The 144,179-nt window shown below is 42.3% G+C and overlaps 2 protein-coding genes across 2 annotated transcripts; one reads left to right on the plus strand and one right to left on the minus strand.

Moving 5' to 3' along the window:
* Positions 1-6,277: 6,277 nt before the first annotated feature.
* Positions 6,278-93,553, plus strand: BMP6 (bone morphogenetic protein 6). The gene is made up of 7 exons (XM_054285008.1): positions 6,278-6,698; positions 68,615-68,807; positions 80,911-81,059; positions 82,236-82,433; positions 89,952-90,028; positions 91,933-92,043; positions 92,135-93,553. The coding sequence occupies exons 1-7, from the start codon at positions 6,278-6,280 to the stop codon at positions 92,282-92,284; spliced, it is 1,299 nt and encodes a 432-aa protein (XP_054140983.1). The 3' UTR covers positions 92,285-93,553.
* TXNDC5 (thioredoxin domain containing 5) lies at positions 92,314-117,714 on the minus strand. The gene is made up of 10 exons (XM_054285009.1): positions 117,500-117,714; positions 112,914-113,063; positions 110,023-110,128; positions 108,654-108,750; positions 106,251-106,366; positions 104,088-104,174; positions 101,336-101,479; positions 98,539-98,627; positions 95,662-95,791; positions 92,314-95,104 (listed from the first exon to the last, which is right to left on the minus strand). Exons 1-10 carry the CDS (start codon positions 117,712-117,714, stop codon positions 94,982-94,984), a joined length of 1,257 nt encoding a protein of 418 aa, XP_054140984.1. The 3' UTR covers positions 92,314-94,981.
* Positions 117,715-144,179: the final 26,465 nt, after the last annotated feature.

Genomic DNA, 144,179 nt, shown 5'->3' on the forward strand with positions numbered 1-144,179 from the left:
AAATACCATGTTTGATTTGGCACTGTATGAGGTGCCTTTTAAAGCAAAACTGAATGAAAGCTATTGGTGTCTACTGAATGTTAGTAAGTGGCAAAGAACTGTAGGAAATGTGTTTTATTCCCCAGAGCTTGAGGAGACCACAAGGCAGAAAAGCCCTTGGTGGCAGCTCTGTTGCAAGAAGGGGTAATGGTGGCAGTGGGGAAGCCTTGGAGATGGCTGAGGATGGGAAAAGGCACCAAGCTTCCTCTCAGGCTTCCTGCAGCTGCCCCAGCCAGGAAGGAGATGTCCAGGGTGGGATGGGTGTGAGGCACTCGGCTTTCTAGTACAAAACAGCATCTGAGCCCAAAGCAGTTGGGAAAGGTCTCTACATTTATTATTGGAGGATGTTTAGGACTTTTTGTCTTTGAAAACTTGCCCCTATGGGCAAATAGATAAGGGAAAGGCAGTCTGAGTACAGTGGCCTTTACAATAGGATACTGCTGGGAATGGAATTTGTATTTTCAAACTTTAATAATCTGGCAGTCCCCACTGTGGCCTCATGCTACTTGAGTCTATCCCAATTTTATTGAAAAGTGTTGTTGAAAAGACATATTTTGAACACGGGTAAGAGCAGACCTCACTGGAGTTACTTTAAATAAGATTTCAGAACCTTTCTTTTTTTTTTCTCTCCCGGATATTTTCCAGCCCCATTCTGCAGTGTTTATGAGCAATTTTAACAGCTGTTCTTTCCTTAACCATTGTCATTGGTCTTGATTTTTTTTTTCTTCTTTTTTTTTTTTTTTCTTTTTTTGCTCAGGTGTTCAGCCCTGGGAAGCAATTGTAGGTGCCTGTCTGCAGCACACCAGCTACAGAGGGATGTGTGTGCTCAAAACTGGCAGCAGAACTAGGCAGAAGTGGAAGAGAATTGTTCCAGCAAAGTACACTGCCCAATCCTCCTGTTCTGATGAAAGGGAGCTGATAGCCAAAGGGATGAACAGTGAGTACCCAAGCACCATGATGTGGGAAATACAGCTGGATCCTTTCCTTACCACCTTGAGGTAGAGATTATGCACTGATTCTAGTAACTGGCTACTGCAGAGTGCTGCAAAGTGCCACTTGCTAAAACCAGAGTCTTACAGCTCATTCTCCTGTTATGAGCTACCACCACTGGAGTTCATTTTTTCTATTCAGTATGCCAGACAATGCTCATGGAGGGACATTGGCTGATGGCTCACCAGCTAACACCAGCAGAGGATGGAGTGAGGGCCTCTCCTCCTCTTGTCACCTCTTTTTGCAGCACTGAGGTTCTTGCAGCCAGGTACCTCTCTAGTTTTCATTGTTCAGAAGAAATTCAGTTCTTTCTCTGAGATACCACTAAAAAAAAAGAAAGTAAAAGCAAATACCACGAAAATACCCAGAAAAATTATATCAGTGATGCAATATATTCATATCTACTTAATTGCTGCAATTTCAGGTCAGATTCCCTTGATACTGTTAACTTCAAATAAAATTTAAGGCACAATTGTTCATACATCCTTGGCAGGGTGAAGATGGAGGCCAGTATTGGAACAGAGATGAAATTGTCTGTGAACCCCACACTGGACTTATTTCACTCTTAACTGTTTGCTTTTGCAGGGATAGTAGTCCAGTTGTGTTATTGAATTAATATTATTAACCATTTTTTAAAGCCTTCTGATCTGGGAAATTACCATTGCATATTTTTAGATCAGATTTCTGAGTAAAGAGAGTAGTGGTTTGCTATGTGCAAATAAGATGATGTTTTATTTTTCAACTGCCTCTACTTGCAGTGGAGCAAGTTCGTTCAGCAAGCAAAAAAAAAAAAAAATTTGAGCTTTCATAGCAAATGCTGTTTTTAGCCTGCTTCAATCTTTGAACTAAGATTGTACTCAACCACTCTTTCTCATTGCACAAGCAGACTTTGGAAACCAATACACTAAAATTAGGAGGCATGTTTGCATTTTCAACCTCTCCAAGTGCAGTGCTGCAAATAGTTCATTCCAGCCATGTCATTATGTACAACATAGGGTTTGGGGTTTTTTTTAGAAAGCAAATGTCATTGCTTACATCTCTTCCACACAGCTTTAAAAAAAATACCCACTCTGTTTGGCAAAATGAGTGTGGGGACCAAAGCTGCCCTTACTGCAGTGTCCTTGCTGACCCCATGAGCATAGGAGCCTGTGTTTGTCACAGGCACTTTGGTAGCCAGTGGTTCATCTGGGGGGAAGGTGTGAATGCAAAGTTGTGCCTTTTCTATGCTCAGGACATGGAGAAGGGATCACTAGTTCTCCACTCTATTCAACAGAATTTTATTAATCCTGAAAAAAATTAATTTAATGTGTACCATTCTGCTAGAGTTGTGTAATCCCAGTACCTGAGACAATTGATGAAGATTTTGCATAGTTCTCCTCATGAGTACAGGTGAGGTGGTGTATTTTAAGGCATTGTGATGAAAACTCTATTTTTTTGTTTGTTTGTTATAGGTTTTTTGTTTGTTTGTTTTGCTGTTTAGTTCTTTTTATTCTGAAGGCTTCCAGCTAAAGTGAACTACCTCTTTACTCCTTCAGTATTTCATGTGCCTTGAACTGCTCCTCACAACTTTTGCATAAAACAACAAGGAAACTTAATTGTCTTAAAGAAGAGCAAGAAATTATTTGATAAAAGTAGACAACTGAAAATCCAGTAAATCCTCTCTGACTAGAAACAGGTAGCCCAGCTTTTAATTGCATATAATCTAAACACTGTCACTATCAGAAGAAACAAACAGCTGTAGCTAATCCTTGCTGGCCCCATGCCACACCTTGGGATGGGTATGCTGTGGGGTACAGGCTCTGTTCATGGTCATGTATAAACGACTTTCTTCATGAAGCACTGAGCACGTGTGGGATTGAATATAGACTGAAGTTTGGCTTAAGGACAGAAAATTACATAAGGCTTTGTCTGGAGGAGGGAGGAGATATTTTTGTATAATATAGAGGGGGTCTTGCTTGTTTTGGTTGGGGGTAGTTGGTTTCTTTTGTTACTTTCTTTTATTTTGCTTTGATTTTGATTGTTTGCTTGTTTGAGAAACAAAGAAATGTTTTATTGCTGACTTGCCAACGAGGGAAACTTCGAGGAACGGACCCGAGTTTCTCCGCTTTGCCGCCAGATGTCCGTCATGAGCAGGGAAAGCTGGTGACTTGCACGATACCCAAAACCCTGGACTCGCCGCATTTTTGAAGATCTGACAGCGAAAACTCGAATGAAATTACCTGTTACCCTAGAGTTTTGGACGGCAGGTGTGCTGCAAGGGCTTTTTGGCTGCGAAAAATCCAAAGTCCTGCCGGTAGCTCTAAAATCGATGTTTAACTCTTAAAACGTGTGTGTCTGCAGTAGTTGAAGAATACAGAGCCTGTGTGCTCCTCCAGAGAATTAGGAATACAGCTCTTATCCAAAGTCCTAAAATCCTTCTGGAAAACTTGCCCTTTCAGATGGCAGGAATATCTGAGAGAGTCACTTGGGAAGGAGACCTAGTCCTTTTCAGTCCCATCGAGTTGCTGAGTGATGCTGTAGCTTTCGTAGGTCTGATAGCATTAACTGAATCCCTCAGTAAAGCATTCACAACCACAAACAGGTATTTCCAGGCATAAGCAGTGTACAGCTCTGGAGAGCACTTCTGGAAAAAAAGTTGGAGCACTTAAACTTAATAAGCTGCAATGACTTCTTAAGGAGGGTGTTGGCTTCCCATCTACATGAGGGAATTTACCTCCCGAATAAAGTAACTTAAGAGGGAACTACTGGAAGGTTTGCTGTGTGTCCCTGTCCTCAGACTTCTTTAAACTCAGGTGCCCAAATGCTTCCAACTGTTATAACAGCTGCTGTTTATTGCAATAACCACTATTTCAGATTAAAACCATGAAGGTTTGATACATGTGTGAGAATCAGAGGAGCAGAAACACCCAAGAGCTGCTCCAGAGTTTGGCACTGTCTGTTGCTAAATCTCTTCCTATCTTGGAGAGAAGCAGGGGACACTTTGGATGGAAAGGCTCATTCTTCAGCAATAACCGTGTAATGGGACATTTCCTTCTCTCATTGTCAAAACAGGAAGCCGAGGCTACAAAGCTCTTCTGGACACAGCGGCAGGAGCTACACCTAAACGAGCTCAGGGGCCGGGAAGTGAATGTCTGTGGGAAGTGGCTGTTCTCCTCCCGCACCACCTGCGGAAAAATACCTGCCTAGGAGACGTCCCTCACTCACCTAAGGGCCCCTGCACTTCCTCCCAACCTCCAGACGCCCTTCCTAAGGAGTTTCAAAATGTCCTGCATCCCTCTCAGCTCACGAAGGAGATGGCTTGTGCACCAAGCTCCGCTCCTGGAAACCTGCGTTTTCCCAGCAGGATCCCACACTGCCTTACAGAAGGAAAGGTGTGTTGCTCACCACGTCTCTGGGAGTGAGCCCTAGTCTCGTCTAATAAAAGCAGCCCCACTGCTCTATGTTGAGAAAAGTGAATAAATGAACCAGCAGCACAAAATTTTCCCTGGACATTGCCTTCTTGAGTCCTTCCTGAGAAACACAGACCTCTTTCATGAAGGTAGTGGGGTCCACTACACCAAAAGGAACATGTTGGGTCTGTGCTGTCCCATGCACCCCCATTTTCAAATTTTGAGTGCCTTCACAATCTGGGGAAAAAAAAAAAAGACAGTTGCAAAAGCAACTTGTACTCCTCCCTCCTACCCCCACGACTGTATGCTCAAATCTCCTAATTAATTCCCTTTTTCCCATCAAAACAAGTTTTTAAATATCCAGCATTACAGTGTTCCTTGACTGGTGCAGTTAAAGCACACATCTGTAACTTTGCTTTCAGAGACGAGAAGGCTCAGTGTAACCCCCGCTTCTGAAAATACTGTATTCTGCCCTGAATATCCTCAGCTGTGTCTCCGGGACGCTGAATATGAGCTTATTGCCAGATTCTGATTCTAATAAAGTTAATGGAAATTTTGCCAGCGACTTCAAATGGTCCAGATATTGTTCTCAGGCCAAGTCCTATGAAATTATCCCAGTTCAAACCTAGAGCAATTGCACTGATTTCAGTGAGACTAGACTGGCTTTACTCATCCAGTGTGAGGAAGATCCATGAAGTCAGAAATCAGGGTATGGAAGAGCTGCCTCTCGCTCAACCAAACTGCTGTTATTGGAGTGTTGGATGGTGTTTGGGTTTTGGTGGTTTTTTTTTTTTTTTTTTTTCACTCTTTGATGAAAGTGATGAAATCAGAGCTGCAGCATTACTGTAGGAGGGGGTATGTTCATTTCTTGCAGCATAGCCTGCTCCACAGGATGCAGACCGATACTCCATCAATCAGGGCTGGCATGGGGTACCTGGGTAGTCTCAGCCATGTATCACAGTTTCACGTTCAGTTCTCCAAGACACTCCAGAAAAAAAAAAAAAAGAAAAAAAAAAAAGAAAAAAAAAAAAAAAAAAAAAAAAAAAGGTGCGTAGTATGTCGTAACCTGCTAAAATAAACCGCAACGCTTATTCACATTTAGAAAGCTCCACCTATTTTCAGGACAAATAGCCAACACCCGCTGGGGGCAGGAAGGGTGGCCGAAACCCTTCCTTTAACAAGTAACAAGCCGGCAGAGTCCAGCGGCAGAGGCGGCAGGAGCCGTAGTTCGGCGGAGCGCCGCTCCAGCGCAGCGAGCCCACGACACCCGACGGGGCCGGCGCTCTTCAACCTGCTCCCGCTCCCGCTCCTGCTCCTGCTCCGCCCGCCCCCGCGGGGCCACGCTACCTGCGCCGGCTCCCCGCCCCGGAGGAGCGGCCGCCCGCCCCACCGAGAGGCGGGCGCGCTGCTGATTTGCCTTCTCTGTCAGCAGCCGCGCTCCGGCCAGCCCGCGGGGACCGGGGCTGCAGCCGCGGGAGCCGCTCGCTCGCTCTGTGCCTCCCTCGCTCCCTGGCAGCGAGAAAAGTTTGCTGCTCTTCACCCTGCTCCTTCTCCCGCCGTCCGCAGCCCCCGCGGCCCGGCGCGGATCCCCCGGGCAGGGGCATGGCGCGCTGAGCGGCCGCAACGGGCCGGGGCCGGCCCCGCCGCACCTGAGCGGCGTTGGGGGGCGCGGGGGGCTCCGCAGCGCGCTGCCCCGCGGGCGGCCATGCACGGCGGGGAGCGCTGAGCCCCCCCGGCCTGGCCGCCCCCCGCCGGCCCGGGCCGATCCCGCCGCGGGGGGGCAGGGCTGGAGGGCGGCGGGCGGCCCGCGGGGACAGCGCGGAGCGGGGACGTCGCCCGCCTGCGCCCGGCCGAGCGCCATGCCGCGCCGGCTGGCCTGGCTGTGCTGCTGCTGGGCGCTGCTGAGCGGCGCCTGCCGCCCCGCCGAGCCCGCGCTGCCCGCCGAGGGCGGGGAGCCGCCCGCCGCCGGCTCGGGCTTCCTCTACCGGCGGCTGAAGTCGCACGAGAAGCGGGAGATGCAGCGGGAGATCCTCTCGGTGCTGGGGCTGCCGCACCGGCCCCGGCCGCTGCCGCGGGAGCCGCCGGCCCCGCCGCCGGGACGGCTGAGAGCGGCGCCGCGCTTCATGCTGGACCTCTACCACTCCCTGGCCGAGGGCGCGGAGGGCAGCGCGGGCGCGGAGAGCGGGGGCCGCCCGCCGACCCCTGCCCCGCCGCTGCCCAGCCCGCAGGACAGCGCCTTCCTCAACGACGCCGACATGGTCATGAGCTTCGTCAACCTAGGTGAGTGAGGGAAGGAGAGAGGGAGGGAGTCCTGGGATGCGCGGAGCCCACCCAGCCGCTCGCTTGTCCGTCCGTCCGTCCCGCGGACACCCCTGGCCCGGGCAGCGGGGACGGGCGGTCGCTCCCCGGTGGGGCGCGACGGGTTCGGGGCTTTGCCGGCTGGGACCCACCTTGGACTGCGCGGGTTTCGGCCAGGAGGGCAGCTCACTTCGGGGAAGGGCAAAACCTTCGCGCGAACAGTCCAAAAAAAAATGTACCCCAGCGTGTAAAACCTTGGGGGGAGGGAGTGAGAGGAAGGAAGAAAAAAAAAAGAATAATGATTTTTTTCGTTTTCCTTGTTCTGATGGTAGTGGTCGGAGCCTGTAGTAGTTCAGAATTAAGCACACCTTCGGCTGCTTCTTGCATAGCTGGGGTCATGCCGGAGTACAGGTTGCACTCACTCTATGCGAGGTCCAGCAGCACAGAGATACCAGACTCAGGACTCTGGGCTTGAACAAAGTGTCGCCGCACTACTTCACACTGTCCTCGTCTTCTCACTTTTAAATATTTTTTGTTTGTTTTTATTTTAATGGGTCAGAGTTAGCGTGGTGGTGAATATGTGCACTACTCTGTGTAGGTTATTCTGGTGATTGAGCACGGGAACGCGAGAAAAGTCTGTGTCATGTGGAAATCTTAAATTAAGTTTTGTTAGATGTCAATCTGCTCTTCAAACAAATCATCCTGTCAGCGATGTGAAGGGCTCTAAGGCAGGCGTTGCAGTGGGAAAATCATTAAGGTTTTTACTTAGAGGAGCTCTTAGTACTATGCAATTGTAAGGAAACAGTGTAATTAGATTCAGCCTAATGTGGAGAATGAAAATATTTCAGTTGGCAAATACCAGTTCCTTTTTTTAGGGAATTCCTGTGAAGCTCAAGTGTCTTAGCCGGTCAGCTGAAGACTTTGCCTTTTTACTTGTGCTGCCAGAGCTGTGTGCCAGAACTACAACAGCTTGTCTTGTTTAAAAAAAAACAAACAACAACAACAAAAACAAACCGAATTTGTTGTGTGTTTACTCGTTTGGAGCAGGAAATTTCTCGGAGCTCTCAGTGCTGGTACAGGTGTATGCCATGCTCTGTGCATCTAGAACAAGAGCTGATTAATTTTTGTACCTGATGAAAATCACGTGGCAGGTCAGAAGATTTGCAAATAGTTGGTGAGGGATTTGTCTGCATTGAAACTGAGGCAGCCACAACTCGTAGGGGTACAGCTGAGCTGCCTTAGGTGCTCAGACCTTCCAGGAGCCTGGAGCCCTGGTGTCTCCTTGTACTGCAGGTGTGTAGCTGCCAGGGTCTCATCTGCCTTGTTTTAAGTGAGCTCGGGGATGTTTAGGTGGTGTTGCCATCTCAGAGCTCGGATGTGTTTGAGACATCCTGAAATTGTCATGGATGAAACTGGCATGGTCTGTGGTCTCAGATCAGAAGCTGACATTTGGGAAATACTATACAGGTTTTAAATCCAAAGGGCACCTGTTTTTCTTCCCTCCCAGCCTCCCCAAACCTCTCTGTCCTTTGAATACACAGAGCTGCTGTCCCTGTTCTTTGTCCTGGGGACTTTGAGGACCTATACTTAGAGCTGTGAGTTTGAGAAGTGTGGTGCTGACTGTACCTGTCTATAAGCAACTCCCATGTCACATTGCACTTGGGGGATGTGAAGCAAGGTGCCTGCGAGGGGCTAGGCAGTTCCCTAAAGAGCTGATTTCGGGGATAAGTGTGAGCATGTGGTGTTTAAGAAGGTAATTAGCTGTTTGTAAAGCACCAGGAGAGTATTATTAGATGGTATAATCTGAAAGTATGTGTTTCTTTTGAAAACAACCCCTTCCACTCATATGATTCAAATCAGTTCTGAGAATTTGGATCTAGACCCTTCTGTAACAACAAGGAAAATTATTCATGTAATGTAGTAAAATAGTGCAATTGAAATGCTAGTTATGTGTCTCAGGAAGCATGAATCAACTGTAGAAATTTCTCATCAACTTCCAAATCCCAAGTCATAAACCATAATGTCATTTAACGTGATTGTTTGTTACCAGAGTGTTGACAAATCGATGGGCTGGGACTGAACAGCTGTTTTCTGTGGCTTCTCTGACATACCAGGGAGTTTTTTGGGTCTTTCACCTGTGTATTGACATTTTCTTTTCCATTTAACGGTAATTCAGTTTGCAAAACTAGAGGAAGCCTAAGGTTATATTCCAATATGGAAACCAAAGGTTTGATGGGAGAAAGCCAGCTTGTAATCTGTCAAAGCAGCTTATTAGATGAAGCATTAAATGCAGCAAGAGATGGTGGGTGCACAGCAGAAAGGGAAGAATTCTTGATTTCAAGCGCACTGACTAATCCAATGAAGTGCATGTCAAACAACCCTGAAAACTCACAGCTGGAGTCTGCTTATAAGTGGACACTGCCAGAATTATTTTAGTTGGGGTTTTCTGCATGTGGCCATATATTCAGTTACTTCTGTTCAGTTAAAACTGACTTCTGAAGAATATTGTGTTCAACCTTAAAGACTTCCCATTCCATTATTGAAGAGGCAGCTGCCAAAGAGATGTGAGGAGGGGCCCTTGCTGCTCTCTCAGGGTGAGGAGTGCATGGTATCACCTGGATATGCAGGTGAATGTGGCTGTGTGGGTGACCTGCCTGCAGGTGCTGATGCTGCTTCTGCTGCAGCTCAGAACCAGACAAAAGTTTGATGCATCTTGTTGTGCTGGAAAGGCATCATCTAGGGCAGCTGCGCAGAGGAGTCCTACTTTGTCATGAAAGTTTGCAAGTGTTGTTGTTCTTATAAAAGTGCATTTAATTTTTCCAGCCCTGTAACCCAAAAAGAGTCACTAGCTTGTAGTCACTGCTGATTTTAAACATGCAGGGCTCCAGCCCTTCCTGACCAACCTACATCCTTCAGTCTGGGGACACAGGAGATGTGTTTTCTCTCTGAGGAAGGCTATGTTTCCATATGTGCTCGGGGTATGAGTCCTCTTTGCAAAGGTCTTGCAAAGCTGAGGGACTTTGGTGAAGTTTCGGATTATTCAGGCACTGCAGGCTTGTCCCAGCCTCAAAGGTGATAGTGTTCTAGGAGATAGCTTCTATTTTGTTTTGGGGTTTTTTTTTAAGTGAAACAGGAAGGTCACAGAAGTGTGGAGGTTCTTCACACACTGGGAGTTGCTGTCTTACAGGGAGGACAAGAAATATCAGTCTTTGAAATGGGGAATCTGGGATTTATCTGGCTTACCTGGTGGTGTCTGTATTGTGGTGTGGGCAATGATTCCCAGAGGGACTGATCATAGGGGAGCTTAGTGTGTCCAGGGTTTCCAGGAGATGCTTAGCACTTAGTTTTATGAAAAGAACTGCACCTGGACAGCAGTATCAGGGAGGACAAATATTTTTTTGTTCCCATTATAAGCAAAATCACATGAAATATAAACCAGTTCAGATAATTTAGTTAATAAATTTAATCTATCAGGTTAAATACCAAAACATAATTTGACAGAAAACATAACCTGACCTTGGTAAATCTAGTCCCTTTTTTGGGAAGATGATCCTAAAAGTGTCTGTTTTGGGTGTTTTCATTAGGATGAAGCATCCGACAAGTGCCTGTTTCTTTTCATTTCACACATAGGAAGTCTGGATAGCCAGCACAGATGGAAATATCTGCATGGATTAACTGAGGAAGCAGGGTACCAAACTCCTGTGCTGTGGAAATGGCCGTACAGCAGGGTTGTGAAGCTGGGGCGGGGGAATGTTTCACAAAGACAACTGGGCCGCAGTTGTCTTTGTGAAACTGTTCAGCTCTTCTTGTAGGAACAGCCTTGATATAAATATGTGGCATGTATTGACACAGTAGTGTTGGGAGAATAACATCTATTAATGTTTCTTATCTGGAAAATGTACCTTCCTCATGGGACAAGATAAGGTTATCTCCTCTTGGCAGAACAGCCTGGGGTTGGTATGGAGATACTTCTTGAGGCAGTGATGCTGGATTGACAGCTTGACCCCAGTGTTCTCAGGCACATCAGTGCTGATGTGAAGGAGATCTGTGCTGCATCCTCTTTTTCACCAGCTGGTGTCTTCAGAGTAGTGCATGCTGTGCGAAGCAGCAGAAAACAAGGCTCTCAAAGACTTTGCTACTTTAATGGCATCCAGAATTATTTGTGTATCATGAGGAGCTCTGTGAAGCAATCCTGTGTCAGAACATGGTCTTCACCCATGTCTTCCTATCCTGGCACTCACACTGAGAAGAAAAAAGCCATGCACTTCCTAAAATCAAACCCAAGGAATTTAGCGGCAGTCTGAGTTTCTGCCGTGACCCAAATCTGTAGCTGTTGATAGACGTACAGGAAAAGTCTGAACCCATCAAACCTGCCAGAGATAAGGATCATGAAAAGTGTCCTTTGGGGTGTGGTACCTGGTTATTCAGCATTGTGGCTTTTTGTAGCAGACTAGCAGCACTGATTTACTGTATATCCACTTTTGGAGAGAGGGTTTTCCCTTTTATCATAAGACCCACAGATCCCTTGGGAGGGCTTCATGCAAAAGGTTGAGAGAAGCTCACCTTTTGCCAGCCAGCCCTGCAGTCAGCCCTGAAGCTTCAACATTATTTGAATTGGGGTTGGGGTGGAAAGACACTTCTTCTGTTTTTGAATCCCTAAACTCCAGGCAGTCCCCATCTTCCCTGCAAGACTTCAAGTGTCAGCTGGGGCGAGGGTGCTCCCTTTCAGTGCAAGGAAGTTGCTTGGAGGTAGCTATAAGACTTGTTGTACAAACACACTCTCTTTCTCCTTGCCTATAAAGCAGCATCTTATGGATGTGATGTCTTACAAACAGGCTTTTCATCTTTTTGGCAGTAGTTACCTACCAGATTTCCTTCTAGGAATGATCTCGCCCAAATCCATAGCACCTTAGGTGCAAGCAATATGCCTTTGCTCTGCACAGCTTTTCACAGGAGGGAAGCAGTGCTCCAACATCCTTACATGTGTTTCTAAAGCAGGTGAGTTTTTTCATCTGAAGGATTTGATCAGCCCACCTGCCTTTTTCCCAGCACTGTGCTTGCTGTTGGGAGATACAAAATTAGGCAACCAAGATGTCTCAGGGACGTTGCGTGATTGGATTGATGGGACCGTACCATTCATACTGTCATCCCATCTGTTTGTACTCGTGTTGTAAAGGTCAAGACATCAACTCAGAGGGAATAACTGGAGTGTGTGATGCTGCAGATCTGGCTGTGCTGCCAGCTGGCTGTGTACAGCCTCGCTTGCTCGGCATGTGAGCAGTGTCCTCCACGTGTGTCCAGAGCAGGCCAATACTAGAAATTATGAAACTGATGATGGGAATGAGTTTACTGACTTCTGCCAAGCCTTGTATAGTGGGCTTTGATGCCAAGAGAGAGTCCCAAATGCTGAAGAACAGCCTTATATTTGCTGTTCAACTGATGCAGCGTGACATCCTCATTTATGTAATCTCCTTGGAGTAGCTGCTGCTTGCAAGCTGCCTGCTAGTGTGCAGCTGCCTGACAGCACAGCTAAAGAAAGGGAAAATGGTCTTTTAGAAGTCCTCAGCTCCTCTGGACTTGGAATTTGAGGGACTGTAGTCATCCTTCTGCCTTAGGCAAGAGCCCTGGAAGATGTGTGGCTCCTGGAAATGCTCTTCAAAATCTCTGCTGTTGAATTGAGTGGAGAGTCATGTTCACGTAAGCAATTTATCCAAGTCTGATTGTCATCTGGACTAAACTACTGGGAGCAGACAGTGTGACATTAGTAGGCTCATTCTCTGTCTTGTGAAAGCTTTTCAGAGCTTCAAAATTTACAGTCTTAGACTTCAACATTTCGCACAAATTTTTCTTCCAGCAACAACAATAACAACAGCAATTTATTGTAATTTAAAAAGCTAGTATTGCCAAACCAGTCTTGATTACTTCAAGCCAAATTTTTTATCTGTAAATAAATGAACAGTTGCATTTTCAATTAGAAACCCAGGTGTGGGGCTGGTGAGGTTTTTTTTTGTGGTGTTTTTTTTTTTTAAATAAAAGCAAAACTTCCTAGTTCTTTCCCTCAGAAAAAAAAAAATTTGAAGCTAAACCACTTTTTATAAAAAGGTTTTCTCTTGGCAATTTTTTTCCAGCTCAACATGGCTTTAGCAGAAAAATCACTTGGGCAGCTGTCATGGATGTCTTGTGCTGAGCTCCTGCTGGGACTGCTTGCTGCAGGCTTGTACCTCTGCCAAGGAGCTGTGGATCCTTGCTGGTCTAGCCCAGTGCATTGCAGTGGTTACACTCTCTCTTGTAGTTTTAAATATAAACTTCTAAGCAGTGTTTGTGATTTAGGAGGAAGGAAGGTGGTGTTTAGACTTTCCATGCCATGGAGTCACGATTCTTTTTAGGTCATCTTGCCTCATTGCTAACTTGTAGGGGGTTAGAGGAAGGTATGATTTACTTGGGACATAAACAGTCCCATTGTGTATTTCTGCTGTATTCCAGCAGATGCACAGCTATGCTGTAAGGTACAGCCCACCTCCTAATCATTTAACATTTCCACTTGACCATTTATGCAGCAGTGTGAAGCAAAGAGCAAGCACTACTGTCCAAATGGAAAAATGGCTCATGGGTGAGAGATTCCCATTTGTTACAGCAAGTATCAGACCTCAGAGCCTGGGAGATGGAGGTTAAGGACTGGGAAACTGTCTGCTGCCCACCTGATTCTTGGAGCCTACTTTTGGTTCACACCTAGATTGCCTGTTTGATGGAGCAGCAGTTTTAAACTCAAAGAGGGCAGGTTAGGATTGGACAGAAGGCAGAAGTTTTTCCAACAGCAGTAGTGAGACACTGAAACGGGTTCCTCAGAAGAGCTGTGGATGCCCCATCCATGGAGCTGTTCAAAGTCAGGTTGGATGGGGCTTTGAGCAATCTGTTTTACTGAACAATGTTCCTGCCCATGGCAGGGGTTGATCTGGATGACTTCTGAAGATCCATTCTAGCCCAAATTGCTTGGAATTCTAAGTGGGAATTGGGAAGGCGTTTGTGACTGGGATTCTGTAGCTATGGTATGCTGAGGGTGAGGAGACATGCCTGAGAACATTCAGTGAGTGTTTCTTTCCACCTTTTCTTCAGTCGTGGCTGGCAGGGGATGAGGAGCGGTGCCTTCTGCAGCCCTTGCAGCAGGGGTGGCTGGCAGCAGCACACTAAAGGGCCTGGTGCTTTGCACCCAGAGCAGGCTCCCACACAGGGGCTCTGGGAAGGGCATGTGGCTGCAGCTGCTGCAGGGCTGCTGCAGGAGAAAAAAGCTTAATTAAAGAAACTGAGTCCCTGTGGGATTGCAGGAGTGTTTAATACCTCGTAATGGACTTTGATTCCTAAAAACTGCTGTGGATTGGGGCTGGCATTTCCTGAACTCTCAGTTACTTAAGAAACAGTCTTGTAGTGTTGGGTAGAGTTTTGGAATGGATTTTTTTTGTTTGTTTGCATTTTGGGTTGGTTGGGTTTTTTTGGTGATGTAATGAGATTTTTTTTTTATTTTGTTGTTAAGGGCACAAAGATTTTGACAGCACTGCTTTCAGCTCTTTTTATTTTACGTAGCAGTGTTCATCATAGCACAATGACAGAATTGAATCAGTGGTAGCAACAGTGGGAACTTTTGGCAAAAAAGGATAATGTAGACAGAGCTGAAGTGTTCTGCTAGCTAAAACAGTAGCTGTATTTTTCAGAGAGCTAGACATGACTGTTTTGATCCAATGTGGTGTTAATCACAAGAATACATAACTGCTTTCCTGTGAACTTTCCCCTTAAAAATATCCAATGATATCACCTGATGTTTTGCACTAATGCTCAGTATAACCAGAATTTAGAACAGCTGGCTCCATATAAACTTGGAACGTTCTTAGGTCAAATATTAGTGTATAAATAAAAACATTTTGAAAATGAAAACAGAAGCACAGTATTGGAAATATACTGAATGTGCAGATGTACTTCATGGCTTGAATAGCTTTACAAATGAAACAAGACAGTGTTAACACTTGTTCTGAAGAGTCAAATTTCCTGATAGTAAATGAGGGAGTGTTTTCAAGCAGTATTCCAAAGATGTGCTATTCCATGTATGTTAATGGTTGTTTGCAGTGTGAGAAATGTATGAATCGGCTATTTGAAACACTCTTCTAACGAATTTATATTTGTTCAACCCAAACTCTTGTCAAATGTAGATCTGCAGTTTCTTTTATCAAGTGCAGGCTGTAAAATGTGCCACGTTTAAAGCATGCACAGGGATGTTTACGTTGAAGTGTACTGCTGCAGCTCTCTTATCTTGTCGCTCACCTCATCGCGTTCGCGTGGCTTGTATGGTCAAGGTATTAGACACTCTGTTTGTACAAGGGCTGAAGGGTGACATAATGTCTATTGAAGCACAAGTGTTAGGCTCCATACCAGGCAACAAAGAGCACTTAAAAAATGAGAACAGATTAGAGCTCATGAGCAGGGTCTGATAGTTGCACACACAAGCCAAGAGGTGTTGGAGGGAGGAAAGGGTCAACAGCTATGTTGTGTGAAACAGATGTGCCTGCTTGCATCCTTGTCCCTCCTGGGCTTTCCAGACCACTTGAGAGAGAAAACCAGAAGAGTAAAGCTCTTAGCAGTCAATTCCAGTCTTTTTATGGGGAATAAAATTATCCAAATAAGTTGGAAAATGAGGTTTAACTGTAACTAATGCGTACAACATGCAAAAGACTTGTCTGCCTCTGTCTTTGTAAACTCTGTAATAATACAAAGCTGTTTGAACATGAACACTTGCTGCAGCCTGACTTCCATATTTTTCAAACTGCTTTAAAATCTCTGGATAAAAGTATTCTGTATCAGGGATTAAAGAAGTGGTCACAGCTTTAATTCCTCATGGCACAGAGGCGCAAGCTCCCTCTTTCAGTCCAAATTCAGATGAGCAGAGGTAGAGGCAGCAGTCTTTAATTGCCAGATGCTCTGCAGGAAAACAGGAGGAAGCATTTCCTATGTCACTTACCATGGGCTTCCCATTCATGTTTCTTCACTACTTTTGGCCACACTGGTGGTGGTGGTGTGCTGCAGGAAGAGGCCTTACACACTTTTAATGTACCTGAGTCTTCATAATGATGCCAGGCTTGGTTCTTCAAAACTTTTGTGTGCAAACAGGGCGAGGCTTCTCTGCAAGCCTTGACATGTGTGCACAATTTTGATGCAAAAAAGTAGGAGGATAGTTCTAAAATTTGAGCCTGGTTTGAAATTCATGTTTTAATATCTACACAAAGATTTGATTCACAAGTACAGAATCCAGGTGCTCAACTTAAATGATGAAGGTTGGCAAAGAAACCCTTCATTTTAGAAAAGCAGCAGCCTCTCTTGCCCACAAACCGTCATCCTGAGACAGCATTTCAAGCATGCAGACCTTTTTGCTTAATTATTGTAACATCAAACATCTTTGACATGAAAGGGACCCAGCAGTGGCTGTGCAAGATAATGACTTGTTTATAAAAATAATTTAAACAACATATGAAAAGGATAAACATGCATGTCCTGCCAAAATTCACTGTATGTTCTGCAGGCTTTGGTGATTGTGAATCTCTTGGCTTGCTCTTTCAATTTTTTTTATTTTTTTAATTTTTTTTTTAACCCACAAAGAAAAAAGGCAGAGGGGGAACAGAATGAAGAGAAATGAAGGGAGACTTTAAAAAAAAAAAAGAGAGTTCTCCTATTTAAGGAAGTTCCAACTTATTATGCTATGGAAGATAGCTGGAGAGAAAATACATTTGTTTAATGTACCACAGTAGATTTTCTCTTTGAGATGTCTGTGTCTTGTCTCTTGCATGTGATAGTTTTTACACTTTAATGATTGTAGCAGCTGTCTTGTCCAAAAATGTTCCATTCTGCAGGATATGTAATGCTCATTACTTGCTAGACAACATCAAGATACTACTCTGTCTCTTATTCAGAACCTCAAAACACTTCATAAGCATTTGACTCTCACCATGTGCTCTGACAAATGTGAATCACTCTTATACTGATTTTCCAGATAACTAAGCTGAGGCCCAGGGGTTATGACTGGACCAGGGCTGTGATGAGATCCCTGAAATTTTTGTTTCTGGTCCTGCAATCTCACCTGTTTTATTGACCTGGCCAGTCCTCCAGTGTCTTGTGGAACCAGTGAAACAAGAGGGTCTTATCTGGTGAAACCTGGCTTTTCTCAGGTGGCAACATGAATCTGCTGGAGCCTACAGGTTCTCACTTGGCTTAGGCTTTAGTTCTTCCTGCTTTGAACCTTGCTCATTAGTGTTGCACAGTCTGTGCATTCTGCAGCCATGTTCCATTAGGGACATGGCTCTTCAGACATGCTTGCCAACAGCTGAACATAGGAGAGATGAAAGAGGTCCCAGGCTAGCACATTTCATTTGAAACTATTGGGGAGCCTAATGAAGGTTTGGTTGACTTTTGATAAAGCCCATGCTGCAGGGAAGCTAATAGTAGATATTCTTCCAAGTTAACTGTCAGTTTTGTTGAGAAACTCCCCATAAAAATGCAGAGTAACAGCTGAAGTTGGTATAATGACTCCTTTATATTTCAGAAGCTATTGGGATTGGGTCTGCCTGATACTGTTGCTATCTCTAGCCTCAGTAAAAGCAGTTTTATGGGGTCCCAAAACAGTCTGTTTCTTCTGGCAGGCGGAGAGCTGGCAGCTCCAATGTACTGAGGCTTGAAGAGATACTTCATTAATTCATGGCACTTTCCAGAATAAACATGGCAAGCCTCCTCTGAAATAACAGACAGTAAATCCTCCTTGTCACTCAAGATTGTACATTTGTCTTCAGAAGGGGGCTGTGAAAGAAACTGTCCATCTCTTAATGAATGAAAAAATAAATAGAAGAAGAACTGTGCATTGTGTTGTACTTGACATGGTGAAGCTCCTGGGTGGAATAACAACAAACCTTCCCTCCCATCTCAGCCCTGTTAATTGTGCACTGAAGCCAAGCAATGCCCACTGGGCAGGCTCTCAGATGGCATAAACTATCATAGCTCTCTGCCAGGGATCCCCGGTGGGAATGGCAGCACTTCTCACTCCTTATTTGGCTCTTTTTGGGAAGGTAGGTGTCAGCATCTCTCAGCTCCAGGTCCTCAGCGATGGGACCTCTGGTCTCTCTGTGCCGGGAGACTCGTGAAGGTTGCTGCAAGCCGGGGTTGCTCAGAGCTCACAGATGTTTTCTGCAGCTTGTTATTTTCTATGTTGGAGGTTATGAGTCAGAATACTGTTACCAAAATGTTTATGTGAAATCATTTCTGAGTCATATATTTGCATCATATACAACCTGTCTGACAATCAAAACATTCAGCACTCAGCTAATGATTATACTAAGTTTTCCAACACTCTGCTCCAACATAACATAATTACACCGCAGAGTGCAATATGTTACTTTGACAGGGTCCTTCGTGCATCTTGTGATGTCAGAACATCATCATTGCTATTATTTTAAATTATCAGCGTTTGTTGCGTGAAACAAAGTTAAAAATAGTGAGAGGCAGCTCCTCAGAAATAAAATGCCATGCAAATATTCCTGGCATTTTCAGTCCCCAAAAAAACATATTTCAAGAGCTTGCATAGTACTTTTAACTTTATTCTCTCCAGAGAGATGCTTGATCAGGACTTATTGATTTAATTGAAAGATTAGCTGTGGATATTTGCCTGAAGAAATTATTTGGTGCCTGCGGGACTGTTTGGTAGTTTCTCTAAAATACATTTTTTAAAGATCCAGAGTATTTTTATCAGCACTTTAAGTTTGTCTCTTGTGTGAGTTCTAACATAAATAGGAATTGCTTACAAATGTATTCTGAATAACTAGGGTGAACATTTAAAATTACACTTCAAGTCTGTGAGAACTTGGCAGGTGTGTTTGCCACAATGTTCAGTGATTTCAGTAGCTCCTCTTGAACAGTTTATTCTAGAGCAGGATGGGGAAAACTGAAGTACCCCCCAACTCTGTGCTAAGGTAATGGTCAAGGAGATGAAAAGGGCATAGGGGCAAAGGGCTGCTCTTTTGTTCGGTTTGAAATACATGTTCATGAAAAAGCACATGAATGTTCAAATGGAAAATGATGTTAGGGCTGACTTATCTGAATCTGGTTTACAGTCTTTTGGAGTTGGCTTTGGGAACTCAATTATAAGTGTGAAGGTAGGTCCCTTTAAATATAAAATATTTTTGCATTTCATTGCTCTGAGCTAGCAAAGTGCAGGATGGATTATGATGAAATTCTTTATGTTCCTAGTGGAAAAAAAAGTATGGACAATACAGTAGTGGACTTTCCTGGTTACAAGTGACTGGGCTGTGCTTAGTAATTAGGGAGCCCACATTTGGAGCAATAAAAGCATCCATGTGTAGTATTAGTGAGCACCATCTTTGCTTATGCACTCTCCTTGGCCAGTGTCAGTGGCAAATACATAATTGGTCTATGAGGACCAATATATTGTGAAGTGTAGTGGAAAATGCCAAAATAAAATTTCAGTTGGATGAAGTCCATTTGTCCTGTGCTAATTTCTAGCCCTGTAAACAAACACAGCTGCTGAACGTAGAATCAGTGCTCAGAGTGGTTAAAAACAGTGATGCATTGCTAGTGAGATCACAGCAGAAAAAAATATGTAACACATGAGGCTGCAGTAAGGATCAAGACTATCCTCAGCTCTGAATAATTGTTTCTGTTCATCTGTTTATGATGCTTAGAATGTAAAGATTACTGTTGATTGTCAGACCATTCAGCTGCTGCAGAGTATTAAGTATCGATGAGCCAGTTGTCATGAACTTTTGCAAAAGAGTGAATTGGCCACCAGAGGCTTGATGAATTTGTATGTATTTATTTTATATTTCTCTCTTTTATATAAATATATCACCCCTTTGGTCATCTGGGCTTTGTTGTTATTTGTTTATATATGTGAAGGATCCATGCAGGTAGCTTTGCCTGTCACTTCATCTTAATTGAAATGTCTTTAGAAGTACTGCAATACTGAACAAGGAACGTGAGACTTCAAACATTAGAAATCTCAGGGTCAAGCCTGCTAGGTCATTGGCAAAGTAGCAGCACTTACACTGTAATTTGTCTCATGGCCCAGCTATATGTTTTGACATCCCTGAGCTGACTAATTGCTCTGGGGGAAAAAAAAAAAGAGACTCTTGGTTACTGTGGTAGAGAAGTTTCCAACCTCTTCTGTCCATCAAATCCATTATCTAGGGACTGCTGCGTGGTCATCCCCAGAGCTAGCAGAGTAGGGAAGTTTTGAACAGCAGTTTTAAAGTTTTGGGCATTTTATAGCCATTTTGGGGCTTTGACTTTTGGTTGGTGTGTCATTCCATGCTCCTGCACAGCACAGGTTGGTGCCACCCTCTTCAGAAGCCTCCTGGGGCTTGAGGAATAATTGGGTGTTCGCGTTGCTGTGTGCTGGACTCGTGCCATCGTGGATTTTGTCATGTCTGCAGAACACCACTGGGGTCCATCAGTGGCCTGGGTTCTGGAAACTCTCCTAGCCCCTACCCCAGCTCAACTGCAGGCTGGCATGGAGCATTTAAATCTCAAACTGTCAGTCTGGCACGTTCCATAAACACTAAATTGACTCAGAGTGGCTAGGTCTAGTGCTATAAAACATACTGTTCAGGTATTATTGCCAAGGAAAAAAAATCACCTGTAAATAGCAGACTTACAGCATAGGGGCTTATTTCTGTGCTTATGCTTTCTACATTTCCATTTTTGCACCAGCTTGGCAAGAAGTTAACTTAAATGTCAAAACTATTTTTATGTAAATATATGCATTATTGAATCTCTTACTCATAAAGCAAATAGTAGTTTAAACCCACACAAAACAGTTGAAGCTATATATATTTTCTCACTACTGAATTTGGCTTTTAATAACTTGGAGTGAACTGTCCAAAATAAAGTTAGGAATCAAGGGCACTTTATTTTCCAGCTAGCAACATATGTATTCTTGGCTTTGCACTGTACCAATTTGAGATGGAAGAAAACCTGGATTTGTACTACAGATCATCTCAGTAATCAAGAGAGAAATATCATAGTTAAATAAACTAATTATTTTAAAATTAAAATTTTCTAAAACTGTATGAAGCTACAAAAAATGTGAAGGGCTATTAAGAGACTGTGGAGGCTTTGATATCAGACAGTGGTTTTCTAATGTGTTTCTCCTGCTGGAAGTGCAGCCTTTTGCCAGAGTCAGAGGCAGCAGTTACCCAGAGAAGATATTTCACTGCTCCTATTTGAGGAGTAAGGACAGCAAAAGTTGCTCTCAGCACGTACAGACAAAACCTCAGCTGAGGTTAGGGATTGTGTAGTAAGCCCAGGTCATAGTGGCATGGAAGGAGATGCTTGCTGTCCTTTGTGGGTTTCATGGTTTGTCTCCATGTCACAGATTTTCTTGCCTCACTGCCCTCTTGCCTGTGGGAAGCTACTCAAGATCAGTTCTGGATCCCAAAGATAAGGTGGGAAAATCGCATCAGGAAGTTATGCAGACAAGGGCTTGGTGCTGAAGGACACCTGGCCCATGCTCTGCCACAGTGTCCTGGTGGGATCCACCTTGTTGCTGTCTTACTGCTCCCTGCCACAAGCTCCGTGTCAGAGCTGCTGTAGCAGAGGTCTCCACTGGTTTTGCCTTGCCCTCTGCTGCAGTAGGAATTCCATGAGCATGTGGGTGTGTTCAGGCTAACTGGGATGCAAAGAAGCAACAGAGAATATAGAGGGGAATCCTCAGCAGAATTGCATGTCATCTGCCATCCTAGATTTCAATTCAAGCTTTTAAATCAATTATCCAGCAATTCAGATAATTTCTGGCTGGATTGCAGGGTATTTGCCTGCCACTGTGTGTGGCATGAAGGGCACACATTGCTACTTATGCCCTTTCTTGATGAATAAACCCAAGCTGTACTCGAGGAGAAAAAAATGTTGGAGTGTTTTCTGGGGCAGCTGAGCTGTGAAAGCTGCTTGGGTTATCTGAGGCTGATGTGAAGCACAACTGGGAAAGACTCCTGAAAAAATCCAGCCCTTGGGATGTTGGATACAAACACAAGCAAAATATGGGAGACTCCACCAGAGCTGTAGTAAATGCAGCAGCTGGTCATAGGTGGGTCATATCCAGCAGATCATGTGGGCTGGCCATGCGTGCCTGATTTCATGGGCATGAAGGAGAGGAGAAACTCTGGAGAAGGAGGAATGAACTGGACCAGAGAGAGGGTCATGGCTCTTGCCTGTGCAGGCAAGTGAATTTGAAGGATGGTGACTAAGAGATTCTGGTTTTCTAAAAACAATGCTTTCCACTGACTGAAACCACAGCTCTTGCTGATGCAGCTTTTGATTATTTTACCTCTTATTCTGTCTTTCCTAGTTTGCCTGATTCAGACTTATGTAAACAGTAGTAATGGTGCCTCACTGCGGCGAGACCAGTGCTGTGTGACACAGACAAGGCTCATGGGGCAGGATCTGTCCTGAGTGCCTTTTTGTCCAAGAGATCCCCTGTGCATCCTCAAGCAGCTGCTGGAGTGAGGGGTCAGATATCTGTGTTTGGTGGTGCCCAGAAGAGAAGTCAGAGGAAAATGATGCTCTTTCTTTTCTTGCAATGTCTTCTCCTAAAAACTTCATCGTAATGACTTTTGTTCTTTCTCATTAAATGCAGTGTTGTGTGAAAAGTCTGCTGAGATGCTTTGGGTTGCCTTTAAACACAAGCCTTAAGGAAAAATTGAAACAACAGATGATTAAAGTGGTAGTGGTTTAACTTGAGCTGTAAATACTATTTTCCTTTTTAAATATGTTTTTGGAAGGTGAGGGGAAACCAATATGATGAAGTTCAAAGCAAGTAGACTGTTCCTTTATTTGACTGAGATGTGTGATTCATCTTGACTGGCTTTTTCTTAGTTTTTAAGTCATTCTGCTTGTGTTGCATTCATTCCCTGAGCTTATTTTGTTAACCTTGCCACCTGAATAAATTAAGCACATGTCTTCATGTGGTGTTCCCTTAATTAAGTACCTGCTGGTCACAGTTGGGACACCTATATTTGCATCTGCTTCTTTGTGTAGCCAGAGGACAATTAATGCTGCAGGTTTTTTTCCCAGCCTTTGAAAACTTTTTTTTGTGTATTCTGCAAATTATGTTAAATCATCCAATGTCCTGTTTTTCCATCACTCTGGCATTTCTTTATGTGCTTGAAGTGCAGAGGTAGCAAGCTAGAGTACAACAGTTGGTGCTTGCATTAGCAGTGGTGGTGTACACAAAAAGCCCAAGTCTTAACTAAAATGGTAAATTCATGTTAGGACTAGCAACGATCCTCAGAGCTATTGAAAACAAAGATGTTGTAGGCATTCTGTCCAGCAAGCTCCACAGAAATCCATTCCAGTTTTCCTCCATGTCTTGGAGGTCACAGAACTCCTGCCAGCTGCCCTGGAAAAAAAAAAGTAGGAGTGAAAAAGTGAAAAGCAGCACCTGCAGCTGTGAGCTGCTGGGGAAGATGTGCTGGGAGCAGGAGAGATCAGCAGCGTCACTGGTGTCCTGGGTCTCCTCACAGCAGTGCAGCAGCTGTTAGGTGGTGTTCCCAGGTGGATGTGAATGTTCTCAGTGTTACAGAGGGAAAATACCTAACATGCAAACTCCTCATGCTGCTTTGATTTGAGGAAAATTTCATCACTGGTGCTAGCCTGAGCATGTGAGAGATTGTCAGTAAGTCAGTAATGGGGTCTGAGCAGGCTCTTGGCACTTTTCCTGTGGTCCTGTGAAGAAGCATCAGGTATTGATTGACCCAAAGTAGAGACACTGAGGCTCTTTAGCTTGGGTCAATGAATACCTGATACTTCTTCACAGGACCACAGGAAAAGGCTCAGATTGTTGATGTAAGTCAGGAAATGTGGGACTGATACAGTGTACCTATGGGCCAGATGAGCGCAGGAAAAAGAATGATCTCCTCCCACTTCATTGGGCTCTAGCAGTACTGACAAATTTGACACCTCTGTCCTCATTTCCCGAGTTTCAAGTTCCCGTTTCAGAAGCTGCAGGAGCAGTGCTTAAGTAGGACAAAGCACAGCCCATCTCTTCTCCCAGTTTTTCATGTGGATGTGTGCATGCTGTGCTCACATGCTCTTCCCCTCTTCTCAGCTTTCTATCTAAAAGAAAATCTAAAGTTTGCAGTGCAAAGGTGTTGGATGTGGCTTGTGAGAGATGTGAAACAAAGGTACTGTGTATTGTCTGTGGGGGGAAGGATCTGCTAGTTGAAATTTGGCTTTTTGTTCTGGCTTGTGACATCTATATTGGTGAAACAATACAGGCATTACTATTTGTAGGAGCAATAGTATATAATAGTATTCAGTGAATGCCCCAGGCATGAGTGTTGGTTTAGATAAAGCTTGACTTTATATCTTTCTTGGGTATTTGGTGGAGAACAGCATCAAAGATCTCCAACTCTATGCAAAATTTTTTTGAGTGGTATGGGGCCAGTAGGTACCCTGTGTGAGAGTAACTGGTGTGTCAAGAAAATGACACAGCTTCATGCAAGTGGGGGAAAAAGCCCTAGAGTTTAACTGAACAGCATTTACAGATTGTGTCTTGGAATGCAATCAGTAAGCAGTAAGGATTGTTAAATAGATACAAAATTCAAGTGACTCTACTCTTAATAAAGAGACAGCTAAATAGATATTTCAAGAAAACAGTGAAGTCAAATTCTAATAAATGTTATTATTTAGTGCACTTTTAAGGCCCCAGGGCAGGAATATATCTGCATTCAGGAAAGCACTTAAGCACATGCTTTCCTGAATAGAGACAGTCTAAGGCTTATACTTAAGTGCTTTCCTGAATGTGGGCCAAAGCCTCCTAAGAGTTTATTTTAAAGACACTCTGCCCTTAATTAAAACACTTGGTCAAATGTAACAATTAGGTGTCAGCTTGCTTACTGTCACACAGCAGCTTTCTGTAACAGCAGGCGGTTGCGCTCTACAATGACTGTGGCCAGGAAGCAAAGACTACTTCATCAGTTGACACTGTGAGAGGAAACTCAATTTTTATGGGCCTCCCAATAGTTCCCTCTGGCAAGTGCTGGAAATCTAAAATAAATTGAAGAGCTCTGCCAAGAAGTGGGCCAAAACTGTTTACAGGGTCTCTAGTGGAACAAGCTCAGGGCTTCTCCCCACCACAACAGTGCTGAGCATCACCGGAGCTCTTGCTGGAGCCGCCAGTACTTGTGGCTGGACCTCAGTCGTTCTGCCAGGTGTTCTGTTCTGTTTATTCAGACGTTAAATTTTTATTTGATCATTCCTCACAAGCATCCAGTTGTTCTTTTTTCTCACTCAGGTGGCTGGGAGCCAGTTGTGCTAATGGCACTATCAGATGTGCTGGAAAGTGGAGTCATTGCAATGCTGCTCCTGCCCTGACCCAGGGTCCTGGTTGGCTCTGAAGTGCAGATGAAGCACTGGCGGCTCCTCCTGCCCTTCCCTGCGTTGCGTGTTTGGAGCTTCCCACCTGGAAGAGCAAGAGTTGCCAAAGTAGTTAAGAAGTTGCCTAGCTGGGAGGGACAGGTGTGAGCTGGTCACACTAGTAATTGTGAAAATGAAGTTGTTCTGGAAGAGGTTGTCAAGGAGTCCTTGTTCCCCAAGGAGGTGCCCTTCAAGCATCTCCTGCAGTGCCAGGAAACACAGAAAAGGAAGAGTTTTATTCTAGTACCTTGGAAGCAGACAAGTGACTTTGATTTGCATGCAGAGCTCACCTCAGGTCCTGAACCTGAGGCATCCCTCTCCAGAAGCCATTTTGGTGAAGTGCTGGAAGTGGTGTTGGGATTCCTGCCTTGTAGCAGCCTCAGCTGTCCTATGAATGAGGAAATTCACCCTTTGGTTTTCCTGAGGAGTCAGACTTTATGTTTAAAGTGTGTATGGTTTGAAAGCCTGTTGCATTTTCTTTCCCTCATCTTAGGCTTGGTATGCCTGCCCTTTAGCTCATAACTAAAACAGTTCAGTTTCTTTCTCACTTCTGCTGTCCTTTTGAGTTGACTCTGTTGTTATGATGGTTGCCCTGTCTCACTTATTATTATATTCTTTGCTCCAAACTTGTGATCTGTAGTTGTGGGGTAGCTCACAGCAATCCAAGCTGTTGCCTTTTTGTGTTTGGTTCTTCTGAGTGCAAAAACTTGCATAGAGTTTTCATCAGGTTGCAGTACCCTTGAGTTTTACATCAGCATTTAATTTCTGATGTCTAGGGATGTTAGATGTGGGAAGGATTTAAAAAATGGGGTGGAAGCAAGTCCATGCCACATTCAAAACTGCTCCTGAAAGATTTTCCCACACTACGCCTCACATGTAGCTCTCCCTTTCTTGTCCTTTCGGATGTGGCTTCAACTTGAGCTTGGGAGGACCTAAAGCTTGCTCTTGGCTCTTCCTGGTAAAGAGGCAAAGAATGAAGGAGAAAATATTTTTTGTGGAAAAGGGTGAAGAAGGATGTAAGATTTGGTAAACAAAGACTGAAAATTGCATCCCTGATAGGTTGAATTTTCCATTTGATGGAGAATGTGCCAGAATTCTACAATAAAATACATAATGTATTTCCTCTGCTTCTTCCCATTGTAAAACTTGAGAGTCATGGCATATTAACCAAAACCAGATACATCCATTGAGTTTCCATACTCTGAAGCAGTATAGGGTGGGGTGAAGCTGGTATTAATAGGTCTATTCATCACAATAAATGTTCCTGGTAGATGTGGGTGGTTCAGACTCTGAAGAAATGGCTCAGAAGTGATCAGTCTCCACCCAGAGAAGCAGGAATTTTTAGCAGGGAGTGTCCCACATACCGGTAATAAAAAATTATGGCTAACTGAAGAGTCTTTTCTTGAAGAGTTTTATTTTAAATTCAGGTGACCTGAGGTTTCATGACCACCAAGAGTCATTCTGGTTCCCCAGCTGTTTCCTAATGCAACTTGCTAATAATCGGTCCGTGCTGCATAGGTAAATCTGCATTTGATTAAGAGCTGGCTTTGGGCTGTCGTCTTCTCACTTCTGTCCCAGCGTGCCATAAAAAGCCCTATAAAATATGGAGGTTCTCGAGGGAGTTGGCGTCTGCAGCGCTGACTGACATGAAACCAGCATTTTTGTGAATTTGTGTCATTATGTAAGTTGTTCATTCTCTTCAGAAATTTATCTATTTATTCATGGGTTTAATTGCTATTTCTTTTACAGCAGGGCTTGGAGTTCGTAATGAGAAGTCTGTGCTGGGCGTTGTACCAATACATAACAGAGAAGGCAGCTCTGCCCTTGACTGCTAAGAGGACATGATGGGATGACAGGAATAACAAAAGGGGTGGAGGACAGAGTAGCAAAATGCTCAGAGATGAACAGAAAAGTATGTGTTTACCCACATTAAATAAATTAATTGAAATACAGTGTGCTATATATCAATATGCAGGAATATGCATTTTACAGTATTTCATATCGCATTTAGAGATTTATGTGGTTTTTTAATCTTTAAGGAAAACTAAGGATTGTACAAAGTTTAGTTCTGTACAGGCAGAGTAGTCTTCTGTACCTAATCTTGCTTCCATGTCCCTGGGAGGCATGTGTACATGGAAATCATTTTGAGGCTGGTGCAGCTGAAACGGAAAATGAGACATCGGTGGTGCCTGGGTTTTTAACTTGGATATCTGCTCATAAATAGATGTTTTGAACTCTCTGCTTGGTGGAGAGCAGAGGGATCATTTCATATGTTGAGTGATGGACCTGTATTGATGGTTGGTCTCAGCAGAATATTCAGAATTACTTTTGGAGAACAGCATGTGTGGGATTGAGTCAGTTAACTGAACAGGAGGAATCCAAGCAAATTTGTCTTTCAGTGCCAAGCCCAAAGATGGACAGAAAGGAATCTTTCCCCTTAAAGATATTTTTTTTGGAGGATAGCAAGTGTTTGTATAGGGTTTGTGACACAAAGCAGTCACTGAGGTAAAGGTAACCTGTCATTTACTGCCCACATTGTTTGCTGTGGCTTTCAGAGGCTGGAAGGCATGGCTTTGCATTTCATGGTATATTCTACAGGGGAGCTTGTGGACTCCCTGGAGGTGAGAGGAGAACATTTTCCTGTGTCTGCTAAATGGGCTTTCTGGTGATTTTGATGTCCGTACTGTGAAATCACAGGGACCAAGTGGGTTGAACATGGACAAAAGTTGCCTGAGAAGTCTGGAAATGCAAATGCATTCCCATTTCTTACAGTAATGTGGATATTGGTCTCAGCTCTGAGTTTGTTTGCTGGGGGCTTTCTGCAGCACTTGAAGACAGCCCATGCCTCAGTGGAAGAACATTATCTGTTCAGCTATGCAAGGGCTCATAATTTGATCAAGTAAGTCTGAGGTGCTTGCATTTTTGTGGATGAATGTGGGAAGCTGTGTGCCATGTTGCACCCTCGCTGTCTTGGGTTTTACCATTTAAGCCTCCTTTTTTCTGATTACACACATGCTGAGGTCTCAGTCTTAGAGATTAATTTCTGGATCTTCCTGTTCTTAGCTTTGAAGAAAGCAGCAATCTCCACCACAGTCCAGCCAATGTTCAAAATGTGGCTTTTGGGTTGGCTTTGTAGATGCTGTGGTTTGCACTGATGATCTGCGAGCCCTCATGGGTGAGAGGTGGCTGGTGCCAGAGTGAGTTTGGACACTTGTGGACTCCTCTGAAATACGTGGCAGTGAAGAATTCAGATGGTAAATCATGTTCCTGGTTGGTGGTGGTGAGAACAGATGAGTACTAAGTCAGGCTGAAGTGGAAAAAGTGGCCAGAGGCTGGGGCCAGGACTCTGCATTGGTCAGTGTTGGAGGGGAGGGAAATGTGGGACTGGTGAAATAGATGAGTCAGGCAGGAATGTTTCTGCACAGATTCTTGGGTGGAGGAGTGAATGAGGTGGATTACTGGTGCACTGTGTGAGCAAGCTGGGGTGTAAGGCTGCTGCTGAGCTTCTGGTTGTAGCTGGCACAGTGCTGCAGAAATGCAGTGCTGTTTGTGAAAGCAGCATTAAATAAGTTGAAAGAGTGTTCTTAAGAGTTTGAGATGCTGAATTACTCTACAAGTGATATTTCGAGGGAGTGGACAAGTTTGCAAAGGAAGTTGGAGTAATTTTGCTACTATTGACTTTCAGTGGTGTTCTAAGCTAATCTCAGCCACATTTGCAAGGGCTGAGTGCCAGAGTTCCTACTCCAAGTTGTCTTTTGTCCTGTCTGTGGCCAGTCCTCCTTAGGGATGAACTGGGTGCCAGCATGATCCCCTCCACTTCCTGGGACCAGCCTGAGCATCCCTGCCACAGATATAAAATTATTCCAAACCTTGTTGCAGCATATGTGATTGAGGGGGAGGGCTGGGCATTACCTTTCCATACCTCTTCTTCTGGAAGTGCTGGGGGCCACCAGCTTGCAGTGATTTTGGAGTCTGAATTAGCTCACAGGTGCCAACAGTGAGCAGATGCAATTTGGATTGAAAGTAACTCTTCTCCTGTATTTTTGATCAGTTCTAGTAAATAACAATTTTGGTATTATGTTAGTACGATTTGTCATGAGTTGCATTGCTGGGTTTCAGCATTATTGTTGGTCAGTCTTTTTTAAAAAATTAACATTTTAGCTTTTTTAACAAAAGAGCTAAAGTGTTATGGTTTGGACTTTTTAAGGACATTATTCTTCTTTCTATTGAAATAGAAATTAAAATGGGAAAAAAAAAAGTGTCTTTTCCATTAAGATTCTTTTTTCCATCCTTTTACTGGCATATATGATGCTTATTTGCAAAAGTTTCTTTCATATTTTTTTAAGAGCCCCCAGCCTTTTTTCTTGAAGGAGATGTTTTAAATATGGAAAAGATCATTTTTCATTAAGTTGATTTTTCATTTACTTAATTTTGGAGGGTTTTTCTTGCTGTGAGCTCAGTTTACCAACTGGAGCTACCTAGTTCTTGAATCTGTTTTCATCAGTGGATCTCTGCATAACAGTTTTCCTCTTCTTTTTTAGCCAGAGTACGATTAGAATGAAAGAATCAGCCAAAAGATAGAGAGTGCACATAGATTGAACTGTTAGTCCAGATGAATTATGCAGAAAACATGCATGTCATGCATTGTGAAAAACACCAGGGGTGAAAAGTATCATCTTCTGAAGGTTAGCTTGTAGAGTGCAAATAAAAAGACCAGATTGCAGCACTTTGGAGCAAATTTTTTGCTTCCCTTTTGGAATAATTGAAAAATCAGTTATTTTCATACAGTCACGCATAAGTATTTTAGGGTTGACCTTGCCTTTTCATTACTTTTTCTTGCACAGCTCTTCAAAAATTCCTTTACTATTTTTCTCTGATTTTATCTCAGAACATGTGTTTTTGTCATTAATTTCATTCTTATACCTTCATTGTTTTACCAATTTTTTGTTGGCTGATAGTCTATCTGTGTGTGTCTTATGATCAGTTCCAGTTCAGTTTGTCCTGTGAGCGTGATTTCTTCTCCTTCCCCTCCTCACCCCCTTTCCCCTCCAAGACTCCCTTTGTAGTGGTAAGCTTCCTGATGGCTGGAAGAGTGTGATGGGGTGCTGATCCTCCTGTGTTGTCTTGCCTGTGTCCCTGACCATTTCTTACTGGCCACCTTTGGAAACAAGGCTCTGGGCTTCCTGAGTTCCTGGTCTGGTCTATTACAACTCTTTCTGTGATCTCATCAATCAGACTCTGTCTGGTAAGGGCTGTAAATAAATAAGTGTGACTTGCTGAGTGCCACATCACAGACAGAAGGATCAACCTCAGCCTTACATCAGCCTTTGTTGTTATTTTGGTTGAGCAAATTGAAAGTAGGAAGGTCCTTCAGTTTTTGAACTTGTCCTGAGGCGGTATCAAGAGACTTTATTGGAAATTGTCTCTTTTACTTGTATGTTGCTGGTTTTCTTTTCTGAGAAGCTTTGCTCACCTATTGCCTTGCAGCACCTGCCTCCAGGGCACGAGCTTGTGGGCAGTCCACCAGGGACCCACAACCACTTCTGTGATTTTTGCCCCCATCAGCCTTTTCCCACATGAAAACTGTAGGGAGTGGCTTTCCAGCCTTTCTTTTTTGTGTATGTCTAGAGCAGAAATGAACAACTAAGATCAAGCTCCTCATGTTGTTGTCTCGACTGAAAGGAGGAAGCTGGTTAATAACTTTGTTCTTTGTTTTTCAGTCTTTAGTTCTGAATTCTCCTGTAGAAGTCTGGAAAGATACCTTGATATGTGTCATTTAATACCAGAAGGAGTTGTGATTTGTTTAGTGGCTGACTCAAGGGTTTTGAATATATAACATCAAATAAAGGTGTATAATGTAAGACTCGTGATAAAATTTTTCAATATGGGAATGGGATATGCAATATTGATAGTGTAAGGGCATCAGCTGTACTGCGGCTGCAGGAAACCCCTTCCTGTTGGTCTGTTGGACAGATTGTGCACCAGGCAAGCTGTGTTACACTGATGAGAAAACCTAGGTGCCAGTAACAGCTGTTTCAGTCCTAGACCTGTTCATTAGGGGTCCTTGAGCAGATACCCAAGGGGTGAACTACAGACCTAGGAAAAAAGTAAACCTGTTATCAATATGAACTTCGAGTTATGAGAGCACAAACAGGGCTTTTGAGGCAAGATTGTTTGGTTTGGACATACCTACAATTAGAAAAACAAAAATGTGCAAACAGATGTTTCGAGGTTTTGTTTTGTTTTGAATTAAAGTATCCAGTCCTAGCTCAGGGTTCTTTTAGGCCAAGTTCTGGTTCAAAGCAGGTGGGAGATCTTGTGACTGACTTAGAAAGCCCTGAAATGACCCAAAAAGTGAGCACCAGCATAAATTGTAGTCATACCCATGGACATCACTGACCTACAGATTCAGAATGGACAGGGAAGCTGAGCCTCTGCCAAGTAGCAGTCCTGCAGTGGGGCTGCTTTCACTGATCCTGGTCTATGTGCTGTGCATTATGTGCTGGGAGACAATGCTGTGTTTCTGTGTGCTTTCTGGATCCTGCAAGGATTTTGTTGTTTTGAGGCTTTTTTGCAGTCAAGTGAGTGGACAAATTAGAAATCTGTTGCTGGCATAAGATTTTAGTAGGGTTGTATATGTGAATGAAAAGGAGCTGCAGATTTAGGGTTCATGGAACAAGTCAGTGGAATGGCAGTGAATGGCCTGTTTGCAGCTGACAGGCCTTGGAAATTAGTTGTAAAAAAGAGTGGAATGAATTATTCTGACTAACAGATCTGGGTTGTTCACAAGCTTTTCATTGACAACTGGAAAATAGAATAAGATCTTTTGGCTGGTTAAATCCTTGAAGGATTCTTAACCTTGAGAACAGTAGTGCTTGATGGGTGGGATGACTGCTTCAAATAAATAAACTAGTTCAAGAGTCTTTGTGGCTTTTTTCCCTTTCATAAGTTGAAATTTGGAAAGATACCTTTCATAGCAACCGTCAGGAAAAATGAGTGTGATATGAATTGACCTCATCCCCTTGAGAATCCTCAAAGAGCTGGCTGCTGTGAATCTCAAAATGTCTCTTGATGATTTTGAGAGGCCATGTCCTGATTTTAAAGGGCAAGAAAGAGGATGCTGGAAATTACAGGTCTGTCAGTCTCACTTCAGTGCCTGGTAAAGTTATGGAGAAGATTATTCTGGGAGGTATGGAAAAGCACCTGAAAGACAATGCAGTCAATCAGTCACAGCCGGCACGGCTTTATGAGAGAAGAGTCCTGCTTATCAAACCTGATTTCCTTGTATGACAAGGTAACCCACCCTGCTGATCAAGGGGAGCCAGCTGATGTAACCCCTCTGAATTTCAGTAAAGATTTTGATAGTGTCTCTCACAGAATCCTCCTGGGCAAGCAACACATCATGTGATGGATGAATAAATGGCTCACAGGTCAGGCACAAATGGTTACAGTGAATGGGGTGACATCAGACTGGTGACCTGTCACTAGTGGGGTTCCACAGGGCCCCATCCTCAGCCCTGTGCTCTTCAAAATCTTCATAAGTGACTTGGATGCAGGACTGGGATGGTGAGCAAGTTCACAGATGATACAAAACTGAGAGGAGTTGTTGACTCCCTCAAAGGCAGAGAGGGGACTGCCGAGAGACAAATTAGAGACGGGCAATCCCCAACTGTATGAAATTCAGCAAGGGAAGGTGACAGATTCTGCACCTGAGACAGGACAGCCCTGGATGTACAGACAGACTGGAATGAGAGGCTGGAAAGCAGCCCCATGGAAAGGGACCTGGGGCTCCTGGTCAGTGGCAAGCTGAACATGAGCCAGCAGTGCCCTGGCAGCCAGGAGGGCCAGCCCTGTCCTGGGGGGCATCAGGCACAGCATGGCCAGGCAGGCAAGGGAGGGGATTGTCCTGCTCTGCTCTGGGCTGGGGCAGCCTCACCTCCAGTGCTGGGAGCAGTTCTGGGTGCCATGGTATAAGAAGGACATTAAGCTACTAGAGACCATCCAAAGGAGGACTACAAAGATGGTGAAGGGTCTGGAGGGAAAGCTGAATGAGGTGTGACTGAGGTCACTTGGTCTGCTCAGCCTGGAGAAGAGGAGGCTGAGGGGAGACCTCATTATGGTCTACGGCTTCCTTGTGAGAAGAAGAGGGGAAGATGCTGATCTCTTTCCTGTGGTGACCGGTGACAGGACCCAAAGGAATGGCCTGAAGCTGTGTCAGGAGAGGTTTAAGTTGGTTATTTTCACCCAGAGGGTGACTGGGCGCTGGAACAGGCTCCCCAAGGAAGTGGTCACAGCACCAAGCCTGACAGAGTTCAAGAAGCATTTGGGCAGTTCTTTTGGGCACATGGTGTGGTTCTTGCAGACAATGCCGTGCAGAGCCAGGTGTAGGACTCAATGATCCTGATGAGTCCCATCCAATTCAGCATAGTCTGTGATTCTCTGGTTCACCTGTGAGCCATCTGAAATGTATCGTTCCTCTTTACTCACTGAGCTGATGGGTTTCCAAGATGGAGCATTTACTTCTTCCATACCCACTTCTCTGAGATGTTTCTGACACTTTATCTCAGATGCTGAGTTTTGTTTTGACCGTCCATTACTTCAGTGAGTTCAGAATATAGATGATACAAGTTTGGATTGCAGTTTGGGGGATGTGAAAGTCACTTTGGAGAACTCAGCAGAGCCCTCTGGTCTACTCAGGACAGCAGGGCTTTGCACAGGGATAACTTCTCTGTGGATCAGGTGTATTACCTGGAGGAAATACTTGCAAGGATTAAGGAGGACGTACCAGTAGCTGACCCTACATTGTTTCACTTGAAATACGTTGGGCTGCTGAGCTGCTGCTGAATCTAGAGTCCAGGAGAAATGTGTTGCATGTGGCAGGAGGTGCTGGGAGTGTTGGGGTCCCCAATTCCAGCACAAGTATTACAGGAAGATCTCAACCATGATCCCCAGCTGCAGAAAAAGTACATCAAATTTAGCCCAAAACCATACTCAAAAGAAGTGAAAATTTCCTGACAACTGGAAATGCGGTTTTTCTGCCAGCTCCATACCTGGCTCCAATTTCATCTCCTAATGGAAACAACCTGCAAGATCCTAATTACTGGCTGACAGCTTGGGAGAGAAGAGGTAATGGCGCTGCTAAATGCAGGAAGGAGTTTCATCAGGGCTTTGTCAACTGCCCTGCCTACTCATTGATGTGAGGCAATGACTCCACTGTGGATCTGTGGTCTGGCCCCAGGTCCCTGTCTCAGACTGGATCACTCTGCAGTATGGATGTGATCTGGATCAGCTGTGAACAGATGACGTGGGATATAATGCTGCCTCGGTGCTTTTATGTTGGCCTTATGTTGCCTGTGGGAGGCACAGACTGACAGATGACTTGGCCAGGAGCCTGCCAATACAAATTCAAATAGGTAGCAAGGAGTGGAGCAGGCTTCAACCACCAGAAGAAAGTTTTCCTGTGTCTTGGTTTTTTTATCACTTTTTTAAAAATTCAGGAGTTTTAAAACTGGATTCACCATAGCAGTAAACCACAGCATCAGCATTAATACTGGTTTTCATCCCATTTCCTTCTGCTTTGTTTAGCTAGATTGTTTTGCAGATCTGACCTGTAGATTGGATTTGCACACACTTCACTCAGTGCAACAAGGGGCCAACAAGAGCCATTGAGGATGTGGTCTAGAATGGCATCCTGGAAGTAGAAAGGCAGAGAGAAACCCCTAAACTGTCTCTGCCACCAAGGGACGTAGGCTGTGGGACTCCCCTCTTGGAGTTAGAATCTGCCTGTCCAGCTGGCTTCAGAGGTGCTTCTTTTGTGCTGAATGTTATTCCTTTCCAGACACATTTTGTCTTTCCTCTTTTTCTGTTCATTTTGGGATTTTTGTTTGCTTTTTGGTTTTTTTTTTTTTTTTTCCTTTTCTGGTGCTTAAAAACAGTTTTGCATATTTTTTTTTTCCCTGCTGGAATTCTTGACAGTTTATCTTTAGAATCACAAATTATATATTTGTTTAGAAGCCCTGTCTACAGATCCCTTTTTGTTCTAATGAACCTGAAGAAGTTAATATAAACGATTTTGTAGTATGAGGTAAGAACCTTCAAGTGTTTATTGTAGGCTCTTAGATGTGTTCATAAACAGTTACCCCAAATATTCTCTATTAAATCTGTGCCCCAGAAAATGGTAGGGTGGGTTGGCCTCAGTCTTTCCAGAATTCTTCATTCCTGCTTGTAGCACACATGTGTACAGATATACTGGTGTGCCTAGCTTATGCGGCAGCTAAATGTTTACATGATTTCATTGTGGCTCTTAAAAGGTGACTGTCTCTTGCTTCTGCATTGCCAGAAAACCTTGTTAATTTTGTAATTTTAAGGTTAAATATAGGTAGACCTAATATAGATATTGCATCTATCAATCCATGTAAATGCATGTATATGTAGAAAAAGGAATGAAGTACAGCTGGGCAGAAGGCAGAACCTTGGTTCTTTCTGTGTCAGTATTGATACATTAAAAACAAAGGAGAAAAAATAAAAAATAAATCCCAAACAAAAGCTCAACCCCCCTCCATATCCCCTTGACATTCTGTGGTGTGAAGACCCTCTGGGCTTTGCTCAAATCTCTTCTCCAGGTCTGAGTGAGAACAGGCTCAGAGATTTGTTGTCTCTTAACTTCTTTTAAGAGGGTTTCCTTTAAAAATCTGTTTATGGTTGGGGAGGACATGCCTGAAAAAATATTTGCACATAAAACAGCTGTTAAGTGAATCTCCACACACTGAGATCAAGAGAACGTGAAGAAATATGTACTTCCAAAGACCTCTCTGCCAACTTGGAGCCTCCTTTAGAAAGTAAATACAATCACCCTACAAGTCTCTGGTAACTTAGTTACTGAAAAATAAATTGAGCTACTTAGACCCTTGAACCTTCTTATTTTTTTTCTCCCCCTCCTGCTGGGTCTGAAGCAAATGCATAAAATTGTGCTGGAATGATATGCACCGAAGCCAAATAGATTGATTTTAATGTTTCTTTGGTATGTTGTCATCTAGTGAAGTGCAGGCAGCGATGGAGTTCATCTGTGTGTGAACTAACCACTTCCAGTGCTGCCGCTGCCAGCCTTCCAGCAATAAACTAAAACGCCACAAAGCCCTTTTTAAATCTCCCCTTGCTGCCACTCTCCATAAAGATCACCACCTGTAAGGGGCTGTGGGAGGTGAACTACAGTGTTATTAAGGACTTTCTCTTGTTTATAATTTTAACGACTCTTTCCTTCTTTTGCCTGGCCCCAAAAGCAGTGGGTTCGTTGCGGCAGCATGCCTCTGTTTTGCTCTGTTTTTAATTGTTTGGGGGTGCCATTTGGTCCTGGTGTCCTTCTAGTCAGGGTGCTCAGGTTCCAGTTCTCTGCTGGAAGGAACTTCATGGCCCTTTAAAGCGCTCTGTGGCCACAGCCAGAAGCAGTTGGTGGTGCACTACAGATGTTTTTACAGTTCGTTTCCGAACAGCTGCTTTTTCCCTCCTTCGTCTGTTTTTCCTTTATTTATCAACTCCCTGAGGAAAGCCGACTGCTCACAGCCCTGGCAGGGGTCCCTCCATAAGAGCTGTAGCACAGAGCCCGGGGGCAGACCCCCAGCAGCACCTGCTACTGCTGGGGGTCACTTCAGCAGGTTGCAGTGAGCCCAGGGATGGGGCTCTGCAGGCTCAGCCATGGGCGGACAGGCCAATGTACCTGCAGCTTCTCCTAAAATCGTCTGGGGAAAAGATGGAAAAGCACTTGAGACAAGGGTTGGTCATGCCAGGGCCCCCCTGTGGTGGCTGGAGCTGTCCTCTGCCTTGAGGGAGTGACATCTGAATAGCTTTTGTCCAACTGCAGGTCCTTAAATGAGCTCCCTGGCTTAAAACATCAAGGCATGTACCTGTCTGTCATCCTGGAGAGGAGTGCACGCTTGCTCACCTGCTGCTGTCATCCACCAACAGTGTTCCCTCATGTGCCTTCAGCAGAGATTTGTCCCCTACTGAAACAAAAGGTTTTGATTGCAGGTAGTGGGCAGAAGGAAGAATGAAAACAAGCCAGAGGAACCAATTTGGCCAACTGACAAAAATCCCCAGGCGTTCACAACCAGTCCTTGGCTCATGAGACGGATTTTTCCCATTCGTATTCCCTTTCAGCAGGCAGATTTCCGTGGATCATTTTGGGGGAAGAAGTCCAAAGATGAATCCTTTCTGCACTTGCCTTCAAACAAAGATGTTTGTTTCTTAACTTGCTTGCAAAATCACGGATATATTTCATCTGCTGCTTTTTCTTTTAATTTTCTTTTGGTGGTTCCTTTCTTCATTTGAGTGCAGGAAAAGTGAATGTTGTTGGAAGGCTCCAGGGTTGTTACTGCCATGTTTGCTTCTGTTGTGTGGGCCAATAAATCCGGGGCTGCTTTTTCCCAACAAGGTTTCAAGTTTTATAACAGCAGATTTCAGATGTCTCTGGAGGATGCTGATGGAATTGGTTGGTTGAAGGTCCGGTGCAGCTTTGTTAACTCAAAGGCCTGTCAGCTCTTTTGTCATTGTTTTGTCAAGTCTGGACTGGGCAGATAATTACTTGTGACATCTTCACAACTCTGAGAAATAAGTTTAATTGATTTTTTTTCAGATCAGACTCTCAGAGCAGCAGCTGGAAGGTTGGATGTCAAACCAAAGAGTTTGCTGGATAAAGAGACAAGTGGTAAAATGATTTTGCATTTTGCGATTCTTTTGTAAAAGAGCTCAGCTGGCCACCCCTAATGATGAGTTAAATTGGCTGTGTGGTCTTGCAAAAGGAAGTACAAGACACTGCCATTCTCTTTTAATAAATGGCCATCGTGCTCTGGCTTCTTGCAGAGCACAGGGAGTGGAGGCATGGAAGGGAGAAGCACTGAGAAATCAAATCTGAATAGAGTAGATTTTTATGCAGGCTGGCAGGGAGCTTTGTGTCCTGGAGAGGAATGGCAGGGCCTGAAGGATAGTTGTCTGCTTGAGCTGATTTCTGGGGATCCTCAGCAGAGGGTGAAGTGGAGGTTGCCTGTGGCAGAGGAGCAGCAGGGTCAGAGGGTTGGGGTCCTTCCTGTCCAGGGGCAGTGATGAAATGCGTGAGGCTGGGTGAACTGGGTTGGGCTCCTACTCAATATGTGCTCGTTCATCAGGGAAGCCAGAAAGTTGCAATGATACCTAAGAAGAGGATTGAGGCAGGAATCTGGTGGCACTCACCTTCTGGGCTGGAGTCAGAGTGCCCATGAAAGAGAATGACATGCAACTAATCATTATGGAGACATCGCCATGTCTGTCCTTCATGCCTGCTGCCCAGTTCCTCCTACAGCTGGATCAGAGATGCACCCTTCCCTCTCTTTCACTTGAGCAGACTACTGTTCTGCAAGTGGTTGGAGGTGATTTCTCATTTGAAACACCTTCCAGCTTAGCTTTTGAAAGAGAAAGTTGCTTTTTGTTGGCGTTTGAGTTGTGTCACTCCTTTCAATACTGCCCTTTCTACATCACTGTTACTGATCTGCATCTCCCATGCCAGATTAAGTGGATTAAAGCTGAACATGCCAGACTCATGTGGTGTCATGCAAAATTAAATGCCATTTCTTTGCCTGCTGAGTCAGGAGGGCCAAGAACAGGGATGGCATTTGCTAGTTAGCTTATTTCCACACTTTGGTTATTTGGCGGATTTGAGCTCTTGTCTCTTTCTGTTGTAGCAGTTGATTTGTTTCAGAGCTTATCTGCTGCTGAAGTAAACTCTTCAGAGAGTTTATTGGTGAGATGCCGTTTGCTATCACAAAAAAGTTATGCAGCAAGTTTTTCTTATGATTTTATCATTATTATGGCATTTGCAGTATTAGAAGATGTGGTATGAAAAATATTATAAGGCTAGAAAGGTGTATTTGGCGTTCATATTTTTGAAGGTGTTCTTTAGGACAAAACCACTTTTTAAGGTTAATGAAACAGTAAGAGTTGGGATTTTTTTATATACTGAAGTGAGGCACATTTATTCCTAATAAAAAAAAGAGGTCTGATTTATTTTTTCAGTTAATGCAGGTTTACCAGTTCTGCCCATATGATAGCTTAAATAGACAGCTCCCCTTTGAAATTTACTTGCTTCTGATCTAGGTTTGAACACCGCAGAAGCTTAAGCTGATACTTAAACCTGTGTACTCAGAAAAGGCTCATTAAAATTTGAGTGGAATGCAGACAACTTGAAAAGCTGTGCATGTGAACACCATTTAGGAGGGCTGATGAAGCATTTGGGTCCAAGTGAATGAGAGCACTGCTTTTTTCTGTGTAGCTTGAGAAGCATAACCATGCATCTTCCTCTTTCTGCAACCCCCTCCTGTAACAGAGTGGTTACCAACTGGCTTCAGTGAAAGATCCACGCTGAGAAGCTTTGTCACCCATGATTGTTGCATTTCAATGACTATTTAAAAACACTGTGTAGAAGTTCAACCTTTAGAAAAGATTATGGGAAAGCACTTAATTTCACTTCTGTTTAGGATTATTTTTGGCCAAGTGTTTTTACCAAAAAGGGCTTAGTTTCAGAATACTAAATGTGAAAATCTGTACTGCATGACTTCATTTATTAATAACAGAAAAACTGTCCCATATGCTTCACTGGCAGGGAAAACATATTTTTACATAATAGAATTAGAGTAGAAAATATTGTTCCCTCTTGGAAACATTATAGCATATTAAATATGAACTTGGGAGCTACATATCCAAACAGTTTGATTGTAAAAGCTTATTACAGTTTGATGTATGCTCTAGTATCTTTCACTTATGCTGGTAGCAGCCATATTAATTAGCTAAGAAAATGTCAATTGGTGGCTGTAAAATTATGAATATGTATCTCTGCCATTAGTCTTCAAGCAATTCCCAGGGACTACCTTTGCTTTTGTGAGGCTTAAAACTGGAAAGGCAGTTTTCCTGGTGAAATAAGTGCATGCATGACTGGCCTTTTATGCCTTAAGAGCTACTCCAAGCATTGAAATTTATGAACATTCTGTTTTGTTTGGTTTATGCTGACATCTGGAAGCCTTGATCTGAACTGGTGTTCTCCTGTTGTGCAAGGCACTGTACATAAGGATCAATCCTTGTCTAGGACAGTTCACAGTCTAATTAAAACTAGATTCAGTGCGTAGCTTTGCCAAAAATTCAAAAGGGAATGGGGAGAGGGAAATGGTAAAGCACGGTGGTTTTGTTGTGTCTGGAGTCACGTTTAAAAGCCCCCAAATTCATAGGAAATTGTGAAAGCAGTATTTTAAGTTATGAAAGTCATTGTTTTGCTGGTATACTTTGCATTTTTTCACAGTTGGATTTCTACAGCTGTGTTCAGATGAAGGTTTGAAGGTTGCAGTGGTAGAAAGATCTCCTGGTGGGAGCCTGGACAAGTGCAAAGCTCATGGAGGCACATCTGCTGGAGTCTTGGACCTAAGTGCAGCAGTCTCAACTGTCAGCAGCTCAGTCTGCAAAGAAACACAGGCAGAAAATGAATAGAGGTCTCTGCTTTATTACACTGCCACTGGGCATCCTTGACCAGACATTTAGTACATGCCTTGACCTGTTCATGATTCCAGGTTGCTCCTAGTCCTCTCTCTGCCTCTGATTACAAGCAAGGTGCAACCCATGTTGCTGGTAGGAGTGAGCCCTGCTGGAAAAATGTAGGTGTTGCATTGCAAAACCAGGAGGGTTAAAGCACTACCTGGTCCTCCTTAGGAGTCCTGCAGAGAGGTTTGGAAGGAGCAGCAGCAATACACACTCTGCTGTGCTGTTCCACTGGTGTCCTCTCTCCTCCACCTGGGGACATGGTGGCTGCATCCCTCTTGTCTATTAAGGAGCCTTTCCACAGGGACTGGCAAGGAGGACTCCTTCTGAGATGGCTTCCAGTTGACATTTCTTCTAGAACCTCAACTGGGAGAAACCACTGCCCTTCCCATCCCTGTCCCCCTCTAGAAAGGTTGCATACGTTTCATCAAGAGTTTATTTGTTCAGGGCACGCTTCAGCACAGCAGGGCCAGTAAGGAGAAATCTTTGTGGAAACACCTGCATCATAACAAGCCTACTGTCACTAAGAAAAGTAAGAAGTTTCTTGTAACTCTGGATGTACAAACTTAATCTTATATTCAGTTTTTATAGTTAAACCCCCAGTATTTTTAATATGGATGATTACTGGAGATGGGGAGGAAAGAGCTCTCATTGGAGAGATGCCTTCAGGCAGTAAATGGAGATCAGAAAAAGTATTTGAAGACTGGCCTAAGCACATTTTAACAATAGTAAAAGAAACCAAAGGCAAAATTCATGGTGTTTTTTGTTAGCATATTAAGTGAGCTTTTGTTATCATCCTGACTGTCTGGTCAGAGAACATTTTATTCATTAGGCAGAGCAAGTTGGAGTATAACTTTTTTTACTCTGTCTTTGTGTTGCATTGTGTGTTAAATGTTCACATGTGCTTTCATGAACAATGAGGACAGTATCTTGGGTCCCAACTAAGGTAGGATTTTAATTAAGATTTTTGATGTGGAACATGCTTGGATAAGAATTAATGAATACCTCTGTCAACTGGGATTGTAGGGAACTCCTTGAAAAGGCTTCAGGTATTCTTAAAATCCCACCCATAAAATATCCTCCAAAATACCTTTTCCCTCTGTCTGCCACAGAAATCTAAGAAGTGATGTGATTTGTCACAAAGCTGTTTCAGTCCAGGCTCTCTGTGACAGCAGCAGCTTGCAGGCAGATGGTTGCTCCTCTGATTTGCTTCACTTGCCCAGACTTCAAATGAGACTCTGTGTAGAGTGAGATTTAAGGGCACCAGAATCTGAGCCCACATGGCTTGACTTAAGGAGGTGCTGGGTTCCTGTGGCCATCCTTGGTGGCAGTGGGACTTGCAAGTGGCACTGCTGCCCCAGGTATGTGCAACTGAGCCCTTGCTAAGGCTGCCTTTGGCATCTTTGTACAGAAAAGCTCCTGTTCATTTTGTTGGCCTTTGAGTTAGACCCTGTGTTTGGCAGGCTGTACTTAATCCTGCTGTCACTGCAGGACAGCCTATTTGTTCTTCACAGTCTTCCCATTACCCATGTTTATGGACTGTCAGCAAGTGCCATAGGCTGTCAGCCGCCTCTCCGTGCCCACGCTGTCTTCATAACCAGATGTTTCCACAACAGAAAAGGGGATTAGTCACAGGAGGAAGCAGGTGTGTCATATGTAGGAAAGGGCATGATTGAACAGTGGTATTTTCTGCTTAGGCTTCTCCAGTGAACTGGAGGAGTCATCCTCAGCACAGCATCCCCTGTGGTTCAGCTGTGAGGCTCAGGGACAGGAATACCCCCAGGCTAACACCTGCATTTTGTACAGAACCATGCTGCCTTTAACTGGCCCATGGGAAGTTTTCTCATTTCAGCCTGTCTGGAGGAGCCTTTGGAGGAGGAGGAAGAAAAAAAGAGTTCTTGAATTCACAGTAAATATAGTTATGTTATAATTCTTTTGTCCTTTCTTAACTAAAGGCTTTCCATGGCTTTCTTCTTGAAATTGTTGGTTTTTTCCTGCTGAGTTTTACCACCCCCACGGTGGCTGGGAATCTGAGCACCCTTGTCTGAGGAAGGTGGTGTGAAGAGAGAGGAGAAGTTTTGGTTGCTGCTGTTGGTACCACCCAGAGCAGGTGGGAAGGTCTTCTCCTCCTGTTGCTCTGCTGTATCTGTGCTTGCCATGCTATGCTTGTTCCTCACTCTACTGGTGGGCCAGCAGCCAAACGTGGATTTCCAGAGTGATGCTGCAGTTACTGGGGGTCATTTTTACTTTGCCTTAACCATAGCAGGCCCTTGTTTTAGCAGCAGCAGTTTTTCTCACATGTCAGACTGCCCGCTCTTCCAGAGGGAAGGTGTGTACCTTGATTAAGGCTGCACCTTGGCATCCTTCTTACTTTTCCCTATATCAAAATGGCCACATACTCGTGCTTTACAAACTTAGGCTGCAGTTGCTGTGGAAGGCTTTGTTTCTGTTTTATTTAAAAGCTTCATTTTTGGTTGTTATCTATCAACTAGATTATGATTTTGGTTGTTATCAATCAGCTATTGGCTAGACTGAAGTTGATCTCTTTGTCATTGTCTTTTGAGCTGTTGAAACGTGTTAGAGAGAAACCTGTGAGAATTTGCACTGTGAAGCTATTTTTTGCCTGGTTGGGTGTGAGTGCTTCTTAAAGATAAGCAAATCCAGAAGAAGGGAAAATGGTTTCCCCTTTACCATGTTTTAGGAGTAAATTTCAGCTGTACCCGTGTTACAATTACTCCCATGGCAGAAGGGGACAGAATTTAGACTTTGATGCTCTGATCTACTAGGAGACAAGGTTCAAATGGATTTTTCCCAGTCACATGTTGCATGCATATTTATTTTTTCTAATATACTCATTAATAGTTTTAAAAAATGGCTGAAAAGGTCCAGAATGTAAGTTTATTGTTTTATTACTGTTGTTCAGGCAATTCAGAGTAAAACACTATATGAATTTTGAAAGAGACAAAATACGCAGTAGGACTTTGTACCTCACTACCCTTCCACAGTTGCTCTGTATATTGACTGCAGTAATGAAGTAAAGACACACAGATAGTCACCTCCCTGGAGTGGTGTCTAATTTGCAAGCAGAATTTATGGGGGGGTGCATTGTTCAGGAAACTTATTTTCTCTATGGCAGATACAGCAACCACGTTTATGAAATGATGTTGCTGAAAATAATCCCTTGTATTGTGAGAGCGGCTTCTGAAACCCCCTACCTAGTTTGAGGATTATCTTAATCTGGATCAAGACATACAGAGAGTTTGTAGGAGGCAAATGTATTTAGAGCTGTTTTATGTACTTCATGCAGCTAAAGAGCCATCATGGACAAATTTTGCTGATATCCTAATTACAGTGAGCATCCAAAACGAGTAAGGGTAGATGCTGTGATTGGACTGCGTATTTAATCCTTTGATTAGAATGGATATTGCTAACAGGGTCTCTCCTCTGTCTATGACCATCCTGGCAGCACTCTGCCATGCATGTGGGGAAATAAATCTGTGACAAACAACAGGGAAGCAGCACCTGGGCATGCTGTACTGCTTTGTTATGTTATGTTATGTGGTGTTCTTGTTCAGAGTAGGCATGGGAAGGTAGTGGGATCTGTTCAGAGACCTCTCTGTTGCTGCTTTCTCTAACCTCCACAGTTCAGAGATCCTATCCAGAGGACGTGGCCAAAATATTATGTCACTAGTACATGAAAGATGATTATGAGGAGCATGGCAAGACACAAATGATCTGGGGAGGTTTGAATGCGAGTAGCCTTTCACATTAGCTAGTATGAACTGGGGGGTTTTGCTCATAAAGCATAGCCAGTCAGCAGGTGGGATGGATGGCATTCAAAGATGCTCTCGAAGTAGTTTTGTATTCTTTCTATCAGGGCAGGAAGCAGACCTTCTCTGTCAGTAAAATTTTATTGAAGAAAGGGCCTTGTTCCAGCTGGTGACAGGGCCAGCATCATCCCTCAAGTAATTGTATCCACCACAAAAGGGATTTTGTGTCAAAGGAGCCTGACCTGATTCATCAGGTGGGTGAGGGGCTCCTTTAATTGGTCTGAAATTATGATTTTGATGATAGACATGGAGAGCAATGAAGTTAGGCTTGGCTAATTGCAGCCTTTCTGAGCAGCAATTAACATGTCAGAAATGTAGTTATGCTTGAGGGAAATGCTGATACTTTCCTTGCCTCCTATTTAAAAAAAAACCCAAAACAAAACAACAAAACCACAAATGAAAGTCTCCTGTAAACTAATGCAAACAATCTGGTAATGCTTGGGAACCTGTTTGTCAGTGCTGTGACCCGATGGCTGTAAAATGGGCTGCCAGCAGCTCTAGCTTTGCTCTTACTGAAAGCAGAGGGGATCACGCTGTGTGTATGAGCCTTGCTAATGCCCCTGGCAGCTGTAAGAATTGCCAAGTCTATAAAAGCAGCTTATCTCCTGAGGAGGAGAACCCCCTCACCAGCCCCCTCCAAAATTAGACAGATTAACTTCCTCAGAAATGGAGAGTTATTCTGCCCCAAACCTACGCTGCTCATTCAAGCTAATCTCTGGAGGGCTGAAAGGCCTCTTGTCTGTGATTGGAATCATATGATAAAGCCTTGCTTGCTTTCTCTTTTATTGTGCCAAAAAGTTTTTCTTGCTTTTGATCTAGCTGAGAGCTGAAGTAGCTTTTAGTCTGTTTATGTGTCATGCGGAGCATTTTGAGACAAGAATTTTGGGTCTTGTCTCTGGGTTTCTGGCATGGTATGTCCTCATACCCCATGTGGTGCTCTCAGGAATCAGCTGTACCTTCCCCTGCCTCGTGATGGTTAAGAGCACCTCCCAGGGAGCTTTTCCACTGACACCGTGGGGCAGAATGCAGACTGAACAGGGGTAAAGTTATCTCCATTTGCAGACTATATTCTGTAGGCTGAGAAGGAGAGAATGTCACAAGAAATTGTGATCACTCCTCTCCTGTGTCCTGGCCCCATGCTGGGGAATGACACTTGTGTCTTCTGCTGTGCTCAGGCATGACCTGTAAAAATACTGTTAGTAAACACTGAACTGCACTAGCTGCATAGTAATCAAGAGATGTAATGAAGAATCTTTGCCCCACTCTTCTCTGTGATCTCCTAATCCTTGCCTGACGAACACCAAGTTTATTTCTGAAGAGGTTTAACTTTGGCATAGATGTGTGAAGGCTATAAATGTTGTGAGTTTTTTTTCCCCAAAAAAAGACTAACTTTCCACTTTATTAAATGCTTGAGAGTCTTTTACATCAAAAATCTGTTACAGATTTTTTCCTAAGAACAAGCACTCTTTCCTCCTCCCACACAAAAAAAAAAAGTCCCAAGGAAAAAAGAAATCTTTCCAGTGTTCAATACATCAGGGCTGTAAAAAGGCAACAAGCCCTGAGAGCATGGGTGACTTCTCTGCTCCCCAGGACTGGATCCTCATTGCTCTGCAGAGCCACAGCACATAGTCTGTGCTTGAACATGCTGAGATTACATTTCAGAAGGGCAGGAGAACTTCCTCCGCACTCTGTTTTCAGTGCTGATGCAGAGGATGCTGAGGTGTTGCCCGTGCTGCTGCAGCCGTGGGTGTCTGTTGTTGCAACCTTCCCCTCTTGGCATGGAGAGCTGCACTGGGAGGTTTGTGGCAGAGCCAGGGTGTGCTGATGCTTGGCTGGTGCTGGGGGAAGCTGAGGGCCATGATGTGGGCTACAGACTGCCCCCATAGCTGGTTACTCTGTGCTTTCTCGGGGTGCAGGAGATTGGTACCACTCCTGCTTTGTTTACTGCCAGTTGGGATTGAGGGTCCTGGGAAATACTTGTCCCTGAAAGTCCTGAACAGAGAAAGAAAAGAGGAATTGCAGGACATGGGGTTAGTTGAGCACTTAATAATTTGGGAACTTCAAGGCAGACTCACAGACTCTCTTCTGATAAGATGAAACACTCTAAACTGTGTCAAAAATGAAGCTTCCAAAAACATCTGAATTTGGATCATGGCTCAGACCTTGGCTCCCTCCTGACCTTGTGTAAATCATGTAATTTCCCCTAAGAAACATAAGGGACCTTGCCCTTTGAACCTGTGATTCTTGGCTCATCCCTTTTCTGGCTTTCCTGTTCAGCTCCTGGAAGCCATTCTTGTTTGCTGTCAGGTTGGGGAACTGACTGCTCTGTCTTCTCCTTGCAGAGCAATGAGAGGAGTCATTCATTAGTCTGGAAACTGGTTTCTGTTGCAACCAAGTTTTTGCCTTCCTCATTTTTTTGGCCTGCCTTGCTCGTCCAAAGTCTGAATGACAGTTGAAAGCCTGCCTAGCTAATGTCACATGAGGAACAGAACATTTTGGAGTAATGGAGGGAGGGTTGATACGGTTTTCCTGAATCCTGGAGGCATGTGATATTTTGGGCAGGGGAGCCTCTTATCACTCACTGAGCATCCTGAAACTCCTCTCTATATCAGGAGAAGAGCAGAGCAGCTGCCTTGCTCACTTTGTTTGAAAGAAACAAAAATACTTTTTGCACACATTCTGTACTATGCTGCAGGCACATATTTGTACCATTCAAAAGCATTGTTTTATTTAAAAAACCTTTGTTATTTCCCATTAATTGATAAGAAATACAGTAACCAGCATCACTTCAACTGTGCTTTGCTCCTTCATCATTTCTATGAAGGATGCTTTGGTGGTTGTGTTGGTGGAAACTGTCACTGAGGGCTTTCCTTTATTTTTTTCTTTCTGTGATGATTATAAAAACTTGATGTTTCTTAAACCACCTGTGATATTTAGTGCCCTATTGTTTTCCTGCTTTGCAAGAGGAAGGGAGAGATGTATATTTTCCTATACAACAAACTGGCTTTTGCCAGATGTTGACTCACTTGGTGAGTTGGACTGCCACACATGGGCTCATTGTAAATGTCTAACAATGTGTAGTTCATGCCTCATGCTTTTTGAATTTTGAAATCATATACTGATACACAGGTATGAGAAAGGCTCTGGATCCATTCAGTACAGGTGAGATTGTTATCTAGACAGTGATTAGCTTGAATAGGAGACTCGACTTAAATGTTTTCCTATGATAACTTTACAGAGTTCAGACATTAAGATGCTGATGTTGGGTTGTTGGTTTTTTTTTTTTTTTTTTTGCATTACCCAGGTTGCTTTTCTTCTCACAGCTTATCTCTGTTTTAAATAGTTCAAAATAGATGGCATTTTAATTATACAGATGGATCAGATACTTTGGAATGAAGCCAGCTCTTTCCCAGTGAGGGTCATGCTGAAGTTTTCATGTAAAGAGAAGGACTATGAATCAATTACTTAGGACTTCATTATGACGAAAGAAAACAAACATGGCATCAACAGTGAGTTTAGCAGCCTTTGTTTCAAAATGGAACTTGCAGAACCATTTAAGGCAAAATAGAATCCCAGAGAGAAGTATCAAAGGGTTCAAATGAGAGCATAAAATACTGTACAATGAAAAATGTCACAAGAGCTTCAATGCCTTAGATATGTATGTGAAAAATTTCAGGCTGAGCCTTCCCACACTATGGGAGGTCATCAAATAAAGCAGAGCTAGCTCTGTTTATCTCCAGTCAAAGCGACACATGACTTCATTTGGGTTTTAGTCTCATTACTGCTGAAGTGTGAAGTGTCAGGTTAAAAAGACTACACGCTTTTCACCCCTAGGGATTGCTCTGTTTTAATGGGTCAGGTCAACACTATGGCTCATAACATTTCAAACTATTAATGTTTAATGCATTTTAAACTGAAGTCCTTGAGAATACAAAATTAACCCTGTGGATGTCTGTGATTGGGACTTCTTGGTATTCAACTGTTTCAAGGAGCTATTACTGCTGGCAGTGGAGGGCTGAAACAAAGCCAGAAGAACATATTTTTTTCAAACCCTATTGTTCTTCACAGAGTGGTCCTGGCAGTCTCTGTTCTCTTGCATCCTCAAAGGTTGCCAGGATGAATTACATTACACAAACATGTCAGTCTTGGGCTATGAGAGGAGAGTAAGTGTCCAACCTAAGTCAAGCAAGAAAGTGTTGTTACTTCTCAACTGGGAGTTTCCCATTTCTGACTTTGTCTTCTACATTCCTTCTGTCATATACTGAAACTGAAAAAAAAAAAGAAAAAACCCCAATCGAGCAAAACCAAAATCAAACCAGACAAAACAAACAAAAAACCCCAAAAAACAAAAACAGGAAAAAACCAACAACCCCCCCAAACAAACAAAACCAAAGCCCCCACAAGCCCTTACCCAGCAGGGTGAAGGTTGCAGTTTCTATTGCCATCTTAGTGGCAAAAAATTAGGTGATGATGGAGTGCCCTCCTAATGCCCACATTTTAAAAACCTTCCATGAACTTTTCCAAAATACCACACAGTATCTCTGGTGACTTCTGGCATTGTTACTGTGGTAGATAAATGCAGATGTCTAAAACAAGTAGCTAAAAGAAACTGATGTCTTCTTCTACCTTGTCAGGAATATCACTTTTGTTGATGGTTTATCATTCCTTGTTAAGTCTAAATAATTCAGGAAAGACTGGCTGAGAAACTGCTTAATATACTGCCTTTTTTGGAGTGGCATGTGGACAATTTGCCTTAGTCATAACTTTAAAGGAATGCAATAGACTCTACAGTATAAAATCTTAAGAGGAACACATTTCTCTGGTGGTAACATTCTTAATTCAGACCTTTCCTTTAACCTAGACTGCTGGCACATTTATTTCAGAAAGGCATGGATTATGTCAGTGTTGATTTTGTGGCTGTGTAAAACAGTGAGAAGATGAGTTAAATTAGTGTATATTGCTTTGTGGCTTATTTTTAGTATGATTTAGTACAAGGAATCACAATCAATTAAATGTTTCAAAATTTAAGATCAATTTTCTTCTAGGTGTATAATCTCTCAAGGTCCTCTCACAACTTCTGTTGTTGAATGTCAAAGGAAATATTCTGATCAGCAAGGCCTGATGGAGGGATGTTTTTAAAACACGATTGTGAATCTTGTAAATCTTTCTTTAGGAGCCTTTTTCACAGTCTTGAACATTAAGCTGGTGTGTCACAATCTGTTACTCTGGACTCAGTGGAACAAATAGCTCAGTTGAGATCCTGGTTTTGAATTTATTTTTTTTTTATTTGAACATTTGTTCTTAGGAAACAGAAAGGCTTAGAAAGATGTTGATATTTCCCCCTCCCTGCCAACACTGGAGTTGTCTATTTTTATTTACTTTGAGAGGCAGGGGAAATTGGACAATTGGCTGAACCACAGTAACCAGCATCACCCGCTTCTTATTATTTCTGATACTTCCTTAAACTTCTGAAATCTTGAGACTGTAAGGAAAGCAGAGAGTCATCTTCTTTTTTAATTTGAAAACCACATATAATCTGGCAAAAAATCCAGTGCTTTCAAGCAATGACAGGATATACACTCTTGTCTTTCATCCATACATTGAGAAGGGCCTCACCCCCTACCCCATCCCCACCCTCCTCCTCTTTGCAGTTTAACTTGGACTGTCAGAAGTGGTTTCAGTGTATAATCCTTTGCAGACAGAAATAGATCTACATCCCTACAAGAGCTAATTTGGCTGGCAGTCCCCAAAAAATAAAGCTTGTGGTCCTGGTTTTTGCATCCCAGCTTACCTTGCTGTGAGATGAAGCACTTTTTAGCAAATGAGCTGTCCCAAGGAAAAGTGGAGGAGCAGCTCTCAAGCTGGGAAAAGAATGCACTGTGCGGATGCTGTTTTTTCTTTGTGGTTGGGTGCAGGCAGAAAAGGATGAAAATGTGGTTCAGAAATCAAACACAGACAACCTCTGTTCTCCTTTGAGGACTGCAGAGAAAGTGTGTGTGTGCAGGAGACATTGCTGACCACTGACCACATCCCACTCACCACCCATTAGAGATTTTCAGAGTTCACAAGCAAACCAATGGCAAGAGACTTGTTTAGTGTTTCTTCTTCTTCTTTTATTTTCTTTTTTTTTTTTTTTAATGAGGGGCAGTTTATTGTGAGGATCTCTTCTAAGCTTTTGCAGCTGGCGAATTGGGTTTATATCTGAACTTGAGGCTGTATCTGGGCTGGGATGGAGTGGGAAAGGTTCCATAGACAAAGAATACAGAGTTTATTCTGGGCATTTGCAAGTTCTTCCTGGGGATTTAAACTATTTGTAGATCTAAACCTCAGATTCAGCTGCCCTGTGGAAGGGGATTTGTCTTCTCTGTTTTCACTCCATCCCCAGCATTTTGAGTACAGTAGCATAAAGCTTTCAAAATACTGCACTGAATAGTCTCAGTCTTAAAAGGCTTTATTACAAAGTGGTTGGCTAAGTCTAGACAAGTGGCTTAACCCCATTCAACTCCAACGCATCATATGTTTCTAACTCACTTAAAACTTGCAGTTAGAAGTTAAGCTGTGTCCTCCTGGGATCTGGGCTGGTGCTTCCAGCCCATGTCCTGGCACTCCAGCGTGCCAGGGGCTTGCACTGAGTTGGCAGAGCACTGGCACCTGAGCTTGCATGAACATTTCTGTGGCCAGTCAAACTTCTGGAAAGAGGCTCTAGCATCAATCCTCTCATTAGCCTTGAGCGCATGTACAAGAGGCTAAAATTCACATTTTCACACTCAGAGGCTTTTGTCAGCTTTACAAATTCTATTTTATGTGCTTTCCAACAGGGTTTGTATATATCATAAAAGCCTTTTTCCCCTTGTCCATTTATTCAAAGCTAAATCTAACATGCAGAAGAAGTTCATGTTTCCAAAATTCTTACTCCCTTGATGAACCTCTGTGCTGGATAAGAAAAAGCTAAGTCCTTGCCACTGCTCTCCTGGTCAGTGTGCTGGGGGTGACTGGGGAACCAGTAACTTGTTTCCCTCTCTGACTTTTCAGGTTCTCGAGAGAGTAGCACACATACATCCTCTCCTCCCAGTGTCTCACCAGTGGACTCTGACAATGCAGTATGCAAACATCCTGGTCCCTGTAGCTAGAACAAAGGGAGGACTTAACTTGATGTGAATTTAGCTTTCTAACAATTGTCTTGACCTCTTATTTGAGAGGCAAGAGAAGTGGATGGGGTGCCTGTGCCACAGAGGTCCTTCTCCCTTCCTGATGTAGGCAAGTGTCTCTTGTTGGAGCTAATGTAGCACTTTGGGTGGATACAAAGCCATGGCCATCCCTAGATGATGACTGGTGGAATGGAGGACCTGAGGCCTTCGTGATGTGGGTGCAAACTCAACAGACAAGAAAATAGTGAATTTGAACATCTGTGTAGACCTATCTACTGCCAGTCTCTTATCACCCAAATGAAGGCAAGCATTTATACCCCGTCCCACTACTGCTGGTTTAGTGAGTGTTAGTGAGAGAGCAAGGGGCCGCAAACTTGGAAGGAAGCAACTCGGTTGGAGGGTGGAAAACCCACGTGCCAACAATGTTTTGTGAGTCATGACAAAGGTGCAGCCAGTGGGCAGGAGAAAGAAGCATAAGAACTGCAGTTTATCCATGATTATCCTATTACATATGTTGATCAAATCAGAAGGAGAGTTTCATTCCTTTATTAATGCACCTGCAGTGGTACTTGGCCATACCATCTGCCCCAGAGCCTTTTCCCAGCTATAAAACACAGTTACATCTACAGGAAAAGTTAGGAAATGGCCTGAAAACACATTTTTTACACTGTAACATTTGCAACCTGATCAAAGTTTACCAAGTGCCTGCATGTATACTAAACGAGCAGTGGAGAGTAGATTTTTAGGAGTTAAAATAGCTATTGAGCAAGGTGGATTATGCAGTATTTGATAATGTATTTTCTAGTCTTTCTGAATGTCTCCTCCTGTACCTTGTGATGTGGATGCTATTTTCTGCAAATGCAAACTTTTTTTACAGTTTTCTGCTATCCATAGGAATGCAAAATGAACTCCAAATATATGGAAACTTTCTATTACCTACATAGACCAAAAAGCAGATGTTAGTCTTGAGTTGGTGGAGGTGAACAGCCAAATAAAGTTCAGCCAATTTTATTGGGAAATGAGGAAAATCAAGTAGAATATTTTCCACCATTAAATTGCCTTGCTTCTCCATCATGCTACTGGTATTAAAATATAGATTTGCTATGGGTGCCAGCAAAATATTTCATCTTGTAGAAAGAAGAGCCTTGTAAGGGAAGCTGCAAAATAATTTACATTCTGGTTTTCCAGGTCTTTCCAAGGTCTTTATTGGGGGGAAAAAAGACAAAAAAAAAAGCAAAGTGCAGTCGGTAAAATAACTTGGAGAGAAGGTTTTTTTTGTGGGAAGGGGTTTTCATAAGTCTCTTAACAACTATTTAAGAATGGAAAAGGGTTTTCATGAGTCTTTACCTACCCCTTGCAGTTTTGTGAAAGGTGTGGCTATTACAGCACTTGTCCTAAAGAGCATTTAATTGGGGCACTGCTTTGATTGCAGTTCTTCAGATAACTCAGGAGTGTCAGGCATGGTTTTGGTTGAGCCTTCTTGCCCAAACCAGAAGGGCCAAGGCTGTCTGTGTTTCTAATAATTGTTTCATCTCAGCTGGGTTCTTTGTGAATTACCAGGAATGGCTTAAGTGTACTTCTGGATTCTCCCTGATAAAGCAGCAACTTCTTTCCCCCAGAAACTGGGTCAGGTTTCCTTGCCCTCTTTCTCTTAGCTTGCTCTGCCCTCTATTGAGGTGAAATTAGGCCATTTGTATATTTCCATCTAGCAATCAGTGTTTTCTTACAAGTTTTTATATACTGTTAGCATGAAACCTTTTGCTTCAGTGAAATATGATTTCAGTGGTTTTGGTTCACTTTGGGATGTTTTGGTTCCAGTCTGACACTAAAGAGCATCCATTTGGAAGCATTGAGGTTTTGGAAATGGAAGCTCCATTTCTAGCCCTATGATAACTCCAGGATCTCAAGACCCCTGGGTGTGTTCCTATGACATTCATCATTTAATGCTTCCCTGTAAGGCATCTGAGCTGTGATGGTAACCATAAAGTTTGTGAAGTATTTCAAATTGGAATATAAATAAGAAATATTTGCTCCTCATTCAGTAACATTCCCTGTTGATTGTTGAAATCTCTGCTTTCCAGTTATGTGGAATTCAATCAAGACCATAACTTTCCTTGCAAATGTGGCTGCATTTGAAAGGGGTTCTGAGGGGCAGTTTCTTGCTGTTGCTTAATGCATGAACTTGTAATATTTGAACTTGTAAGCTGTATCTCCTTGGACAAGGTATGAAAGGTAGGGATAGAAGGAATATTTGTTGTATTTTGGACTGATATATGTCATATTCATGAATATGACATATCAGTCCGAAAGACTTTTGATTCAGCCTGTGCTGGTTTTGTAAGAATATACAGCCTTTCAGAAATTTCTAGTTTTAAGAAGAAAACTATTCCATGTCAGAAAAGAAAAGATTAAAACTGCATATAGAAGAAATGCAAGTCTTTGAAGAAGAATATAGTGAAAATATGTCCCACAGCTGTACCTGAGCTGTACAGAAGTGCAGCTTTAGCCTCTACTGCTGTTCTGCATGCAGGACATCATGAATATGGAGCACAGAATGTTAACTTGAGCATTGGCTATTTGTATCTAACAGCAGGTTGTAAGTGTTAAGGCATTGAACTATTGCATTCATGGTTCTCTTTATTTTAAAATAGCAAAACTTTTTTTTTTTTTTATTCAAAGGGAATTGGCATGTACTTGATTCCACACTTATATATGTACTAGTTGGGGAAGTTTATCGGTGCACATTTTGCTGTTAGCAATGTAACCAAAACTAAAAGCCTTAGCAAATCCAGCTAAACTTGCATTTATTTATGGATAGACTAGATAATATTTCTCCCTTTGATCCATTCTGAAAGCAGAATTCACATTTGACTGTCTCTTCAAAGCCTTTCAATCACTCTTTCTTCTGTGTGCAGAGTACAGTTGATTCCTTTATGAAAAATTACATAGTCTTACTGTTCAGATACCTGACTAAAGACCTTGATGTTTGTAATCCCACGGTACCCAAACAGAACTGGTCTGTGACACACTGAGCCAAAACAAACATTTGAGTGTAGCAAATCACAAGGGGTAATAACCTTATCTCAATGTTAGTTATCAGCTCACTGCCCATGCTCTGAGCTGTTTTGGGTGAGATGCAGCTTGGGCTGGTCCTGTGACAAACAATGCATTGGATGCAGGGCTGCCATCCCAGCTGCTGCTGCTCTGCTGAAGAAACAGCAGAAAGGCAGTGGGAGAGGAAAGAAACTTTTCATAAAATTGAGCTAGATGTATGAGGCTAAAATAGTTACTCAAAAAGGTTTGTATCATTTTTGCTGTTGTTGAGCATCAAGGCTTTTTTGTAGAGAGAATAAAATCTTGCCTTTAAAAAACATTTCTTCCCACTGAAAAAGCTTACTGTGATTTTTGCTTTAGTTTTCCCTAGTAGAAAAAAAATATATATTTCAGATTCCAAAATATTAAAAGCATAATTATGAGAAAAGCATTTCTTATGGAAATACTTATTAGAAAATATTTTGTCTTTGCCAGGATTTTTTTAGGTTCCCAGCCTTATCTCAGTGCCTACAGTAGAAGCTGGGAGCTCTGTTTAACCCAGACTCTTTCTGGCTCAGCGTAAAGCAGAGTTGCTCAAGCTATTGATATTTTCCACATGGTAAAGGCAGAAACTTTTCATCCCATAGAAAAAGTTTTCTAATACTGGTCGGAAAGACCTTCTAATACTTTGAAAGGATGCTATCCCCAGTAAGATAAACCTATGTAAAATATTTTCCATCTCAGATTTTCCTCTGATGGAAAGATATCGAGTGATTCTTTCCATGCATTTGAGTATCAGGGAGAAAAATAATGTTGCTACAAGCTCTTCAGGATCTTGAAATACAAAGGCGACATTGTTCAGGTTAGGGTTGGTTTTTTTATAATGTCTTCAGATGAAAAGTGTGGGTCAGAAAGAATCTAGAAGGTTATATACATCAACACCTCACCAAGACATCAAGCATGTGGAATTCAATATTGCAGTGATTATGCTTGAAATAATGCTGAAAAGAATTCTCATCAGCTACTCAAACAAGTGCACGTATATCAGGTAGTCACAGGTCTTCAGAAAACAAACAAAAAATCCACCAAATAATCCCTTCATGACTTGGTCTATTTCCTGTAATTTTCCAACTAGCATACAGTAGCCAGATTCTGTGGTCTAGACTGCTTTGTTCTGCAGTTTGTTTTTTTTCTCAGGGATTTACAAACCACAGAGAGTTGGAATGATCAGAATAAATATTTGCTCATGCACCTACTGATTGGAACTTTCAAAGTCCCCAATCTTGTTACAACACACGTGTGAGCATTAGCATTCATATAGGTTAGGCAAATATAAGGGGTTTCCTCTCTACCCACTTCTCCCCTCCCCAGTTTCAGTTTCATGGAGACAACACTTTAAATGTGGTGTGTTTTTCTGTTGGTATCTCACAGTGTTTTCTGCCTGGCAATTATCTGAGACTGTTACTGTACCAGAGAGCACATTTTTTAGAATCCTTTTTATCCCCCTCCCTTAATATCACACATATTATTACTCATCTTGGAGCACTTCATCACTGCTGTTTCTGAGTTGGAGATTTCTCCAAGTATGATAGCAGCTGCAGCTAATAACATCAATTATATAACACTGAGGTTCCTGTTCTCCTATTTTGACTGGAGGAAGTTCGTCACTAGGACATGCCATATAATTAATTGCCTTTTTCTCTGCATACAAACATTATAAAAGCTTTAGCCTTGCTGTGTCTATGAGAGAATAGCCCTAAAAAAAAGATTCACTTGCTGAAGCCACAACCTCATTTGTTGGGGTGGCTTGGTGTGCAGGAGAGAAAAAGATTCAGTAAATTTGCATTTTAAAAGTCTGGTGCTTTTCAACTCTCCCCACTGTCCGTATGTTCGTAAAAAGTGTGCTTTAATGTGCTAACCTGATCCAAACTTTCTTATGGCTGATGGTTTTCTTATTAAAACACAAATAAAAACTGAGTAAGTATGGCAGCTGTCTCCATGGAGTCTTGTTAATACTGTCAGATACATAGCATTACCCTCCTGCTGTAACTTAAAAAAATCTTTAAAGGACTTAAGGAAAAAAAAAAGTAATTTTTTTAACTAATGTGTCTAAAGTCATAAACCAAAATAAATAGTCACAAACTAAATCATAAACCGAGTCATAAACTAGAATCTGTGTCTGGGTAATTTAGTTGTTGACAACATTAAAAACACTTCAGGCACAACAAAAGATAAAAGATGTATTTTAAGAAGAAATTTGTTGTAGGCATTTATTTAAATTGATTTCTCTCTATATATTTATGTATACTACAATTTGAAAGAGTTTTGATGTTTTTCTCCAAGGTTGGCATGCGACCAGTAATGGCAAGAGAGGAGGGCATTGCTAAGAGAGAAGAGCGGAAAAATAAAATCAGTGATGACAAGGCTGAATTGGGTGGGGCAGAGAAATGCTGGGATGGCCAAACAGCCAGGACATGATTGCAAGGAGTGAAGATATAGAAGCCAAATGTCTAAAAATTAATTTGTGGGCAAGCAGCTCTGCTGAAAATTTTAACACATTCTCTTTTTTTTCATTTTAAATTCTGTCTCCAGGAACCTGATAACTTACAGAAAAAGGGCAAGATAAACTGAAAGCCAGAAATGCCAACATACCAGGTTGTTTTTAAACCAGTGAAGTTTATTCATTTCCTATTTGTTAACTTGAGACCTTTTGGAGTCAATTTATGAGCTATTACTTTAAGAACATTTATAGACAACTTTTGATTTTTAAATGCCTAGAGCCCCAAGGATTGCTTTGGGTATTTGGTGAAAGTGAAGGGGGTGGGGAGAAAGGGGAGGAAAAAAAAAAGCAGTACTTGGCAAAGTCTGTCCCTTTTCCTGCTGGATGTTTTTCAGGTGAACTACCCAGCTATGCTACTGTATGTAAGTCAGGCCAACTATGTGGAACTAAGGATTATTCCACAAATCCCCTTTTAATAGTTCTTTTAATGGTGCTTTTCCTCAAGTCTTACTTTTTTCCTAGGATTCCCTGCCCTGCCTGGGAGTCTCCCATCATTCCCAAAGCATTGCATCTCCCTGGCCTTTCCCCCGGGCTGGGTACTGTGCTCTGCAGCTGGGAATAGGAGCCGTGTCCCCCGCAGGCCCGGCGCAGGGCTGCCGCCACTGATGGCTTTATCAGATGGACAGAGACATTCCAAGTATGCTTCTGGTCACTGTGGGATATGGGAATATAAAAAAATAATGAAAAAGGAAGGCTTAGACCAAAGCTGTTAGTCAAACCAGGCGTTTTTGTCAAGGCTTTTTTTTTTTTTTCTTAATTTCTGTTCTTAAGGAATGAAATTCTTTACTCCTAAGCAGATTGTTAAAGCTGTGTGATGTCATTTTCTTTTCTTTTTAAGGCTGTGTTTTGAGCAGCTGAAAGCTGCAGGTTAGGTAAAACTATTAATGACCATTTTTTGACCTCTGCTCCAACCGCCCACAGCGGCTGCAAATTTTTAACTGTCTGACGGCTGCTTGGCTCTCTGCAGCATCATTATGTTGGTTGACAGCAGATGAGGTTTCAGAGGTAAAAAAGTCACTTCCCAAATTGCACCCTGCTGGCATGGCCAGTAGACAGATTTAAAAAAGGGAATTCAGTGGCATGGTAGGGCAGGAGATCTCGGTTTTTATGAGCAAGGCATGCCAGGAGTTGCCTCCGGTTCTCTCTGGCTGCGTGCATGGTGGGGGCAAATCATGACACAGGGGTAGTGTGGGGAGAGTGCTTTGCAAGATGTTATTGCCTCAGAAAGAGGAACACGTACTTCACATTGCTGTAAAATATTCTAGGATTTCTGTTTTTTTTTTTTTTTCAGTTTTCATGGTTGCTGCTTTTGAGCATTTCCCAGATGTGTTAAAGCAGCTTCACAGCCCTCCTGCCTTTGCTGGAGAAGGCTGTGGAAGTGGTGAGACTTTCCTTTGCCTTCCTCCATCCTTCTTTGCCCATCCTCTCTCTTTGCCAGCTTCCTGGGCCTGAGAGAGTCTTGCCTGAACCTTCAGGGAACTTGTCAGGAGGACCAGGACAGAAGGACAGGGAGGAAGGCGTGATAAATAAGAAGGGTGGCAAGAGAAATAGTGGGTTTAGCAAAGGTACTCTGGTATTTCCGTGTAGATCAATGTCATCCAAGGTGCTGTTTCTTCCACTTGGCACAGGGAGTTGTCCTAATGCTGTGGTGATGTTCAATGCCAGTGGTGGTTGAGAATCTCCCATCCCAGTGGCATGTTGGAACCCCTTTCTCTGGATCAGTGTCCTAAGCCAGCACATAGTGAATGGATGCATTGACGGGAGGTTCACTTACAAACGGTGCTGTTCCTTGGACAAATATACATGGCCAGGAGTAATAGTCTTTAAAACACTTCATTGTTTCTTCAGGCACTTCATGCATTCGCTCTCTTCAGTCTTCAGAGCTGTAGCATCTCTTTGCCTTTGTAGTCATGTTAAAGGTTGGGAATTTGTGGGATCTCCAGACCATGATTTTACTCTTTTTATCCCTGTGACCACTTTCTGTCCTTCCTAGGGGCAGTGCTTCCTCCTTCCTTGTATCTTCTATTCTCTGGCTCATGCCAAGTCTGGTGTCCCTCATGCTGTCTCACAGAGTGCCCTGCCCGTTCCCCAAAGCCCGTGCTCTTTGGTGGTCTCTTGGCTGGGTGCTGCTTAATTCAGTCATTTGAAATTGGAGCCCCATGTAAAATAGTAAATACTGAACAATAAGTGAGGCAACAGCATTTCGTGGTATCAGCTGGAGTCACAAGTCATGTCAGCAGTGGCCATGCCCTTACAGTGGTGGTGTAGTCTCCAGGACAGCCTGACAGCCTCTGGAGCAGGGCTGAATTCTTCCGTGTAGCTGAGTCTTGAGTGCTGGATTAATCTTTTCCAAAAATTTATAAATGCTCTGGACAGTATTTTTATGGGGAGTGATTGCATTGTGCTCTGGAGATATCTTTCTCAGCTGGGCTATTAAATGAAAAGCTGAAACCTGCCTGTGATGCCAAGAGATGAGTGCTCAACAAAATGAAAACTTGCATCTTAAATTGCAGACATTCATCTGTTGCCTGCTTTCCTACTCACTGCTGGTTGATTCAGAGTCGTGCCAACAAACATAAAACCTCACCTGCAAGAAAAGCAGAGAGGGTAATGCCCATAAATGAAAAAAACTTCCCCACTTTGCACAACCTGTATTTTGAAATTTAACTCAAACTTGCGAGTCAATTGGTCTGTCCTGCCTTAAATTTCTGCAGAAGGACAAATAATTTTGAGAGATGGTGCGAGATGACTGTGCCATTTAAAATATTCTGAAAATATTTCCAGGCCCAGTCGGTGCACCCAGGGCAGCTGTGCTTCCAGGGAGCTGCGTGCCAGTGGCCGTGCCAGCAGGAAACGCAGCGTGACCTGTGGCAAACCTGGAGGGTGGGAAACGCTGCGAGAAGATTTCTGCGGGCAGCTCTGAGTGTCCCACGCAGTTGCTGTGTGGGTATGGACACAGGAGCCAGCGCTAAGCCAAGGAAGCAGGCAGGAGCAGTAGGAGAATTCCCTTCCCACCATGTGCACAGCTGCAGAGCACTTCTGAGCGTGTCTCTGTGCTGATGGGCTGGCAGCATCGGCTTCTCCCCTCCTGCAAGCTGGCTGTGCACGCATGAAGCCTGGCTGTGAAATAGAAATGCTTTTTGAAAAGCAAAATATTATTTTAATCACAAATTATTTGGAAACAAAATACAGAAATAGCTTCAGATCACTTCTTCCAGAGGGGTGTTTTTGCAGTCAGAGTCTTTATCAGCTTCTCAGTGGGAACTGCATTAATATTGCCACAAAAATGCAAACAGTAGTGCCTTTGATAAAGCAGTTTGGCATCTCTTAAGCAAAAAGATGTTTTGTTTTCCTAAGATACAACACTGTTTGCAGTGCAGGGACCTGCCATATGTGCCAGCATATGGAAAGAAAACACCAGCGTTGTTAACATTTGTGTTGGGAAGCTGTGGGGAAGGAACGAAGGAGGCGGCTGTGGAAGCAGTTGCAAAGCGATCTCTGTTATTTCAAAGGGGACAGCCCAGGAAGCCCCAAAGTGAGTGCTGGTGGCAGAGGTGCTGGTGGCCTGCAGTCAGCCTCTTGGCTTAGCTGCCCCCCGAGCACTTTGCCAAGAGCTCTCCTTCACCTCAGTTTTGCTTTAGCTTTCCCCATCATGTGCTAGAGCAAGGCTGGTCCCCACTGCTGCCTCTTCCCATTGCAGAGTGGAAAAGCCATGCAGTAGGCATCTTTGTGAAAATGCCTTTCTAGTACTTTCTGGTGTCCCATGGGTATTATGTATTTGATTAGGGCATTATTTTGATTTTTAGACTGCCTTTGGTTCAAGAATCCTGAAAGGAAACTGTTGTGCAACTATTTTAATCTGATTTTACAAGCCGATTCCAGCTTGATTCCCAGCACAAAGAAACAAAGAAGAGCTCAGTTGCATTTTTCATCCAAAAGTAAAAACCCCTCCTCCTTTGAAGCTCTTCTGTAGAGTGTTATGTTTAGAGAGAGATTTGCTATTGTTTAAATTTAATCTCCATAATTACATTGGGATTGGATTAATGATGGGTTATTTTCTGAGTCATTATTTTCTGGCACACACAGCCATTGAGCATAAAGCCAGGTCTTCATTGGCTGTAAACTGGCATCACTCCACCAAAGCCAGTGGAATAATTCCTCTTTATATTGTGTCAGCCCAGATGTGATATTAGAGCTGTTTTGAAGAAAGCATCCTTTTGGAATTTGTTGGTCTTGAATCTTCATGTTATTGTAAAGGTGTCTGGGCATTGAGTTAAAATTGCATTAAATTTATGGTTGCACAGCTGGTTGTTGTGTCCAACCCACCTCAGCTAGACCCAGAGGGATCAGCAAATGGGACAATGCCAGACAGAACCATAGGAATCTTGACTTTTTTATGTTTAAAAAAGTTTTGTTTTGTCCCTATGGATGTGGGACAAGTTCATCAGGGAGTTGCAGCTAACTTTTACATGCTCTTATTCATGAGAGCAAACCTTGGTCAGTTTGTTTGGAATACTGTGCTGAAAATCCAGGGGAGATGTCTGAGAAGAAGAGGGACTGCTTCTTTTTGGAATTAGTTATTTTTGCTCATTCTGCTTTTCAGAAATGGATGAAGAGGGAGGGGGGAATTTAGGAAGATCTGTCATGTACAAGAGCAGCAGCAGGAGCAGTGGGCAGCAGACTTGATGTAGGTGATGAATCCCTCATCATGACTGGGGTAAACGAAAGAAACAGTCATTTTTTAGGAGATTCTAGGAGTCTGTGTAGAGTTGCTGTGTTTGCAGAAGGTAGTTGAAGTTGCTGGGCTGAGACCAAGGTGGGAAGAAATTATCTCCCCACCTCTTGTGCATGTTGGGCAGGAAGGGTTTGCTTTCAGACCTTGTATTTTAATGTCTCATCTGAGTGTCTTCACTTTTAAAGAATTGTCCTACTCACCACCTATGAAATGGCTTGTTAATAAATCATAGTTTTGAAAAGGGGAAGGTTTTGCTTTCTTTTGGGTCTTTACAGTAAAGTGATCAGTCCTGTCTATAAGCCATAATGGATTTAGGATGTCACTGCAGTGGGATGGACCACTTATCTCTTTATCTTGGTGCCCAAGTGACAGTGGCACACATTGTATACAAGGAAGTGTGAAAAACAGGCAGCAGTGATCCTTTTCTGAGGCATCCTCACTACTTTCTGGAGACATCTGCTTTTGCTGCTTACCTGCTCTTGAACCTGCAGGTCCACCTAGAGCAATGTAACTTCTGTTTCCTTGTTAAACAGCAGAAAGTACCTGTAAAACCTTTTAGTCTTCGCTCCTTCCTATCTGAAGATAATTAACTGGTACATTGTGCTCTTTGGGTTGTACTCTGCAGTTTTTAGAACAGTGTTTAGGAAATGCTGCTTATTTTAAGAAGAAATGTCAGCTTTAATCTTTAACAGTAACAATGCTTCTGCAGTTGTGATCATCTGTCAGAGATGTGGGACTGTTCGGGAGACTTGGTATCTTTTTTTAGATTGACCTGATGGATTTGGAAAACACAAACAAGCCTTCAGGCACATTGTGGGCATCTCTTCAGAGTAGAAGGAATGCACTGCAGACCCCATCCATGTAGATCCACTGTGAAACAGAAAGCAAATTATAAGACCCAAATGAAGACTGAGTCTTGCTCTAAAGTTGGACATCCCTCAGACTGGCGGTACAAACCTCCATTCTTACTCTCTTTTTCTTCAAAAGAAGCAACTTGCAACTGTGGACCAAGATCAAGGAGGGGGAAATTAAGCTTACATGAATTTTTGTTCTGTGCAAGCTATTGTCTGCCAATATTAAAGAAATTCTGGTGATGCCACTGTAGGTTCACAGCAGTAGATCAGTCACATATGTACATGGTCCATTTATTAGAGGGGACTGTTGGAGCTTTAGTAATGCTTAAAGCATTTGAAGCATAATACACTGCTTCATTGCTCCAGATGTGATAAATGCTGTTGACTTAGAGCAGAAATTGGTGATGGAATACAGAGGAATTGCCTTTGTGCTGATTATGTAGATGTGGTGGTGAATCTCCTGTTAGCAATTCCAGTTTTCAGATGTTTTCTCATTTTATTTGGGAGCGGGTCATGCAGAGGAGAAGTAAATAGGAACCACTTACATTTGTTCTCTAACTGAATTCAGGAACACTTATGCAAAACTCACTTTGCATAAGCAGGCTGTGAATCCTGGCTACTTTTCCTGGAGCATGTGGCCCTGCAAACCAAGTCACCATTAAAGATCTTGATGTGCAAAAGATTTTTCGGTAGTTTCAGCTTTGCTGGGGTCAGAACAGATGCAGAATGTCCTAAATAGTCCTGTCTTATTAATTTGCAACCCCACTCCTTCCCTGTGCCCTCCGAGGCACATTGTCATGGAAATAATACTTATTTATATAGGAAATTTATTTTTAAAAAATTACTTTTAGAGCTCTAGGTTAGTATTTTTGGCTTTGTTTTATTAGAGTTGGAACTGGAAACTTTCTTAAGCCAGTATTTTAATTCTCACCTGAACACTTGACCTAACACTTTTCTCAGCAGCTGAGAACTGGAGAAAATCACCAGATATGATACTTGGTGCTGCTGTTCTAAGTGAAAATTGTGTTTCCTCAGGAAAGGCTCTTGACCTGTTATTTCTGCATACTGGTTTGATTTAGATCCAAAAAGAAATGCTTAAAATTCCAATGCAGAAGGAGAATTTATTTCCATGGCTGTCATTAGACTTATGCTTCCTTTGGTCCAAGGTGTGCCCCACACAGTCAAATGGAAGTAGGATGGTATAGTTGCCGAAATAGATGTGTTAATTTCTCAATTAATTTTTTTTTCTGCACAGTGTTTTTAAAGTAACAAGTATTGTAAGCAGCACGCTATTTTTAAACCAGGGACATTTTGTGCTGAAATTGGCTATTGCAACACTGGGTTAGAATTAGAATACACAAAATTCAAAACCACAGTAACCCTAATTTTACCATTCTTGCCTTTTTAACTGCTCAACAATAGTGCTGTGTTTGTATAGTATTTAAAAATATTTGTTAAGTGGTATGTAAAGAGCTACTGGCAGGCTGCTCTGTTAACTCTTTCTGCACACTTTGGCAGTCTGGTCCGAAATGGACTCTGGTGAAAACTCGGGAATGAGTCCCATGTCCAGTGCTCACACCTTCCTTTGCATTGCAAGCAAAGGAGCAGCCACCAGCCAGGACGGGGACAGACCCCCATGGTGGAGTGGGCAGTCGCTCTGGCTCGTGATGGGCTAAAGTCTGTTTGCCATCTCCTTTTCCAACTTGCCCTGGTATCTGCAGGCCTGGAGTTGTAAGCTCCAAGGACTTACTCTGGTAAAAGAATAGTAATGTTTGGGATAATACTTGTCTGACCATGAAGATGAGTTTTATAGGCTGTCGTTCATGCCATGACCTCACAAAGACTGGTTCTGCCTGGCTTGGTCCTAACGTTCCAGCCAGCACTCTGGGAAAAGTAACGGGGGCCCAACACCACTCAGGGCTTCTACCTTCCAACCTGCCCCAGCTGTGAGCTGCTTGATTTTCCCTGCAAGAGCTTTGCACAGTTGGGACATTCTTATGTCCATCGTCAGATGGAAATTAGCTTTGGATTTCACATCACCGGTCAGACTGACCCGAATGTATTCATGTGGAAAAAATAATAACGGGAAAGCAGCTTGAGAAATGATTTCTGCTTTTTGCTGTTGCCTTGCATTTTGGTGTGTGCTGTCTGTATTTTGAATACAAGCTTATCCGATGCATTGTAACGCAATAGCAATCCTGACTGGGTAATCCTGGGAACCAGCAGCTTGAATCTTGCCTTTCCAAATTTTACTGTTCTAAAACTTGACTTCTTTGTTAAAAATGAAGAGTTTCCAGGGGGCAAAAAGCCCCCAGAGAAAGACTGTTGGCATTTTATATTTTTAAGCTGTCTTGCTGAATGAAAACAGTCGATTATTAGCTTGATGGGGTGACAATGAGTATATAGAACTTAAATATCTCACCACTCCCACAAAGAAAAAAAAAAACCACCCTCCATTGTATCATGGGAAGATACATAGCCAGAAAAACTTTCCAACTCATTAAACTTTTATACTTGCTTCATACAAGCTTAATGTAGGCTTTTTTCCATCCTGTGATGTTGTTGGGCTACTTCTGAACTGATCCCAGTGGAGGAGGCACCATCATCTTAGCAGTACTTCTTTCTTATAACAGAAACCTGCCTTTCTTTTAGCAGAATGAGCTGAATTGCCTAATCTGAAGGATTAAAAAAAGATTTCCTTGTTTGTGTGTTTCGGGTTGTTTATTCTGCCAAGCCTGATAACGAAATCAGTCTGAATGTTTCCCCTGTAATCAGTTGAGTCAGCTTCTATGATTGTGTGGTGTATTTGGGTAAGAACAGGGATAAAGGAAGAAAGTTTGAAAAAAACAGGAAAATACTATTGTGAATATATCAGGCAAGTTATAAACTGAGAAAGGGTAATTGGAGTCAAACATCATACCTGCTTCTACTTGTCATGCTCTGTGGTAGTTGTTTTGATGGGCTTTTCTTCCTCTTGTGACTTGTGTTTGAAGTTTTAGGAGAGGAGTGTGGGAAAATACTGATTTAAAGGACTAGAGTTTGGTTATATCCCTTTTAAACTGCACATTTTGTGGTGATGAGTGGAGGTCAGGCCACTGTAGCTGGCTTGAGGTCAGAAAGGAACAACAAAGAGTGATATTTGGTCTCATTTTGAGCTCTGTGCTGTGTGGGACAGCTCCAGGCTCTCTTTTGTGTGCAAGGAGAGACCATATCACATGTGGATGTAGGACAAGACCTGGCAGGAAGCATCAATGACTCCTTTGCTGTCTCTGGTGTAATTTTAGCTTTCTGGCACCCTGATGGAGTTCTGTTGCTTATCCTGGTTTGTGTCCTTCCCCTTGCTCTTCCTGCTTCTTCTTTATCACACTCAGCCACGAGCCCGGGGAGAAGCCGCCTCACTGCACCTCGCCCGTAGGTCAGCTCATCCCTGTGACAGCATGGAAGGGGGTGTGGGCTTCAGCTGCTCACTGCACCCATGAGCGAGGATGTAGCGAGTTCTAAATCGAGAGCTCTTGCTTCATACGTGTGCCTCTCCAAAACCCTGGATTTAGACATTCCCTCACCATTAATTACATCCTCTCGTCTTTTAGCAGTGAGTAAACGGGCCAAGCTGGGCATGTCCTGCTGCAAGCAGCCCAACGCCGTTTCTCATTGGTTGGCTGCCTACAAGTTTCTCAAAGTATATGACTCCTCTCCTTTGGGAAGTGCATCCTGTGGGACTCTCCTCAGGATGGGGAGTGATTGGGCAGCTCAGGTCCTGTCTCAGAGGACATACATCCAAATGACACCAACCAGTCCAGTATTGCTGGAATCAATCCCCATTAAATACAGGGGCAGGTGCTCCAAAGGGAAGCCCAGATCACCCATAACCAACAGCCAGAGAGGTAATTCCTGGTGGCACTGGAATTGAGTGTGTTACCATCATTGGCCTTGGTGCAGTCTCTGATGGAGATGCTGGGTGTCACAACCTCATTTCTGGAAGCCATAGAGCCCAATCACCCTCATTTGTCTGTTGTTTGACATATGAGTTGCTCAGACAGATGCAGTGCGAGACTAACAAAATTGGCGGCAGTGTCTGACTCTGACAGCAGTTTGAGAATTTGCCTGTTTGCCTTGTGGCAGCCCTTAACATGGCATTTCCCAGTGTGGTGTCCCACAGAACGCTTGGCAGCAGTTATGCAGAGGAGAAAAGATTTCCAGGTGAGCTTCAAAGAGAAGGATGTGACTAACTGTCTCACAGGGAGCCAGGACATGGACCCAGCCAGATGAGGCAGCTCACATGGAAGGGCTGCCAAAGGAAAGGGAGAGGACAGACGAAACTGTGTCTGCAGAATGAGGAGGAACTGGCAATTGGGCAAGGTGGAGGGGAAAGTCTCCATGGGCTGTTTCCAGCAGCTGGGAGATGTCTGTTCTTCAGGGAGGTAACCTGTGGGTAAAGTGCCGAACCTCAGGCACGCTGGCTGTCATTCCTGGCTCTGCCGCAAGCCTCCGCCGCCTGTCCTTGGACAAGTCACTCTCCCGGTGACTCAGTATCCCAGCTGGAGAGCAGGCATTGCTGCTTACCTCATGGGGATGTTGTGAGAGTAGGCTTGTGGACGCCTTTGCAGTCTGATGTATTCAATGGGGGCAGGGGGGAACAACAAAAAGTGACCACAAAGACAAACATTAAAAGGGATCTGTTCTTCCTTTGCTGCCTGTGCACGTAATCATGTCCCTAATGATAATGTAATGGTGACTTATTCATCACTGACATCCACTCCTTCAGTTCCACTGGTGGGAATGGCTTTTTGTTTTTACTTTTTGTCCCCTCAGGCTTGTGAAGATGTAATTTTGTATGTTTGTATAATATGTTAATGTTTTAAGCAATTTCTAGTAGAAAATTAGAAAAAATAACAAACAATTAATCAAAGTCAGACTAAACTGAGATTTAATCAAGTAATACAAGAGTGGGACTGGAAGCAGAGTTTGCAAAGGGAGCCTCAAACAGAGAAAATGCAAATCCTATAGAAGGAGGAATTCTGCTTTGTGTCTGTCTTAAATCCTGTGCCTGAGGGTGTACCCAAGGAGGTCTAAGACCAGAAACTAAAAGTGGTCACTCTTCAGCTCTCTCCTTCTAAAATAAGTTTCTGCAAAGGAGGGGGAGCTCTGGTTGGCTTTAACCCTCAAATAAATGTCATGTTAATTGTATTCACTCAAAAGATGGTCCAATGGCTAGTGTACAAACCTGGGTACCAGAAAAACAGGACGTGTTAGGGCACTTAGGGAATCGGTTGACCTGGTGCTGTCACTTGGTTCTGCCTGTGCCTGTGTGTGCTAAAGCAAAATGGAGCTACATGTCTCCCTGCTTGGAAGAGAGCTATGAGACTTAGGGAAATGCTGTAAAGAACCTGGAGAACCACAGGTGATAAATGCTGAGAGTGATCACAAGGTTCAGAGTTTGCTCAGGAGCAAAATGCATGGTCATATTTCACCTGTCAAAGTTGGCTTTTCTTTAAAAAACAGGAAATCCAAAACGAATTGGCTAGAGAGAAGGAACATTCATCTTCACTTAGTACTGTATTTGAAAAGCTTTAATTGCACAAGTTTTCCTGACACTTGCCAGGGCTGTCTTTGGAGAAAAAAAACAAGATTCTTGGTTTTTTTGAAGGAACAGGTGGCAGCATGTAGAGACCTTTTGTTGTTAAATTTTAGTCATGGTTCCTTTTTTTTCCTTTTCTTTCCTTTTCCCATCTGCAGTTGAGTATGACAAGGAGTTCACGCCTCACCAGCGGCACCACAAGGAATTCAAATTTAATTTGTCTCAGATTCCTGAGGGCGAGGCCGTCACAGCTGCGGAGTTTCGGATCTACAAGGACTGCGTTTTGGGAAGCTTTAAAAACCAAACCTTCCTTATCAGCATCTACCAGGTGCTGCAGGAACATCAGAACAGGTATGCAAGAGGGGGCTTGCTCTGTGCCACATGCTGCTGTCCTGGAGAAGGCTGAGGTTGTGCAATAGTATTGATAAGGCTGAAAATAAATATAGGTTTGTTCATGTTAACAGGGTTATGTTATTGCATGGTCCTTTCCTTATGGGAAATGGGCATAGTAGGGTGTGAGTGAGGGTGTGACTTAGCTGCAAGCTTTGTCTTTAAATAAAGAAAGAATCTGCTGAGAAGCAGTAGATTTTTAAAGCACTGCTGGCATTGCTGTTGTGTACTGAGACTCACATATCCCCTTTCAACTTAATACTAGCAGCCTGTTTGAAAAATACTGGTAATTAGCTCAGACTTGATCTGCTCTCAGCTGGACTTATATTAAAGTAAATAAAACAGAAGAAAATTCAACATGCTGACCACAGGTACAAAATCATTTCTGGTCTTTCAGTGGCAATGAGAAGAGGAAAAGTGAGAGAGGCAGGGTAGAAACTGTGACACAAAAATCCAAACAAGTGTAAATGGAGTGATTAATTTTAAAAGAGTAATGTTTCAGATGGAGGAATCATGTAAGGCTAAAAGATGGAAATACATGGTCAATTAAATGTCAGAGTAATGCTGTGGTACAAAAGTGTTTCATTACTTCTACCGAAACTTGTCAGGACTGTAACTGTTCCTCTGCTGCAGGCATTAAAAAAAAAAAAAAAATCAAAACCAGCAGTGTTTGAAAAAAGCTCAATTTTTCTCTTTGAAGGCTTCATGGGCATTTTCCTTTCTGCTCCTTCTTTCTCCAGCCTTTCCACTGGTACCATTTGGAGGGATCAGCCTTTGGTGATTGGCAGTTCTTAGGGCAACATCAAATAGCTCGTGGTTGTTCTGTGGGGAGTGTGGCTTCTGGGGAAAAGAGAGAAATACTTGGGTACATAGGTGATGGGGAAGAAGTTGTGGGTTTTGGGAGATCAGTGTTCCCTTTGTGCTTCAACTGGGAGATTACTGGAGTGCCTCCTGGGGTGTTGTGCATGCTGGTTAGGATGTTAGTTACATCCGTGCCCAGTTGAAGAACTGATCAAAGTCCAGACAGTCCTGCAGATTTCATAGATGTTAGATATATTGTTCATTTGGAGACACACTGCAGAAAAAATGGCGAGTGTCGGTCTGCTTCAGATTGCAGAAGTAGAGATCCCACCTCTGGAGCAGGCAAGAAACCTCTGCCAAGTGTCTGTGGAAGAAATTGGTATGCTGCTCTGTGACAGTCACCAAAGCAGGGCACAGAGTAGGAGAACTGTCAACTTTTATGTGGATATAACATTTTTTCAGAGTAAACTGAGCAAGCAAGGCAATGTGGGAAAGAGAATAAAGAACTGGATAAAGTACAGAATATGGCCCCTAGTATACCCTGCTCCTAACAAATTTAGAAACTTCCTGTTCTGAAAGTGGCTGTGTGCAGCAATGATGCTGGGACCTTGTATCTCTGTTTCACACACCATACCAGAAGCACGCCAAAATGGGATTGCACTGCGAAGCTGGGACGTGTCCTTTGGCATCTGCATGTCCTGGGCATCCCTGGGTGCTAGAGGTCTCCCTACGGACAGAGCAGAGGCAGGAGCACCTGGTGGGGATCCCCAGGGTGGTTTCTGCCAAAGAGCTGCCGAGTATTTTGGGTCTTTCCATTCCCTTCTGCCGTTGCTGGCGGCCATGCAGAGGGGATCCCGCCGCTGGGACTGGGAATCCTAACGCGCCTTCCTCCAGGCCCGGGCTGCTGCCAGCAATTCCCTGTCCCTCCTGACAGGGGCTGGGCGTGAACCGCTGACCCAGGGATGAGTGTCTGTAGTTCATTACTAACCCCTGACTCATCCAGTCCCTCAAGGCTCCCTTTTTGTTTCTTTTCCTGCTTTATTTATTTACTTTTACTGGTGGGAAGGAGGGAGACGTTTGGCTGAAGCATTTTGTACTTCAGATGAGTCTGTGGGACTTGTCACATCATCCTCACAGAGGTGGACAAGATGTGGCTCACAGATTCCTGCAGCTGTAGAAAGGACATGCCCTTTTCCATTCTTTTTTTCTTTCAGCTTAAAGGACTCTTTCATGTATGTGAAGAATATAAAATCATATTTGAAACTGTGTGCTTCTTTACTAATACATGGATAGGCTTCTATTTTCTGTACAGCTTTCTATTTTAGGCTGTAGGCTTTCTATTTTATATATATTATCTGTAAAAAAAAGTGCATATATATTTATTAATTGTCCCCTTTATATTAAAAATAATCAGATGCTCAAAGAGTTAAGATAGTAGAAGCTGCATATTGCATATTCAGTGTTACACATTCAGTTGAGGTCTGACTCCATTGGCTACAAACATTCACCCTTACTGGTGACCTGGGTGGAATATGACCTCTAAATATTCTTGAAAACAAATACTAAGAAATTGTATTTAGCTGTTTGCTAAAATCTCTGCATGGAGGGGGAAAATGCCTCAGATTATTTTGGTATGCCTGAAGAAACTATATTATTTGAGAGATTATGGGTTTTGATCATCCATTCACTTACTTGCTTTTACTGGGGGGCAAAAGTCCAATTTTTTTTTTCTCCCCTCTTGTCTCAGTGGATTGATTTGGAATACCGTGTTCTCTTTTCCAGATCAGAACACTGGTAGGTTAAATTATAAGAAAAAGAAAGCACTCGGTTTTGAAGGCACTTGCTAAATATTTGTAAGGCTTCTATTGAATTTTAGAAAACATCTTATGAGCCAGAAAATAACAGCTGCCTTTGACTTAAAAAAACAAAAACTATTAAAAAAAGTTGGGTCACACTTCCTTTAGATTAATGGTTTTGAATGACAGCCTGATATTTCCTGACATTTTACGACATTTTATTGCATGCGGAGGATCTGTAAAGATCTTGAAGTCTAGCTGGTGAGCTAGCAGGTGAGAGAGAGGAGTCGATGTCACATCTTTTTTCATCTTTTTGTGCTGACATACGTTCCTTCTGGTCAGGACAATTCATCTCTAAGGGCTGCAGAAGGTGCCTGTTCAGTCAAGATTTCCAGTCTGCAGAGAAAGTTCAAAGACAAAGACACTATGTTAATCGTGGTGTTTATGAGGTTAACAGTTGTCTGGGGCAATTATTGGTAGCTCCTAAAATACTTTTGGGCACAAATGATTCCTAAGAGGGGAGCTGGCATGTATGGATTTAAACCAGGAGTCTACAAGGGAAAGGCAGCATGCACCTCTGGGGGAGGAATATAAAGAAAAAGGATCCTGCCTGCTTCTATCAGAGAAACAAGTTTGGCAGGGCAGGAGATAAGAGAAATGTTCAGTAAATACAAATCTTCACCAAAGCTCAGAGCCTGGAAGTATCCCTTGGCTCCAATTGAGTGTAATGAAGTGGCTTAATTTAGTATTACTTGAGCAAAGGGAAAAAAAAGCTCATCTGGACAGTAACAGCGAGAGCGTGTGACTCCAGCCCAGATGTGCACTGCTGCACGGATTCGTGAGGCATTGCTGGCTGCTCCCTGATGGCTAAAAATGGAACCAAGCCTGAGGCTAAAACTTCTGCCAGTTACTGAATTACCGAACTGATTTTTGCCATTGTAGACAAGGCTGATATCAGGGACTACATGGGCCCATTTGAGGCTGTCTTCTAAGCAGACATGTATAGAAAGAGAGCTTGAATGATCAGAGATCAATGCTGATTGAAATAGCATAAAACTTCTGGGCAGAGATATGACTTTGTCCCATCAGAAATATGAAAAATATACTTGTGGGGGCTACAGGCAGTGAAACTCACATTGAGGACCGTGTGGTCTATGTACATTCTCTCTCAAAAAAAGAAAACATTTTTAATACTGACTCACTTGTGTCAGTAATATTTTCATCTCCCCATTCCTTCCACCCTTTCATAAGGTAAGAAAAATAGTGCCTAGAAACGAAGCTTTTGTTTTTTAACCAAACCGTGGTTAACGGCCACGTTTTGTCATAACACAAACTGCTGGAGCTGTCAGTGGGATGCTGCGAGGAGATTAATGAAATCCTCGGGATGGATGGGTCAAGCTTGTGGCCAGCCATGAGTGGTATGCATTTTGGATTGTGTGGAGAAGAGGCTTCACCAGGCAGGGCTGAGGTGACATCTGGTTTGCTTTGAGGGGGATGGCTGGGTTTTGGAACAGGCTGTGGGCTGTAGGGGCTGATGCTGGGAGAGGGAATGGGCGACACATCTGGCGGATGTTGCTGCCCTTCCGCTTCTGACCCACCAGAGTTTTAAGAGACTGGGCTGTTTGAACACTAGGGTGTGACCTTTTTCTTCTTCCCCCCCCCCCCCCCCCCCCCCTCCTTTGGAACATGCAGGAAACAGGGACCTTTGCCAAAGCATTAGTTTAGGAAGGCAAATGGTGTCAGCTTTGTCAGCTTCCAGGTGCTCGTCCCACCTTGGCTGTATCTGGCAGACTGTTTAATTTCAGCAGGCAGGAGCTACACAGCCTCAACTCTCCTTCCTTGTGTGATACTAACACACAGCTAAACCTGGCACCTGGACTTGAGTCTAAAGTGCAGGACTGATTTTGTGGAAGAAAAAGCCCTCTGTGAATTTCTGGTACCTCTTGGGAGTGGAATGCCATGTAAACAAGACCTTTACAAAGGAAGGGAAGAAATGAGTTTGTCCCTGAAAACCGATCATTATTTAAACAGTTTCTTTCTCAAAACTTCCATGCCCTCACCCAGAGAGGTGTCAGGTCAGGACTAGGGAAGGCAGTTTATGGTTGATCAAAGATGTTAGTCCTTGGTTTGGATCATCAGTATGTTTTCAAGTGTAAATATCCTGCTAATGCAGACCTCAAAACACTCCCACACTGTCCAAACAACTGATCTATGAAAAACACAGTGGCCTGTGTTAGTGATCAAAGGAAGATACGGTACGTTAATGGTCAGTTTATTAAACAGTTTCGTTTGCACCCAGAATGAAATATGGGAACATGATGGTCAGGAAGATTCCTCCTACATGAAAAGACACGTGTGGACATAAATGTGCCCTGCAGAGCAACTGCCTGGCGACCGTGTTCCTGTTCTACAGAACACGATTCCTTAAGGGTTAAGGCGCTTGTTGGTTTTAGCTGCCAGTTATAGTGGTAATAAAGTCTTCCTCTTTGCAACAGGATATTTATACAAATGTGATCCGAGCTTCTAATCTAAAGGGCAAATTGATTCAACTGCAGTGTTTATAGCTTAGAAAATAAATAACCCTCCTCGACTGGGTTTTGGAACGGGTTGTGTAATACAAATGACAAAGCTAGCATCAATCTGTTTCAAGTTGGGGTCAGATTTGTATATAGTGTGCATATATTTGTATATGATGGAGCCGTTTCCATGATACTATAGAGAGGCATCTGTCCGCATCTCAGTTCAGCTCCCACTGTGGGTATGTGATTTGTTGTGTTTTAGGCTGGTTGGTTTAGAGCAGTTTGAAAGTCAGAGTTATTCTGGGTGAAACATACTGGTTCCATAACCAGCTGGCATTCTCTATCTAAACTAAAGAATGCCGTATCAGTGCCTTATTTCTTTACTTAATGGACAAAGATAAATACTACCCCTTTGTCCTCTCCCCCATCTTCGTGCCTCAAACTGCATTTAAACTCTGAGGTGTAGTACTATAGCTGTCACTACAGCTGGAATGCCCCTTTTCCTTATAGAATTGTAGTAAAAAGTAAAAAAAAAACTTTCTTATTCCTATGAATTGGGATGATTTTTTTCTTTGCTTTAACTGTTCCAGTTGGTAAAATATTAATTCCTCATATCTGTAAAGCTCAAGAATTTAAGCTGAATGGGTTGGCACACCTTTGCACCCAGACATTTGTGTTGATTTTACTGGGCATTATCATGGACCTGTAGGTTGAACTTCCCATAGTCTTGGTGTCTTCTAGTTCTAGGCTCTGATTTTCCTTTGCCAGAAGCAGCTCTGAAACTTGGGTTTCACTCTGGTGAGTCTGGAAGACTTAACCCTCTGCCCCAGGAGACTTTGGTACCAGAGGCAACGGAGACAGTGTTACAGAACAGCCTTTTCAGCACAGGGTTACTCTTTAAACAGAGCAGTGGAGGTGCGAGGCTGAGCTTATCCATTCCTTCACGTTCTTTTCCATGTCTGGATGCATCCAGGATGACTTTCCCCTTCCTATGCTGAATTGCAGACCTCCTCCAGATTGTTCCAACATCTCCACTCTGTGCTTTTTTCCTCTGCTGGCTCTCAGTCCTTGCAAATCAGTGCCCAGCTGCTGGTCTTCTCTTCCACCTTGGAAGCAGCTTCATTTGTAGGTTGGCATTTCTTCATATTTCCTTCCTTGTTTCTAAGAAGCTCTTACAGGCTGTGTACTTCTCTCCTGGCCTTCTGGCCCACAGGTGGCATTGCTTCTTCAGGACAGCTAAACTGAGCCTCACTTCTCATGAAACAATAGAGACTGCCTTTGCTTTCCATGGCAGCTCACTCCAGGTGCTGGCATTCCCTTGCCTGAGGCTCTCTGTACAGGAGAGCACTGAGAGATTCAATTTCCTGTGTTGCTGTTAAGTCTTTGGAGTGCTGGTCATTTGGACACGCTAAGTTGTTAAGGTTTTGTATTGCATCTCTTGGCAGTACCTTGTGCCATGGGAGCTCCACATAAAGTCCATTCTATAAGTAATAAACACTTTTAAATTTGAAGCAATGCTTACATCAACTGCAAGATGGGGGATCTACAGGTCTGAAGAGGCTGCAGTTTCAAAGTTTCATATGTGTGGAGCTCCATCCAGCTCTGCAAGACCAAGTCAGTTGTGGGTAAGAGTGATTTGCCCATTGAAAGTAGATAAGAGCAAATAATTTTGCTAGTTTGCTATATACAGAACATAATGCAATTTTTACAGAAAGTTGATGTCACCACAAGCTAAAGACACTGATCCTGAGGTATGCAGAAGAGTATTTGGAAAGTGTATTAATTAAAATGTAGATTCCACACACTTCTGTGCAAAATTCTGTTTTGAGAAACTGCTGCTAGGCAGTCTAGACTATTATGTCAACTTGTCTTTGAAGAAAAGTAAACAAAAAAGTTGAGCTGAGGAAAGTTTTAGAGACTTATAGTAATTAATGTTTTGGTAAATGGCTGTTGATGCGTAACAATCCTTTAAACACCTAGGTAATCGCAAGCTTTGAAGTTGGGCCAAAAATGTTGTTCCAAGACATGTAGTTAAAATATGAGACCTTTAACTTGGTCATTTTGAAGGTGAGATTTCTGTTTGTTCTCACTGTCTCCCTGGTAAAACTTCTGTCTGCTCAGGGAAAGAAGGCCAGGGAGGGTGGGAAAGTAAAAAAAAATAGTTCAACAGATGCTTCTTTAAATTTAGCTTTTTATAGCTTTGGTGTTTTTCCTGTAGCAAAGTTCCATGTTGTAATGTGTATCCAGAACGGAGAAATTATTTTAATGTGAACATTTCACTAAGTACAGTAACTAAGAGAAATCACTTGACCTGGTTACTAATTGGACTGAATTCTAATTTAATTAGTGTTCAATTAAAAAGAATTAACACCTAGAGACATTCTGTTGAAAGGTTTACACAGAGGTTTCAGTTAACAAAATATTATTCTTAGAGGGGGAAAGCACTGAAGCTAAATGCAAGCTGTTTCTCCTATAAATGCCCTGAGCACATGGTTGGGATGCTGGCATTAAGAATAGTAGCTATATTTGATATTTATATCTGACAAATCTGCTCTCTGAGGACACTGGAGCTAAATCCTGCCTTCTGAATTACACAGGCCATATTTCCTCCAGTAAACTGTGTACTCCATTCTGTTTATTGCAGCCACTTGTGATTGCTCTGTTGACCTTTGCTTCTCTGTCCTTCTCCAAAGTCTTCTGAAGGCCATGGAGACACTCCCGTCTATTTCTTGAGACTTGAGCCGTATTTCAGGGCCTTGATGCAGAACAAAGACCTCCTGTTTTGAGCTGGGAGTCTCTAATTTGCATCTTCCTGTTTAATATCCTCTCTTGTATCACGAAAGTTGTTTCAGCTCCTCACCTCAGTTTCTCCCATTTACTTGCTTCCCTTTAATAACAAAAGGTTAATAAATAATATGCCTGCAGCAAACCTTCCTGTAGAAATCGGTAACTGGACTCATCCAGATGAGACTGTTGGGCTCTTTTGTGACAATGAGGTGGCAGTAGCTGTGTGAAAACCCAGAGGCAGGTTTAGACAGAAAGCATGAAGAAGCTGCCTCTTTTGGTGATGAAATTTATCTTCTGTATGCTGAATTTTAAAGGAGGTGCCGGAGGTCCTTTGATGTCCTTGACATCTGGGGTTGCTTGGGCATTAAACCTTTGGACTGACTCTGCTTTCTTCAGCCTATGTTAAAAGCAGATACTTCTTCCTCTCTCTTCAGTGATGCTGGCTCAAACATTTCTTCCAGCCTTTATTTTTCTAGATTTTCTTGTTCTTCACACTCTCTTTCTGTTTCCCTCTTGCCTCTGTTGTTCTCAAAAGCTGAAGCTTTCAGACACCCTTCCATGAATGTGACCACATACACATTTGCTGCTTCCTCTTGGCAGGCCACTGCCTGCCTCACTGCACACGATCAATGTTGTCGCTTAATGACTAGAAATTCAATAATTTATTTTGTGTGACTTGTTCAGTATATTTCTCACTTTCTTGTTCACTCTTAAATTTTGCTTTGACTGTGGGCTTGCAGCTAGTTATGTGTAGTGCTCTTCAGCATGGTGTTTGACTGCTTCCTAGACTATTTATCTTTTGGACATAGCTATAAGGCCATGTTCTTGTTATGCAGATGAAAATCTTTGTAATTCCTTTTTCTCTGCAGACTTTTTATCCAAGATCTCTCCATTTAGTCCTTGCACGTCTCTCTGTCCCTCGCGACTGCAAAAGCTCCTCCACCTTTCCCTGTCTAGTGAGATATTCTTTCTCTTTGACCAGGGGCTGAGATGACATTTTCTTTCCTTTTAACCTTCCTTCCTATTTCTCTTTGGCCAGAGGCTAGTCTGGGAGATTTCCCAGTGTCCACTTCAAGATCAGACATCATATGCCTTTTTTTTGCAGGAGTAGCAAGGGTATCTCTTAGCCATGCAGCTCTAGAAAGGGCAGATTCTCCTCAGGGGATTCATGGTATCTGGTATTTGGAGGGGAAGGAGGGGAAAGTATGTTCCCTGCATGCAAAAAGAAGTCCAGAGAATTTTGTTGCTAAGAGCTGAATCTCATTGAGCAATTTTCAAGTACTTGCTGCTTGGCCAAATTTGAGGTGATTTTGTTAAGGGGCAGGGGGAAAATGCAAGATTTCTTTTCTGAAAAATATAAAGGAGTGGTTAAAAAGACACAGTTAAATTGTTGGGAGGTTTTTATATGTGAGTAAATTTTTCCCCCCTTCTTCCTCCCTAATTTTGTCTTTGGAAATAGATGACTGAATATTTTTTTAAAACCTTCATGCCGAAATGGAAATTAGTAATGATACACAGTTCTGTGAAGCCTGCTGAGTCTTGGGCAACAAATGTTGAGTGAAAAGAGGCTTAAAGAAAAGGTATTCAGGTGTGTTGCCTACACATCCACTATGTCCTAAAATACTCGTGGGGTGAACCTTCATCCAGTTGAACAATGCAAAAGTCATCTGAGTAGCAGAGCTGATTGAAAAACCAGTCCTGTAAGGGACTTTTTGGAGAGACTTAACTGGACTGGAAAGCCTGATGGTCCATTTTTCTTCATTTACAGAGGAATCAAAATCTTTCCAAAGAGAGAGTGACAGACTGGGATAAAGTGGCTTGTTCTTGTTTGGTAGAATTGTTCTTTGATCAGACAGTTTTCTTACTATATTTGTGAAAGATACTAAAATGGGGGATACCCATTGGAAAGCAAGTCTGTGTTTTAAGTAATCTGATAATTGTGGAGGTTCAGTCTGAGGTGGAGGGGGGGGGAAATTTGATTTGGTGGAAAGGAAAATTGCATTTGGACATGAAAAATCATTGAAATTTGAATGACTAGGGAATTACTGTGTCAGCAGCATGAATCCAAGGATTATGGTAGATCACAAGGTGAACATGGGTTAACAGTGTGAGTTTTGTGAAGAAGCCAAAATCATATTCTGAGGTGTGTGAGTAGAGGCGCAGTCTGTGAGATGTATCAAGATTATCCTTCCACTGTGCTCAGCATCAGTGAGGTCTTGATCTGAGCTGGGTCAATAAAAAGCAATGAGAGAATTCAAAGTCTACAGACCAGGGCTTGTTAAGGAGAGACTGAAGATATTGTTGTAATAAGAAGGGGACATTGTTACATTTATGTTAGATAAAAAAGGGAGAGAAAGGTCACATGAAGCCCATTCAATTTCCAGGAAAGATGAGAGAGTTCCTGAAGCTGGAGATATACAAGATCAGGTCAGGCAAACATCTCTCAGGAACAACATGGGTCGTAGGTGATCCTGCCTGGAGTTCAGGGGAGTGGCCTACATGATGCTATGTGGACCATTTTGGCTTTACAGCTCTCTGATGTCCAGGTACCTTCCCAAAGGTCAAGGCAGTGGGAATGTAAACTTTTCTTTGTGTTTTTTTTAGACTTGACTACTCCTATGTACTCCTGTGTTTGTTTTAATGTTCAGGTTTGCTCTTAGAGAGTTCCTTGTGTAGAGGAGTTACAGAGTTCAGGAAGCAACTGGTGTGAGGAAGAAGGTCAGAACAGGTGCTAGGAAAATCCCTTTTCAGATAGAGTTGACTTCAGGCATTGGAGAGGCCCAATGTTGAAGTCATATGCAGAGGTGGGAATGATGTAGAAGTTCATTCCTCTCTTAAAACTGGAGAGGGAAAGAGTGGTCACAGCTGCAGCTGCTGTTTGCAGTTGCCTTTAATCAATGTTTCTGTTTAAATACCTTGCCTGGGAAAGCCCAAATCTCTCAGCCTTAGGGTTTCCAAAGCATGGAGCAGCTGACCGGCCTGCTGCTGTTGGAGGTGAAGGTCAGAGTTGATCCTGAGCCCTCTTGCCACTGGAGGAACGGTGGCAAAGACTCCTGTGGGAAAGGCTGCTGAGTCAACCACAGCCTGCAGCTACCAGTGAGGTGGAGGAAAGCCTCCATGCTGTAAAAATAGGAGCTCTAGTACACTTAAATGCTTTTTTTTCCATGTGTGATCTCATGCAAACCAAGCTGCTGGGCAGTATGACATAGCAGTTGGCCAAAAATAAAATGTAACTTAATAAAATTTTTTTCTGAATTTAACCTTTGGTGGGTAGGAGAGACAGGTACCCTGTTTCCTCATCTACAAATGTTAGAGAAAAAATATCCAGGGGGGAAAACATAAGAAGATGGGATTGACACCTGGTATCCATTTGTGGTGATGACCACAGGTAAAGGATAGGAGTTGTAGCTTTCTTGAACAGGAAAGTTACATCTCTAATACAGTAAGAAAATATACATGGGATTTCTCTGGGTGCTTCTGCAGCTGATTTCATTGAATAGAGTTTGGGTGAGTACTTGGTGCTGTAAAAAAGTTATTGACTTAAAAGCATTTGAAGCTGAAGCCCATGAAGGTGGTACAAGGCCAGCAGCCTTGAAGCAAGGCGTCCAATTGTTGTTGATAAGCCTCAGAAAAATGTCTTTAGAGGCCTTTAGAGGTCCATTTTCCTTCACTGTTTGATGCTTGGCCAGTTGGTTTTTTTTGGTGCTTTATTTTAGTCAGTTGAGGTAAGCCTGTGTTTATGTGTGGGGAGCTTAAACTGTGACACCCCTATGGCAAAAGCCATAGAATGCCTGGTCATGCTGGTGGTTCCACTGGCTATTAATGTAGTAAATGTATGAATGAAGTAATGTCAGGGCTAGCAGTACACTCTTCAGGAAGAAGAGTGCCTTATTCAACCCTTGCTGGTGGAGAAATGGACAGCCCTGAGGAGCAGGATTGCTTTCCTCCATCTTAGAAAATGGTGAAAACCTTTACAATCCTGAATTTCACGTGTGGAAGTATGTGTGTCTCATGGCAAAACTCTGGATACAAACAGGCAGATTTGAGACATTGTTTTGTTTTAGACATTAACATAACTATTGCAGATTTTGTTTTTGTAACAGCAAAAGCCAGGAGAGAGAATCCCCAACCTCACAGTCTTGTCATTCCCCTTCTCTGCAGGGCCTCTGACCTGTTTCTGCTGGACACACGAGCCGTGTGGGCATCGGAGGAGGGCTGGCTGGAGTTTGACGTCACTGCCACCAGCAACATGTGGGTGATGAACCCCCAGCACAACATGGGGCTGCAGCTGAGCGTGGTGACCCGCGATGGTAGGTCACGGGCCAGGTAGCACGAGTCTCCCCTCAGTGTCTTGGATGCTGTCTGGGAGTGGTGCTAGCAGAACTCCACTGGGATGAGGCAGGGTGGGCACCCTGCATTCCTAAGGCAGCTGCAGCCAACACCAGGAGCGAGATGTCTGAGGGCACAGGTGGTGGGCTGTTGGTTCCTGCCTGTCCCATGATGGACATGTCTTTCCCCGTAAGTGAGGTCAGCTGTCTCTAGGCGGTACCAGGCCAGCTGGTGGAGATGGCTTTGGGTAGGGCCTCAGTTTCTCCTTGGAGGTGGAAGGGGGCATGGAACTGGGATGCCATGTGGGGTGAGGTCTGGGGATGAGAAGAAGAGAAAAGGCAGAGGTGTGTACCTCCCCATGTGGGTTTATGTCAGCTGTCCTGGCTGCTGTGGCTGCTGTTGATCTCATCAAAGCTGATGTGGGAGCACTGCTGGAGGAACTATGTGGTTGTCGTGTGGGGCAGCTGTAATAGCAGCATTTCGCAGCCTACAGAAACTTTGAAAGGTGGAAAAGAAAAGAAAATAAGAGACCGCAAAAGTGCATGAAATTGGAAGATAAGCAATGGAGAGGATCTAGATGAGCAGAAGGTGACTGACATCTGTCTTCTATAGGAACCAATCTCCAACCTTGTTTTTTTTCTATTGCTTCATTCTGCAGTTTAGTACACCTGTGATGTCAAGTAAGACTAGAGGAGCTGTCTACTTCTCCCTGAGGAAATGTTAGTGCCAAACTCTACCTTCCCAGCTGGGCTGAGAGCCCATCACTGTGCTCCTGGCCAAAGCACACCATCTCTTTGCCCTCTGCTGTCCCTAGACATCTCCTAATCTCATGTCTGCTGCTTGTGTTTCACAGGCAGCAGGACTGATGTCATGACACATCAAGTTCAGTGTTTTACATATCTATCTATATAGTTTCACTGCCAAAATGGGACTGGAGGTGCCAAAGGGGAACCAAGGAGCCAGATGCTGCAGTGAAGGCTTGTCCAGCATGGGTGGAGAGCTGTCATAAAAATGTCCATATGTTGTGGTGGTAGGAAAGGAATGTTCAGTGTTTAAAGAGGAGTATGAGCAAGAAGAGAGGAGACACTGGTTGCTTAAAGGAGCAGTGCAACTGCACTGTTTCTCTAACTTTTCTCCCTTTTCTGTTTGGCTTGAAGGTTTCAGTGTAAGCCCTAGGGAAGCAGGGCTGGTAGGGCGAGATGGCCCTTATGACAAGCAGCCTTTCATGGTGGCCTTCTTCAAAGTGAGCGAGGTTCACCTGCGCACCACGAGGTCGGCCACCAGCCGGCGCAGGCAGCAGAGCCGGAACCGCTCCACCCAGACTCAGGACGTTTCCAGGGTGTCCAGTGTCACAGGTAAACCTGGAACAGGGGTAATCAATCATGCAGCACAAGCTGGGGTGATGTCTTGCAATGGTGTTGGATGCTTTGGAGGGCAGAAGCAAGAAGGGGGTTGTGAGGTGAGATGCTCCTCCTTGGGGTAATAGGTTACATCTGCAAGGTTGTAGGACAGGAGGTCTCATGTAATGAAATTTACAGGAGTCCTCTTGAACCCAGCATGGAGCCCAGACCCCCATGTGAACTTGCATCCATTGAATTCAAGGTGGTGAGGTATTTTAACCACAACTCTTGTGCTTGTAGGTTGCTTGCTATACAGTATTTGTCTAGAATTATGCCCTGTGATATGCAGTATTCCAAAGACTCTATCTCTGTATGCGCTGAGATTTATGGTGCTGCATGTATGCATTCCCAGCAGAGTCCTCTTTCAGTTTTCTTTGGAAAAAACATGGAAGAACAGCATGAGTTGCTTTATCAGTGTACACATGGTAGAGTACCTTTCCAGGCAGGCAAAGAAGTTTTGCAGTGGAGAAGTTGCATGTTGCAGGTTTTGTACAGAAGCCTTGTGAGTGCTGTTGTGGGTCGGTGGGGCAATAGAGTAACAATGAAATTTTGGCAAAAATTGTGAGCTTTCTGTCTTCTAAGTCTTGTCTGTTTTCCATTACCACAAGCCCATCGCTGAGTACCTTCTTTCCTCTCAAACATTTCAGCCTATTCCAAGTTGCTTGATTAATTTGCTTATGCTGCCCCCTTTGTTTCCTGTAGTATCCCTGCTTTTCTCATGCTTAGAAATGACTATGCCCCAAGGAAGAGAGGCAGTTGTATTTTTTATTCTATGTCCGAACACAGCAGAGGGACATGAACCAGCATTGCTGATGCTTAGCTGGTGAGAATATGTAGGCTGTTCCATGCTTGGATTGTGGGTGAGCCGTGCTTGATCCCAAGGTGGCTCCATGCTGCGGGGAGCAGAGCCAGGCTGGGAGCCCTTCCAGGGCTGGCAGCCAGGGTTTGTGCATGTCGGTGTGTTGACTCAGCTCAATTGCTCCAGCCCACTGTGGTGATGGCCTTGCCCTCTGGGCTAGTGTGTGCCAGCAGCAGTTGGCCACTGGTGGCCTTTGCATGTCGTTGTGGTGCACGCTGCAGCGTGGCTGTGGGTTCCCATGCCATGCCATGCCATGCAAGTGCCAGGCTCAGCTGGGTGTGAGATGGCCTCTGTGGATTTTAAGGGCAGGAGGAACAACTTGGTTCTGTAGCCCAACCTCCCTGGGGGAGGCTGGCCAGTGCCAGCGTGGCATTTCTGGAGGAGTTATCATCTAATCTGCCACTGGAACACCTTCTGTGGATCCAAGTTGCTGAGACCTGCTTTGGTCCTCCTTCAGGTTTCCGCGCTGCAGTTTTACAGCTGGGCATCGTAGCTGCTTGCTGAGTTATTTTCCCACATGATGAGCTTGCCAAGGGCACAGGGGGTTTATTCAGCTGGGTGTTGTAAGCCCAGCTGTTATGCAGGCAGTTCTCCCACTTAGGTAGGCTCAGCTTCTGTGCTCCCTTCACAAGAGCCAATTTTTTAATGCATTCACGGTGCTTTGGGAAAGCTACGTGCTGCACTGCTGTTTTGTGGTGCTAGTGGCACTTGGAGTCAGGATAAGCTCCAGCTTTCTCTCCCTGGCTCTGCAAACTTCACAGTGCTCAAACAAAATTTTCACACTATTAAATCAGGTGATGTGACTCAAAGCCCCAGAGGGAGCAGATATGTTGGGCAAAAAGGGCTATTTGTAGTTTGCTGCTTTCTTGACTACACCACACATCAGGTCATAAAATTCTAAAATGACAAAAAGGGAAAATAGCTGGCATTCTGTGGTCTCGAGGGCTTTTTTTGGGCCAGCTTTAATTTAAAACCTGGAATTTGGCAGCACAGTGGTCAACAAGGTATAGTTGAGACTGTAGATTTAAGGCAGGGGAAAGGAGGGGAATTTAAAGTTAAGTTGTATGTTTGGTTGGTTTCTGTGTTTAGAAAAGAGAGACTATATCATCTTGTTTTCCTTTCTAAGTGTGACACTCTCAGACTCTGTTCTCTTTAAGAAGTGGTTGATTTAACAGCCCAAGAGACACCAATGACCAAAAAGTGTTTTTAGTGTTAGAGATCACAGGGCTTTTTTCTTTTTTTTTTAACCTGGGAGGATAAAAAAATCCTGATGGATGGTGGGGCTGAGGAGGCATTTGCCCCAGGATGAAGCAGAAGGCAAGGCCAGGGATTATCCTAAAGGCTGCCTAGCTCTTCTTAGAGTGCCCTGATGCATGTGGACTCAAAGTGGGTGCAGAACTGGGATGCTGCAGTTCCCTTCTGTGCCTCTCCTCGCCCGTGCATCTTCTTCTCTTATTGTATCTCACATCTTGTCAGACTTTTGGTCAGTGCTCTTTCCCAAGGAAGAGGATTGCTGCTCCCTACCAGGGCTTGAGATCAGTTTCTCTTCTGCAGAGCAAGGCACTTTTTAGTTTTGATGGTTTGTTTGGTTTTTTTTTGTGTAGACTGCAACTTCCTTCCTCTGTGTTAATCAATACACGGGGTTTTCTTTTTTCAGTCCAGAAAGGAACCCCTTTCCCAAAAGATGCTGAGAGTTGTTTTGGGGCAGTATGTTTTAAAAAGCCCCATTACAGTTGTCCTGCAGTCAGTACCAAGAGCTCAGATGCTAAGGCTGTGTCTGTGGCACAAGGTTCTCAGTGGTCTGTATTTTTTCTCCAAGAATGCTTATTTCCATGCATTATAAACACGTAATTATCTCTGGCTCATATAAAGCAGAACTGAGCAACCCCCATGGTTACAAACTGCTTTGACATAGAGTCCTTGGTCAGTGCATTCCTGGAGCCTCAATTCTTCTGCAGAAGGAGGATAAGCAGGAAGAAAAGAGAGTATTTTCATCTGCTGAGGCAGGAAGTCACATGCCAGGTCTGGCCCCGGCCATGGAGGGACAGGGTGGCTGGGAGGAGCCCGCAGGTGTTTCTCTGCTGTTGTCTGCGGGGCCTCGAGGCCCTGGCTCAGCTGAATCTGGCAGTGGCTTGAACTCGTGCTCTCAGACTCGTGCTGACCCTCCAGCTGAACAAAGAGATGGGACTGTCCAGCATAACAGGCCGTGAACCTCTGCCCTTCAGCCACCTCCACGATTTATGGGTTTTGCACAGGGCTATCTCTCCAGTGGCGATAATCCTTCTCTTCGCAAGTCAGTCTCTAGGCACATCCCTTCCTGTCAGCCCCTCCTCGTGGGGAGAATTTAAATTCCTGACTTTGGGCTGCACTTGCTGCTCTGAATGAAACTCAAGCCAAGTCCCTTTTCAGGTCCTTCTCTTTAAAGCGCCTGGACTGATGTGAGGAGCTCCGTGAAAAATGGAGAGGCCCTTCAAGTGGCCTTTCCTTCCAGCAGATGCGCACTGCACCAGACAGATTTCCCCAAGTGTACGGGAACCAGATATTGCAAAGGGCAGCATGCACAAACACTGAAGGCAAATAAGGCCAAATGCTTTTGTAATGGCAAGGGCCTTGTTAATAAACTTTGTTATCTGGCAGCCAATCTTCCCTCCAGTATAGTTTTCCCTTCAGTGCAGGGTTTGGATGCAGACTGGAGCATTGTGGCCGGCATTTCTGTGTGTGCCTTCACATGCAGGTTCACGTCAGCCCGACATCTCCCCTTCTTCCCACCCAGGCAGATCACTTTCATGTGAAGTGGGCTGTTATTAACTGTGTGATCAGTTTACACCAGCTTTATCCGGACAAATCACCAAAGTCAAACACCAAGAAGAAGGGGCTGGCCTTGGAGACCTCTGTCAAAGCTATTTTGAATCACAGAAGCAATTAATTACTGTGTGGAATTTGGTAAACTGGCACCTTGGGAACAGCGAGGGTGTTCTCAGATGGATCGACCCAGTAAATATTTATATGTTCTTTGCCAGCACTTGGTGTGGGAGAGGCTATAGGAAATCTAAGGTGGGTGCATAAGTGTCTGTAGGAGGAAGACCATTAGGGTCAGGCTGTTCTCTCACCCTTTTCAGCAACACACATGCCAGTGTCCAGCCTTAAGAGAAACATCTGTGCTTGCAGAAAGTCAGACCTGGGTCCTGGTGAAGGCTGACAACATTCAGTGCAAACACACCACAGAGACAAGCCGTCTTAGCTGTGGTGTTTTAACTGTGCTGCTCCGGGAGTTATTTTTAAGTGCAGAACTAGGGGTTTGAGCTTTTTTTAAATCTCTGTTTTAGACAAAATTGTTTGCAGCATGATTAAATGCAGTGCCTTGTAAGTGCCAAGTTAGCGTTTCTGAATTGGTATGTTCAGGGCAAAAAATAGAGACAATTTTACTAAACCCACAATGAGCCTACAGGAGCTCCCAGAGCAGCTCCCTAAGCTCTCAGAGATGCTGAAGGACTCTGGTGAGCAATTCTTGCCAATTGTGCCATGGCAGTGTGGGCCAGCCCTGTGGCAGCTGTTTGCAGCACCTCCCCTCTGCAGACTGCCTGCCTTTGGCCCTCCTGGCTCCCTGCTGCAAGGCTGACAGGAAGGGACACAATCCCTGTCACCTCTTGGCAGCTGGATCTTGCACTGCAAACCACCCCGAGTGGCAATTTGGGCTAAAACAGCTGAGCACGCTGGCCTGGGGTGGCTGATGCTGCTTTCCAGGCTTTGCAGAAAATGTGTTGTGGAAGCCAACTTCAGTAGCTCAGTGAGCTTTAGGTCACTGCCAAAACCCTGTGACTCTGTATTTCTCTTCTTTTCAGGCCCATAACTGATGGGATTTCAGGATGTGGGCCCTATGTAGGGCGTATGTTGGGCCCCTAACTGTAGGGAATGCTCATGATTATGTTCATTTGTACTGCTGCATCTTTTTCCCAATTCAGAAAGCCACTGCTAAGGGTTGCTTAAAGGTTTGTGACTTACCTAAAGTTGGGCTCAAAACTGCTCCCATAAAGCAAACGTAGTCAAACACATAACAAGAAAAGAGGGCAGGAGATCTTGGGGTGAGGGTTAAACAGAGAAGAGTGCAAAGCTAGGGAGAGGGGATGTTCAATGTGTTGACATTTAGAAAAGCAAAGGCTGAGGCTGGGCAAGTGAGGAGGTAGAGCTGTCTGCATCTGCCCTGGATGGAGAGCAGCCAGGGCTCCATGCAGAGTGTGAATCAGGTGACTGACCAGTGAGCTGAGGCGAGGTTTAGTGTGAGAGAGGACACGTTCATAGCATGTTCTGCTTGGTGTACCTTGTTAAGCAGCTCTTTTTTTCCACCCCTGTGTTTTCTTAAACTTGTGATTGCTTGCAGCCTTCCTTCCCACTCCTGTTTTCTCTGCCTCCCTTGCCTTCTCCCCTTTCCTGTAGAAGATCTGGGTAAATTGTAGCTAGATTTGGATCATAGCACAATTTTACCCACTCAGTTGTGAATAGATCAACTCCACTGTCAAATACAGATGGTTTTCCTCTAAACAATCTATATATCCCATTGAAGAACAATGAAGTTGTGTTCTCAGGTGTTTTAATGAAGGCCGTTGATCACTAAAAGCATCTTCTCATATTTTTTTTTTCCCTCATTATGACCAAATAATTTCAAAACATCTCATGGTAGAAATTTGCTCCTGGGCTAAGCCAGGGACTGGGAAGCTTCATCCGAAATAAACCACCACACCCTGGTTTCTACTGGGTATGTCTGGTTTGAAAAAGGAAAGCTTGAATAGAGAGGCTTGCCTCCGTTCTCGCTGCCGCGTGCTGCTGGAAGAGCCAATGTTTATGCTGCAGCAGGCTGTTAACCAGCTCTGCTCACCTGATTAAATCCGTGATTGAAGTGAAGCTATTCAAAGGCTGAAATGCAATCCTCAGAGTTTCAAACCCAACTGCTTCTAAAAACAACTCTCTAATCTTTGGTGGTTGGGAAGCTGGGTTTGAGGTGTAGGGTTTTTTCAGCCCTCAATGTTAACTGTACCCAGCTGTACTGCTGTGCTGCCCTTAATGTCAGTTGGATGTGCTTTTAGTATTATAGTTTTTCTTCTGAATAAATATTTGCATTTGTAGTTCCCAAACTTCTGGGGGGGGGGGGGCGGGGGGAATGGTGCTGGAGGGAAGAAAAAGAAAGGCTTATTCAGAGCCAAGGAAAAAATCACTAAAAATATTTTTCTATCCCAGCTGCTGCATCTGGGGAAAGCTGCACTGGGAGGGTGCCCTTTCAAGCCATGTTAGGGGCACCAGGGGGCTGGTAAGCTGAAAGATCCAGGGCAGCAGGAGGCAGGGGCATCAGCCTGTGGCATCTGCCTGCTGACAGGAGTGCCTGTACTTGCAAATGGGAGCTGTGAGGGAGGAGAAGGCCCCTGTGGAAAGGCATGGGAGGAAAACACGGATGGTGGCTTTGGCTCCCAAGCTGCTTGGCTGAATTTGTTGCCGTCTCTTTCTCTCGTGCCTACCATCGGGTGCAAAGCACAGGATCAGCAGCTGTAGCTGGTGGCCAAGTCACCTCACTGCAAGGGTGGTTTCTGTGGCTGCTCTGCTGAGGTCCAGCAGCCACTTGAGGTGTGACAAAATCAGCAACCACCCATCAAGGTGGATGTGTGCAGCCACCTGGAGGTGAAAGGCCCCTCTGTCACAGCTCAGCTCCTCTGCTCACTGTGGTTTCAGGTGTTCACATGCCGAGCTGCCTCTCTTTCCAAATATAAATGGGAAATTCCACTTGCTGTCAATAGCTGTACTTTGTGGGATCATCAGGACCAGCTCCTGCATGGGTGAAACATCCCCATACATTGTGCCATGGCAAGTGGGAAGGTCTTGATCAGGTCTTTGCATCCTGTGTCCTCACTTTATTGACAATAAGGAGCAAGTGAATGGTGAGATCATGTCAAGTGCTGTGTCATCTGCAAATAAGCAGTTTATAGAAAGGAGAAATGTGTTTTTCAGAGCATGGTTTGTAAAGGTCCAAGGGCAGAGGTGGTGCCATGGGTCACATGAGACTGTGGGGCAAACTGGGATAAGGTACAGAGAGGAACAAGGACATGGCTTCCCTGCCTATGGGACACCTTAGCTGTTTGAGGACTTCTGCAGACTGGTGCAGGGGCACAAGGTGATGATTAACCTTCCTGGGGCTGTAGTTCTCTCTCTCAGTGAGTGTATGCAGCTTGAGCTCCCCACCTGTGGCAGCACGTGCCAGAAATGGGAGCTGAGGAAGTGGGGTGAGTGTGAGCACTCGATGGAGATGCAGTCTATGCAGGGTAGTAGTGAAGTAGATTTATTTTTAAGAAGTCATTTTACTGGAGGTGTTTTCCAAGCACTTTAAAGACAGCTGAGTTACTATAACTGAGTCACTGTTACTTGGGTTCCTCCATTCCCACAGGCGTCTTAAAAGCTTCAGCCCTGCTTTGGATGTCCCTCAACACCCTTATCCTTTTAGCTGCTGAGGGAGCTCATCACTTCTCACTGCTGAGCCCGCAGCATGCACACATCTGGCCAGATGTGCCCTCCAGCAATGCTCAGCCTGTTTTACTTTCTAAATTCTTGTTTTGCTCTTTTTCTTTTAACAGATTACAACAGCAGTGACTTAAAAACAGCGTGCAGAAAGCATGAGCTTTACGTTAGCTTCCAAGACTTGGGATGGCAGGTGTGTGATGTTTCTCTCTGGGTAAACCAGACATTTTGTTATGAAATGTTATCTAAACAGTGTCATGGTAATTCCACTCGAGTCTGCCATTATGCTTTAAAATGTCCCTTGTGCCTCTTCACTAAAACCAGTCACAGAGAAGGGCAAATAAATATTGATAGTTGTGACATTTGATAAGACCCAGAGAAAGCTTGATACTTTATGGGATTCAAGTATACAGTCATTCTCTGTCACTCTTGGGAGTCACGGTACGGGCAAGGGCTTATATCTGTGTACCTCTAATGATAAGGAAAACAATCTGATGTTAAGCAGTGATTTTAACTCAATTTTTTTCTAGTGATCACCCTGATTTTAACCTTGGCCATTGTTTGAAATCCTCCACAATCCCTGCCCCACAATTAGCACTGCCTGCGGTAGGTAGACTGAAGACTGAGTTTAGTTGCAACACCATGAGGCCAGAAAGTCATTATAAAGTAAGTTATTTAGACCAGGCTATAGTGCAAACAAACATCATATTTCAAAGAATGTCCTCACCTTCTCTTTTTATTTTATTTATTTTAAATTCCTTCATTCAGCACTTGTGAGGGAGGTCCCATTTCTATCAGGTAATGTTTTTACCAGGTTATAATTCAGGATGCCAGGGCTGTCCCTGCTGCCTCTGTAATACACAACACAAGCAAGTCCCCTCTCAGCTAATGGGATAGCGGCACTTTTTGTAGCTCATGTGTCAACTCCAGCCCAGTAGCTGCAACTGTGATTGTAGGCTGACTCCATTCCCCATTACTTATGGGTGATTTTTCACTTGAGCAGAGACATTCCACCTCTTCCTTAATCTTACTTGCCCTGCTTTTGGGCAGGAAGTGGATTCCAGTTGGGAAGTTCATGATCTTGAAGGTACTACCTTCACCATTCTGGTTGCAGAAAGGTAAGATGCTGCCAAAGGAAGGCCACAGACCAGCAGGGCTCATTCTAAGAGCTGGAATCCAGGTCCTACTTTTTGTAGGAAAATGATCAAGGCAAGGTAGAGCCCCCTGCAGTTGGGCACTGCTATTTCCTTCAGAACAAACTTGGTTAGCGAAGCTACAGCAACAGTGTGTGGCTGCTCAGCCCTGCTGAAGCAAAATTCAGGCAAACTCAGGGGGTTGTCAGGTAGAGTGGAAGCTGCCTAAGAGATACATGCACATGAAACATACTCACATGTCCTTCTGCAGGGGGATCTGCAGTGACCCAACACCAAAGGAGGCCAAGTGTCTCCTGTTCCGTGGTGCTGCTTTTAATTTCCCTTTGGCTCTTTTGTGTCAGCAGCAGACAAGCTTCCATTGGTGAAGAGTCCCTTTTTGCCTAGCATGGCACTCAGATTGCCACTGGGGCCACCTCAGCTCAGGCTGGCTGTCCTGCCCCTCCTTTAGGAGTCTGGCAGATGTGGAGAAGCTGTTAGGCAGCCAAGATTTCCCACAGTGTCTTTAGCAGAGTAGTATCCCTCTATAAGAGTGTATAAGCTAGGCTCATTCTGAGGGACACCAGCTGTGCCTGTGACTCAACCTAGGAAAGGTATTTCAGCCAGAGGGCCTGCAGGAAATACTGGAAATAAAGGCCTCCAAACCACAATCCCCACAATTCAACCCAACGAGAGTTTTAGGGGTAAAGCCCTCTTAGTTAGTGGTAGTTGAGCTGTACACAGATGTGCATCATTCTTTGGACATTAAAATCAGTGTGTCCATGGAAAAGTGACACACAAAAAGTGATACACAAAAAGAAATAAAAAAAAAACCCAACTAAAACTCGAGCAGTTTCAGTGAAAACACATTTTCACCCTCAAGGAAGAAGTTAGTGGAAAATTTTCAGCTGCTTTTAATTGTGTGCAGTTGTCTGTTGAACCACGTTGTGTTTGTTTTCCTAAAAAGGACTGGATAATCGCTCCAAAAGGCTACGCAGCCAACTACTGTGATGGGGAGTGCTCGTTCCCACTCAACGCCCATATGAATGCAACCAATCATGCCATTGTACAAACTCTGGTAAGTCTCCAGGCAGCTCAATGCCAAAGCACCAGGTGAATTTGTGAGCAATATACCAGTGTCTCAGTTGTGTTTTCTTTCTTGGCAACAGGTTCATCTAATGAATCCTGATTATGTTCCCAAACCATGCTGTGCACCTACCAAACTAAATGCCATATCTGTCCTTTACTTCGATGATAATTCTAATGTAATCTTGAAGAAATACAGGAATATGGTAGTAAGAGCTTGTGGATGTCACTGACAAAGTCTTCACACGGACTCTGTGATGCTGTCATGAACTTGGATACACCTTTCCCTGTTTTCGTGACCTTGGGGGGAAAAAAACCCACGTGATGAACCATCCTTCAGAACACCATGTATGTGCCTTGTGGGAGGAAGGGGTGTGGGGACCACCCCCAGGGTGGGAGTAAACTGCTGGACTTCTTACAGACTGACCCTACACCACGGTGGCTGCCCAGCTCAGCAGCAGCAGCAGCAAAATGCCCACACACTTTATTTGGCTGGGATGGGATGGTCTTAATCTCACAGAGAAGCTTGACCTGTAGCAGGTGCTTGGATATATGCTGCAGTTTTACCAGATGAGCACTCAACACCAAAAACAAGTGAGGTCTTTCTTTGGGGGCAGGGAGGGAAGATGAGGGGGAGAGGCAGAGAAGCTAAAGAAAGTGGTGTTAGTACTTCAGACGTAAAGTGTACATCTCGTGCAAGATCCTTTTGGCCAGAAGGACCAGTTACTGCACCTAGACTGTTAGTCTTCTCCTGACATCTGTCATGACAGTAAGCATCTAAAATTGTGCCAAAGCAGATGTTTCAGTTCTCTTATGCTCCCAGCACCGTTTAACTCAGATCTTGCACGTGTAAGATGGCATGGCTGCACCCTGTGTTAGAAACACTACCATGAACTCAGACCCTGGCTGGTCTTCCCAGTTCACCATCTGACTGAGCAATACAAATTTATACACTTGCTCTTATGCAGCTTCCTTCCACTCCCCACGTGGAGCTGCCTCATCTACCACCACTTGCCCAGGAAGGAAGTCAGGACACTTCTTCAGCTGTAATTCAGACGTAAAAGCTTAGGGGCCATTCATCCTCTAGCTGGACAGTTTGTTTACAGGAAGACAGAATGTCAACAAAATTTGCAATCTTTCCCTTTCAACTCATGCAACTAACAAACTGGTATAAAGGAAATGCAGCGTAGAGCCATGGTTTGTCTAGCAGAATCTAATAGCAAATTGTTTTGATCAATATTAAACTTGTATTAAATGCACTTACCTCTACTTGCATTTAAAAGGCTTCTTGTAAATACAAGCTATAATTTATTGCACTTGTCATTGTATATTCATTGTGCTGTATCATTTATAGAAAGACTGCTTTTTTAAAAAGTTTTTATTTAGAAAAATCTCAGTGTAAACAATTGTACCACTTTGATTTTATACAAGAAACTCATGAGATTGTGCTTCACTAGAAAGTTGTTAAAAACATAATAAAGGCTTCCTGAAAGGCAGAAGTACACACGTTGATCCAATACATCTGCCAGTACAACACTTAGCTTTCACTGTGGCTTTTTCACCTTCACACATTTTCAGACTGAACAGAATCAGAAGTTCTGGACAGACAGTGAAGTGAAGAACCAGGAGAAATTCACTGGTTTAAAAGTTCATTGATGTTTTGCCTTTTTTTTTTAATAAAAAAGAAAAGCAACCCAACTTACTCCATATGATGGACAAAACCCAGCATCTTGACAGATTAGTCAAATTAGCCTGTAGCAATCCTCATTCCTCATGAGTTTCCGTGCACATGAGACAGCAGAATTCAGTCCTTGGTTTGCTGTTGCCTTTGTATCATGACAGTCTCTGCTATGTAAATTCTTTGGCTTTTGGTTAAGTCTAACATGGAACATCTTATGCACCAAAGAATAGATTCATATTATAATCCAAGACACCACAAAGTGTGTGGTCCTAGCACTCAAACTTATCAATGCTTACAGCTTGGAAAAACGTTAAGGCTCAAGAGGAGGGGGGGAACTATTTTAAACTACTGCAGAAGAGCTGAATGGAAAAAAACAATTAAACATTGTATTACTTGTTGTTCTCTAGGTACTCTGACTAAGGAGCAGGTCAGCACAATATCTGGATTCAGGCGGGGGTAGGAAACACGTCCTTAGCTCTGGAGTCTGACTGATCATTTCCCATTAACGGGGAGTTATAACAGCACCTATTTTTCACTCTGGCTCTAGAGAAGTAGAGCATAGTTGTGCCTCTGGAGCTGGATGGCAGCAGCCTATGGAAATGCACCTGACACACGTACACTATGGCATCAGTAATGTTCAGGCACATGTTACAGTACCATCACTTTCATTATGGCTAGACCTCCCATGCTGAGAGGATTAACAGGAAACAACCAGCTCGTGGTGGCCTGGTATCTTCCAAAGGTGTGTGTGTTTTCAACCTTTCAGCAGCTCTATTAAGACAAATAAGGATTAAGTATACAATTTTAGAGGCAAAAGTGACTAAATACAGCTGTAGCTTTTGCCTTTCTAGTAATAGTAAGCAGTTTGTAAGGATTACTTTTTAACCAGATCTAACCTGATGACAAAAATATTCTACTGCTGCCCTTCAGTTGGTTTTCTTAACGTATTTTGGTCTCAAAGGAAACCATTTACACTTCATTGCAGGAATGCAGAAATGCAGTGCAACTACCAATGCTGAAAATACTCTTGATTTGCACAGTAACTACTTGTTAGTTTTCCTTCACACACACATGTCTCTAACACACACACAAGGGGAAGATACCAAAGTTTAGTACATTCAATTTCCTAGAAAGAAATAAACAAAAAAAGCCCCACCCCCCCCAAATACACTATTTAAAAATCAGCAAAGATAGAAATCCCTCAGCTACTGTACAGAGACAGCCAGGGTACAGAGCATCCAGACTTTTATTACAGTTCATCCCTTGCCTGACGCAGGACAAAGTTATGCAGTGATTTGAGGTCTCTCGTTCCGTTGTGTTCACCGATTTTCTTTCCACCTCGGAAAAGCAGAAGTGTAGGATAACCATTGACCTTCAAAAGACACAGACAAAAAAAGAAATTTGCTATTAATGTTCAAACTTGTATCTGTCACTCATATTTACCTGATTCTGAAAAGCCATCAAACTCCTCAAAACAGTAAGCCATTTTAATTTAAAAAAAACAAACCCCAGCAGAACTTTCAATGCCAGCCTGCAATTTCTGAATGTTTTTAAGAGAATGGGAAATGTTCCTCTAGGCTCTTGGAATGACAGCCTTCTATCTTCAATTGTCTGCCTAACAGCTCTGAAAGACTTTTTTTCCCTAGGAACAGAAGTCAGCATTGGATACCACAAGACAGCTTTAGTGTTTTCAGAGAGGTTTCCTAAAGTAGGAACTTCTCCAGCTTTGTCCAATAATGGAAATGACCAAACCTGAACAAACAGTTCAGGAACAAAATGATGTCACCAGGTGCCTCCTATTGACTAACAGAGACCACAGCTGTACTGTCACCAGCACCTGGAGTGCAGCAGCCAACTGGGCTGCACACTGGAGCCTCCAACATCTGGTACACAATACTGTCCCCTTCATTTCAGAACTTTCACACTTACAGAAAATCTGTTGCAGATGTTGCGTTCCACAGTGCAGTCCACTTCTGCTATTTTGACATCAGTCAAACCTGGAAATTTCTCTTTGGCAAGGTTCTCCCAGATTGGAGCCAAGTTCTTACAGTGACCACACCTAGAAACAAAGGAGGGAGATTTGTTTAACAGATAAACTTTCTACTTTATCTCTACTGTCTTGCTGCAATTGCTGTAAGTTTAACTAGCAGCCTTTCCTATCCCCTAATTATTTCACCTCTAACTCCCTTGCACTATTATGTCAGTAAATGAGCTAAGAAAAGAAGTGATTTTATTTAAGTTAAGCACTGAAGTACTTTCTGGACTTTGTTAGTCTTGCCTAGAATGGTATTCTAGATCTTGGTTCATTAACATTTTACCCCACAGAGGAATATGAAGCCAAATAAAGACAAGCACAGAGAATGTTTAAATGGAAAAAAAAAGATCTCTTGGAAACAAAAATGCTTTTAGGAAGACACAGAATGTCTGTAGAATTAATTTTTCAGGTAGCATATGCCAGTCATACTAAAGCTACATAGCCCAAGTTTTAATTAGTTAAATGAGATTTTAATTTTCCTATTAAATTTCTTCCAGTTCCTAATGGCCTCCTCGACCATTAGCATTCATTTTGTTTACATTTTGAACTTGGCTTAGCCAAGTTCCTAATGTGAACTTCTTACTGCCTTTAAGAAGAATTCCCAAAGCACTTTAGCCTTTAAATCTGCATTGCTCATACTATTCTAACCCAGCTGCACCTTAATTGGGTTATTAAAACAGACCCATAATTGCCTCGAGGCTAGATCAGGGCATTTACAAAAATAATGAAAGATGTCTCAGCAGAAGTTTTCTTAAAGCAAGCCAGTGTATATTTTAACTACCTTGTTAATGCACAGTGACAGTATAAAAGCATTTCTGACCACGCACAAAAACTACTAGAACAGAATGATTTTGTGCTTACGATGCAAATTAACATTAATATTTATCCAAAACTAACTGAAGGGCAGAACTAGAAAGCAACATAATAGTGTTTGCTGAGCCCTACATAAGTTAATCCACTTGGAAGAGAATATGGTCATTTATATGCAGAGCACTACAGGCAGTCACAAGCCTGACTTTCAGAGCCAAAACTAGGATATGAGTTACATAAATATAGGAAGCATTTTCCTAAATGGTGGCTTTCTGAGCATTGCAGCCAGGCAGCACACACTGGTGACTCTACATCCTGAAACCACTGTTTCTCACCCTGCCATCCAGAACTGATCCTGTCTGTGAGATCCAGCAGCATCCCATGATATCTCGTGAGTTGAGGACATTGTATTGTCAATAAGAGATAATCAAAAGGGGAGAATTTCTTGATCTCAAACTCTTCCAGAAAAAGTTGCTCCAGGTAATGGACTAGTAGATCTACCAGCAAGCCCTGGGTTCAGAACTCAGACTGGAAGCTGCTCTTGAGCACAGGTGTGAAGTGAATTTCTCAGCTAGTTCTGCAGGTGGGGCAGAAGCAGCACGGGCACAATCTAAATCCCTCCCAGAGTACAGAAGGGATAAAGGCAGTGAGGAAAGAGCAGTCAAAGATGAGGGGGTTGCATGCTATGGGCAGGACATTTCTTAACCCAGTGGTGGCAGATATTTGCTCATATCCAAAAGCAGATCTTACAGGTGGAAGAGAGCATAGCAGTGGTTTTCAAGCAGCAAAGGGTGACAACACTGGAAAAGCCTGCAGCAATGACCTTAAGTGAAATTAAATGCTCCCAGGTAATTCTTGCCTACACAAGAAACATATTCATGCCTACTGTTGAAATTAGATGGCAATATTTTGAGATGCCTGAGCACACCTAAATATGGGTGGTATTTGCTTGTATTGCTTTGTAATGGGGCCTTTTGTAACATAAACAAAACATCTTTTTATATTTTCTACACTGTGTTAATGGAATGCTAGTGATTAAATCAGAGATGTGTTATCTTTCACACTGTGAAATATAGCTTAATTTTAATCTCTCCCACTACACTAGGCTTCCTTCTGTTGGCTAAAAGACCAGCAGTGGATGAGCAAGATGGCATGCAAGTTTCATTAAATTTTGTAGAGGCACAAATAAGATGAATTCTATAAACCAGAAAGAGAAATGTGAAACTCTCTTTTTATTTCAGAAAGGGGATACTAAGAATAAGGGGGAAATACTTCTACAAGTTTGTAATACTGAGGTCTTAACCCATCTGGAGTGCCAGGCTCTGCTGGATATAGCAGGAATGGCAGATGCCAGATGTGACTTTCATTTCCCTCTCCAAGGCATTCCGTTGGGTATCTCCACCTACACCATCTGCCCTGGGTCCCTCTAAGAACATACTGCATGAACATACACTCTTAAGAACATCTTAAAATTGTCACTTCTGCAAGTTAGTTTTTGGACAGTTATTTGAAGAGTAACAGGCAGTTAATTATCCATAGCTCAACAATCTGTATCAAAACTCAGGTGCTCCAATGAGGCTCCCAATATGTCTGGAGAGTGCCCTAAGGCCAGCATCCTCTCCTTTCTCAGCACTGAGATACGGTGATATACTCCCCTCATCTAACCCTAACCAAGGGATGGGAACATGCTGCACCTGCAAAGAAAGCTTCACTCTCCCTGTTACCCCAGCAGGGCCTGGAGGCTGACATGGTAAAGCTTCTGTGTCAGCCTTTCCACAGAGAGGCAGCTCAAGGGAGCTAAACAAGACTGAGTTTTTTTTTGCTGTGACTCTTGCCAACACACACATTCTTCAGCTAATTCACAGTTTAGATCCAGACAACAAATCCAGTACTACAGTAACTATTGCACTCACATCTTAGCCAGCAATAATCCTGAACAGCAACAGCTGCAAACTGCTTACCATGGAGCGTAGAATTTAATAAAGGTGATCCCCCTAGCAATGGTTGCATCAAAGTCTTTTTCAGAGAGAGCGAGCACTGAAGCCTGCCCCTGAAAAAAAGAGAAAAATATGTCAAAACATTTTGTATATACAACATCAGTCTACTGAGCTTTTACATTCCTAAAAGGGAAACTGGAATTGGAAAAGATAATATTGTTGGTAATATAAACAAGAGTAGCAGCAGCAGACCTGCCTTTTACTTCTCAGCAACTTTCCTTCCCTAGAGAGATGTAGAGAAAAAAGTGTTTTACACTGAATCTCATCCATAACTGGAGAAACAAAGCTTTCCTATTTTCAAAGGATTTGTCTGTATCCAAATTTTCAGTAATTGTAAAAAATCACCTTAATTTTAATACACTATGTTTCAAGGAACAGCCCTTAGAGGAGTTGGCTTCGAGCAAGTAATGGACATCTGAGGTTTAATGAGGTATTCAAGGCACACAAGAGATGTCTCAAGAGCTGCTCTCTCTGTTCTTTCTTCCCCTGCATTGCATTCACAGAAAAATCTGTTACCAGAAACACAGATTTGCCTGTCAAGAGGACATCACAACACCACACTTGCATGGGTGCCAGGAAATGTTTCTACTCCTGATAATATCAGGAGCAAGGGAATGATGGGAGGAAAGCACATTGCTTACATTCTCACATGAAAGCGTGGAGCTGAAACTTCATTTTTGTACCTCATGCCTATAAAAGCTTCAAAATCAAATGAAAGCAAGAGGAAAACAAGATCACAGCTGACAGTGAATTATCAATTCTATTTTAACCCCAGTAAGTTTTGTGAAGCCAAAATAAAATTTGAAAATCCAAATTATCCAGTACCTTTAAACATTTTTGTAAATAACTGTTAGTTCATGGAATTCTTTCACTGTGCTGAAATGTTATTACCTCTAAATAATTGTTAAGAAATTAGAAATTCTACTTTTATACTTTCTAATTATTAAATAATCAGAAATAATTAAATGAAGCAAAAAGTAAGCACTGTGCTTCTACTCTGATTTTCCTAAATGGCTATCTATAACTGATGTTCCTAACACAATATACAATCTAAAATACAAAATTTGAAAACCTGATTAGTAACAACTTCCCCATGATTTGCACAGTAAAACGAATTTTAAAGCTCTGTAGATTACTATCAGAATAGCAATGTGAACTATATAACCACAAAAATAATTTTAACATCAGATATCTCAATTTTAGCTTTGCATCTCAAAAAAAAGACATCTAATGCAATCACATAATCTGAGCATCTGCTGGTCACACTGCCTTAATCCACCAGGATCATTTTTTGTACTATTTTAGCCATGTCTGGCATTAGAGAAATCTCATGGATGTAAAAGTACAGCTGGCAAGTACTTGGGCTATATAAGACATGGGGGAATCCAAGCAGGGGCTCAACACTGGGACACAAATTTGGAGTGGGAACTCATTGCCTCTGCTGCCTGTGGTCAACTGGTGGCAAATGCAGTCAGTGTTTGCTGGCTACAGGGGCTGGCCCCTTGTTTCAAAATTCATGAAAACAAAGAGTCAGGGGGTCTGAAGATAAAAGTTGTAAGGACAAGCTGAGTCCAGCACTATGTCTGCTATTATTTGGCAAAAAATCCCTCAACAATCCTTTCTTCCTTGTGTGTGTGCTGGTGAATGCAAGGCTGAAGTGGGAATTTGTGTCACATGTGGTTTGTGTTATTTCTATAAAAATAGAAAGACAACTAATTACTTTTGGCATTGTTCTAACACCAGCTCATTGGGATCTTCCAAATATGAGGTCACTTAAGAAAATAAAAATTGAAGAGCGTGACAATTGCAAATCTAGGTGGTCTGTAATGTTTGGTAAGCCACCTTATGCAAGATGGGTAATGCTGCTGGAAAAGTCAGCTGGGAAAGGTAATATTTTCCTGTAAGAAGCTGCATAGAAACTGTATTTATATTAATCATATTTTTGCCTAATTATTTAAGTTCATTCTATAGCACAAGGGAATGTAAATCCCTGTCCCTTATTTTATAGGCAGAAAGTACGTTCTACACATTTCATGAAAAATTATGTTTGAAATCCATCCCTAATTTCTCAGCCTCACCAATTTTTCATTTATCTCCAAGAAAAATGGCAGATGAAATGCCAACGGGATTAGAAAAGGCAGAAAATTATATGACATGAACTACAATTGTACAAAGGTTATTTCTGCCAAATTCTGAACAACAACAATTTCTGTAGTTCCAACAAACAAGATAAAAATAAGTCTCCAAACGCCAAGGAGTTTTCCTGTCACAGGGCACGTTACCTTACCATATTGGTACTGGTCTTCCTAATCTTTGTTCATTGCTTCTGCAGATAGATTTCTAAGTACAGAACCCTGGCTTATTTTAGGGGCTTAGCAGTGTGCCCCATCCCCCTGGATTCAAGTGGTAATGTTGCAAGGAATGTTCATCTCTGTGGTGGTGAGCTACGCTGTCATAAAGACCCAGGTGCCAGCAGTTCCATAGGCCAAAGAGACCACATTCATGCCTGTCTCTAAGTAACTTATTGCAACCATAAAATAGGAATCAGATTTTTTTTCCTTCTCCAATTCATCAGGGTAGTAAAAGCATCTCTAGGATTTGTGATCTGATTCCAGTCATTAGTTACTCAAAAAAAAAAACCAGGGAATTATTTGGTACAGTTTACCTCCAGAAACTGTCAAGCTATTAGAGAGAGAGAAACACATGGAAGGCTCAGACAGGCAGCTAAAACAGTCTCCACACCTTGCATTGGAGCACTTACCTCAACAGGGGTGGGCTCTGCAGGTGGCTGTGGGGGGGCTTCAACAGGTTTATCTGCTGGTGGCTCTTTCCCAGAGCTCTGCAGTTGGGAATCCACGTATTCTTTCAAGGAATCAAAGTCCCTCTTCCCTTTGTATTGGTCACCCTACAATTAGCAAATAGTTTGTGCAACCTTCTATATGCAGTTGACAAAGCAAATAAATAATTACTAGTAAGACATAAGATTGCCAAGTGTAAGCAAATAAATAATAAGTATCTAGTTCTAAAACTTCTCTATGACATTCCATTCACTCCATGTCTTCAGCTTTTGCCACAGATTCTTCAGCATCCAAAGGGAACAATCTAACATTCCCTTGAAATGAAAGGTATTTTTGAAACATAGAAGCAAATTTTTGAAACATTTCCACTTTGATCTTCTGGTCTCACCTTAGTCAGCTTTTTAAGAGTTATTTTTTTGCATCTAACCCTAGTACAAGGAACAATAAAATACCCACTGTGGTTTGGGTGTGGTCTCTGTTACCCTGTGAGCTCTACACAGTGCTTTGACAGGGCTGAAACTTTCCTGTCTCTGGACTACACAGTCATTCCTCTGGCCTACACACTTGCCACAAGTCCTTGGAAAACCCAAATAGTAAGGCATTGCACTCTGGGCACCTAAGTTGCGACCTGGGTGCAAGAGACAACAGCAGCCTGCTGCAGGGCAGATATTTCCAATGGCACCACTCTTCCAAAAGTCTAATCCTATTTTTTAACCAGCACATGAAGCAGTCAGCCAGCCAGATCTTTGAGAGGCCACAGTTTACCTTGGATGCTTCCCCATATTTCAGGTACTTTCCAAATCCAGAGAACAAGACAATCAGAAGATTGTCAGAACAAGAAATCAGAGCACTTGTGAGCAGCTTGTAGTCGCAAATCCACTGTCCGCCCTCTCCAATTTGGCTCTTGCATGATTGCCCTCAGGGCTGTCTGTGAAAATTAGTACTAATTTTCCTGTTCAGAAGAGAGATCATATCTTTGAGGCATTATATATCCATTTTGGATAGAATTCTTGAGATGTGGTCCTATGTGGTGTGGGCTGCAAGATACATTTCCTCTTGTAGATGAGGAAGACTCTTTAAGAAACAACATCCAATCTTCCATACATTAGAAGGAAGAACAGACATCTCTTCAGCTTTCCTTTATCATTGGAACTCCTTCTACACATTTTCCTTCTTTTGTAATTGATAATGTTTCCTCTAACTACTGCTCCTTTCCTGGCACTGGGTGTCAGTGAATCCCTAAGGAGCAAGAAGCCTGTACCTGTTTGTTTGTACCAACAGCAGTGGTGTGATGCCAGACTTCAGTTATGGCAAAGGGGATGAAGGTATTACAGACAAGGCTGGGTGACTGAATCAGTTCTCCTCCTTCCCCTTACTGACCAGTATCATAGCTGCCAGAGAGAGTTTCAGGAATTTCTGGGCCAGATTATTGTTCTGTGTTTTTTCAGATATGTTGTATCAGCCCACAGAGGAGCATGTGATTTTGGTGGCTGTATTCCACCAAGGAATGCCACACTACTAGCGGGGAAAAACAGTTTGATGTCAACTGAAATACATTGTTCAGATTAATGACTGAGGTTCAGCTTTACCAATACAACAGTAGTGATTTTTTTTTCTTTTCTTCTTGATTGAAAAAACTCCAAGCAGCTCCAATTATTACAATATTTAAACTAAAGTTTAATTAACTAAAAATCCTCTAGCCTTGGACATGCCACCATGCTTGATTTGAGCCCTCCCTCAGCTTCCATCAGTGCTGCTTGAATGTGAATCTGGTTTGGATTCAAAAACACAGAGGCTGCTTCATTTAAATTCCCTAGTGTCTGATCTTATAGGGGTGCTTATACCCAACCTCATATGGTATGTGCTTGCAGCCAGTTTCTCTTCAGAGTGCCAGAAAATTGCCACAAGCAGTGGCCACTAAACCGTTTCAAGTAACAAAACTTAACGTTGCTGATACTGTAAATGTTCAAAAAGGAATGCAGGGTGAATGGGAGAAAACCCCCTTGTCCTTCCCCCTGCCAAGAACTTAGCAGGTAAGAGCTATAAGTGGAGTCCTGGGCTCTCTTGCAGGCCTGTTTTGAATATCCATTGAATATATTTAACTAATCTTGAAATTGTGAAATATAGTATAAATAACACTGCAATTTATAATATGTTTATTTACTGCTGTTCAGGTATGTGGTATTTATAAATATTTTATCTCCCCATAATTTCAGAATATTTTAGTTCTCTGAATTGCTGCAAGGAAAAATGTTAGCTGGACCCGCAAGATTCTCATTCACAATGCCCTGTGAAATGTTTGGGTTTATATAAAAAAAAAATTTGCATCTCTAGACACCGCAGATGGGAATCACTTAGAGATGAGACCCTTCTGATACATTATGTGAAAATTACATACTTTTTATTATTTCTATTTCAGGTATATTTTTGTGTTCCATATGAAGTAAAATACCATGACAAAGTAAACCCAGAATTCTTTCACACAGTAGCATAACTGGAGATCCTGCTTACAGATTTATGAACATTGTATCAGTTGTTTGCAAAACAGAGAACAAAAATCTTTATCTGTGGACAAAACTCTACCTCTTCTAGCACCCAAATTAACATCCAACATCCCTTCTCTCACAAGCAGATTTTTTTTCCAGAATGTAAGCATAGTCCAAATATTATTCAGAGAAAAAATGGTGTGACTTTTTGCTGAGCTTGCAGACTCACCTTTTCACCATTCCTAAACCAGAGGAGTGTGGGATAACCACGAACTTGGGCTTCAGAGCAGACTTCATAATGCTGAGTACAGTCCACCTACATTTTGGGAATAAAATCCAAAACTATTCAGTGCCTAAAATAAACATACAACAAGCATCACAGCCTCCCTTGTTTAAAAGCTCAGAAAAATACAGGAACAAGCAATACAAGGCTTGGCAAAACTCAGTACCAAGTACTGTCTTGAGAATGATTATGTCTGCCTTCCAAACAGTGGTTTGGTTGTATAATTGGGAGGCTCTCTGTGTATTTGATTTATTTATTTTTTTTAAGGAGGGATCAGGGAGGAAGGTATGGATAGAAGGAAGTAGTAGCAGTTACAAAGAACAATGAAGACATAATTAAATATTTCTATTAAAAAGTACTTGGTATTCTCAGCTAATAAAATCAGTTCATGGACAATGAGACACAAAACACTAATGTGAGAGAGCTTTAAAGTGAAGACATACTGGCTCACCCATTTTTTAAAAAACTACTCTTTAAAGACTTCAGAAGGCATGTCAACAGTTAGCAAGTGAACTGTATTTCAAGGGATGCTCCAAGTGCGTAGCAACATTCAATTCTAATACAGTCTGTAAAGTTACTTCTTTATAAACTTTTCACTGAAGATCAATTCTAAAGATTAAACAGTGTTAAGACACTATTCCCCCAGATTAGATGAAGGTCATGGTTCAACCTTCTTAGAAACAGTTGTGCTTCCTGTTTACTTACAGACTTAAAATCTTAGCCAAGACATGCTTCAAGATATATTTCACAAGCTATACAGTTACATAAAATTGTCTAGGCATCCAGATGAATCTTAGTGGAAGTATTAAACAGCAATTCTCAGTAATACACACTGCAAACACCACAGACAACTGATTAAAACTGAAATTTTGGAAATTTATTGTTTGTTTTTCTCTGGGTACGAGAAAATGGTAACTTCATAAAGATACTTAAGCAACTATTTCATCAGACAGCAAACAAAGGTATAAAAAAGTGCAGAAAGATTCAAAGGAGAAAAAGCTTCTGATATTTCATTCTCAGAGGGAATCTAACTTTATAACCACCAGGTCTGAACATATATATTTGTGTCTTCTCTGAAGTTCAGCTGTGCTTATATATATGTATGTCTCCTCTAAAGTTCAACTCTGCTGGCCTGTGCTGTACATGTACAGCATACCTGAATTAACAGATTTTCAAAAGCATTTTAAAAAAACCAGTCAAGCTCATCCCTCCTACTGCAGCTAAAAGTGCTGTGAGGGCAGAGGCAGGGGAGACAGCAGAGGGAGAGTCCCTCTGCAGCACTGACATCACTGCCATGCAGTATTTCAGGCCAGTGGAACCACTGTGAAAGTTTAGGGATGTGGAAGTTGAGCCCAGTCCAGTTTCCATGGTTGGCAGATACAGAGGGATTCCCATCATGAGCCACCTGGACTTAGGTATGGGTCAGCAAATAAAGCCAGTAACTGCAATTGCCAGACCACCTCCATACCTCTGCACAGTAGTCACTCCACGTACAAGTAACAAGCTCCCATGGTAAATACACCACAGAACCTGGTTATCAACCCTGAGGGAAATAGTAAAGCAGGACAAGATATCAATTTTTAAGGTGTAAGACCCCCCTGAAACCTTTTTAAAGTGTTATGGGGAAAAAGAGGAAAAAACCCCCAAAACCAACAAAGAAATAATTCATCATAAATACCCAGTAGGGCTAAAGCTTGCTAAGGAATCCAATGCTGCAAAGAGCAAATTAGAAGTCACTTTCCCACTCAAAATAAATACTGAAGTCTATCAAGCTCTGTAAAGCAAATGAATAATAAAAAACAAATCTCAAAATATTATTCCCTGCATCTGAAGTATCAGACTTATTCCCAGCTCTCTGAAATGCAGAGAGGCAGCTCTGTTTGCAACAAGGCTTTGCTTAAAATGGGGGAGGTCCTGTTAACTGTGGATGTGTGAGAAAAAAACCCATGACCGTCTCAAAACAAAAATACAAACTGTAACTATAAAAGGATTTAAGAGGTGACAAACAAGACAATTGTGATTTGCAAATCATAGCACAAAAGGCATGATTCTTGGCTGAAACATATGTTGACACAAACCATATTTTCAAACTAAGAGTGTTTCACCTACCTTACCAATTTTGACAGTTTCCGAATGCTCAAAGACTTGAGCCAGCTGCTCCCAGGTTGGGGCCAAAGCCTTGCAGTGACCACACCAAGGGGCAAAGAACTTGATGAAGTGATTACCTTTTAAGAAAAAAAAAGAAAAGAAAAAAAAATTTAGCTAATTTGGAATGAACTTGGCTGCAATTAAAGCCAAGGTACTAATCTCAGGCTGCAAATTTATCATGGTATTTCCTGAGTTAAAGATAGGAAACGCTGTGAATCAAAGGCCAGGACAAAATACTTCAGCAATTAGGTTTTCAATACTGTATGCAGTCCCATAGCGTTGCCAAATTTCCTGAAAATTCAAACAGCTTCACAATCTCAAGCCAACAAGTGAGGTATTAACACTGATACTTTTAATCTAACCATTTACCTTAGTGTTTAATTCTACCAGTTACTCTCTTACAGAGTAGAAAGAACTACCAAGGAATATATGTTGATAACAGCATAAAGTGAAGTATTAAATTTCAACTTCATGCAATATTGTTTCCTAAGAAATTATTAAGTCCATTAATTACCTGAAAAATGTTGTTCAGTTTTCCATTTTTCTTTTTCTGCCCTGCTCTTTGAATTTTCATGTCAACTACTCATAAATTTCTGCCTTTAGAAGATGTTCATGGCATTTTACGCAGAGGAGAGTCCCTGTGCTATCTCCTACTAAGGTTTAGTTAAAAAGTATATATTATTGTTTGAAGAGTACCAGAATATGCAATTTCTTTCAATTCAGATTAATTAATTCAAATTGCTGCACATTTTTGCATACATTAAGGCAAGGCTCTGTTAAATGAAATAAAAATGAACTTAATTAAAATAAGGGGGAAAAAATTAATTTACAGGAAACACCAGCAACTGGAGAAAAGCTCTTTTTAACAGAATTGTTCACAATCCTTTGAAGACTGCTTTGGGGATGATAGTACATGAAATAATTTCTAGTTTGAAGGCTTGTCCACAAAGGAAGGTCAGAGGAAAGGCAATACAAAATAACCAGGAAACAAACTGCAGTAATAGTGTACTCTAACTTGACTGGTCTGCATGTGGAAGACTTTCAAACTGATTGACATGCTCTGTACTGGTTAAGTAAACTGCAAAATAGAAGAACACTAGTCAAAATCAGCTATTCTTTACCATGTACTCTGACATACTCTCCTCAATAGAAAACAATATAATTAATTTTTGTCCCAGAGCAGCAAAAAGGTGAAAGGAAGCTATGTAAGAACAGAGGTCAACTTTGCTGGTGTAACTGCTAAGGGTCACATTAAATTTAAGCGCTGAATTTCTCATAACTGAAGTCAAGAGAGGACAACACATTTACAGATGATTGTAAACCTGTTTAACCATCAGATATGACCATGAGAATGTCTCCTCTATGAAGGCCAATGGATGCATAATAAAAACACTTAAAACATTTACAGAGCACTGAACTTCACAGTATGAGAAGGTTATTAAGCTGACAAATGCTTAGCATATCCCTGATGGCTTAGAGGAAAATTAATTGAGAATTTTGATTGAATTCTACATTAAATCAGACATGCTGGGAAATTTTAAGTTAGCTGCATAAAATGCTGTTTTATACATGGAAATATTTCTAATGAGCTAATGGTTACTTTAAGAAGTTCTAGTTTGACCTCCCTAGTGATTTCAAATGGGCAAACATTTAATTTTACCCAGCCTTTCTTTTTCAGATAACAGATGGAGAAAGTAGGATCCTCTGTTGTCATGCCAGCCCAAAGTTTGTATTCTAAGATTTTGCTCATTGTCTAAAAAAACATCATGTGAGTGGTACAATTTCCCTTATTAGGTATCCCTCCTGGCATTAATTTTAAAGCTTCCAGACAAAATATTTTTAAAATAGCCAAACAGACAAAGTGTTTTGCCCACATTAATTCTGGAGGAAGGAAATGAAACAATATCAAATAAAGGGCCAGACTGGAGTGGGATGGGGGCTGGAAGGAGGAAGCGGGTGGATTACACTTATCCAGAATAACAACCTGGGAGGAAGAACAAACCAGCACCTAGGGAAGGAGGAAATGGGACTTGCAAAAACACAAAGTGACAAGGCTGTGACTGAGCAAGGAGCTCAGGAAAAGAGACAGTTTAGTTGAGCAAGCCCCACTAGCTTCTTCCTTGGCATTAGCAACCATAGTTTTACTGCCTTCTGAGTGCTCTACTTCAACTTTCTTATAGTCTGCAACATGTAATTTAACCAGTGCATTTTAGCATAGTTTGCTATGTAGTTACCTCTTTCACTAGGTATTACTGGAAAATAAAAGTGAGAAGGAGGTGTCCTCAAAATAAACATTTCTGGTGTAGACTTCCCACTACTAATGTCTCTGTAACCAAATTTCTCTTGTTTGGAAAAATTAGTTACCTTCTGCTATGTGCATCTTGAAATTGTCTGCTGAGAGTTCATACATTCCTTGCTTAGGTTCAGGGGCTTTTGGTGGTTCCACATCAGATTCAGGGTCCTATTCACGAGAAAAATTAACTTTTATTTCTCTTCTACAGTAAATACACAATAATTTTTTTCTTGTATCACACCATTCCTTGATAGTGCCATAGACCCTGAAATTTTAAATTCCTAAAGCAATGTCCTTATTTAGCTTGATTTAGGTTCCTAATGTTTCCTAAAAACAACTACATGAAAGCAAAAGGTGAAAAGGACTGCCACATAAAAGAGAGATACCAGAGTCTGTGGAATACCAGTCTTTCACTGTGCTCTAGTACAGTCACAGGGCACAGTGATTGCTGTAGCATTCGTTGCATCACCATATATTAACACACTTAAATTATATAACAGTGCCTCCAGAGCATCACACATCAGCCACAACTGCCATCACACCCATTGCAGTGGTCTCTGGGCTATTTAAAAAATAGTGCAAAAGCTATTTTCTGCTCCCCTAGTACCAGAAGGAATGCTGTCTACCTAATGGCTCCATGAAAACAGCAACAGTGGAAATGGAGCAAACACTTAATACATTTAACTTGCAAGAAACTCATGAGCATTTCAGCAAAAGCAAGTGAATACTTTCTAGACTCTAATCCTAGAGCTGAAAAGAATTTTTAGGGGCCTCAACGTGTATTTCTCAAAATAATTTAGCATTTAATGTTCAATTATTAAAAATACCATATTTGTTTAAATGTAATCACACTCTAACTGTGGTTCAGCAATCACTAAAGCTTTATCTTGATGAGAAACAGCAATCAAAAATTTAATTTTAGGCAAGGCTTGGCTCCTGTATGTGAATGATACCCCTAAACTTAAGGATTTTCCTAGTGATGGTATAAGCCTATCTTACTTAACTGATCATTTTAAATCTTTTCTTAGGCACAATATTATCAGAAGGTAACTCAGCTGAAGATGGCATCCATGTTTTAAGAGGTAATTAAGACCAACAGAAATGCAATTTATAATGTATTAGAGCTAAATTGCTTTTCTCACTCTAGAAACATTATGGTGTACAGGTGTCAAATGAATTGACAGCAAGGACTGTATCTTAAAAGGTCAAATGTATAGGCATTAAAACTGCATTATTTACTGTAATTTTAAAAGCAGGAAACAGAGAGCAGGTCACAGGATGACAGTTTTAATTACTACTCTGACTTACATGTAAGCTGTTTCAGATTGATACAGCAACCTGACTTTCTCAGGAGCAGATTTCCTCCTGGAAATTGAAACCTAACTTAGAGAAATGATAGATAAGTAAGCCTACAGAAAAGATTATTTCCTTTTCACTTACAGATGGTTCCTCATTTAATTTCTCCAACATCCAGTTTTCCAGTGCCTGGAAGTCCCTAGGGCCTTGGTATTTCAGAGGTTCTTGTCCCGGTTTAAGCAACTTTAGCCTAAAGGGTCAAAATGTAGAGAAGAGTGAGGCAACAATTTTCACACAGGAAACATGCTCAGAAAGATAATGTGCTTTGCTAATCCATGGCAATGCATCTCAGGCTGCAGTACCAGGTCTCCTGACTATTAACATCAGGCACCCTTTTCAGATTAAAGTGTCATGGCTAGAACTTAGGACCCCTTTTCTTTCCCATGTAAGCTTTAAGGAAATTTTTAAAAGAGAAAATAAGACATACTTAGTTAAAAATCAGCATAGTGTAATATTAATTTGATCAATAAGAAAAAACAATTTTAAAATTGCAGCATTTAGTTCTATTAATCCTATTTCAGTTTATCAAAGAGCATCAATTTTGTTTTGTCCACCTCTCTCCATCACCAAAGGAAAAATATCTAGCACTTATTTTCCCAGGAATTTCTTTCTCACCTTTTGTTCCCTGACTGCTGTTGCAGTGTAGGGCTTGTCATGTGGTATTAAACTGATTAAAAACACACTGAGGCAAGTCAATAGGACAAGAGGATAAGTGACTACTTGCAGGCATCCAGACTTCATGATTGCAACATTCATTAATCACCATCAAAACATTTTCCTAGACTACGTAAAGCTTCTACTGCAAATTTTAAGTTGAAATTGAAAGTCTGTTTAATAAAGGTGTGATACTGCATTCTGACCTAGTCTTAGTTTTTAAAGCAAATCAGACTTTCAATTACTACTGTCACCTAGCCCTCACTTCCCCTTGACAAGCTGTCATTTTGTACTGCTTCTTTAATTTCTTGGGATGCTTTTCTCTCTCTTGTTCCACAGTTGGAAGAAATGAACACATGAAAAGTGTTTAAAAACCACATAATGCAAATACATTCAAAAGAGATAGGAGCTCCCACTGTTATTTTCTTCTCAAGATATTCTTGAATGTTCCTTGTGATGACAGAAAATCAGAATAATAAGGAAGGGAAAAAATTAAAAAGAAAAATATCTAAAACATACATCCTGGCAATATTTTTTGAAAAGTAACAAAACAAATTCAGGTAACATCTTAAAAAAAGCTAGCTGCACCTTTATTTGCTGCAAACAAGGGTGCAATTTCTCTAGCTCAGTTGAGAGAATATTTATTTTGCACCACCAAGTTGTCCTGAGACAACTGTGATAGAAAGTGCAGGGACCAGCTCAGACACTTTTTCTCTGAGGGGATGGAAAGGGGATGCAGCCTTTCCTTTGACAGGTGTTTAGGAAAGCAGTGTAGGGATCAGCATAACCTGGACTTGCAGCAATACCTCTGCCTGAGGAAACTGTGAAACTTCCCTTGCTGGAGGTTTTTAGAAACAAGCTAGTTCAAACCTGACTCAAATAGAAAGAGAACTGTTACCATGAATTCCCCTTCATTGCTGTATTTCTATATGTAGCAGATGATTGCCTTATTATTTTTAACTTTTCAAATAGATAAAAGCAAGCACTAACTATTCCTATGTATTCAGTGACCTTAAAGAGGAGGGAGGGGAAAAAACCCTCCAGCAATTACACATCCATTGATTTTTGTCTATTCAAAAATCTTTGCCATTCTGTTTCAAGAGGAACAGCACCATAATATAATCTATGCAAACAGGCAATGACAAGCAATGCTCACTTCTGCAGATATGAAAACAGAACTGCAATACTCATTCTTTCTTGGTATTTGCAGTGGAAGCAAGACATACACTGCCCTTAAGGACAATTCCTATCTCAACAAGGACTGTGCTATTTATAACTCTCAACTTCTACCCAGTCACACTCATCTGCGTCCAAGTGGGTGCAGCCAGGAGCAAATGAAAAGTTCAGGCTGTTGCTGGGGTTGGCAAAAACACCAGACAAAGTGAGCAAAGGGAAGGAAACTGACAAATACAGGCTGTGGAAGGGCTACAGATAATCATGGATACAATCTCCACTTATCCCCACTAAGATAAATAATTAATAAAGCAGTAGAAAGGATCCCATCCATACTTGCAAGAAGCTTAAAAAGACACAAGTGAAAAATAAATCCTTTTGCTCCTTTTCTGTCAGTCTAAAAGGGAACACACATCTAACCCAAAGGCTCTGACCTCTCATAGATACTCTAGACCATGCTCTGCACACCAAAGCTGAGGTAGTAAGACATACATCCTTGATAACAGCATAAACACAGCAATCTTAAAATGCTAGACCAATATAAGCAAATTTAGCTAGAAAAAAATCCACACAGTATCACCACTGCTATGCTAAGTGATACTATTCAGTTATTGCTTTATGAGCACTTAGTTCACTAAAAATCTAAGAGACCACCTATAATGCAATTGCAAAGGGTGCATTTGTAATTGCATTGTAGGTGGTCTCTTAGATTTTTAGTGAACTAAAAATCTTGTGGCAGAAAAACTTGTGGCAAGTTACTTTCAAAAGTACTGTTGGTAGAAACCAGCTCTGTCATGCATATCACAGCTGCACAATGTACTGTTGCTTCAGAAAGAGGTATTCCCACACAAAAGAACAGGAAAATTCTGGACTTCAGTTAAACACAGCCACCTTCCAAGACATAAAACAGCTTCTTGAAAGAAAAAGGAAAAAAAAAAAAAAAAGAAAGAAAGAAAAAGCCTAAGAGTACTATGTATCACATGATACTTGGCAACGTTGCAAAAAGGCTTCAAATGAATATAGCACGTCCAAAGGGCTACAAAGAAACCCAGCAAAAATACAGCTTAGAAGTCAGCTTCAAGAAATTGGCAGAGGATCATGGAAAACTAAAAAAAGAAAAATAGGAGCAGACTTCTTTCTATACTTACGTAGGGTATCCTCGCACGCCAAATTCAGAGCACAGTGGAAGATCTACAGTACAATCCACTTTAACAACATAGACCTGTGGGTTTTCCATGTTGTTGTATTTATCTCCCAAGTCATTCCAAGTTGGCTGGAGGCGCTGACAATGTCCACACCTGTGACAGAAAAGACATGATACTGTTTAATATCTGCTCCCACTTAGAGGGAAATGAGCCCATGGAAAAGTCATATGCAGAATGGTGGTTTCGATAAATTTAAACAAATCTTTAAATCAAAAGTAAAATCAGTTACATCAGAAATCTTCCATACTCAAGCACTGTTACACTAAGCAACAGCAAATGCTATTAGGAACTGCAGCATGCTGCAAACACATCTAATGTAAAAATCATCAAGATTTGAGAATCTCTTGCTACTCTCTTTTTACAGTACAAATCCTATGAATACCCCCCCAAACTTAGTAAGGCTATTAATCAAAGCCCTGTCAGTCTTCCAGCATTCTAGAAAAATCCTGCAAGGTTGCCCAGCTTTCTTTACATTTTAATATTTCAAAATTCCCTTTTTTTAGCAGTAGATAAGAAAATAATAGTTTCTAGCCTCTTTGTAATGCCACTTGCACTTCCATGCTTCAGAGGAATTGTAACACACAAGTCAAGAAACATCATATCCAATTTTGTGATTCAGTTTCCCAAAATTTTGACGACCTTCGTGGGTCACTTCCAGCTCAGAATATTCTGTGAAAATCCTCCCATTCTATGCTCCCATTCCTGCCCCAGCATCAACTCTTTATATCTGCATACACACAGAAAATTGGCCTCATACAGTTCCTGAAACAGCACCTCACCAGAAGCAAAAAATAGCTATTTTTCTTCTCACTGTTTTTCTGGTCTTTCAAATCATTATAGCAATACTCTATTCCTCAAAGTATGATGGAAAGTTTTAAGGAATGGATTTTCATTTCTCTTTAATGTCTGCTTTTGCCAACCCTCCAAGACATCTAAGAAATACAAAGTTGGAGTAACAGAAAGCATTCTCAGACTGACAGTATGACAGCAGTTATTGCTTGGCATGACCTACAACATCTACTTTGTAAGTAACAATTAAATCACCAGCAGGACTTTGGAGAACTTTGCTTAGACTTAAAATAATTTCACTCATACAAACGATTTTGAGTACACTTGTAGGAAAGTTGCATGGATTCACACCTTTCTATCCTGAGATCATTGAGAGATAAAACCAACCAACCAACAAAAAAGCCCTGAGATAAAACCAACCAACCAACCAACCAACCCCCATTTACTTTAAGATAAAGAATTTTTCCTGATCTTAATAAGGTCCTGTAACAGTCAGGTACCGTGGGTAACATATGCTCCCATGATGTGGCTGAATACAATCTCATATGTGATCTTATACTGAATTGTCCTGGTGAAGGGATACAATGTGTTGTTATTAAAATCAAATATTCCTTAAATATTTAACTTCTGACTGAAGTCCCTCCATAGTCAACTCCTTCACAGAGCTTGAATTAAGAGGAGAATTTTGGACACTCTGATCCGTTCCCCTAGCAGATGCAGTGATTCAAAACACCAAATGAATACTGGCTGGTGTTAGAGAACAGAGCATGGAAAACCAGGTAAGGGAATCCCAAGTAATTAACCTCCTGTTTTTTAAGCACAACAGAGCTGCCTTGTCCCTACTTAACACTGTGATCTCTGCTCTACACACCACTTTCCTTCCTTCTTTGGATTATGGAAGCTAAAACTGAGAATAAAGCAGGACTAATGTTCCTATCTGAATCAGTATTCAATTAGTTAGTCATTCCCAGTTCAGAAAAAAACCCAGTACTATATAGAAGGAAATACATGATGGTCCTGAAAACACTTTTTCTTATGTTTCCAAGGAAATATATATAAAACCAAGGAGGGCAAAATCAAAGAACAAGACCATGCAATATCACAGGCTTGCCTCAACCCCATGCAACTACAGAGTCCTTCACTGCTGCTACTCTACAACACATCAGTGGGGCTGGAGGAGCTGCTGGGGACAGTGGACACCTGGGTGTCAATGATGAGTTCTGCTCTTTTATCCCTAGATGATCTAGAAAGTTGTAAGCATCCACAACCTCCACTGGCAGGCACAAATGAAGATCTAAAAGAGACTAACACAGACATTTCTGGGGGCCACTAGTAGAACTTGAGCTCTGCAGCCAGCAAGGGCAGCTCCACAGTAAGGTATAGCTCAAATCCTTATCCAGTTAAAAACACAGACATGGTATAAGCAGCCCAGAACCATTCTTGCTCTGCACAGAATAATCCAGCTGAAGTGAAATCCAGCCAACAGAGCTCTATTCGACAACAACAAACTCTGGTGATCAATTCTGCTGCAGCTCAGTGGGCTTGCCAGATTTACCAAGTAAGAACATATGTTGAAAAGACCTGTAAGAATCGAAATAATGAAGTAAAACTACTCAGTTGAGATGATTTCCTGCTAAGGAACCAGGGGAACCTCCCTCCTCTGTAGAAATGGAACTGGCATGGCAAACAACTTAAGAATACTTTGTGTCACCAAGAGAGTAACCTGTTTTGTACCTACCAAGTCAGACAGCCTTCTGAACAAAAATCTTATGACATCTGATGGCAAGGAACTTGGAATGATGTAGAACCCCACCAGTGCCACTACTGTTTCTGAGTGAGGCCCTCTGCTACATTTGTTTCAAGAATCTGGAAGAGAAGGGTGGTGCTGGCTCTAACCCAGCTCTTACTGGTAGCATTGAGGATGCAACATTAGCAGCGCCCACATAGATCTGAAAGACAATCCCAGCTGAATGTTGGGCTGTTTGCCTAGGAACTACAGACAACAGCCTGTGGGAAGCATTGGGAGATTAGCACATCACTTCAGAACAGGGCAAGAGGCTCTAACACAGACTCCAGGACTGTCAGGCTGCCCACCCTGATCCCACTGACAATTAAACTACTGGTGTAGTGGTATAAGCAACTCTCTCAGGTACTTGGATGTTCCCTTTGCTCTGCTCTTCCCTTGGACCTGAAACCCAGCCCTACTGATGCCTGTCAGGAGCCAGACATCCAGACCAAGGGCCCTGAGGCCAGGACCAGGATCTGGAGGAGATTTGCTAAGGATGCAGAGAAAATCCAGAGAAGCTGCAACAAATCTGGTAAAGAACACAGTTCCCTCACACTTAAGTTGAGCAGAGATCCTCAGCCCTCCCAAGGGCACAGCGTGATCCAAGTGGGCAAGGCCAGCGCTCCCTTTGATCTGTGCTGAGGATGTGCAGCATACACTGGATTCTGCAACAGCCCTTTTGGCAGAGGGCCTCCTACAAACAGTGTCTTGGGATAAGAGAAAGCTCATCTGGTTTCAGGGATGCCTGTGAAAGAGTCACTCAAGGTGTGGATAGACACAGATATCATAGACACAGATATCATCATTCCTGCTCTGCACGGGCATTTCTCAGGCCTTACTGCACTCTCAGGCAAAAGTCCTTCGCCAGCAAGTCAGGCGTCACCCACTGTTGTGATCTCCAGAGAACAAAGGCATCTGCTCTTTCAAGCTTTTACTTAACATTTTCACATGGCATAAATAAGTCAACGTTAATAACAAAAAAAGTTTTCAAAGGAAATGCTTTCCTGCTATGGATTTCAAAGACTCTCATACGCCTAAATGGCACTGCGTAGCAAGGGATAACTTTGGATCAAAACACAACTTTTGCACATTGTTCCCTTAACTTTATTTTATCTAGATTAAAGAAAACTTGGGAGGAAAAATAAAAAAATAAAAAAGAAACCTAACAACCCTAACAATAGAACTCTCAATAACATCTACTGGATATCAGTAAGATAAAAAATGGTAGGGGAAGAGGCAAAGAATAGAGAAGAATATGAACAGCCATGAGAAAGACCCAGGCATGAGAAGTACAGTGCTGTTGACTAGGAATATCCAGTAAAGTACTGCTCCCTCGTTAATCTCAACCATTTTCGAGCCAAAAGTACCAGTCCAGGACAAAAACCCAGTGGGTCTCTCACAAACCCAATAACTCTCCAGCTCTCCTACGGATACCTGTGGCCTCGGGGACACAGCACGATGGTTACCACAGCAAATTTACCCTTAAATTTTGCGTATGCAAAGAGAACATGGATTCTGCAACGAAAGCATCTGCGAGCTGGGGCTGGGGGGCCCAGGGTGAGTAAGTCACGGTGGCCAAGCTGCGACTGCCCTCGGTCCCTTTGAGGCGCGCCGGAGCGGCTCCCCCGCAGCCCGGCCGGGGGCGGCTTCGGGCGCCGACGGATTGGACCTGATGATCTCAGAGGTCTTTTCCAAGCCAGCCGAGCCCGTGGCTCCGTGGCGGGGGCGGCCGCCGCGGCCGGGGCCAGCACACGGGGGGTCCCGCTCCCCGGCCCAGCCCCTCCCGGCCCCGGGGCTGCCCTTCCCCGCCAGTCCCCCCCCAGTCCCGGGGCAGCGCGACCCCGCGGCCTCCCCGCCGCCCCTGCCCGGCCCGGCCCTGCCCGCCGCCTCCCCCGCCACGTCAACGGGGAGGAGGCGGGCGGAGGGCGCGGGCCGCGCCGCGCTCGGTACCCACCACGGGGCGAAGAACATGACGAAGTGGGGGGCGGCGGCGGCGCCGTGCCGCAGCATCTCCGCGCTGTAGAGGTGCCGCCCGTGCGGGTCCCCCTCCGCCGCCGGGCCCGGCCCCGGCTCCGGCTCGGCCCGCGCCGGGCGGCCGCAGAGCGCGGGGCCGAGCACGGCCAGGGACAGGAGGCGCCACCACGCCGGGCCGGAGCGGAACGGAGCCATGGCAGCGGCGGAGAGAGCGGGACGAGCCCCGGGCGGCCGCTGCCGCCTCCGCCCCGCCCCGCCCGCGGCCCCCGCCCCCGCCCGCCCTCCGCCTCCCAGCACCCCCGCACGCACAGCCGGACCCTCCTGCCAGGAAATACAGCACTCTGCTAAAGTGCTGCCTGTGCAGCGCCTGACACCTATTTCTAATGCTACTCATTAATTAAATTGCTCTATACATCCATATTAAAGTCTAAAATAATGGCAGATTTTATATTTTTTAGTATTAAAATATGCTCATTTATGGAAATCCTTAATTCTATTAAATTATTTAAATACCATATAATATCTATTTTTGTATTATATTTTGATTATATTGATCCATAAATCTACATTAAAATTTAAAACAATAGCAATTTTATTATATTATTTATAAATATATATTTCATATTGTTATAATATAATATTATAATACTATAATAAAATAATATTTAATATATAATATAATATAATATAATGTAATATAATATAATATAATATAATATAATATAATTAAGGTATTATAATATATTATTATAATTTTATATTATCTATATTTTATATAATTTCTATAACACATAGTATCTGTTTTATAGTATATATTAATTATGTACATATAATTATATTATATATAACTATGTATAGGATTTCTATTAATTATTATTATATTGTGTATATTGGTAATTATATTAATTACAATGATGTTGATTTGTATTAAAATTTCAAATAATAATTTTTTAATATATATATTTACAGATGCACATGTAGTGCAATGAAGCTTTTTGTGCAATAAATGAGTGCTGAGAAGGCAGGTGTGGTGGTACTGGCCAGGTCAGTAATGGTGCTGTGCCTCTGGGAGAAAGCCTGGCCCCTGAGGCTTTTAATCCCAGCTCCCTGCCCAGCTGGAAAGAGGTCTCCATTCCCTTGGCTTGGTTCCCTTACTTCTGAGGGAAGGGAATAAATGAGTGCTCACACTACCTGAGGGTTTTTGATCTGCAACAGAGTAATGATAATCAGTAAACAGTAGTAATAGTAGCAGCAAATAATACAACAAGGAGATCAGTATGAGGTAGCTGCAAACTGATGTAACATGGGAGAGGGGGGTTGTATTTCATGGAATCACAGAATGATTTGGAGTCGAAGGGGCCTTAAAGATCATCTAGTTCCAACCCCCCTGCCACAGTCAGGGACACCTCCCAATAGAAAAGCCCTGTCCAACCTGGCCTTGAACACTTCCAGGGATGGAGCATCCACAGTTTCTCTGGGCAACCTGCTCCAAGGCCACCCCACTCTCACAGTAAAGAATTTCTTCCCAATATCTAATCTAATCTAAACCTACCTGCCTTCACCTCAAAGCCATTACCCTTGTCTTATCATTCCATGCCCCTGTAACAAGTCCCTCTCCATGTTCTCTTGCAGGCCCCTTTTGGGCACTGGAATGCTGTTCCCAGGTGCCTCCAGAGCCTTCTCTTCTCCAGGATGAACAGCCCCAACTCTCTCAGCCTGCCTCCATAGAAGAGGTGCTCCAGCTCACTCAGCACCTTTGTGGCCCTGCTGTGGGCTTGTTCCAAGAGACCCATAACTTTTTTGTGTTGGAGGTCCCAGAGCATTTCTATATGCTCTTCAATTTTAATTATTTTTAGTTTAGATTTGAACTTCAAGTCCTTGAGCTTGTGATAGTGAAGTGGGTAATAACCAGGGACTCCCCTTGTCCATTTTTATGAACAACTAAATACTTCATCATGCACGTGTGCATGCAGACACATATCTGACCCTTGTACCTGCAGTGGTCTGTGCTGGTGCAATGTCAGGACTCAAAACCAGCAAGACAGGCTCCTCCTGGCACTGCTCTGCTCGCTGACAAGCTGCTGCTTGCAGTCAAGTGCCCCGACAGGCAGAGCTCGCTTCAAATTTTGTCTCCAGACTCCTTCTTCCCCACATCATCCCACCATTGAATGCTTCATTCTAACATCAGCTCTTCCACAGGACTAACACAAGGAAGGAGCTGGCTGTGCTGGCCATGTACTTGTGTAACATCCATTCCATTTCCTGGGCTGGTTTTTGCTTAGAGCCTGTGCTGATTGGTTGCTCAGCTCACTTTTATGCTACAAAGGCCATCCTTAGAGCCAAAAAAAATCACTTCTCAACTCCTCCCCACCCCCCCCCCCCCCAAAAAAGAAATTAAAATAAGAGATGTCTTTTCTTTGAAAATTTTTAATTGCTTTCTAAAGCTATAATCTGCCTCAGAATTATGCTTTAAAAATTCTTTATTATGTATATATGAAACAACTACAAAAGGATCAAACTACACTTACTGCCAAGCTAGAAGAAATGACAAACTTAAAGTCTCCAGAAAAGAAGCTAATCACCTGAATCAAAATTTAATTTCAAATCACTAAGTTCAAATACAAAGCAGTAGCCCTTTTTTAAACAAAGTTTCTTTCTGTGGTGTTCAAATTAAGTGACTAATTATGCAAAAAAAAAAAAAAAAAAAAGACAAGTGCAGATTACTTCCCTCTTCAGCATATGAAAAAAGTCAACAAACCCCCTAAAGGAAAAGGCAGTATCAGACAGGGTGAGAATGACTTATTCTCAGACCTTTTGGACTACAAGTGCTGATACAACCAGGTGAGTTGTCTAACCACAGAAAGTACCTCCTGTTGTTAAGAGAGCTGTTTCTTTTCCCCAAGAGTGTATTTTTGTTCTGCTTTTTCCTGTACATTTACCATACTTAAAAATAGACATTCAAATTACAGATCTTCTTACCTTAATTAAAAATGGACTAATTAAAAGCTATTTTAGAATATTTTTTAATGAACATGTGGAATTAAGTCTTCTATCAATGGTGCATACCACAGAGAAAGGGAGCAATGTATCACCACTTTCAACAGAAATGTGTAATATATAATATTCCCTAGAGGAACAGCTACAGATTATAGTTAAGCTCTTGTGAATTAGCCAGAACTACTGCTAGGTTAGAACTGCCAATAAGAATAATTCTTTCTCTGAGAATACCTCTTTCCTCTCCATAAAATGCTTATAAGTTAGTGTTTCCTGCTTGCTGATTTGCGTTTTGATTAAAACTCAATTACTTTGTCCAACACTTCACTCCAGCTCCCTGCACCCTCTGCCTGTCCCAGAGTAAATGTTATGGAACAGCTGAGAAGGCAAAACTTAGGATAAATTGCCCCGAGGATGAAGAGCCACCAACATCAACCACTTACGCCTGCTCCAATTGCTTCTCACTGGTAAGCAGCTCACAGCAGCTCATTTTGGGTGGGAACATGTATCAGGAGGTAAAAAACATTAGGAAAGACAAAGCTACAGATGGTAGCTGATGGTTACAAAGACTGATCCAAACTAACTCCTAATGGAGAGGAAATTGCCATACACAGCAATTAGCCACAATGTTTATAAACATGAGGGCTCGTCCTTGGATGTAACAGTTATTGGTAATTCTGACTCCCAGTGAATCCTACAGCCCCTGTGCATGTATGCCATCTCCCAGCATCCTCCTAACGTTCTCTTGATCTCAGTTCTGGAAGCACAATCTCAAAATCTTAACAGAGAAATAATCCTGATACTTCAAACCTGGCCCATTGCCTCGTAACTCCCCATGCAGCCAGCTCCTTTTGGCTAAGAGGCACCACCTAATTCCTGGTGGAAGCTTTGACCTGTAGAGGTCAAACAGGAAAAACAAACTATTTATCCACATGTGCTTGGCCAAAGAAAGCCCTCGCTGGGTAGTATGTGCTCAGGGAGGCTGTGCAATGCATAGGTCTGATGTGAATACTTTATAGAACCAAGATGCCTAGGACTGAAAAAGACCTCAGAGTGGATGAATTTTAGTCCTCATTCTGCCATATAAATAGTATCATACAATCCTATTTGTAAACTGTCTCAGCTCTTCTTTAAAACAAGTGAAAGCTCAGGGGGTTTTTTTGCCTACCACTCTCTAAAAGTTAGCTCCTTGCCTAGGATTATGAACTTTTTCAAAGTCAGCCTATATTTACTTATAGCTCATTCATACCAGGGCATTTCTCTGCCAGCATTGTCTTTTCAATGAAATACTCTTTTCCCCTCTGACAGTATTTAGAGGTAGCAATGACCTTTCTTTCTTTTGTTCTGCTCTTCCTAAACAAGCCAACAGTTCCCATTCCATTCATGCCTGAGTACCATCCCACAAATCTCCTGCACAAATCAGACTGGCAAATAAAAACAATCATTCATCCTCTCATTCATTCCCACACAGCTGAGCAGCAAATATGTGTTCTAACACTTGCACATCTCAGTCATCTTAGGCACAGTGTTAAATGCATTTCAGAAATGGGACTAACATCGAATCTGAGAGTTTGACTATTTTGCAGATGTTTCCCTTTCCATTCATATCACAGACAACTACTTCCTCTCAGTGGCTCAGACCTGAAAAGGTGATATTATGTATGCATTCAGTTTGTTTCGGGGTTCTTTAAATGTCATTTGCTTGCTGCCAGCTAAAGCAATATACAGCAAAAGACTACCCTGCTCGATAGAGCCCAGAAATAGGCACTCTGACACACACACACCCCTCTGCCTGGGCTGCAATGACCGTGACATAGCGAGGTTCCTTAGAGCACCAAGGAGGGCGTACGGCAAGCTCACTACTCTGGACTTCAGCAGAGCAGACTTTGGCCTCTTCAGGGATCTGCTTGGTAGTATATAATGAGATAAAACCCTGCAAGGAGCCCAAGAAAGTTGGTTAACATTCAAGGATCTCCTCCTCCAAGTTCAGGAATGATGCATCACAATAAAGAGGAAGTTGGGCAAAAATTCCAGAAGGACTGCACCATGAAAAAGGAGCTCCTGGACCAGATAAAACACAAACACAAAGCCTACAAAGAGTGGAAACAGGAGCAGGTAGTCTGGGAGAAGTACAGAGAAGTTCTCCAAGCAAGCAGGGATCAGGTTAGGAAAACTAAAGTTCTGAGAGAATTAAACATGTCCAGGGACATCAAGGGCAACAAAAAGAAAAAAGGTATGTTGGTGATAAAAGGAAGAGTAGGGAAAATGTGTGATTTGTTCAGAAGGGAACAAGATACCTGGTTACCAGAAAGATGGAGAAGACTGAGGGAGAAGACATTTTTGCCTTGTTCCTCACCTGCAAGTGACACTGTCTGAGCCACAGAAGGCAAAGTTGGGGACTGGGGGAATGTAGAACTGCCCGCTGTAGGAGGCCAGGTTCAATCAGCTGAGCCCAACTGACCAGCCCACAACCCACCACAGGATGTTGTCCTCATCAATAAAAGCTGGGAGAAAGAAGGAGAAAAGAGGAAGTTCAGAATTATGTAATTGTTCTTCCTAAGTCACTGTTATGGAGGATGGAGCCCAACGCTTTTAGAGACAACTGAATATTTTCCTGCCAATTGCAAAGTGTGAATGAATCCCATATTTTGCATTGCTTGTGAACACATCTTTTGCTTCACATACTAAACTGCCTTTATCTCAATCCATGAGTTTTCACACCTTGAACCTTCTGATTTTCTCTCCCATCCCACTCACAGGGAGTGGCCATGAAGCTGTTAAGGGGCAATTCCCCACTGGAGCTAAACCAGAACATTTACCAAACTACTTTCTGTAGATACTTTTTCCAAAAGTATCTACAAAAGCCCAAAAGCCAAACCACGACACTTTTTCCAATCTTTTTCCAATCTTTTCCTTTTTTTTTTTCCCCTCCCCTTCTTGTTTGGGGAAATTTTGGAGAAGCTTTCTAAAACTACCCAAGCTGTACCTTCCAGTCACAGTCAAAGGCTGTACTGAGAAACTTCAATTTAATGCTTGTTCACAGTAATTTGCAAACACTCAGTGTACAGCAGTAAATACTATTAGAACACAGCTGACTTCAAAACACCGGACAAAACCTGGAAAATCAGAGCAGATTTTACTACATATTGTATGATGTGATAGAATACAAAACAAAGGGAAAAGCTACTGGGTCATTATAGTGCTACCATTTGCATAAGCCAATGATTTACAGCAAACACTAGTTATTTTAATGTGCCATTTTTATCTTGTGTGTATCATTTAACTTACCATATAAGTGTAGTTTTTTCATTAACTTTCCATTTTTAACTCTGCCTCTAACTCACACACACACACAAAAAGATAAATTCTTCTATACAGCCCGCTAAGAGACTTTTAAAGCTCAAAATAGAGCAACTTGTATTTTGACAGCTGTCCTTTGAATCCCAAACTATAGTCCCTCAGGGGACACAGCATTATGTAATTTTAGTGACAGCCCAATTGTCATTCAGCTAGAAAGAAGGATGTTGTGATCTCAATGGAAAAGAAAAGCGATACTGCCATCTGTAAGCTTATAGACCTTTTTCTTTGGTAATTTGTACCTCTCATGAAGGGTTAGGAGTGGAAATTACTACAAGCTGTTGAGTAAAATGACATCACTTTGCCACCCACAAAATGTTACGAGTTTGTCAGCCTAGCAAATGGCACAGCAGCAAGGAAAGAGCAGTCTCATGGCAAGTGAGGGCTCTTCTCTCTGGAGGAAACATATTCTCATTGTGCTGGCCAGCCACTGTCTCTGTGGGACTCTGACCACCATGGCCACAAACCCCAGATTCAATGGTTGCTCTCTTCATTGTCTGCAGGAAAATAATATATAATTGCTGGGAATGCTACTCACTCCATGGTCCTCTGATTTTTGTGGTTCAGTCAAATGAAACTGAATTTTGTTTTCAGGCAATTTAGTCTCAATTGTAAGTCAGTATGTGGCAAAATTAATAAAGGGAGAAATTCACGTTTGCAATTAGAAGTTGTTAGGAAGAATAGGATAATGCAGATTGAAAATTTCATGGATCATAAAGAAGGAATTTCCTGCTATTAATTCTGCAGCTGCTTTAATGTATTCCTCTTAATGACGGAATACTGGAGGCTATTTTTTTTCCATGGTTGAATTCTCTTCCATTACACTGCACACACCCTCTTGAGTAACCTGCAGCTGCTTTTATCTGCCAGTACAAATGCTGATCCATTGTGATATTTGCCACATTACAGAGCCCCTGTGATTTCTCCACATACCCTAAATAAAACCAACCTGAAGCTCAAGAAGTGGTGGCTGCAGGCATGAGAAGAATTTTAAAATGCTCTGACATATTGAGAAGGTGAGTGAAGATTAGGGGAAAAAAAAAACAAACTAAAAAGCACATCTGTAGACAAGACTTACTCACTCATAGTTTTTGGCCAGCTCCACATGCTGTAAAGCAAGAAAACTGGTTTTAATTATTTTTTAATCAGCAGTTTCTCCCTGATCTGCCCTGCACTCTTCTGGTGGCTCATAACCACCATACTCCAATATCCACCCAAAGAAAATTTGGACTGTGATGTTACCCCTTGAAAGCCAGCTGCAATTAAGGGGACCAATAAGAGCAATATTTTTCCCTTCGTTTTTCTCATTTGAACATTGACACCACCTCTCTGTAGTAAAGAAGTCCTAAAACTGTAAGGACTGGACTTGGAAGGACTGTAATTCTAACTGACAGGGCTGCCATTACTTAATGTTTGTTTTATACTTGCAGTATGTCACATAATCTAATTTGGAAGTTTTGGAGCACTAATGAACTTCTTTTCCCTGCAATCTCTGATGTCAAATCCAGTCCTCACAGCTTCAGAGAAACAAAGAGGGATGTACAGACATTAGAAAAATAAAACAAACACCCAACCTTTTAAATGGGAGCTAGCTGATTTGGATGTAAACACAAATGCCTTCAATACATGCACTTCACTCGCTTCAAAGCTGGCTGTTCTTAAGAGCATGAGAGCAGCTGTAACCTGCTCTGGCTGGCAGGTCCCACCTGAGCCTGCAGAGTGAATCAGGGACCACAGAGCACACACCACACTCAGCACTGCAAAATGTTACCCACCAGGGAGCAACCAGGCTGCAGGAGGAGGAGCTCTCAGAAAGGACTGTCAATATTTAACACCTTTTTGCTGATAGGTTTACTCATGGCACGTAAAAAATATTATAGAGGATGCTAATGTCTTGGTAAGCTGGACACTTTAGCAAAGCCAAATAAAAAGTCTTGTGTCAGGATCTCCAGCTGGTCAGAGTGACCCCGAGAAATGTTAGAAAGTCTCTTTTCCCAGCCTGGCACTTGAAGGAGTCAGGGCTCTTCATTTCTCGGTCTCAAGGTTGTTTATTGTATCTTATCTATAAAATTCTTTCTCCTGCCCTGTTGAGGTCTGCTCAGCAGGTCAGACAGAGGCATTCTGCCTGCTCCTGGGTGGTGTTATGTCTTTATACTAAAAATTACGTGTACATTATTTACAATTACTTTCCAATACCTATCACCTGTGTTAGACAGTGAGCTTCTGCTCTAAATCAATCTAAAAGTGCCAACATCACAGTGGAAGATGGAGGCCAAGAAGAAGAAGGAGAAAGGCTGGACATGCCCAGATCCCTGCATCTTGCCCCCTGAACCTCCATTCTAGAAAACCCCAAAATCAACTTTTTCACCTTGTGGTAAATTCACTATCATTCTACTTAATTTGTCATGGCTTGCAGATCTTCATCTAAGGTTGGTAACTTGTTCCATGGGTCATAATCAAAACCACAGACATTTTGGGCTCTGTGCCAGGGTCTCTGAGACTCCTGGCAGGGGTCTTGGATGCTCAGGACAGCCAGAGGGATGTCCTGGGTCCTGACAGTCTTGTGCTTTGAAATAAGGGATCATGCCCTAATCTAGGGAGTAAAGGATGGTGTTCAGGAGGCAAGAGCTTCACAAGGCACTTGGGAAATGTTTGGCTACACAGTGAGATGGCCAAAGACAGAACATGGTGGGACTTTTCCCTAGAAACCAAGGAAGGGAAGGGAGAGCACTTATGGAAAAAGGAGACAGGAAAACAGAACTGAAATGGAAAATAATAATGTCACAAAACTCAAGAAAAAACAAAACTTCAGACAAAATGAAGTCATCCAGCAGGCCAAATGTAGCAGAAAAACCTGCCATCATTGCCCTGAACACAGAGAGATGACCCCAAACTCTTTGGAAATGGGTATAACTGTATTTCTGAAGAAAGAGAAAACACAAGATGTTGGCAGATTACAGTGATTAGATATAAATAATTTGGCTAGACAATGATTTAGCCAAATTAGGTCTTTAGCTCACCCTGAGGGGTCTGTTCAACTCCTGCTTGGTGAGAAAAATATCAAAACATGATGCAGGTTAAGCACTGTCTTAAACAGGTTTTTTACTACTACTCCTTTACAAGATGGGAAGAGGGGCTGTGGTAGGATCTTTGGAAGTTTTTTCAGATGCCTGGTGACCAGTGCAGTTTCATCAGCTTTTCTGTCATTCTCCTGTGTGTCCAAATTGTTCCTAAACAGAGATTTCTGTTTTAAGAACATTGGCTGTGTCCCTGCCATTTCAGCTTGCTCTAAACTGCTTCAGCTATCAGAGAATTTGGAATCATTATTCTTGATGAAAAAAATGCTTTTTTTGTAGACAGAATTTGATCTTATCTCATTTCATTAAACAAGACCATATTTCTAGTACATTTGGTTTGCTAGAAAAGTATTAGGTGTCTGTATTTCTGACCTAATCCTTGGGTAAATACTGCTAAATCAGTGACTGTAGTTGTAGGCACTCAGCTAGGGAAAAATTAATTTTCTGAGCTGATGTTCTCAATGAAAATCTGAGGTACCTCAAGCAGTTTAACAAAACTAAACATGCTACATTTTTGCGAGGGTTCCATCTATGTGATAAAAGGCAAACCCTTCCTTGACTGCCATCTTGCCAACACACATAGACTGTATGTGTGCCTACTGCTAGAAAACATTAAATAAATATTTTCCCTTGGTGAAAGCTCGAACACAGTTAAAGCTCTGCATGTAGAAAAATTAAAATATAATTACACAGCAACACAGTTTTATAATTACACAGTTTCAGCTCTATTCATTTTGAACAACTTAGATTTTATAGAAACTCTTATGCAACCAACAACACAGGGGCAGCTACTCTGAAATTGCACAGTTAACTATTCTTTCTCTTCCCACTTAGATTCTGAAAATAAAGGAGAGACATTCAGTTATTCACACATAATGCTGAATTCATCACTGAGGCACATGGACTCCAGTGTGGTATCCCACGGGAAAACAGCAGTACCTTGCAAAGAGGCTGGAGCAACAGAAGTTACTGATGACTTAGAACATCCTACCACCAACATTTGAACAATTAAATCTATTTTTTCCTCCATCTCAAGCAGAACAACATTCCATTTGATCAGAAACAAGGAGGTACCAAGAGTAGTCCAGGTACACTCAACCAGTGGCATAAACCCACCAAAATTCCCGTTTCTGTGAAGCCACCATAACTGAAAACCCTTCACCAGGAAGTACTGCCAGTTCCTCATGCTCTGTTGCAGGTCATAATATTCCTCTCAATGACAGTAGGTCACCAGCAAAAGCCTCTCTAAAGTTTCATTCTCTACAAACCTTCCAGGTAAATGAGGCGCCTTTTACCCCATCTATTCTGCTACTCAACTTTCTGTTTAAAAAGGGGGGAGGGGTGAATCTCACTCTGTTTTTAAAACATTAAATATTAATGTATCTTCACATATCACTTACTGAACTTGTATTCTATATGCTGATCAATGATTTCATGTACTCAAAACCAGCAATTGCCTCAGGGTCTGATTTTCTGTCTCACTAAAGGACTCAACCTCTTCAAAGAGCAGAAAAAAAAGAAGCCATAACTGCTTGCTTTTCATGTGTACCAAGCACTACATGGCGTCCCTGATGGCAAACAGATTGTATCACTAAGTCAACAACACAATGCAGGCATTTTACAGCCATTCCTGCTGGCACGGGGCAACAACAAACTGCGTGCCCTTCTCACACTGGAAAGGAAGGAAAGCACCTTTACTCTCACACCAGAAAGACACCCTACACAGTAGATAATTTTTTATTCAAATTACTAAGTTAAGTTGAATGAATATTAGATTCTTCAGGAATACTGATTCAACTTTGAATCACTATCTCAGTTTTGCACTGTGCTTCACAAACATTAGGACAATAACCTAGGCAAGGGCTAAGCATGTTTTGGATGATAGGGCCAGCAGAGAGAGGAAACCCAGGGTTAATATAAAACACTTGTCCACTTGACAGACTCTTCATTCAGATATAATGAATCCATTCTACATAAGTTTAAATGAATTCTATTGTAAATCTGAAATTACTCAAGCAAAGAACAGGGCTGTGTGTCCTGCCTACGAAGTACCCCTGCTTCAAGGTATTGCAGTGAAAACAACCATAAAGAAATTTTTAACATTCACCATCAAGGCTTATGTGCCAAGGAATGTTTCTACTTAGAGATTCATGTGATGGACTTCCTTTGATTGGAAATATCTACCTGGTACTAGGACCTGACAAAACTTTGATCAAAAAAAGGAATTTCAGACTTTGAATTAACTACCTTAAAATGACAGGGCATAAAAAAATTCATGAAACCACCTTTTTCTTCCATGTGTAAATGAGATGGATCTGCATGAGTGCTGCCTGGAAAAAACATTTTGACCATAGCATGAGAAGAGAAGGACATTTTGGCTGTGCCTCAAGGCATGCAGGAGCTATCCCGGGGTTTACAGGCTCTGGATCCTGTTTGATACAGAGCAGATCCTCCTTGAGCAGGCAGCACCCATGACACAGGCGCTCATTTCATCCACTGAGATGTGGTCCTGGCTAAGGTTTCTTTCTCTGTTATCTCAGAGTGGAGGCAATCTGGGGTTCTCTAGATAAAGCTGTGTACATAAGGCTTGTTTGGACACAGAAGTTATTTTTTAATAGCAGATCCTGCTTTTAAAGTTGATCTTTTATTGGCAGTGCATGACTGACAGGCAGCTGGCTCAAGCTTCCAGCACTCCTGGCAAACAGGCACTGTCTGTGCAAAGCCTCCTCAGTGGCCACCAGCCAAAGGATCCAAACCAAAAACTCCAGAGCTACCAGGTCTGGAGTGGCACAATAAGCACAACATCTTCCTACTGAGCCACTGTATAGTGACAAGTCTGTACTTTTGCTTGGTTGAAAAGAAATTTATGCTCAATCCACAAGAGTGTTGTAAGGACTGATTTATGATTATTTGCAAATTACTTTGGAAAAAAGATATAAATAGCAAATAAGTTTTATTGAGCACTCCAGCTAGCAAATGCAGGGACAACTTCTAGCATATGGTTAACTTTTGCTTCATTCTTCCTATTAGTTTGTTGTTTCCTGTTCTTTATAGTCACTGAAATTAGGGTGAGGTTACACCTCTTAAACAACTCCACTTGGACATTCCTACTGTGTAGTAAAATACGAAAACATGAATTTTACAATGTGATTATGAGAAATCGTGCTAAGAAATAAGCTTTGTAATATCTGCTGTCACTCTTAACATCTCTTGCCACAGAGACACCTGGCTTGGGGCCTCTGTTTGCAGATAAAGTTCAGGCAGCAGAAGAAGGAAGCGTAGCTCCTTAACAGAGCTCCATATGTCGCCAGCTTTATGGCAGTGAGTCACCCCTCCAAGCCTCTGTGTGCTCAGCACCTGCCAGTGAAAGGACACTTCACCATTTCAGGTACCCTAGCACAGCAACTGCTGCTCTTGGACTACAATTACGACAATTACTGCTGGTTGGAATCCCAGTCATAAATTTGAGATACATACCCAAGCTCTCACAAGGTTGGAGGGCACATTTACACCCAGGGCTTTGCATCACCTCCATCTTCAGCAGCTCCTCACTGCCTCCAACTGCTTAAATCTTCATCAATTGTAGAAAATGAGAAACTGTGGAGAAGGATGTGGGGGTTTACATGCCACATTTCTCATACAGACATGCTTGAAGTCCTGCTGAAACAAATGAACCTGGTTTTAGTGTGTAAACTATTAATTTCACGTGGCAATATTGTGCAACATTGCATGTTTATAACCATTCTTGCAAGGCACCTCTCTGACATGACTGGTACCTTAAGACATTGAATTTTCTAACTTTGTCAAAGAAATAGAGAGGGAAATGGGAAAGGAATCAGTTCATAAAATATACTAAAATTCTGAAAAAGGCTTTGACAGCAGCTTCCAGATACCACCTTCTGAACTGAAACCTCCAAACCAAGCTGTCACCCCACACATGCCTTTCTTTTGGTGGGGGCTGTCCCAGCGCTGTGCATGCACCCTGTCTCAAACTCTGGGGTAGCCCTTGGTGTCCTCTTAACAAAGCAAGAATATTGCTTTTCCGTGAGTGTATTTAATGATTAGTAGGAAGGAATTGTCCAGCTCAGAAGTATCTGTTGAAAGGTTAAGCAATCTTTTAGATCTCTAGGTTTCTGATCTGTTTGGATCCTTTTGGGGGACAGATTCTGCAAAACCTATAGATCTGGATTAAATTAGAATAGTTCTCACCTAGACCTGTAGCTGCATGAGGGGTTATTTGCCACTTTCAAATGCTATTTTGGAGCAACACGATGTGCTCCTTCTCAGTCAGCACAGTGAGCATGTTTGGTGCTGTTTGTTCCTCAGTCCCAGAAACCCCCACCAGGTGCATTTGCCAGGTGCTAACAAAATAACCCTCCAGGGAGGGGGAAAACCACAAACAGCTGTGTCTGCCCATGTAGAATGTGAGATGGCAGCTGTAGGTGTTACCCAGCTTCCAGAGTCCTTTACTCTGTCAACAAATAGAAGGCTGCTACCTGGTGCAGCTACCAGCTACACATTTTGGGTATTGTCTTTAAGTTTGTTAACGTTTGTGTTAAGAAAGGGTTTGAAGAGGGACAAGATGCCTGCTTAGAATCCTCTGAGCCAATGTTACTGCTGTGTGTGAATAAGAAACTCTAAAAGAAAAAGCTGAGGGTCCCATCACAATGTTCCCTTCTGATTCATGAGAAGGTGTTCAGCTTCCTCTCTTCCTACAATCTCTTGGGAATCAAGTGTAGTTCATGCTCCTCATGCTACTGATAAGACAAGAAATCTACAACACTTTATAGAATTACATAACATCCATTCAAGGTGGAGAACTGCGTTCCAGCTTCCTCAAATTCTTGTGAAAAGCCTTAGAAGTCAAATGAAAAGCAGAACTGCATCTTCGGCAAAGTTAAGTTAAAAGTTAATATTTGGCAATTTTTCTGTCCTGTGTTGAAGGATGATGCCACAAAAAGGAAACTTAAGGAGATATTAGACGGGAAGAAAAGGGGAACAGTGAAAACACAACAGGCAAATGGAATCAATAAAATATCATTAAAAAAAAGTAGGTCAAAGAAAAGGACATCAAATAACAAACAGATTGCGGCATTACTAATGCTTCTATGGCTGATTGCTTAGAAACACATGAGATAGGGTAACGGGGTGAACACCCCAATACCTTCGGGGGAATGAATATCAAAGAGTTTTTAATGCCAGGGTTGACCTGTGGGCTCTGGGGTAACACTGGGAACAAAGACCTACTCATCCCCCACTCACCTGGCTGATGCAAGTAGAAAGTCATGATGGCATCAGCAGCTCCTGGCCCACAACTTCTTCTCCCTGCTCATCCCCTCCCTGTTTGCTGGCATACCTTCACACCTTCACCTGATCGAGCCCATCGGGGCACCAATCCTGCTCCAAGCACCTGGCACAAGGGAAGGGCAGCACAGCCACAGGGTGGGGAGCCCTGCTGAGCCCCTCAGGGGTTCTGGCAGCTCATGGAGCATCTCTGGCTTTGGCTCTGCCTGACACTGCCTTGCAAGGGGGCTCTCAGTGACAAGCCCACAGTGCTGGTCTGCCTGGTCATTTAGGTGTCCCAAATGCCCTTGCATGGCATGGCAGTGTCTTTAGTCAGAAATAGGGTGCTACAATGAAGAGGTGAATTTCATTCATAACACTGGATGTGTTGATTTCTCCCAAGAGCAGTTGCATTTTGGAAGGAAAATATGTTTGTCAATTTCTTATTTTGCCTTGTGATCTAATGTACCTTTTTTTCTTTCCTTCCTTGGTACCACACTAGTTATTAGTTATTTATAGAGCAAGCAAAAATGGGATAAACTCTTAAAAAAAATAGATATGGGAAAGGCGTGGTCTCTGGTGCTAAAAATCTGTCTTTATGGGATGAAGTGGGAGTGAGAAGGGTGGAGGTTGAGTTGGGCTCATGAACAAAGATTGCAGCCTAAGTACATTTTGGATGTTCAGTTTTTATAATAATATTGGTGATTCACAGGAAATCATTATTTTGCCATCCTGGACTCATACCACAGAAATCAGTAACTTTCTCATCTTTTGGTCTAGTGGTTATGAAAAATTTCATTGCAAACCATCTTCATTCTTTTTTTTTAACCTCTGTTGTTTCTGCTGTGAAACAAAAATAATGTTAATTGTTCAGTAAAGCCTAACTTTAGAATTCAAAATACCAGGAAATTTAAAGGTTATAAATTGATAGCAATTTTTCTGTCCTGTGTTGAAGGAACTAGAGTCCTAAATTAGATACCATGCTTCATGGAAGCCAAATCTGAGATCTGAAGTGAGAAGTAGCATGATCAAACAAATATAAGTGTTGAATTGAATTGAATACTTGTTTTGGGGGAGAAACGTGTCTCTGTGACCCTTGCAAAGAGCATGTTGCAAGCTGAAGACTAACACATGGTACAATAAAAGCTCAAATGAGAAAGCTGGATGAAGTTGTGGAAAAACCGCTTCTCAGAAAAAAGTGGAAGGATCTCAATACAATCTAGCTGTATTGACAGGGAAGAGGGAAAAATAACAAAAAATAATCTCTACCAAGCCAGATTGGAAAGATGGTTTCTGACATTGAGTCATATCAAGAAGTAAATTTGATTTAAGGCATATAAGAGATGCAGAAACAATTGCATGCTCCAGTTTCTCCTTAATCTGAAATGGGTTTAGCAGTATGAAGGCCAGCTGTAGTGGACATTCCACAATATCTCCCAGTTCTGACCACTCTAAACTCCTAGATTTTCTATATTCTTTTGCTAAATTAAACATATTGAGTCGTATTTCATTAATCATTATGAGATTTGTGTAACAGAACTTTTATCTCCATCAGTGCTCCAGTTACATGCAATGTGCTGTTTGGTAAGATGAGTCTTTTGTCCAAAAAGCCATGCAGATATCAGCTGCAAAGCAGTAACTTAGAGTTATCATTTTGCTGAAGCCTGAGCTTCTCTGATTAGCTAGCAGACGGATCTCCCATCAGAGAGAGCTGTAATGCAGTCACAAGCTCAAATTCTGATATAGTTTTTGTAAGAGAATTTGCCTAAGGTGTTGCTATAATTTTACCCTTGAGCAAAAGAGTCATCCAGATCAAACACAGAAGCATTGATACGAACAGGTGCTCACTATTTTGTAGAATAACACTGGAAAGAAACAGGTTGAAATGTCAAATGTGAACTCCTGTGAGCTTGTTTCACATCACCCTTACTACAGGACCTGACTACTGCTCACACGAGAAAAACAGAGCACTTCACCTGAGAAGACCCCAACCATCTCAAGGATGTCTGTGCATTTGTGGACAACACTTACCTCAGGACCTAATTATCCTCAGGGTTTTGTCAGTGTGGCTTTGGCACCTGAAGGAAGAAAAGCCTGCTGCATTAGGCTGGTACCAACAGTAGGCCACTTAAATTAACTGGCTGGCTCTCCCAGAGTGTTCCAGCACCTGCTGGGTGCCTCTGCCTCCTCCTCCTCCGCCAGGTAAAGCCTGCAATGTGTGTTTGCTCTGGGCTGCAGCCTGCTGTTTATCTGTGGCAGGCAAGCAGCAGTCCCTCTGCTTCCAGAGCTTCAGCCTCTCCCTGTGCTGGTGATAAGTTACTCCTCAAGTCCTTTCTGCCAATTGTTCTTGGCAAAGGGACCAGGGAAGACTTTTGTTGTTGCTGGCTGTTATCTCTGCCTCTGACTCCACTTGGCAGAGGCGCAAATCCATCTCTCTGGTGTGGAAACAAGCTGCTGGACTTTGGATGAGTCAACTCATTAATAAACAAAGAGCTACAAAGGGAGCAGGGATCAGTCTTAACAAAATAAATGCTTTGAAAGTTTGGATGCTAAGGTATTTGTCCTCCCCAGCATGACACTGCTTTATCTTGGGCCCCAGCCTTCCTATCAGAAAATGGGGAAGTTAGTAGTTTATCAAATTTTAATCAGCTTAAATGTTGATGTATTACTTACATAGCATGGAAAGTATTTTCTCTGTTGTTATTGGTGAAAGTGGCTTATTTTTAATTATTAATTTATATCTGTTTCTATACCTTCCCTGCTTTGTGGAATATGCCAGTGCTAACTGGAAAACCTTCCATCACCTACTGCTTACCCTATCTCTGTGAAGGAACCCAAGCCAGCTGTTCTGTGGGAAGCTCAGAACTGAAGTATTAAGTTCTCATGGGATTCTCTTCTTTGCTGAAGCAGAAGCATGTGATCAGATTCAGGAACATGGGACTTGGAGGATGGGGGATTGCAGCTTTTTGGTGGATGGAGTTGATGGGGTTTACTTTGTGTTAGTTTATTTTTTTCCAAGGAGAGGATATTTGGATTTTCTCCTTGTCTATAGCCCACTGTTGACCAGGAAAAATTTCATTCAGATGGGGCCTCAGTTTTTGTCCAGCAGCATCATTTCAGTGTAAAAGGAAAGCCTGGCTCAGCTTTCTTGAAGCTCCTTATGCCACCCTTAAGGACAGCAACCCTACTTTCCTTGTGCCAGCACTGGGAAAACCTCAGTTTCCTCATCTGCAAGATGCCCTTCTCTCACCTTCAGAAGCCAGTGTTGCTCTCCAGCAGACACTGGAGTCAGCCCCCGCTGAAGTGCACAATTATTCTCATGGTATTAAAACAGAGAAAGATAGGTACGTTACACTTCAGAAAAGCTGGAAGCAAAAGGAGCTGTAGGCAAACCTGCTGCTGGACTATTAATTCCACATAAAGCAAATAGGGACATACAGATAGAAACCTTATTTACAGCAAACTCTTAATAAGCAAGAGCCACAAAGTATTACAACAAAGTATAAAGTTTGGCACAGACTTTCTGTTTGCCTTTGCATGATTAAATTTATTTGAAAGCCCAGGAAAGTAATTCTAATGACATGGATGTATTTGCTTTATAGGGAAAAAAAATAAATGGGATTCTTTATATTTTCCTAGCAGAAGGAAGTCCTCTCTCTCCCCCAGTCAATGTGCCATTTAATTTCCCCCCAGGGGACCTATCAAAGCCATGCAGAATCCAATGTCACCCCAGCTCCAACAAGGTATTCCCAACCAACTGCACTGCTCATTCTTCCTGCCCAAAATTCACTGACAAGTTTAACACTGAAAATAAACCAGACATGACCAGATATGTACATTCTCCTCTTCAAGAATTTTGTGAAATGCACATGAATGTTTATCTACCCAGGAAAACAGCAAGGTGCAATAGGATGTGGGAATCTTATAGGAAAAAGGATACATCATACTTCCAGTAAAATGTGACACTTTTTGTTAATTCATCCCTAGAGTTCCCTAAGAGTTAAATAGCAACTGTTACACAATATACATTGTGAAATAAATTGTTTGAAGAACTAAAATACGTAGAAAACACATACCTTATGACAGGTGTCTGATGAGATGTCTTCATCTGTGCTAAAAGTGCAAAGGATAGTGTTCAAGAGCTAGGAAAGGTCACACTGAAATTCGGCCAAGAAAGCCAATGGAAAGTTTCCTAAGCAGAGTCCTTCGATGAAGCGTGGACAATTTTCCCAGAAAGTTCACCAACAAAGCAGTTGGCCAATGACAACCAATAGTGTGGACAACAAATCAATTGCTGTTATATAAAATCAATCGTGTTATATAAAAAACTCAATTTCTCTAATCAGTTGTAACAGTCAAATAGATTTAATCCATTTTCTCTCTGCTCTTGGATAATAAAGGAATTTGAACAGATCTATGATTTACTTTGTGCTGTTTACTGTATTAAAAACTTCAGACTCCACACCACGCCTCTAAAACTTTCTCCCTACATACACACCTCTCAAAACTTCATTAGATTTTTGTTGTCCTTTTCCCTTTTCAGTTATATTCCTTCTGAGGTGGAGCAGACTGTATTTAGTAGTCCAAGTACATCCTCTATATCAAGGTTTAATGTTGTTTTATTTTTAGTACTGTTCTTTATTCTTCTCTCAATACTACCTCATTTCCCATATATCTCTTTGCTTTTCAGCCAATGTGGCATGATGGAAAGATCCTTTATCTCAATTCTTCACAGACACGTCTGTGTCCTTTTCCCAGCTGGTTTCAGTGAATTAAAATCCAGTATCTACAAATAGTCAACATTGTCCTCTAAATCACATTACACTGCAATAGCAGCTTCATCATCATGTCAGATTGCCTGATCTTTCTTAGGTGCTTCCACATTTCCTTCTCCTCCTTTCTAAATGTGACTGAGTAATTTCTTTGGGGCACGTGTTGATTTTACGATCCCACTGCTTGCGCCTTCCTCCAAATCAAACATTAGAGAGCACCAGCACAAACTTTGGGGGAACTCCACTTAACCTTAATTAAACTCTATGAAAACAACTTGCATCCACCTTTTCCGCTGTAGAGCCTCATACTTTCTACCATAAAGTAAACCAAACTGACCTTTTCATGTTAAAGAATGAGGAAAAAAAGAGGAAAAAACCCTCCAAAACTGTGCAATCCCCAATATAGGCTTGTTGAGGAGAAGAGTGGGTAAAATATAGAAGTTAGAGCTCAGAGGGCATCATTGCTCACTGGGAAGCCAAGCACAAAATAGAAAGGAGAAGAGAGAAATCACAGGAGTGAACCTTTGGGAGCCTTGAGGGCGAGTCGCACACCACTCAAGGAGGCCGTACAAACGATGGCCACTCTCTTGGTCTGACCAACAACACCTGGCATGGTCAAAGAAGGGACTGGTCATTGCTGAAACATGCACGTCCCCAAGGACCTCATCTCCTGCAAGTCCAAAGGCAGCTGTTGTACCCATTGCCAAGGGTTTATGGGATGCAAAAACCAAGTCATAAAAAAAGGGAAAAAAAAAAGGGAGGGAAGAAATGTGCTAAAACTCTCCAGTCCTCCCAGGTATAATTACAGAAAATAACAACAGAAATAAGGTGGCATTTGGCACTTTTGGTGTTCCGAGGTGTTTACTGTTTTGAGTCTCGACTGCGGTAACGTGTAGGATGCATAAACTGTGGAGTTGGCCAAGCAGAACGGGCACGCAACCTGCTAATTGGGGAAAGTCTGCCCGGGCATCCGGCCACGGGCTGGCAACACAGCAGCCCCCAGAAAGTCCATTTTCATTTTTTAATAATTATCTGAAATGCTGGCTCAACTACCAATGTAAAAATTAAATGAACATCCGTTTAATACACAAAATCAATGGGATTTGTTCTGAATATGCATTAGCTTTCATCTCTTCTCCGTTTGTAGCATTTAATAGTAAGAAATATATAAAAATAACTTAAATTCCAATACCTTATCTATGTAGGGCTTCTGTCTCTACAGTCTGGGTTTTCTCCTTTTCCTCAGTTAAACAGAAGTTACACAGATCCCAGGAGCAAGATAATATACTTAGCACAAAACACAGCTATTCCACCAGCATATTCAGGAAGCACCCCCCACAAAAAAAGAACCCAAGAAAGGCCTACAATTCTCCCTGCTACTACACTTGGATGCACAGTAAAGTTACCTGTTAGAAAGAAACACAATTTGAGACCTTTTGTTTCTCTTTCAATTTCATAGAAAATAAATTTGGAACCTTCATGACTAAATTACGCGCACACTAAGAAAAGGTGACAATCCTGTTTTCTACATACATTAAAATAATGATAATAAATTCCACCCCTCTAATAAATTCCATGTTTTTTCTTTTAAAAATATATAATAGATTGCCTAAGGTTTCTAGACAACATATTCTAAAATATACTTTATTTCCAAGCAAGCTGACACTTGAGTCTTGAGTCTTATCTAATCTTTAGCTGTTCATTGTTCAGGTCAATTTCTTCTGATCAAAGGGCTTAGCAAAATATCAGAATAGATATTATAAAATACCAAGATATAATGACTCTTCGCTTTCTTAACTCAGCTCTCTGGGACTGTTTTTTCTCCTTTCCTTTTCTTTATTATGATCCCATAATGGAGTGAGGGTCTGATTCTCAGCCCAGGTTTTAGCTAATTGCACGGGGCCACAAACACTTTGAGTATTAGGTAGGTAAACTACATACTTCTAATTGTGAAAGGGGGCAACCAAAATAATGTTTCACATTGTAAATTATTTGACCTTTCAGTTAAACATCTGCTACTGGCTTAATGGCCACTAATGGTGTTCCAGGAGCAGAAATAATTTACTGCCTTTTGCTCCTTTTGTGTTACACTGCCAAATCAGCAGTGAGCTGAAGTGAAGCCAAAGGGACAGCACTGGTGGAAAGCAGAGCATCAGGTCCTGTGGCAGTCACAGCTACAAGGCCACGTGGAAAAGGACGGGAGGTGAAGCCTGTAGGGCTCTACCAAAACAATTGTGGAAACATCAGCTTATCACCTCTTTACTATGAGCAAGAGTAGAGAAGGCAAAATGGAAGCTCACCTTCATACATGCCTGTTTATGCATCCAGAGCCATCAGGTAGGAAAGATCTACTTAACAAGAAATTAAATTTAACCTCTATTTTTTTGGTTCATGTAAAAGCCACTGTGACATTTTGGGTGAAAGAAAAAGTACTCTTATTACCCACCCTTCACAACCATTCATAAAACATGGCATGAGCCATGAAACATGCTGAAGTGTTTTGACCTCATTGCTCATGAGATGCCTTCAGTTTTAAATGCTTGGAAAATGTAGTTTTGAGTTCTGATGAACTAATTAAATCTTGATACAGCAAATGAGATCACATCTTCACTATTTCATAAAACAGAAATAAATAGATAAGTTGAAAACCTCCAGCAATACATTCAATTTGACAAAGATCTAAATAGCACAGGCATGAAAGTTCAGTGGCATGAGAATAGTGATTACATTAATCAGATTTCCTCACCAGAGTTCAGGGCCATTATTTGAAACAGGGACTACTTGCTTCTGTCCTCAAGAAATCATGCCTGACTACAAAACTTTGAGATAAATTCTAGCTGCAGTGACATTCATGTGAATTTTGGTAAAGATTTCAGCAGGAGCAGGATTTTGTCCTGTTTTCCCTGGCACAAACACAACACAGTGTGGAGACATGCAAAGCCCTCTGCTGAGTCCAGGTCCTTCTGGCCAACTGATCCCTTGTAAATGCTGAATGTGCTTCCAGATGCTGAGTCCAGACAGACTCTGCAGCCTCTGCTGCCGTGCTACAAGTGATCTTACACAGCCCTGGAGCTGGTAGAACTCTGTCAAGTCCTCTCAAAGAAATAAGAAAATAAAAACAACTCTAAGGAAGGTTATATGATATCTATACATCTTCATTAAATTAGAAATACCTCCCTTCTTAAGTAAATGGAATTGATACCTTCACCTTTTAAGAATATTTTCTTCATGCTTCATCCAGAGGCAAGAATGAGAGTAAATTCAATTAAGGGCTTCTGGTTTAATACTACTTGATTTTTGATGTGCATTGACTTGCAGTTTCCTTGTTATCACTTCACAAATTTAATAGTGCAAGGCTACCTGTGCTGCTGCCTTGCTGAGATTCTTCATTTTGGATCCAAATATACACTTTTCAGAAGTATTTTCCATTTCCTTGATTATTAAACATGTAAAAGGAGCTCTTCAAAGATCAAGAGCATCAACTCTTTTCTCAGGAGCAGTGTTTCAATTTTTTATATGCCAATATAATTTCTATCATACAGTCCAACTTGCAATCCCCTCTAAGACCTACTCAAGCACAAATTAATGAGTAAGCTGAAGATTAACCTGCAAAATCAATTATTATTATTAAGATCATTAATAAAACAAAACAAAAAGAAGAGGCATAAAATGAACACAGAAAGCAGAAACAGTGTTTTCTGAGTGACAGAAGCTGGACCAAGATAATGCTGGTAAAAATGACACTGAGTTGAGAGAGGTAAAAATGCTTTGTCACCACTCATTTATTCCCATATATTTTCCTGGAAGAGCACATTTCTGAGACCATGTCAATGGCTCTACTTCACAGAGATAAAATGGGAAAAACAATATCTTTATTGTACTTTCCTATCTCTAAATAAATTTGATTTGATAAAGGTACTTGGCCATCAGGTTCCTGTTCCTTGTATGTGTAATTAATGTGATTGTTAATGAAAGCCCATTAAGAAAAAAGCCTTTGGCTGTCACTGGACAAAGGAGGATGTAAAAGCACTTCATTGTTCCTGCTCTGAAGGAAAACAATTTGCCACAGCCAGACCCCCTCCCAGCAGTGCCAAGCCCATGGTAATTTATTACCTTTGGATGTCTGATTCCAAGCGAAGGGAACTGAAATGTCATACCTTCATTCACAACACCGTCTCATGGAATTATTTTTTCCGGATTCCTGGGAAGTTGAAATATTTGAGAAGAATATCAGGAACTGTTGTTTTAGCCTGTTTGGTGAGTAGATAATTGCCTTCCAACTCTATTCTTTCAGGAAATGATGTGAGTGTTGCATTGTTTCTAGACGGGGGCAGCAATGTTTTTTAACAAGACACACACATACATATTTTTAAAAGAAACAAAACACAATAAAAACTTGCAGTCTAAGCCACTGTACTGAACCAGACTTTTTAAATCTGGCAGAGATAAGGGGTTGGCCCAGACAGCATGTCCACATTTCACATAACTCAGAGCATTCTTTAGAAGGGATGTAAGCAACACTTTTTGTTGAAGTACAAAAAAAAGGAGAAATTTCAAACAAAACCTTTTATGATGTGAGAGTAAAAAGCTCATTATGTTAAGTGATATCAAGCATGACCAGAAAAGACCCTAGGGAGAAATTACACTTTCTTTATTGGATTCTGTGGGACAAACCAGCCTGGGAACTTGAAAGCAGAAGGAAGGTGCACGTAGAAATCACATCATATATGAAGAATAATTCCTTACCGTGTGAAAATTATTTGGAAATAGTTTTCAGCTAAGGTTTCTCTTTCTGGCAGCCTTTTCAAAGGGAGCACACTGAGGCAATGACCTACAGTAGCACTGATACAATGGCTGCTGGATAACCTCCTCACATAGGTATGTGATCTTAGTCCAGTTACATGTCAACAGGGAAAATATAACAAGGACTGAAACTTGTAAGAACAAGGGCTCAGTTTGAGCCTCTTTCTTTATATTGGCTAAAGATAATAGTGAAAATTTAACACAGTTAAACTTCAAAAGAAAAAAAGGTAACACAGTTAAATTTTCACCATTTTTCAATTCAATTTCATTTTTAATTGAAGTAAAATTGGGCCTAGAAAGGGTGTACTATTTCTTCTAAGGGAAAGGGGTTTAAGGACTAAGGGACAGCATGCAGGAACTCTGCTATGGCTTTCCATGCTCCAGGTTGACCACCACACATTTCTCGAGGACTTATATCTTCTAAAAACAAACTGGAGGTAGATTTTTGCATTTAATAACCGTGTGCTGATGGTGACCACCTCAGCAGTAAATACAAACTTTACAACAACCTGATGAAGGGGACTGCATTTCCTCCCTATCCTCAACATCTGGCTAAGAAACAAAAGTCAATAACTAGACAGTTTTATTACATAATATTCTATCTGTTTGTGGATGTTTTAAAGGAAATTGCATTTGTTATATCATCTGCAAGTCACAGCTGCAAGAAAGTTTCAAAACACAATGCATCCTGGTCATCCCAAATTTATTATTGTTTAGTACATGTGTATATATTTTGAGATTTGGTAGTTTTGTTTTTTGTGTCTTTTTACAACCAGTGATAGTAGCCAGTGATTAGGCTACTTGTCCTGGATACATGGGTCCACAACAATTTTTAAACAAAATGAGAGAAAGGTGCTGTCCTACACTAGGTATCTGTGCAGTATTTGTATTCTGTATAAGGTGCCTCAGCAAATTCATAACATTGGCTGATAAAATGAGCCTCTCTAAACTTGTTCAAGACACAAATACCAAAATCCTGTTAGCTTCAAGTACTTTGTGATTCCAGAAAATTTTCCACTCTAGCAATGTATTGCAGGCTGCTTATTCTAAAACAAAAATTGAATCCTTAGGACTTTGAGAGCTTGATAGTTAACTCCTCCTTAGGATTCCAAAAGTTAATTTGTTGTTTGAACCTAAGCTGCTACCTAGGCCTACTGCTGTAATTCTACTTTACAATGTTGAACATTCATTGTTTAGTAAATAAACGATGCTCAATTTTCTTTCAAATCAGTTCATTGGAAGGATACACAGTATTTCCTATTTATGTAATTCAGCTTAGAAGGTTTCTAGTTGACATAGTAAATATTGGAACATATTTAGAGCCATCTGGAGAGGGGATTTTCAGGAACCGGAATTTATTTAATGAGGGCTAAAAACATCTGAAAGGACAAACTTGTGTCCACTCATAAAGGACTTCCTATGACCTCAAGCAATCCTGAACTAAATTTCCCAGGGCTAAAGCTACTGAAAAGTGCTGTGCATATTCTAGAACACATCGTAGCAAGAGGCATTTTTGCATATCCTGGTTTGGGAAAGCACTGACTAGGGACCATCCCACAAGCCTTCCGAATCAAGTTGGCAAATTTATTTCACAATTAATTTAAAGACAAGTAAAAATGCTTATCCAGTTCCTGCAACATTTCCTGCAGCAAGAATAAAGGTTTGTTTTATTTTTTCCCAGATTAAAGAATATTGGGACCATGTGTCATGAAATGCTGGATGAATTTGTAGAGTATGTCCATCTCAAAATGTTAGTAATGAGTTCCAAGCAAAAGCCATTAATAGTGCTTTGGTTCCCACTAAATTCCATTACATCACATTTAATGCAATGTCTGATAAAAAACAAAAGTAATAATAATAATAATAAAAATTTATATATACTCAGTTGCAGGTCTCCTTGTATCTACCCAGTGAGTCATTAGTGGGGAAGACTGAGGAAATGCAAGGTTTTAGTTCAAATTACAGTTTTAAGATACAGCACAGTTGTCTCAAAAGCTCATCTTGAAAGGATTGTCTTTTTCTTCACCATATAAGAAATGATGTTAAATAAAAATCTGAACCTCTATGTTCTGATTTGGCCCAGACTAAGCATAGAAGGTGGCAGACTGAAACTTGGCTGGATAGCTCTACATGACTTCTAGTTAGGAAGTATAAGCTTGAGATGAGATTTTCAAAGCTACAGCTTTACACCCTAGCAGGACTTCTGCAAGGTTTTCTTCTTTCTAATGCTCACAATTATCTTGAGTAAATGTGTTCCTACTTTGCTCATTGCTTACATATGAAAGCACCAAGATACTGCATGAAAAATTGTACACTCTGCAGAACTGGAAGGAACATAGATATGGAGTAATGTACTTTTACAGGATTTCTTCTG

The sequence above is a fragment of the Melozone crissalis genome, unplaced genomic scaffold, assembly GCF_028551555.1.
Source record: "Melozone crissalis strain CALT ecotype California unplaced genomic scaffold, PUWL_Pcris_2 ptg000042l_1, whole genome shotgun sequence".
NCBI classification, from domain to species: domain Eukaryota; kingdom Metazoa; phylum Chordata; class Aves; order Passeriformes; family Passerellidae; genus Melozone; species Melozone crissalis.

Coding starts and splice junctions, on each gene's coding strand:
- BMP6 (XM_054285008.1), top strand. CDS start 6,278: ATGCCGCGCCGGCTGGCCTGGCTGTGCTGCTGCTGGGCGCTGCTGAGC. Junction 6,699..68,614: donor CATGAGCTTCGTCAACCTAG/GTGAGTGAGGGA, acceptor TCCCATCTGCAG/TTGAGTATGACAAGGAGTTC. Junction 81,060..82,235: donor GAGCGTGGTGACCCGCGATG/GTAGGTCACGGG, acceptor TTTGGCTTGAAG/GTTTCAGTGTAAGCCCTAGG.
- TXNDC5 (XM_054285009.1), bottom strand. CDS start 117,714: ATGGCTCCGTTCCGCTCCGGCCCGGCGTGGTGGCGCCTCCTGTCCCTG. Junction 108,751..110,022: donor AATTAAATGAGGAACCATCT/GTAAGTGAAAAG, acceptor TCTCGTGAATAG/GACCCTGAATCTGATGTGGA. Junction 95,105..95,661: donor ACATCTGCAACAGATTTTCT/GTAAGTGTGAAA, acceptor TGTCTTTTGAAG/GTCAATGGTTATCCTACACT.